Below are 112,493 nucleotides of genomic sequence, written 5' to 3'. Positions count from 1 at the left end.
AGAGCTGAGAGCTTGCAGCTGGTGGCAGCAGCCCCATCACCACCCCCCCGGCAGGGCTGCACATGGTGATCTCAGGGTTTTTGTACTCTGCCTGCCACATGCTGTGGTGAGGTCCTCAAGCCATGGAATTTTGGTTTGTGTAAGGGGCATCTGAACTCCCAACATCATGTGGGGTTGAGTCCCATGTACATATATACAACCTGAGAAGGGCAGAGCTGCTATATCCTGCTGCTTCTCTTCTTTTTCTAGGTGAAGGCACCTATTGCACATCTCATCCCATTAAGTCATGGGTCCTTAGATTTATTTCTGTCCTATTTGAGGAAATCTGTCTGTTTTTTGTTTTGCAGTACTCTGATGTTCACTTCTGGGTAACAGTTTGAGCCAAATGCTTTAAAAACTCTGGGAACCAAACAGAAGTGGGTAGATGTTTTCTACATTCTTTTATTTTTGTGTGTGTGTCTGGTTCTTAGTAAGTGTCTGAGGGGAAAAAAAAAAAGATATGACTGATGGATTTGTTGCTCTCTCTTTGGAAAAGGTCCAGACTGTAGGACAGGGCTAAAATTCCAGGAAAGACTTTGTTGCATAGAGGCAGGTTCATAATATTTGATTTTATACATTTTCTGGGTAACATATTTTCTTTAATTTGATATCCTGGAGAAGTCATTTTAGACCTTTATTCAGCACAGCTTAGTTGCTCTTCTTCTCAATTTTCCTTATTTTTAGAAAGGTGAAGCGTGGTTCCCAAATTAAATTGTTACTGGGATGGACTTTAGCCAAGAGGATCCATGGTTCAAGTCGTAAGGCACAGGAAACATAAGAGCAAAACAATGGAGTTTTATTTTGTATTTCATTTGGCAGGGTGAGGAGAGAGATGGCCTTGAAAAATGTGTATTCTTACATAGCTGTAATGTACTTCAACTGACAGTAATGACTATTTTCTCCTCTCATTTGCTTTTTTTAAAAAAAAAAAGCACACCCAGAAATGCTGGAAATGCCAGGATTGCCAAGTTTTCCTTAATTTCAAGTAAAGGTTTGTGTTTGGGGTTCTTGGAGATGCTTACAGTAATGTCCCAAACATTAGCTGAAGTGGGCTGATCCTCCACCCTTCTGCTGAGTGCTTGTCCCTGCTGCAGCTACAAAAGGCACAGCTTGCAGCAGCCTGGCCCCAAGCCAGGCTCCTCATCCAAGCATCCATGGGTTATATCCCTTATGTCAGCCTCTCACTCCAGTGACACGGAGCCCGTTCTCCGGATGGGACAGCTTTGGATGGCTCCTCTGAGGCTGTTATGCAGCAACAGAGCAAAGCCCTGCCAAGATCGCTCCCAGGTGAAGGTCTGACACAGCTGGGGTATAAGTGTGCCTGTAAGCCACAGAAACACATGCTGCTGCCAGGAGCAGGAATTTGCCTCCCTCCTACCACGGCTGCAGCCAAATCCTCTCTGTTGTGGTGCTCTGGAAAGCAGGGCAGCCAGCGCCTGCAGCTGGGGGCACGTGAGTGTGAAGCCATTTGCTGGTGACACTCTCCAGGGCTGGGGTGACTCTCTCCCTTGCGGCTCCGTGAGCTGCCACCCGGCCAGCTGAGACCTCACTGCTTCCCCAGCTGAGCCACTAAAGCAGTGAGATTTAAAGAAAAAAAAAAACCAACCAAACAACAAAATTGGACTAATAATTAAAAATTAACTATCCCTGCTAAACAGCATATTAAGCCATGCCCTTACACAGGGAACAAATGTATCTGAGCAACAAAAACAAACAGCCAGCAAGCCAAGCTGTTGGTATCCCCTTTCCAGCTTTATAAAAGGTGTTGTAGTTTTATATTGAATTCACTTTGTTTCCAAGCACCCTGGTGTTTGGAAACAGCATGTCCATCCCCCAATCAGCTAACCTGCTGCAGGCATCGATCAGGAATCAGCCGGAGTCAGCCCCTCTGCGAGACCCAGGGCCTGTCACAGCCCTGGTTCCCACTGAGCGATGTTGCACGATGCCCGTGATAAGCACTGGGCATCCCTGACATACAGTGAGAGCCTGGAGAAGCAGCTTATTTCCAGGTGATTCTACAGCCCCTCCATGGTGCATCTCCCCAAACAACACCTGTTGGTGTAATGACATTTTGCAAAACACACAGGATTTACTTGGCATTAGATGGCTTGCATGCTCCTGGTTCAATACGGCACTTAAGGCTCCCTATCCCACATTCAGGATGCACGCTGCACATACCAAGATCCCTTTTGATGTCTTGAAGGACCCTCTGAGAGACGGTATACAAGGTTCACGGTGGAGCCACGTGGCCCCTGCACTCAGCTGACTGTCAGCGCTGCTCCTGCAAATGAGGGTCTCCACCACAGCCTGGTTTGCTGAAGAGCCAACCCCTCACTCACAGAGGCACTTCAAGCTCCCACAGCAGAAGTTCGTGCTTGCCAAGGAAAAAGGTTCTGGTTTCTGTCAATGCTTTCTTTAAAAAACCCACAAGAAATGAAGAAATGCCATTTAAATTACTTCTTAAAGTAATACAAATGCCAGTAAAAGATTTTGTGTTGGAGGCAAGAAAAATAACATGGGAGAACCTTTGACCTAGTCAACTCTCATTTCTTAAACTCACTCGATTGCCATTGGCCTAAGCTTATATACTTATCTCCCCCTCTTGAAAAGCTGAAAGTTCAGGCATTCTGGCAATCATGTATTTTTAGATTATCACCTATTTGGGCACAAAAATACAGCAATCACTAAGAATGATAAAAATCCTTAACAGAGAATTTTAATTACTAGAGTGGCATGTTTATTCCAGGCCCTTTATTCCAGAGAGAGAAGCAGCAGAAAGGCATTAAGCATGCACAACACAAATCTCTAGTTTTACAGAGACTCTTCCACAAGAGGAGAATTGAAATCATTGGTCTGATGTGGAAGAGAGAAAGAAAAAGGAATGTGCTGGATCTAATGATTTTATGGAAACCAACCTGTGACGTTTACAGTCGCTATCTCTAAAAGGGACCAGGAATGGACCTGAAGTGCAAGACACTTAAAAAGGTAAAAAGTGAAACAGCTGTAGATGGCTTGTGAAAGGCCCTTGCCAAAGGCACTGCTGAGGCCAGATGCTTAGGATGATTCAGAGGAGGACCACGCTTTGATACCAAATAATGGGAACAGTCAAAATTACACTAGACAGGTTTTAAAATAAGCCAAAACAAGGAGGTCATGTTCTCTCATGCACCATGCTGAAAAGAGACATTTCTGCAGTGGGGAAGGTGTAATTTGGGGCTCCAGGGTTTTCCACAGCTTTATTTGAAAAAGTGGGTGCATCCAAGGGAGGGAAGGTGGTGACAAGGGACCATTTAAGGAGCAGTGATGCTGGTTCCTACATCCACCAGCTCTTCTGAGAACTACTCGGCCGGCAGCCATCATTACCTGCTTGTGTGCCTTCATGTGCTCATAGTCACCTAATCTGACCTGGGCCCACAAAATCAGGAATCATTCCCCAAACCACCCAAGGCTCCCCCTCCATCTCCCTTCCCAGGAACACAGTCTGCCAAGGTGGGAAGCAATTTCCCTCATCTGTTTTCCAGTGGCCCCTTTGCCCGGCGATCAGAAATAAAAGCTGCCACACACACCCCCTTGGTTTCCTTTCATACTTTGTAAATTTTTTTTATTATTATCTCCTCCTTTTAAGCATCCCTTTAAGGGTGAAATGAAATCCAATCATTTACAGAGAAAATGATTTCAGAATGTACATTTGATTTATCCTTACAAAAAGTTCATTATTACTTGCTCTTTATAAATTACAGAGTGGAAAGGAGCTTTGCAGACACTCTTATTTTTCCTTTTTTAAATTTTTTTTATTTTATTTTATTTTTGGCAAGTCCACGCATTCTTTTGCCAAAGCAGGGTGTTCTGGGGCTGCCCCAGGGGCAACACCACCAATAGGTCCAGGTGGACCCCAGGCTCAGAAGTGCTGATGGACCACCTCCAGGATGATACTACATCATCATCCCATCCGTACAGGAAGGAAAAAACAGTGGTTTGAAATCTTAGTCTCAGATTACTTCAGATCCCTTCTTAATCTGTTATCTATAGTCCCCAAAGCTTTAAATGTCAGTGTATTGCATTAGAAACAGCTCTTCTTTCTTGGCGCTGGATCTGAGCCCCTCCTGCCACCCCCTTACCTCCAGCTCCCCCTCCCTTTCCATAATAACAGCAAGTTTGTCCAATGAAATCCGAAGGGAGGTTGGGGGAGGGGGGGGCACGGCACACAACGGTGGAGGGATTCAGGATCCATTCTCCCATTCACTTCCCTCCTTTCTCACCAAGGTTTGAGGTCAGTGAAGCCAGGATGAGCCATCCCTTCCCTCTTCATCACCAGTGTTCACTAATCGGACCAGGAGTGACCCCGGACACGTGTCTTCACAGTGCAGAGGCATAGCAGCCACGGAGATTGCTGGCAGGAGCTGGGAGACAGGGGCAGACCCAGCGGCTGTTCAACAGGGGAAAACACACTACTGTCCCACAAGGATACACCAAGGGGGGTGGAGGGGAACAAATACCCATTCTGCTCCAACTCTCCCTCCATCCTGACTCTTATGTTACCTGGAGGCCACAAGGTCCCCCTTTTCACCTGCCACAGAGACATGAAGAGCAGGCTGGCCTGAGCTGCGTGACAGCGAACACTTCAGCAGGACACAGGGAGAGAAAGCAACAGCAAGAGTGGACTTGAGCATGTCATCCTTCATTACCAACCACACAGGCACAAAACCACTTCATCTTTTCTGTCCATCACTTGGGTACAGCATTACCCCCAGTCCTCCGGAGGGGCTGAGATGGCTGACCTGCGCGGTTCCCTCTGCTTCAGCAAGTTCACCTGCTGCAGGTCACCAAAGCCCATGTCCTTCCCTTCACCTGCGGTCAAGGAAGACGACGCGTTCCCCAGTCCAAAGCCCTGCAGGGGCACACAATCCCATTTTTAGGTGGGAGGCACACAGAAAGTCAATAACAGGTATGGGCAGACAGAAAGCGAAGAGCAAGGCTTGGGAATGCCACACGCTGCCTCACCTACTATCCGGTCCTCCCTTGCACCAATTAATTAGAAGGTGGAAAGGTGCTGGGGCAGAAAAAACACAGAGCTGAAGAAGGCTGCAGGGAAAGTCTGGCAATGCTTTCTCTCTCTCCACTGGACAGCTTCGCTCCCACAGGCAGCGGGCACATGGCTTCGCTGCTCACGGCTGCAGCAACCAACAGACTTGGGCTCTGGTGGCCTGATCCCAGTTCCAGCCCAGGGGTTTTTAGCCCTATGCCTCCTCAAACCTCAGGACTTGATTCAGACAAGATAAAGGAGCCTCAACACTCACCTCAGAGTTCAGCACTAGGAAATGAGGATCTGATCCAAACCTGCCTCCTCCTCTGCCTCTTGCCACTCCACACCCCCACATGCTTTTGCGGTCCCTCCCATGGAGGTGGTCTGGGAGGGTGGCTGGCCACCGAGGCCCTGGCACAGCAGCACACGCAAGGCTGGACAGAGGGCAACCCACCACCTTGGGAAATCACTCTGCACAAGTCAGCTTGCTAGTCCTCGTCCCCTCCAGGAACAAGGAGGATGATTTTTAATGACAAGCACTCTAGCCCCTAAGGATAATAAACACAGGGTTAGCCAGACAAATTAGACAGAAGCATTGACTGGTTTGGCCTTAAATCAAAAAATGTTTAAACAATTCCTGAGAAACAAAAAAGAACGCATTTCATCTGTAAAGCCCCTTCCTCCCACCACAACAGAAGTCTGTTTTAAATTTAATTTTCTAAGAGTAAGGAAGTAAGTCCAGGAGAACAAGGCCAGAGTCCTGCAGAAAAGACCCAGCACTACTGTTCCAGCAAGACCTTCTGCTTCTGCCCAAGGGGGCAGAAGGGAGAGGCAATTCAGAGGGAGAGGTGGAGAATGATGGAACAAACAGTGGATGAGAGAGGAGCGAAGGTAACAGGCTGTACACTTCAGGAACAGGAGATCCAGATATTGCAGCTGTGGGCTCATCTGAAACTCCCAAGCCAAGGGCCATACCCAGCAGTGAAAACGTGACTTGCAGTGCACTAAAAATCCCCCAGGATGCCCATGCATGAGAAGGGCTGGTACCAGAGGAGAGGCTGCTCCCACTGTAGAAGATAACAAGGTGCAGCCCTAGCACACATGCACTTTAGCCCCTGCTTCACAGGGCTCTGCTGCTGCCAAAGCACCCATGCACGGACTGACTTGTCTTTCCTGTCTTCAGCAAGGCCTGGCACTGGCCTTGTGTTCTTGTCACAAAGATAAGGCAAAGCCAAAGGTCTGAGATTAGATCTTAGGCTCCCTCCAAGAGTAAAAATGAAAAACAGATTCTTCCTTCCATACTTTTCTGCTACTGAATCCCACGAGCTGACACACCTGCTCTCCTCCGGCTGCCCCTGGGGAAAGCATGTCCCCCTTGTGCTGCAGCCTCAGTGCTACCGCTCTCATCTTGCTCAAAGCAGACTCCTCCTCTCAGCTGGATCCCCATTTCTCTATAATCCCTGTACACCGAAGACCTCCATGCAGCGATCTGGCACAAGGACCCTGTGACTGCGACAAGACTCCGTCCTGCTGCATCAACAAACCTGCACTTAGAAGAGCCACAGATTCCCTTTGGGGGAAGAGCATTCTGCCTACCAGAGCTCCTCCTCCCTCCACTAGGTTCCCAAATGGGACTTTTCTACCTGTGGGGAAGACACAGCAGAAGCGAGAACGCCTTTTTTTTTTTTTTTTTTTTTTAAATCAAAGTCCTTCAGTTCTTCTAAGCAGGCATTATGGCTTAGGTGTGGAAGAAGCTAAGCTCAGTTTGATCAGAAAAAGAATGTTCATCTTTATTCTGTTCCAGTCTCAGTCTTATTAGGCAATCAAGTTATTGTCGATGTTTTTTACTTCTCTAGAGATGTGGATAGGAGGGCTAAAGAAAGATATACAGAGATGGGAATGAGGCACAAGGCTGGGAATAGGTTGGACAGCACAGGAATACGGACCCTGATGGAATGACTTAATGGCAATGGAAACCCTCCTGCTTCAACACAGCACTCCCGATGTCAGGGTCACTCTTCCTTATGCCATCATTTTCCTCCTCCTCCTCTGTATGATCTTCACTACTATGCTTGGAACATGAGCCAGTCTTTCCACTGCAAGGCTAACAGAGCAACTTCACCATGTTTTTCACCCTCTGCCCACTACAGCCCAGGCTCCGGGCACTCCATCAAGCCATCTGCTAAGGAAGGGCGGTATGGGTGGAGATGAGGATCTGCGTCCTCAATGAGCTGAACCAATAAGATGGGCCAGATCCTGACCACCCATCACTGGCAAACTCTGAGCAGACACTGGCCCAACCAGCTGCAACTAGTGCTGTAGATTCCCTCTCCTCTGCACAGTCCTGTCTGCACAGCCCAGGCTGCACATGCTCTCTGGATGGCACGATTGTCCCAAAACAGCCTCTTGGTCCCCAGGAAAGTCTGCCTATGCCCTCTTTCTCCATGAGCTCCCTCACACCCTAAGAGCAGACGGATCCTGTGCCTTTGACAGGCTTTGTGTTTCTCCATAACACCCACTGCTGACTCAGAGCTTTGCCCTTCTCCTTTCCCTTTTACCTTACAGCAAGATGAAATGGCCAGCACATGTAAGCAGCGACCCTGCAACAAACAGAGCCTGCAGTGTTGCAGAGGCAGCCACAGAAGCACGCAACAGTGCTATGCAGAGCCAGTGCTCTCCCTGGCCCTTTCCTATGAATTCCCCAAAAAGTCATCCATGCCAAGACAGAGACCACAACTTCTGGATACCACCATTTCCTGAAAGCACACACCCCCCTAAGCCCAACTATGTCCCCTTCCCCCCCCAATATACCAATACTGGTATCAAACGCCCACGTGCATACCAAAACCATGCATGTTAGCACTCATGCACATAGGAAACCATGCACTTGTAAACGTACACTCCCACCATCTGATTAAGTACCCTGCAGCTCACCCCAGCTCCAATAGAAGCATGTACTGCAGGGAAGATGCTTCAGCTTCTGTGGGCCAAGCCAATGCAGTGTTGTGGGGGCAGGGGTGAAAAAGGAGTTTAAAAAAAAAAATAAATCTGCTTTCTCCTCTGCTTCCCATCTGTCTGCTCCAGGATTGGTAGAGCATCAGGACAAGATACAGCCCAGGACAGACGCATTAAGCCTGTGGGACGAGGCTGCATGTTGGGGAGAACACCTTGGAAGCAAAGGATTTCCCTTCCCCAAAATACTCTGAATATAGAGGTATACAAAAAATAAACGCATACTGAGATGCTTTTGCACATTCACTCATCCAAAAAAATGCCTGTGACACACATCTGCACACGTGACCACTCGCATCAGTTTGTGCCTGCTGACTCACACGCTCACTGAATAGCCCAGACTCACATCTGTGCTTGCTCCAATCCACAAAGGATGGGAACAGCTGCCCTCTCTCCCCATGGGACCCTCCCAGCCTCCCCCGGAGGAAAATCCACCAGCTGGCTGCAGAGATTCTCTCCAGCCAGCCGAAGAGGTCCGGGAAATGCAAGACAGTCTTTATGCTACTGCCAGAGTAGGTCCCAAACATCTCTCCTCCTCCTGCCCAGGCCTCCCTTCCCGTTACCAAGAAATTCACATCCCCAGACATCACCCTGGATGAAGGGAAGAAGAGAAGGAAGGGAGGGAAGGCAGAGATCCTGGAGAAATGGTACACCCCACCCAGAACCAAAGAAAACAAAAAAGAAAAAGAACAGATGAAAACACCCGACTCCTTCCCTTTGTTGTGAAGTTCTGATTTCCCATGCGAGCCCCAGTGGCCTCACCCAGTGCTCTCTGCTTTTCGGTAAGGGTTCTCCAACAAGTAGCGGAACCGCTCGTAATTCTTGAGCAGGTACTTGGGAGCATACATCTGCTCCTTGGGGTCGGCAGGGGGATACTCCTGCGTAGTACCATCGAACCAGCCACCAGTCCGGATCAGCTCCCGGATATAGTTGAGGTCTCGTTTATCCTCATAGTCACCCCAGCGGGGGAAGTCCCCATTCTGGGCCGACACCAGTTTGAAGTAGATCCCCTCTGGGGTGAAACACCAGGAGCAGTGCCAGCCAGCAAAGTGGAGGGGGCTGCCCAGCGACCACTGCACCAGGATGTGTCCTGTGCTGTTCTCATACTGCCGAAAGCCAGGCATGGTGTAGTACTCACGCCGCCGCAGACGGATCCCGTCGGTAGCATAGACAGCCTGGAGCATCCCCATGGTGCAGCCTGAGACCACCTCCAAGGTGCCTGGCTGCTTCCAGAAGAAGCCATAGAGCGACTTGCGCATGTGAAAGGCAAAGGGCTCCGTCCAGCCATCGTAGAGCTTGAGGAAGAGCACACCATCACGGGCCGGGATCTCATCAGCATCATCAATGATGAAGACGTCATCTGGGCGCAGGTTGCGGAGGCGAGAGATGCCATCCCGGGTGAGAAAGGTGCGCAGGTAATCGTCAGCGATCCAGCCGTCCTGGCGGCCGCCGGGGGGGAAGTGGTCCAGGAAGACGTAGAGCACCTTGTGGCGGATGTAGTCGAAGGAGCCGTTGAGGAGCATCTCACGGAACTTGAGGGGTCGTGGCTCTCCATAGGCTGTGAAATTCGACTCACACACCACGAAGGCGTCCACCACGTCTCCCAGCTCGTGGAAGCGGACGTCCAATAGGTCAAACTCATGGTTGACGTTGATAGCATTGATGACCCGCCGGGGGATCTCCCGTGGCACAAGGCGGTCCTTGGTGGGCAGGTTGGAGTACTGGACCACAGTGGGGACCCCGCAGCTGGGGCCGTGCCAGCCCGGCAAGCACACGCACTCCACCCACTTGCGCCGCTTGGTCCCACTGGCACTCAGCGGCTTGCGAGCCGGCCGCCCCGAGGCTGCGCCATCCGCTCGCTCCTCCAGCCGCCCTCCCACAGGTGGCTTCTCCAACACCTTGGTGCCTGGTTTAAAGCAAATGCCACCGGCTTTGGTACGAACAAAATATTCTGTTGTGTCTTCTGGCAGCACAAACTCGACTTTGTGCAGCTCTTCACTGGCTCTGCTGGGGGGCAAGGGCTGGAGCAAGGGGGAGTGGGAGTACAGGGGTGTGCGGAGGAACTCTGCACCCCCTGGCTCAGGGCTGACCTGAGGTGTGACAGGGGCATTGTTCCAAAAGAAACTGGAGACAAGGTTGGGACTAAGTGAAGCCAGCTCCCGGGGGAAGGTGACATAGGAAAGGGCCTTGAGGAAGTGCAAGAAGGAGATGAGGCAGAGACCAGCCATGCAGAGAGTCAGAAAGAGCTTATGGCGTCTCATCTTCATCCTGTGGAAAAGCCATGAAAAGGAAAGTCACATTCAATAGTTACTGAGGTGCAAAAAGTTTACCACCGGTAGAAAGCCAGGCTGGGGGTGGCAGACAGCTGGTCCAAATTCAGCATGCAACTTCCAAGACTTGAGTCCAAGAACTACTCCCCCCACCCCCTGCCATCTGAACTGGGCGTTTTGTCTTGGGTGGGTTACACCAAGCTGAACCTCTTCTAGATCAGTCACAGTCTTATAAACTCACAAAGACAAGAAAGGCAATGGCAACAGGATAGAAAGATGGGAAATCCAGAACGATGATTAATGATCTAGTGAAGTCACCACACTTCATAGATTTGTCCCCATTTATTGATGGAAACAAAATTAACATAGGTCTCCCCAGGCCCTGCATCACCAGAGGGTTGAGGGCAGATGAAGAGAGAGCAGAGAGCAGGACAGACAAGGCAAGAGTAAGGGGTACACAGCTGAAACATGAATGGTGCAAGAGAGGCAGTTCTAAAGGACGAAGATCATTAGCCAGGCTGCCAGAGCCAGAACCTACGCTGCTCAGATCTTTTCAAGTGTTTGCTCAACAGGCACCCTAAACCCCACCTTTTTTCCTAGGAAAGGTTAGCCAAATTCACACAGGGAACAGGAGAAAAGAATAAAATTAAGATTATCTCACTTTCACTCTTCTCCCCTCCCTCTCACGTCCCCTGTATCTCCAAATGTTGCCCTTTGCTTTTTGTTTTCTGTGGACGAGATGCTGAGGTGTTTTGCACCTGGATCAGGTGGCTAAAATAAATGCTTGGCTGTCTCCGCTAGTAATACTGTGCCATCATGACAGATCTGTGTCAAGCCAGCGGCGCAGAGCCCTTCTCTCCAAGTGCAAAATATTGCCTTCATCCTCTCCCTACAGCATCTCCCCTCCTCCAGCTCAGGCATGGAGAAGTGATTGAAGACTACAAAGGACAGGGTGTGGGGGGAATGGGGGTGGAAAAAAGAAAGAAAAAACTAAGCTCAACCAATGCTTTGCCAAAGAAAAGCAGAAAAGGTGCTCACCTGCTGTTTAGGGAAAGGAAGGTTGGGGTGAAGGTGCATGGGGAAACAAGGTCACCCAAAAGCCCTTTACAACGCACAGGCAGTCCTCCCTGGAGCATGAAACCCCCTGTGCAGCAGCAGGTGAAGAGGCAGAGCCCCCCTTGGAGCCCCATGCGTGCACCTGCACCGCTGTGCCCCCTGCACAGCACGCTCGCCCGTGGCAGCTCTCCGCACCCTGCCTCCTGCCAGGGCCAAAGTTCCTGAGACGCACCACAGATGCTGTGCCATCACTTATAAACTCTCCACCCAGCACGCAATGGTGCCAGCAACGCCTTTCCAGGAGGCAGCCCTCCCCCCTGGGAGGCACAGGGGAGCTGCCCCACGCCACCAGCCCCACACAGGGGCTGTCCCACTGCCCTGCACTGGGGCTCCCCGCAGCCGACACATCATGTGGGAGCAGGGGGATGAAGCACCCAGCCCACTCCCGCTGGTTCAGAGGGTATTAAGCAAAATACAGCGAAGCATGTTTACTGATTAACTTGGAGAGAATTTAATACTGAAGCGAAAAGCCATAAAGCATTCAGACAGATGGCAACTGCCCAAAGGAAAACATATTCAGCGCTCTACAGATGGCTCGGATACTGACTTTAGTAGAGGGGTTGTCTGCAGTTATACCTTACAGCTCAGCAACAAGCATTTTTGGACACTTTGCGGTCACCTTTTTAAGTGAGAACCACTGTCCACTGATGCCATCCCCCATGCTCGGGTGGCGCAGTGAGGAGTCCCATGTCAAGCTCTGAAGGGGAAGACTGCAAGTCTGAAGCTGGTAGAAAAGTTAAAGCAATGCCACGGGAGAAAAAAAATAAAAGAAAAAAACTCAAGAAAAATAAGAGATAGCTTGATCCTATTCATTAATGTGTATTACAGGGGTTTTTCAGGTACTATGACATGACACAGGCCAGCAGAGGGGCCAGGTCCTGGTTTTCTGTGCCCCCAGGATGCCATCTTGTCCCGTGGGCTGGGAAGGAGGAAATGGTGGCTGTCCTCAGGGGTCCACACCAGGGCAGGCCCTCACCTCCTCCACCCACCTGCCAGGGCTCCACAGCCCAACCTCATATGCCTGGTCATAGCCCAGCTGGTGAGCAACCATCTTTGTGGTGGCCTAGCCATGACGGGGCTGGATGTTCTGTTCAAAGCCATGAAGGACCATCTTCGGGCTCGCCATCAAGCTTTCTTTGTGGGGGCAAAACAAGGGGCTGAAGAAACCCCCCAAGAGCCCCCATTGTGTCCAGATTTTTTTTTTTTGGGGGGGGGGGGTGTGTGTGTCTTAAGGGTCCATTAATGTCTTGATAGAGCAGCGAGATCACTTGCAAGGTAGAGGACTCTAGTGCCTTTTCCTTGCATGTCACCAGTTTTTGCTCCCTCTTGAACTGTGGGGAAGAGAAGGGCACAAAAAAGCTGAAAACACTAAATTGGTAGCAACTGGCTGTCAGGAGAAAGCGTCCCTCACTGGTAAATGAGTACAGCTTTCTCCAGTCAGGTGTCCTGCCCTTTCTCCAAGGCATTACCTCCAGACATCAGGTTGCTCCCTCAAACACTGAAACCTGGGTGAGATGAATGCCTGGCCTGCTTCAATAAAGCAATCCCAGCGGTTGCCAGGTAATGCTGATTTCACTCCAGTTCCTACAGGACACACAAATGCAGGGCAGCCAGCTTTGGGCTGGCCCAGGACAGAGGGCAGCTGCTGAAGGAGTCACACAAGGCACATCATCATCTTCTTCCCAGATGGCTTTGATGTTCCACATGCTACAGTAAATTCGCAGACAAAGGTTGTAACTCTTGACATTCAAACCGCTTCACTTTCTGGGATGTGGTGTGCCATCTCAGCATAGCAGGACACATGGTTTTAGGAAGTACGGCATATTTTCCTCACTTGACATTTGCATACATCAGTATCTGTCAGGCTCAGCACACGGCACTGCAGCTCCTCACCCCCCGGGCAAGGCTCAGCCCGTGCACAGCTGCGCTGCCTCCCGCTGCTGCAGCCTGGCCTGGGCTTGCACAGCCCTGCCCTGCAGCTCTGCCCAAGCAAGCTGGCCCTGCAGTACCCTCTGCTGTTTTGCTGCTGACATGTCCCAGGAAGCAGTTTTTCACTGCTCGGTTGCCTTTGTTAGGGAGTGGGAACATGAGCACATTTCCCATCTCCTCCTAAAAGGAGGGAAGCAATGCAGCAGGCTGCGTCCTCCTCAAAACCTCTTCCCCCACAACCACCTCCATTCTCACATGCCAGGGATTCCCCTGCCAAGGACTGGAGAGCAGTCATGCAGTCTTGGGTGGGCCCAGATGCTAAAGACCATCAGTCACATAGCCCTTCCCACAACGTCTGATCAGCAATGCAGTGAAAGATATGTCTGCGCAGTAGCTAATTGGAGACAGAGGCCAGCAGGGAAGGAAGACTGTATTACCCACCTTCCCCATCCAGAACGTTTACATGTGGTGGAAATGAGAAAGGAGGTACCAGTCAGGGAGGCATCTCTGCTTGTCATAAAAGAGCCCAGCTACTCTGCCACAAAGCAGCCATCAATTACCAGAAACATAGAAAACAGCAAGAAGAGGTTTTTCCCTTCTGACAGTTTTGAGTGAGAAGGGGAAAAGAGTCAACTTGATCTCAGGGAGAGTGATCAAGTTGCTGTCAGGTTAAAAACAACAGCAAGAAAAGCTTTAATGTTCAAGTAGGAGAAAAAGCCAGGAGTATGGACGGTCAGCTCCATTAAGACAAAGCTCTTTAGGGAACATGCAGTTATAAACTGCTTCCAACATTCAGTCTTGGCAAGACAAGCTGAAAGCTTCTTTTTGTAAGGGATCCCTTTGATATCTCCTTGCTTGAAGTTATGTCTCAACCATGCAGGAGAAGGGCTTTCAGAGAAGGAGGAAAGCTGGAAGCGGTATGTATATGAGTTATCCCCAGTCTCCTGTTACTGTTTTACTTTGCCATTATATCAAGTGGCCAGTTGATTTATACCATCCTGAAATCACATCCTGATTTTTCAAGGAGCCAAAGATACACACCACTAAGAGCTGGCAGTTAACCAGTCCTAATGTTCTCTTCTGGAGGACACTGGCAAGAAGCCACTGGATGCCTGCTGCCCCACACTCCATCTCTTTAGGGCATGGGACTTAAGACTCCCTAGACCTCTCCCACAGTTACAGAAGAAAAGCTGCTGTGGGGGACAAGTCAGTGTAGCCGCTTGTGGTTTTACCCTTAATACAGTGATGCTCATCTCCTCTGCCTAAAGTTATCCCGTAACACCCATGCAGTAACATATTTGCCCATCACTCAGACACTTCAACACAAAGCAACAATTCAAATTGGAATCACTTTCACATGGCAGATTAAAATCCAGCATGACTTCCATCCCCCACTCCACACTGAGGGCCAAACTCACTTCTCTGCTCCAGCTAGAAGCAACGAACAGGCTCCACACTTCCGAAATACTAGCTCTACCTGTCATCCATAGGGAACAGGAATCACAACATGCATTGGGGTCACAGTACCTCAAAACACTAAAATCTCATGTTACTTATCCTGCAAACACCTACAGCAGTAAGGAGAAACTATAAAACCTACTATTTGTCTACAACGAAAACGTGACTAGCCCAGGGACAAAAGGATCACACTTTGCTTAAGGATAGGAAAAGGATATTATATTACAAAGCTGCACAGGAGAGAAGTGGGACGTACCAGAAGGTAGCTAGGGCTCAGCATCTCTGACATGAAGGATGCCACGGTGTTTTCAGGGAGTGCAAGCTAGAAGGTGGTCAGCAGGAAGTTCTGACAGTCACAGTACAAGGCAGTTTGAGTGCAAGCAGGTCCATATTGGCTTCCGTTCAAGTTTCAAGGACCAAATAAAACATTCTTCCACAACCTTCATCAAGAGCTGCTGCCCACTGCACTAATGCAATACAGCAATACCTCATGCTACGCATTTCCTTTGTAGCTTCAAGGCAACTGACCACAAAGTGCCACTGACTTGCTGCCAGCAGAACCAGCTGGAGCAAGCCATCCAGCACAGTTACTCTTCAAGTAAGGTCAGGCTAATGGAGAGTGAGGCTCTGCCCTAAGCATCTTCCCTCCCTTTCAACAGGGAGGCGAACAGAGATAAGGTGACCACTCAACAGCGTGCCACCATAGCATCCATTTGACTTCCAGAGCTGCCATCTACACACCATTCATGGGTGTCAACAACCCACGAAGAAAACTGGATGGAAGCGGGGGGGGGGGGGGGGGGGGGGGCGAGACAGCTAAAGGGTGAATCTACACAAGGCTAAGGTGAGGTTGGCCAGGGAGCAGTGAGAGGAGAGCACAGCTGAGAAACACAGGCATTGCCTTCCCCTTCCCAGTGGAGGCAGACACATGATGCACATGTCAACCACAAGCCTCCAGATCGTGTGCGAGACCTTACCAGGCCTCAACTAACCAGTAATATCTGTGGTCAAAAAGAAAACAGGTGTCTTCTCCTATGCTTTATTGTAGGAAACCCAAATGCTCTGTGCCAGTAGCTACAATCTGCTGCATACAGAAACTAAGATGGATGCAATACAAAGCCTCCAGCTTTTTAAGTACTGTGGCTGCTCACTACTTCATCTCCTGGAAGCACAGTACCTTTGGACTCCACACTTTCCACAGGCTTTCACTGTTTCGACTCTTCTCTCAAGTGTCCTGTCCTGCTCTTTGGTGGACTAAGCCTTGGTTATTTTAGATGCCACATCTCCAGCCACAGCAAGATAGCTGCACACTCTGGGACAAAGCAGCTTTTGACCCTCTGTACATAACACAAGGGACCTGGAGATAAAATGGTCCTTGTTGACAGGATTTTGGCTCAAGACTGATCTTCCAGAAGTCAGCAGAATAGACCAGCATCTGAACACCTTCAGAGTCCATTATAAAACCTTCCACTTGAACAGATTGTTCCTACTGTAACAACCATAATACTAATAGCAGCATAATTACATAATTCTCCAGCCCCCAGTTTAAAAGAAGAACTTCTCAGAGAAGACTCTACTGAAGCCCAATAACGGCCTAAAAGACACCAGTTTAATTTTATCCAAGAAGTACTTGAACATCACAAGGGTACAGTACTGCATGATAAAGAAAACTTCAAGCTAGATTTCCAACTCCACTGGAATCTATCAAATAGTCTTTTTTGTATCCTTCAGCTGTACTGGGCTCCCTCATAACTAATCGCCTCCCAGATAAAGCCAGTCTCACCATAAGAATTCCCATGGTTCCAGAGATGCCTCAGCATACTCTGATCTGTCAGACATTCTCAGAAGCCACAGTTTTCATTCCTTAGCACCACTAATCTAAGTGCTCTTTCCACTGAAGGACGAGCGGCTCTTCTATCTTCTCTCCTTCGTTTACACCTGATATCCTGGAAGAACTCTTCCTCAGCCCTGCCTACTGCCTCCTCAAAACAGCTGGTTCCATGAAGACTGCTGTGATGGCCCTGGAGATTGCGTCACCACTTGGCTCCAAGCTCGGGGCTTTCAGGACATCAGAGGGTGAGCTGAGGCACTGCTCACTGCACTCTGCAGTACACACATGCACACCAAGGATGCAAGGACGTTCTCCCAGCCAGATACAGTACTGCGGCTGCTCACTGCTTCAACAGTGCAACTATTACAGCAGGGCAAAATTGAGTTGCCTAGTTCTATCACTTCTTGACTTTGGTTATCTTACAGGGAAAGAATGTTCCATCATGAGACGAGGAAGGAAAGGAAAAAGGGACAAAGCCACACAAAGAAGCAACTTACGCCCTCAGACAGGCCATGGGGTAATCAAAGCAGCATGCAAGAACTCCCATCTAGCCTCAGTATCTTACAGAGAGGGACAGGGAAAAAACATTTTGTTTGATGATAAAAGAAAATCATGCTTTCAGAGACCTCCAGTGAGGCATGTGGTAACACAGGCTGTTGTTTCATAGGTTCTCCTCCCTCCCTCACCACCTTCACAGCTCACCACCCCCCAGTTGTACGAATTCAAGTTGTCAATTGTATGAAAGTCTGCTTTGGAAAGCTAAATCAGCAGCAGATCTAACTGGGTTAAAAATAAACTTTTAAGAAAACGCCTAGGCATGAGAACAAGCAGCTGACCAGCAGAAACTTTCTAAACTATTTCACCAGCTCACTTCTCACCCAAACTGTGGTATCATGTAGATACAACCTCAGTCACTCAAAGTTACAGGGCTTTTTAAAGCGCTGTTCATCTAACCAAGTCTCCAACAAGGCCCCCAATTCAATGGCCATGAGCCCACTAACTCCTCCCAGCAGCATCAGGGACGGAGAAAATCTCAAGACGGGATCTGGAAGAAGCAGCAGCAGGTAACTGCCTTCAAAGCAGATCCTGGCAGGCAGTCCATGTATGCCAAGAAAGTGGAGTACAAATCACAAATCCTCAGAACAGCACCAAGACAAGCAGTCAAGATTACTGGTTACCCTCATAGCTGAGGGTCCATGGGTGAAGACCACATGACAGACACGTGCCAGACTATGAACATAAGCCCTGTGCAAAGGAAAGCAGGAAAGTTCCTGGGAACTAACAGCCCAAGCAACAGGGAGATGCAGGCTGAAGAGCCCAGAGGAAGGTGAGGTGGGTGCCCTGTGGGCTCAGAGCGAGGCAGTTGGAGGAAGGAGGCAAGAAGCACTTGATGCCATGGTGATGGGTACTGTGCACAGACCCACGCAGGCAGGCAGAAACCACGCTGCCTCCAGCTATTTTTGAAGCGGGTGGCAGTTGTTTGTGCATCCCGGGGATAAAAGCTCTCCAAGACGGATCAAGGGGGGGGGAGTGATTAAACCCCAGGAAGACAATAAATAAAGAGAGGCCATGGAACAGCAGCAAGATCCTAGCGGCCACGGAGAAGAGCTGGCCCTCCATCCCCGCCCTCCTTCCTCCCCCATCCATCACCAACCACTTGGGGTTTGGCAGTGTGCTCACTTTCCCACAGTAGCCGATCTATTACTGTTTGGAAGAGCAGTTCCCAGCCTCTTCCTTCCCCTCCTCCCCTCCTTTCAGGCCACAGGGGTCCCTCTTGGCAGCCCCCGGATCCCCCTCTTCCCTGAATTTCTGGTGACCAGCCAATCCCATGCAAAGAGCATTAACCCCTCTTCACCAGGAACAGCTGGAGAAACCTGACTCCATCCTGAGACATTTCTCTAGGGTGTCTCTCCCTCCTTCTCTCCTCCCCATCCCCGACCCCCTGCTCCTTATTCTGTCACCTCTTTCCCCTTTCCTTTTATTTCTCAAAAACTAACTCCAGCCCTGGGAGTGTCACGTCTTGCTGAGACTGTTACACGAGCCCATGGGAATTTTTCTTGGACCAAGAACAGACCCTTATTTATTTGTCTCTTCTGCCTTTGTTCTTCATTTCCTCTTTCAAGACTTAGGCAAGACCTCGACACAGTGCCGTCTGGATCCCCTGCTGCCACTTCACTTTGTTATTATTTTCAGAAAGAAAGTGCTGATGGGCAGAGAGCTCTTCAGTGCCCTGCCCCAAGGCAGAAGTAAATCAGCCCGTACTCCCACCTCTGGGGTGGACAAAGGGCATGGGCTCAGGGGCTCTGCAAAGCACCTCCGGCTTGCAGAGACAACCCCCTGCTTATGTTATCCTTCTGATTGCAGCATCACAGCCCCTCGGATTAAATCCACACAAATCAAATCTTCAGCAACAGCTCTATGCCGGTAACAGGCATATGGTACAACGAAAAGGGGCAGTTTCCCAGAATGAAATCAAAAGCCTCCTAATGCACTTAACTCAGGGTCACATAAATCTCTCTTCTGCCTCCCACAGACGGCTGGATCTTGTTTACAGGCATTGCAGCAGGCCTGGGTCTCAACAATATGTTTACTTCTTCTGCACAAACATACCCTTTCACTAAGCAAAGCAGTACCCTGATCTCCAGATTAAACCAAGGGGAGAGAAATGGGAGCAGGTCTATAGGCAAAGAGGGAGAAATTAGTGAAACCAAATGCTGCCCTGGACATCACAGAGGTCTTGGGACCATTTGTCTTCACATTCTTGCCTTAGATTGCCTTATTCCTTGAGAAAGATGAGGAAGAACTTTGCATTTAGCCAGTTGCCAACATCCCTGACAAGAGCTAAAACCATTCAATGAAAGAATGAGTTTTGTTTCAGGCTGAAGAACCCAAGAACCAGGCCAGGGCCAGGTGGGACAGCATTACTTGTCCAGGGGACATCTGGAAATTGTCCAGCCAGCTCTTCCCCAAACGCAAAAGCCACAAACTGACACTGTGCAGATAAAAACAGGGAAGCTGAGCATTTCTGTCTACTGTACTGTTAAGTAGAGCAGTTTACTGCCACAATCACTTGATTACAGGCCAAGTTCCTTTCTCTCTCCACCCTCAGCCCTTTCCCTTCCCTTCCAGGTCTTTAATAACACAAACATTTATATTGAACTCTGTTTCTGAGAAGTCAGCTGCCACAGCCAGGTCAAAAAGGAAGGAGAAGAGGAAGACAAAAACTGTGTAAGCACACCACGAAAATTGGTGGTGAACAAGAAGAATGTGCAGGGCAGGGAGCTATCGTCATGTTGAAGTCACCAAGACAAGACAGGCAGGAGTGGGACAGCCCATCTGCATGGTACAGCAACCTGCCATAGTGAGGCAGAGGGGCATAGTGTATTAAGCTCATAGGTAGCTGGTGGGGGTGCTCAGCCCACCCAGCTCATCTTCATGATGCTCTTCTGCTGCAAGAGCCAGTAAAAAGCTGCCCCGGTCTCCCTCTGCCCTCAACTGGTTGCTCTTCAGGGTTTAATTACTGAGAAACGATGGGAATTTCAGCTGCACAGTTTGCTGCTCAACCACCTGATCTTTCAAGTCTTCAGGTTCTTATGATTTCTTGTAAAGTCCAATGGACCATATCATGCTAAAGCTAAAAAATACTTTGGCAGGACAAGATGGGCCTTTGAAAGAAAAAATGCTCTCAAGCATCTGAATATTTTAAAAAACAGTCCCAATGATCCCTGCTTCAGACCCACAGTACAGCACTGTAACCGAGTCAGGCACCATATCCAAGCACCCGATTCCCTGTCTCCAGCTTGACATCATCTCTTTACTGCAAAGACAAGGGTCCAAACACAGGAACCTCTCACAGTCCCAAGCCACAGAGATGCTCCACAGTACCACACACCTGAGTGATGTAGAAACCCAAACTGGATTTTCAGGGCAGTTCAGCTGCAGAGGCATACGTGAATACATACAGGCAGAAAGGAAACCTACAGCACTTCCTCATCACTAAGTGATAGACTCTGGATGCCTGACAAACTCCCCTTCCCTTCCCTCCCCCCCCCCTCCCACCCCAGCACTCACGGGAAGCAAGAAGACTCTGTTCCAGAGCACAACTGCACTATAAATAATTCAAGAGACTGCTAAATTATGCAAAAGCAATCCCATCATCCCTCTGGCCAAGCTGAATGCAGGTGTGGTCAACCCTTGCTCCAGAAGTTGCTGCTAGATAGGGATTTTGAGGCCACAGAGGCTCTGCGCCAACAGAACATATCTGAGAGCACAGCAGCCACTTGCTAAGTCAGGCCTGCACCAAGCAACAGCATGACAGGAGGTATCTGAGGACACGGGGCTGATAGGGGAACAGCAATTCCTTTAACCCACCTGTTCCCCAGAGACCTCACACAGCCCCAGGAGACCAAGCAGCAAGATCGTGTCCCCTTCAAGCAGGGCTGCTCGGTACATTGGCCGCGGGGAGCTGGGGAGAGCCACAGCCGGGCAGCACCGGCACAGCCAGGCGCGGAGGCGAGGATTACTGGGGCAGGTGGGAAGGAGAAAACACTCCAGAGGCAGGAAAGGAGGAACACTTTTACACTAGCACAAATATCGTACAGGGAAGGCCGAACTGAACGCAGAGAGAATTGCAGTCTGCTTTTCGCTCCTTTGCCTTTGGGAGATACTGCCTCCCTGAGCATCGGGGCCACCGAGGTTTCCCTCAGCAACGGGGTCACTCAACAACAGCGTGCAGCTCACGCTGATCACCTCAGGGCACCGTTCTCCTGATTTACCCTGCCCTTTACTCTGCTTCTGAGCCAGCCCTCGCACCACCAGCTCCACAAACACAGCACCTCCTCGCACACAGGGAGCACCCCCTGCTCTCAGCCTCTGCACAGGCAAACGCGTCTCCCCAAGCCCTACCTTCCCCAGCTCCCGCCGCCTCTGCCATCGGTCTGCGCCCAACATGCTCAGTCTGCGCAGGCCTCCGTCCTCCTCCTTCTCCCCTGCTGCCCAGCCAGAGGAAGCAGGAATTGAAAGTGCTGCCATAGCCCTCTCTTCAGCCTCAGCAAAACCAGCTTAAAATCTCAGGGCTCTAGTTTACCTTCCCCTTCTTTCTTAAAGGGCTCAGCATCCAGGAGGGAGACTTCCTTTCATGCCTCTTTGCCATACTGCCTCTCTTGCTTTTTGTTCAGTTCCAGTATCTGCATGCCAAAACAGGGGATCCTAACTCAGATAAAGTCAGCGTAGCAGATACCTGCGTTTAGATCGCAGGTTTCACAGCTGCTGAAGCTGTTATGCAGCGGGTCTAATTTGCATTAGTCTTTCGGTATGCTTCAAATCTGCTTGCTGCAGCTTTGGTATCATGCAAGACACAGTCAGCAATATCCCAAGATAAAATTTACCCCAAAGCCTTAAACAGATGACAGTTTGATTCTCCTTGCTAACCCTGGCCCAGCCTGTAAGGATTTACACACCAAGGGGAAAACAGCACTCCAAGGGAAAGGCAGCAGGGAGCCGGGATTATAGATTAGGCGGCAGATCAAGAACAAGGCGATATGTGCAGTGAAAAGGGCAACAGGATCCAAGCGGTGACTAGAAAGTTATCGATAACCCCTGGCACAGCACCCACACCCGGCTGTTCTCTGGGATTTCCAAGACAGCCGGCGGTGAAGGAAGAATGGAAGTGCTGTGCTTCAGTTGCTGCTCTCCTGCGGAGCCTCTGTGTGCACCAACAGGCACATCGCCGCCTTGCTCCACACCTCAGTTTCCCTGGGTGGGAAATGGGAGAGAGACTTTTCTACTCCAGGTAAGGCGGTGGGCTGGCCTAATTAAAAGCAGCTTTATGGGTTGCTTCAAGGCCCTTGGAGAGAAACCTTGTCATAAAATGCAAAGACTCAGATGATCCTCAGAAAGAGGAGCTGCCCCCACTGCCTCTCTCCCCCTGGACAGCCATACCCACCTCTCCTGCTGCTTGCAGCTTTTGCATTACATGCTGAAAAAGACTGCTGGCAGAGCTCAGTTTGGTCACACCCCACAGCCATGGCCGATTTTTTTTGGGGGTGGGGGGAGAACCCTATTTAGACACAGGCCTCGCCACTCACCTAGCTGGGGAAACAGGGAACATTAACCGATCTCATCAAGCTGCCTATCCAACCTGGTAGGGGTGTTATTTCATTATGAAAGGCCAAGGCCCCCACAGCGAGCAGCTCGGGTAACTTTTGCTATCCTAAAGCAGGGAATAATCACTTCCTAGATCATGGCTCAAGAACAAGCCCTGACTTTTTGTAAGGCAGCCAGTTCCCTTCATGCTGCTGCTTCCCTCAGCCTACCCGATGAAAGCAAGCTCAGAGTGCAGTGCTGCACTCCCTTTCACCCATCAGCTCCACCGGGCAAGTTTCTGAGCACAGAAGTACACCTGCCCTGTCCCAGGTGTTCAGGGGTTTGAAGAGCAGGAGGTACCTGTTGTGCTTCAGGAGGAGCCTGAAGGAAGTAAAGGGTTTGCACAGCAGGGAGCGCAAAGAATTCTGAAAAGGAAAGTAAAGAAACCATCTTTCTGCCTTCCTGAGAGCTGCAACCAGAGTCCATTTCACAGGGAGAAACATGGAATGCTCTTGTGCACCCTACATGGCTGCTCCAGCAAAAGGCATCTCCTCCCACCTCCTTCAGAAGGGGGAACTCAGCAGCAATGTGGCTGCAACTACGCCCTGGTCCCTAGGACAAGCTGCTGGTCCTGGCACCCCACAGCATCGCTACTATGGCACAGTCCAGTCCCAACCACACACTCTCCTAACTCTTATCAAAACACCCCAAACCTGACCTGGAGCTGCCCACGATACCAAGCTTTCCCCCTTCACGCAGCTCTGCCAATGCTCCTCAAGGCCAGCCTGCAGCACTGACCTGACAGCACACTCCATGTGTGCACTGCAGATGTCATCACCCTTCCAAGAACATCCAGGGTGGGGAACAGTGGGCATTCCTCAAACATACCCCTATGTCCCCTTGTATTGCACTGCCCCATGTGCCCACCTTCCCCAAATTTCAGATCCCACTGTAACGCTTTGTTGCAATACCACAAGATGCCATCCTGTTGTCAGGGCAAATGCAATGCAGCCTGACCTTTTGTTGCAGAACTGATGGGTGATAGGGAAATGCAGGTAGGGACAACTAGCCACTCTCTTCTACAGTCAGGGCTGGTAACATGAACCAGCCGTTTGAGGCACCTTACACTGACCTAAAGATGTGAAGATCTTGTGCCAGTCAGTACCCCTCCGCCTCCCTCTCTGCCAGAGTTATCGTCAGCTGTACCAGCCTTCGTTAGCACCACCTCCTCCAGCTACATCCCACTGATTGGGTCACAGATTCTAACAATGTACAAAGGGCTCATTTTAGAGCAACTAACTCCACCTAAAACCTAATCAGCCTTTAGGAATGAATGCTGGCCCAGCTTGCCCCATCTATCCATCATCAAATTCCCCCACTTCCTTCCTCCACCTTTATGATCCAATGCAGGGACCAGGGGGAAGACATCAATTTGTGATAGCTGGTGCACCTTAAAGTTGCTATTCTCAAGATAGGAGGAAGCTCAGACACAGCAAGCCAAAAACTCTGCTCTGAACCCTGTCATGAGACAGCGTTTATCTGTGCTTGCTGACAGGTCAAAGCAAGGGAGGGGCACAGGCAGAAACTTCTCTGTCCCAAGGTGTCCTTCACACACTGAGCACGCACAATAACATCTAAGCGCACTGTTCTGACAACTGCTGTACCCACAGCTGTTTATGCACACCACCTTTATTGCGGGCAGAAACTCTAGAAAAGTACATGCGTTCCACGGTAAGCACACCCAGCAGGACCTGTGTGCATTGCTATGTGTACCCAGCAACCACCCACCTATGTTTGTCACACAAGCATCCCTTAAAAGACATGCAATAAGCACGTGACACCAATCTGGCAGGCCACAAAGTCACACCATACTTAACCAGTCGTGCGTGGGAGAAGGAGGAGAAAGGTAAACACAAGGCATATGAGAAACGCACAAGCACACAAACTTCATAGGTACGCTCCCCAGGCAAACACACCAAGTGTATCTGTGCTTGCTGTCGTGCACCTGGCCTAGGTTAAGCAGGCTCTGTGAGCACAGAGCACCCCAGCAACACTCCAGACCAGCTATCCCTGCCTTGTGTTGGGCACAAGTACTCTAGGTAAGTGTTTACAGCTAGGAGCACCCCCTGAAGCTAACATCCATGCAAATACACACACTATTTCCCATCTCCTCTTCTTGACCTCCTTGCTAAGGCAACCCCTGCGGGCCACGCAGGCAACTCTTCCCCATCTTATCAGCATTTGCAGGGAGGGAGGCAGGTAGCAGCTCAGCCCCTGAACCCAGTTTGGAAACGGTCCCCCACATTCTGGGCACCTCTGATGGACGTAAGCCTCAACAGCACCTAGGACCAAAGGTGTGCCGGCATGAAAGGCAGCAGCTGGGCCACCACATTAGGAACAGAGCAAGAAAACTCACCTGCACCTAGCCTGAGTCCTTTCCTTCTCCCAAGGATCTAATTGCCAGATCCAGGGCATTAATAAACAAGCTACGGAGGTGCAACAGAGTCCTCCCAGGGAGGGAATGTTATACCTTGCAGTGGATTTCTTACCACTACTGCAAAATCACCCAAGGGTATACAGAAGCTATAAATCTCTGAGGGACTTTTATGACATGCAGTGGCAGAGTTGAAGCTTCACTCTTCTGCAGATCTCAATGGCTTTCATTCAAAGCTTGCTTTATAACACTACAGGGAGCCTGGAGGCTCCCCAGGAATAGCTCAAAAGACCGCTCTTCCACCCAGCTTGGAGGACATGTTCCCAGCACTACTACTGAGGCTGAAAAACCAGCGCAGGTGCTATAGCTGTTTTTACTGGGGGCTTTAGAAACTGGAGATGTGCTGGGGAGCCCACAGTTCTCCCTCCCCTCTGAGATGCCTCTCTGCTGTCTGAGGCTCAAGCAATGGCAGGTCCTGCTTGATTTCAGCTCTTCTCAGAGGAGCTGGCAGCAACCAGGCTTCAGCAACAAGGGCTTGCAAGTGTTCCCTAAATCACAGGCTCCAGCTCAACTGTAACACCCTTTCTGCACGTGGGATCTACCGAGCACGAGAGCCACCCTTCGGGGAGGGGTCCTGAAAAGTTCCTGCAGACTCACACATTGCAGGGGGTGGGGAGACGAGGGCAGGAGTTAGGTGGGAGTTTGAAACTGTTCGCACAGGGCTGGGGGATCCCAGTGACTCAAGTCATACTTGTTAGCAATGGTGCCACTGCATGTTTTCACGGGCTTGAACTTCCCACTCAAGGGGAGGGATTTGGAGTTAACTGGAGGGCCATTCTCTGGGAGGGGAGGCGCTCGGCACCCACGCTGTGTGCTGGAGACAGGGCAGGCTCTCTCCTGACCCAAGCTGCGCCTTAGGGTGGAAGGAGGCGTGCGAGACCCCAGCTTCAGCTCTGGGAAACAGGCAGGGCTCCGGGAACTGCAGCCTGCAGAAACACCCAGAGGAAAACCACAGGCTGAGGCACCAAGGGGAGCCTCTCTCCATCCCGCTCTGCACTCCCTCCCTTGCTGAGCTGTCTCAGGAAGCCTAGAGCTGCAGCAGATGCCATGTTCCCCATCACCCTTGTCATGCTCACCCAGGGAGCTAAACTCCAACAAGGACAGAGCTCCGCCAGCCTGTGCCACTCCAGCAGGACATACATCTATTTCCAGCCCAGCAGCGACCTGACAGCCCTGCATGAGCAGGGAGAACTTGGCTGCCCACGTCCCTTTGCAGCCAGCCCCCAACGGGGGGATTACAGCAACCTGACATGGAGACAGAGCAGGGGGAGAGGGGACGTTTGATGATCATACGGATCTATTTGTATGTATGTTTTCCCTCCCACGCGCACACTCCTGTTACTCCTTCTCGCTTGCTGCAGGCTTGGCACGCATCCCCAGCCCGTGCCCTCCTCGCCTGCCGAGCACGGGCAGCAGATGGGCCTCCGCTGCAGTGCCCCGGCCGGAGGGTGCCTCCATCCCCGGCGAGCCCGCACCCGGCAAGGGGCTTGGCAGCATCGCCTCCCTCCTCCCCACCGCCGATGCTCCCCCTAGCAGGGGATGCCGGGATTATTGGGGGGGGGGGAAGGAAGGGGGGAGACTAAGAAAAAAATAACACTAATATAAATAAATAAGGAGCGGGAAGGTGGGGGCTCGGCGGGGGAAGCCTCTTTGACAGTGCCCGCAGGGAATGACGCCGCACCCCCGGGGCCGACGCACAACTTGCAGGTGGCGGCAGCGGCGGGTGGGGGACGGACGGGGAAGGGGAGGGGGGTCCCGCCGCCGCTGCCCGCAGCGCCCGCAGCCCCGGGGCAGCTCCACCGGGGAGGGGGTGCGCGCCGCCCCCCGCCGGCCCAGCCCCGCCGCCCGCCCGCTCACTCACCCCCGGCCGGCGCAGCGTCGGTGCCCGCCGGGCCCCCGGCGGGGCGAGGCTGCCGCTCGCCCCCGGCCCGCCCGCCGCCCCCCGGCATGGCTCGGCGCCGGCCGCGGCGAAGCGAGGCGAGGCGAGCCCGCAGCCCCCCGCCGCCTTCCTCCTTCTCCGCCGCGGAGCGGAGCGGCCCGGCACCTCCTCCCGGCCGCGGGAAAGGATGCGCTGCGCCGCGATGCCGCGCCGAGCCCCGCCGGCAGCGGCGGGCAGGGCTGCAGCAGCCCCTTTTGTGCCGCCCTCCCCGCCTGTCTCCTCCCCCGGCGCGCCCGCCCGCCCCCCGGGCCGCCGCCGCCGCGGGCCGCCGCCGCCGCCCCCCCCCGGGGCCCGGCCCGGCCGCCCCCCGCCTCCTCGCACAAAGGAGCGCCTTGTGGGGGGGCGGCGGCCCGCGGCAGAGCCGAGGGTGCTGTACGGAGCGGGCTGCGGTAGCGAGCGCCGGGCCAGGCGGTGCCCCCCGAGGATGCTGCGGGGTCGAGGCGGAGCCGCGGTGCCGCCCCGCAGCCCCACGGCAGAGCCGGCCCCTCCGGCGCGGCAGCATCCCTCCCCGTGCCCCGGGGCGAGGCAGGGGGGAGGCAGGAGCGCTCGCTGTTCGGCGGGAGGGAGGCGAGGCGAGGCGGGGATGTGCGGGCTGCCGTGCCCAGCGACATCCAGGAAGTTTTGCTGCGGTGCCAGAAATAGAACCTGTGTCTGCTGACTCTCGATCCTGCGCCCCAACCGCAAAAGCTGCCTTTTCTTAATTCAACTTTTCCCTCCCTCCTTCCTCATCAGGCCCATCTTTGGAAAGGAAAACAAAGCCAAGCCAAACCAAAACACACCCCACCCCCACCCCCCGGCCGAACGGCACCGCTGCAAACACGCAGACATGCGAGTGTGGGACCTCATCCCTTGTGGCCAAGAGCTAACGAAAGGTCAAAAGGAAGCAGAACCAGAGTACACCCTTCCTCGAGATTTGATGGGAATTTAGAAAAACAGCACATTAAAAACAAAGCATCGGTGCCAACACCCCTCCAACCTGCTATTTATCAGATGGGCGAGCTGGGCAGCGCGCTGGGGAGAAGGAGAGAAGCTGTTCTGTGGAACTGCTGCCACCCGTTCTCCCAAGCAGCACTTGCGGCAACCCAACGGGGATGCACAAGAGTCTGCCCTACGGGCTGATCTTCTGCCTCTTCTCCTCACCTTCCCTAGCTGGCACCAGAGATGGCTTCCCTGCGAAAGGGCCGTCCTAATTCTGAGCTTTAAGGCCAAGATGGAGACCCTGTCAGAGCTCAGGCAAAGAGACAGCATAAATGAAGGGGAATTTTCCCCGCTGCAAACTCAGCTAGGAGGATGACTAAAGACAGCCAGAAGTCAGCTCAGGATTCAGAAGTGCCTCGGGAGTATTGCAGAAGTATTGAGGGAAAGGAATGAGGACAGAGGAGGAAGACAATGATACAGCAAGTGAAGTCCTCGCCATATGAGAGGTCATTTTGTGGCAGAAAATACTGCACACCAGCACCAGCCCTTGAGGACGCCGAAAGGCTCCATCTTGACGACAGCACTAGCATATCAGTGGCAACAGGAAGGCAAACAACAATATCCCCAATCTCTACGGCTCTGTGATCAAGTCGCTCGCCCACAGGACAATGCTCTCTGGGACAGCCATGGGTCTCTAGCAGAAAACTGGGCTTGAGGGAGGCCCTCAGCTCCTGCATCCCCAGGCGGAATTTGGCAGCTGTGATTCAATTTGCATTGAGTTCATGACTGCTCTTTTTTTTTTTTTTTTTTTTTTTTTTGAGGGGTCTGGCAAGTGGCAGCATTAGCCTTGCTTGTAGGGGTGATTTCAGCTCTGGGAGTGTAAATCCTGTTAGGGATGGACAGCAATCACCGATTCATTTCCCCCAGCCAGCGAACATCCATCACAGAAGGGGTGCTTGGCACTAATGGAAAGAAAACTTCACTATTTTGGACCTCCTTCACTTGCAAAGCATTACCCGTTTGCTTCAAATATTATCCCCGGAGCAGTCTGAAGAGAGCCAACACTTTTCCATGTTAATGTGATAAAACAAACAGCTTACAGGCTCACCCAGAGATTGCAAATGTTGAGGAACATCAGACCACAAATCTAGAGGCAGGATAACATCCCTGCTGACCGAGAGGCAGCTGCAATACTACAGGTCCCCTGTCCTGTAAAAAACAGTGTTTGCCATGCTGAGTACTCCTAACTAGAGAGACAGGCTCCCGCAGCCTCCCTGGAGGTGTTTGCCCCTCTATTATGCCCTGCAAAGATTTGGTGGAGATTTTAGCTTCACCTTTCAAACTTTATGTGAGGAAATACATGATTTTGCTCTTCTTCCCCAGGCTAACCCTGGAGCAGAACGATGCAGAAGGCTGTTGATCCAGTATGTGCTAGTACGTTACTGGATGCAATAGCATGGTGGTACATCCTTCAGCCCAGTGCAGCTGTATCTCTACCCCCTCCCAAGTGGGATCTTGTTTCCAAACTTGTGTGGTTCTGGTTTTGTGGACCCGGACAGCAGAAATCTTTTTTTTTAAAAAAAAAGAAATTTAAATGGTATTATGTGCTTTGATGGCACCAGACTGAGGCTGTAGGCTTAGATGTAGTATCCAAGCACCTCATGATTTCTAATTTACTTAGCCATCATACCCTCTCCAGAAGGTAAAAACCCCAAACCTTTGGCTGTTTTACATAAAAGGAACAGAGAATTAGAAAAATTATGTGATTTGCTGGAGGCCAAACAGAGAAGCTGTGGTAGGGGAGAAATTCCACTTTGGATCTCAAATTAGCACCCTAACCATTGCTGTCTGTGTAGTGTTTTCTCTCTGCTTTGCATATCTCAGTCTGAGATGCACTGGACAAGCCCCCTTGGGATAAGGAGTCATTTTAAGCCTGATTTCTTACAGAAATTAAGCTCTCACAATCATATTGTCTATCCACCTATCAGCTGCCCATGATATGACTTGCATCTGCTGGCCAATTTCAACCAAACCTGGCAGCAAGGAAGGGATCTTACAGCAAAGCAATTTGGATGAGCTCCATGATAAGCAGAAATAGGGGAGGGAAGAGAGGGACAAAGCAGAGCATGCCCCTGTGTACCTGCAGGCCGTGGGGTGGCTGGACACCAGTCCTGGCATGGCGTGTGATGCTTCCTGCCCCTCTCCGGGGCAAGAGAGAGGGACTGAGCTCAGGGAACAATGGGCAGAGCTGGGAAGTAGCTGAGCATGCTGCAGGGATGTCCTGGGTGTGCAGTGACCCCAGGCATGAATGTGGCAGAGATTGTTCATCCTGCCACTGGCAGAGCAACTTCTGCTCTGCACACTCCCTAACCCCCACCGGCTGCTCCTCTGGGAAAGCAGCCGGTTAACATATTGCAATGAGTTAACCTTAAATGGTCTAAAATCCAAACCTCTGCATGCAAATGAATTCTGATGGAAGAAGCGAGATAAAACACCACCCAGCCAAAACCGAGACCTCATTTTAGCCTGTTTGCTGAGACACTTCTGTGTTTGCAACTGAAGCCCCAGTGGGCTCCTTGGTGATGCTCAGCCCTGTGGCAATTTGCACTTCCCCACCCAACACTGCTGCATTGCCACGTGCAAGGCTTTGCAGCAAAACATCGCCTTGTGTGGTTTTTTAGGTTTTGGTGGCCAGGATCTGTGACATGGCCCCATTTTCTTCCTCTTGGACAGTGCTGAAAGTGGGTGGCATGGGCAAGAGCTTCCAGGCAGGGTGTCAGGCATGTGCTGGGCTTTACTAACCCCAGAGGAGCCAGGTAGCTCCAACCTGCCAGCCAAAGGCAGGGAGTGGAAAGGGGCTTTTCCATCACTTCTGGGTGAACCTGGTTCACATCTGAGGAGCTGTGCGTAAGGGTTTGCTGCTACACAAAGAGGTAACTCTGCCAGTCCCTTTCCTAAGAGGAATTACAAATTCTTCCTGCTCAGTTGCTATTATGTGATCTTTTTTTCACCATGTGGCTATTGCTGATAAGTGATTCTTGGGCTCCTTGCATGCAAGTCACTTGACATTTGGTTAACTCCCTCGTACTAAGTTACAGAGCCAAGTTAATGGTCATGGAGCCGGACTTTCACTGTCGCCCTTTCCCCAGAAGATCACCAAAAGGTCACCTCTTTTCCTCCGCTTTGGGATTACAGTCCTTTTAACGGCCTTTCCATCTAGCTCCTCAAACAAAGTCCTCCTTTGAGCCAACCAATCTTGAAATCCGATGCCCTTGTTCGTTTTGCACTGCTGGTGGCAGGGAGGAAAACAACAAAGTGACATTTCTATGTCGGTCACAAGGCAGACGCCATAAGACAATGATATTTATCTCCTCCTTGAATGCTCTGAGGCCTCGGATCTGCAAAAAATTACAGTCACAGGCAATCACCATTTCCAGCAATAAGGCTGTAGTCAAGCAATTTGGAAGATGAACAAGTGCTGGTACAAATACTCAGGGACCAACCCTAATAACAGGATCCACCCAGAAAAGATGCCTTGTGTGTAACAGAAACAAACAAATGCCTTTAAACTTGCACTGGTGCTAAGTAACGTAAAACTTTGCCAGATAAGGATTGTTTGCTCTCACTTAGGGGTTTCTGGCAGCCCTGCTCCTTGGATTATTTGCTGAAATGCATTTGAATTTTTTCAGTTTGCAATCTTAAAGGCAAAGCGATCAAGTTTTATCCTCATCTCCTACAGCAAAGCGATTCTGAGCAGCATGAAAATCCAATCTTTCCACATCTGGGAGGGCAAAGGACGGTGGCAGCCGTGGCATGGTTGCCCTAGGCAGTGGGCACAGCAGTGAAGGTGTCTGCTGACACCAGCGTCCTGCCTGTCCCACCTCATGCCACTTGTACCTGCTAATGCCATACCTCTCTAGCCTGCAAACTCTTTAGCGTGGGGCTATGTTTTGTTGTGTGGTTTTAGACCACTTGACATATCAGAGGTTCCATCACTTCCTACAAGAACAACTGAAATATAAACAATAGGAAGTCAGTGGTGGCTTGTCAGAAGAGTGAAGAAAAGCTGAGCAAAAATTTGGCCTGGCAGCAACCAAGTGTGTTTCTACATGTATTTGATAAAGAAACCATGCAGTCAAGAAAAAGCACATGCAGAGGTGGCTTTAGAGGCGTTTCTGCAGCAAGGCAGAAGAGTTCTATAACAGCAATTGCCTATAAGCAGTGGAGGGCACTGAGGGTCCTGGTGTCACTGGGTGCTCATATTCTGAATCACCTGTTCTGAGTGTGACAGCAAACCCCTTCTCACAGAAGAAAAGCTGCTGGGGTGGGAGCTTTCTGGTGTCTTCCTTTCAGGAGCAACAGCAAAGGAGAACATCACCTGCCTTCATTTCTCTAGCTCTTGTCACTGCTTGAAATTAGGTTAGCCTGCACCCTCCAGATGGCATGGGAGGCAGTACCTGCTGGCTCTCCCAGTGATGAACGCACAAGCCAACAAGTCACCACCATTTGGCTTTGGAAACCAAATAAACCAGAGGATTTTATTTATTTAGTTAGTTCAGTGTGCAGAATTGGCCAAAACAAAGATAAAGATATCAGAAGGAACAGAACACATCTCTATAATTGATGTGACAACAGGGGATAGAAGGACCCTGAGAAGATGCTGGATGCACAGATTTGGGCAGCTGCCCTTCTTTGGCGTGCACAGAGCTGTTGCTGCGGTTGAGGGGAGGGAGGCAGTTTGCTCCTTTCTTCCCAGGGCTGAGTTTTGCTCTTCACACTTGAGAGTGTTAATTTGGTCTTGCAAACATAATTATCACAACATGAGGGGGAAAAAAGCCTGGAGAAAAGTGAACCATGCTTCCCTCTCCTCACACACAGCATGTCTCAGCTATCACCTGTCACCCCTCTCCAGACCGCAATTCACGGTGTTGCAGACACCAACGCTGTATTTCTCCCGACTTAACCAGGCTCAGGTCAAACTGACCTGCCTACCCGCTTCTCTGAGCCTGCTGCTTCCCCACCTCATGTCCCTCTTGCATCTCGCTTTGCTGTGGTCCTGGCCCACTGGCAGCTCCTGAGGGAGGGCTGAGAAACACCGTGGGGAAAGCAGGGACAGGACAATGAAGCAAAGGGGGGTTTCTCATTTGCCACTTGGGTATAGTTTCCAAATCCTCTAAAATGGAGCTGTGCCTACACATCAGAGAAGGAAACCCTGGTCCCACGGGGATGCTGAGGGGGGAGGACAAGAACATCCGCATGCTCTCCCCAGCCTTGCTCACCCTAGGGCCTCTTCCAGACCTGAGTTTCAGCATCTCCACGTCATATTACTCACTAGACGTGGTGTCTCCAAGCACATCATTCCCCCCCAACAGCACCCCAGGCAACAACCACAGCCAAAACAAGGACATGTTGAGAAACATCTTCAAAAGCCCATCCAGTGTAGCAGCAGCTGCATGCTTGGACGTACTGAGATGTGGCTTAGAGTCAGTTTACCAGCATGGGAGGGAAGGGAAATGGCACACTGGTGTGTTTTGCCTGGTGGCCGCAGTCTGGAGGGGTTTTATTTTGTTGTTTCCATTCACTCCAGATGAATCTGCACCTCCATCAGCTTCTGGAGTGATCCCCAGGGCTGCAGATGCTGGCCACATCCAGCACCCACAGAGAGGGAAACCCCCCTGGTGCCGCAGCACTGCAGTGCCACGCAGGTCTGTGCCCTGGGTCTCTGACCCTGGGCCGAGGGCCAACCTCCGTGTTTATCGCTGTCAGTAGCTACTGAAGCTGAAGGAGGAAACCTGAGAAAATGCAGGAAGGTGCCGTTGGACTGGACGTGGCCCAATCCCGGAGCACATGCCCTGTCCTCCCAACTACATGAAGTCCAAGTCATAGTGAAACTCTTGCACATACGTGCAGCTCAGCCGTTTAGCTGCAAAGCCACTTGGTGAGCAGCGTGCTCTCAGCTTGCAGCCAGAGGGATGCGGAGAGTTGCTGGGGCAGCCACTGGGTGAGAAAGTGGTAAAGGGATAGGTAGCACACAGTGCACAAAACCACAGGAAGCTTGCTGTGGCTGTGGCAAAGCAGCACTAAACTCTTTGGTGCGTGCTGGCAGGGGCTTAAAGTGCTCACCAGCAGCACAGAGAGCAGGACGGATTTGCCTTGGGGCACTCAAGAAGGGATCCTGGGCATTTTCTACAGGAGTTGGGGCTGTTGGCCAAGCCCAGGTAGGCTCACCTCAGCCAGTGGACTTTCTCTGGCTGCCTGATGTCGGGGGATGGCCCCGATGCCTCTGAATTGTGACTTTTCCTCCCATGAGACAAAGGTGGGAGAGCCACATTAAACCACAGCCATCCCCATCCACATCCACTTGCAGAATTGCTCCTGGGGTGGCATTTTCCAAAGTTTGCCTTGAAATATCCTCCATGGTATATGATTCCCACCACAGCTTCCCTGAAACCATGTCCTTGCCTCAGCAGTCTCAGGTGAGGCACCAGTCCAGGTATCCCTTCTGCTTTCCATTGCCCTCCCCTCTTAGCCCTTGATGCTGATCTGAGGGTCCCTTTGATTCTGTTTCTTTTTCAGCACCTTTTCTTGTGTCATCTATTATTTCAATAGAATTACATCTACTGAAAAGTCACAGGCTGGCCTTCAACCCACCCAGCCATGCAGAGATATGGCAAGTGGATTTGGGGAGGGAATAAGGGTAGGCGCAGGAGCACTGTAGCCCCCATGAGCACAGCCCCATGCAAGGAGGGGCTGGTTCACATTGCAGCTGACCTCCCCGGGAGCACAGCGGGCGCTGCTGCTCCTGCCTTCCCTCATCCAACCTCTGACACAGGCAAGGGCACGGTGGGATTTGCAGCCAAACGAGTTAAAATGCTGCTGCGTGAACATGCTTTGACTGGGGCTGGATCGATTTCTCCAGCCCCTGTGACTGATACAAGCATGTCCAGCCAGGGAATTGTAAAGAAAACAGGCTTGAAACCAATTTCATTGCAACCAGCGCTGGCTGCATGCATTGATAAGGTCTTTGATAACATTGCAGAGAGGAGTTACCCATGTTGTACAGTGCTGTCTTGAAGGTACAGCTCCCTCATTGCTGGCAGGGGGGAGCTGGAGGCAGTACCACCAAGTGCTTACAGTACCCAGGAAACATCCCTTGCAAGCAGTGAGCAGCCAGGGCAATGCCGTGCCCCATGGCTTGGCTGGGGCAGCGGTCAGAACAAGGAGGGAAACCTCAGCCTGTCCCACGCTGTGCTGGTGAGCTGCTTGCTTCATCTCTGCTTGCACCTGGGTTATATTGACTCACTCATGGCTCCTCCACTCTGGGAGAAGATGGGAACATGGAGCAGAGGGACATCCCAGAAGGACAACAGCTGCCTGTCCCTTCAAAAGGGACCCCAAGGAGGGAGCTGTCATCTATGTGTGGCAGCCGACAACTAAAATATGTGCATCATTTGCTCTTCCCTTGCGTGCATGTTCTGTCAGCCCCTCATCTTATTTTATTGCTCTTTTCTAAAGTACCCGTGAGGTACAGAGGCTTATCAAAGCATCCCAGAGAGAACCATTTAGACTGTCTCGGCAGGTGTGATGGGTGCAGGTGGGAAGGCCAGCGGGGTCACCGTCAGCAGGGCTGCCCTGACCCCACAGCCTCTTATTTGGCAAAGTTTGGCCGCATTGGCTTAACCATTGACTGAACCACATGGCTGGAGCGTGAGCCACATAGTGTCTCCCAGGCTCATCAATCTAAACTATTAAGCCCTTCTAGGAGTGACAGCTCATTGCAAGACTAATGTGGTCGCACTGCAGCGACCTTCTCGCTCTGCCCAGCCTGGCAGGCTCTTGCAGAGACCCACCGCCCGTGCCTGTGCAGGGGCTCCACACCCGGCTCCAGCAAACTGGGGAGCTGCAAACGGGCACAGAGCCCTCGACAGAGGTTTACTCATCTTCCAGGCCAGGACAGATTTCCAATAGCCCAGAAATGCAAAATTAGGAAAACAGCCTGAAAGCAAGATGAGACCTGGAAAGGAAATGACACCTAAAGGTCTGATCACATCTGCACTGCCTGCAGCTATTGGGGTTAAAATGTAATCGAGCCCATCCACCTGCCACCACCAGCCTCCCCATCAGCAGGCTAGGCCTTCTCCTGGGAACTTTCAAAATTACTGGTTCAGCCTCTCTGTCGCCTGTTTCGCTCAAGTGACTCAGGCTGACTGTGACAGTTCAATTAGCTTCCCTTCCCGTGCCCGGGTCATGCTGCCTGTGCCAGTGCGGGCAGGGCTTTGTGTGGGGCGGCCAGCCGGGAGCAGAACCATCGCAGCTGGGGGAGACGGGGGAAGCAGTGGCTTTTTGTCAGGGCACAGCTGCCAACAGATTGGCAAATGATCCTGTGGGTCATTTAGGGTTGTAAAGGAGGCTTCGGTAGATATGCGCGCTCCAAAGTGCTACACAGGGCTTGCTCTGCCTAGCCCCCTAGATGCAGTGCCAGAATTAAATGGTGTGCTTGGGGGCACCTCCATGGGAGCAACACCCAAGAGGGTGCTGTGTGTTATCCCTCCGGCTAGTACCCATGGGAGGGATACCTGGTTGGGAGCTGCTGGGTCCCCAGCCGGCTTCCCGGTGGGGATGAGCTGGGGACTAGGACAACAGAAAGTGCTCCGTCCAACCGCCGGCCCTTCAAGTGTGACATACACTGGCACCGCTGGGCTACCGCAGGGCCAGGAGTACACCGAGGTGCTTCCCAAGCCCAAATTCTAGCAGCCAAAGAGCTCAGGAGTTTGCGGAGGGCTGCACGTTCCTGTTGGTGATGTTCCTGCCCTCCCTGGAGAAGGGCTTTGAAGTGTGAGGAGAGCGCAGTGACAGCACCAGAGGCACGAATGCTGGGAGCAGGGCCAGTGCCTGACTGGGTGTCGGAGCAGAAGAGGGGGCTGGTATCGCCTCGGGATGCAGCGCCCTGTAACTTTAGCTCCGGGCCGTTCCTATTTGTCTTTGCTTCTTGCATGTTGTGAATAGATATTAGCTCAAGCTCAATGGGCTCCACACAGGTCTTGGAACCAGATGATTCAAGCTGGGATTTGTTCCATATCTCGGGTTTCACATGTTTTCTTTAGCTGCATTTTAATTGTGGGGTTTTCCTTTTTGTTTGGTGAGGTGTTTTACCCAGCTGCCGTTTCTTTGCAGCTGTAAATATCCCAAATAAATCCCATTCCTGGATTATGTGAGGGTGAAGAGGAAGTGCCCTACAACATAACAGGTTAGGTTTTTATCACAGCTCATCGCCTGGAATGCCATTGGGAATGTATCCACAGAAAATGTCTGGCGCTAGTCCGGAAAACAATGTACAATGTCAGCAGAACCCCAGAAAGAGGAGCGTAACACGGTTAAACAAAGCCTGGATTGGGTTTAGCTCACCTTTACTTTCACCTTGAACCAATGAACCTCTCCTCTGAATGCAGCTGAGCTCAGGGCCTGCTGGGGACGGGACACAAAATTCTCCTCGCTTTCCTAGCTGCCTGACTTTTTGCAGGTCAGCCCTGACAGGCTGCGGTAACCCATGGGCTGTTTCATACATCCTGAGCTACAAGAGGCCAGGAAGAGGCTGTTGGCCAAAAATGAGGTGGTCTGCTCCTCTGTGGACCTGTTAAACCTCATGCAATTAACTCCTGTTTCCTCCTGCTTCCTGCCCTGACGGCCGTTTGTCCCCACCAGCTGCAGCCGTTTTGTTTGGGCCACAGAGCAGGAAAAGGGCTGGTGGGTACCTCCAAGGGGGCTCCTCTATTTGGAGGACCCACCGCTCCAACCCAGCACCTTTTCCATCTGCAAGTTGGTGTTGGAAGCCCTTGTGCCCAGCAGGGAATCTTGCGCCTGGGAGACAAGGAGGCTCAGGAGAGCTATTGGCTCCTTCCCTCAGCTGTTGTCCCATGTCAGAGCCAAAAGTGCTCCTTCCTTGCTTGCCACAGGGTGGAAAAAACAGTTAACCAAGTTGTGTGCACACCTTGTAGGGAGACAACAGTGTGTTTGGGCCACCAGCCTCAGACCTGCATTGCTGCATGGGGTCTACATCCCACCTTGCAGCCTGCTGATGACTTGTCTGGGCATGTACAGGTGTTACCGGCACTGTAAGACCTTTAGGAGGGACTGGTTTGACAGGCCACTCCTGCCTTTTGCTAACCTCCCCTCCCAAATTCACATGGGGCAACTTGCCACGGGCTGCTCCATCTCATGGGTGCCCCAGAGCTGGGTTTTCCTGGTGTGCTTACACATTGTTGGCTGAGGCCCAAACCACTCGGTACATTATTGCTCTCCTTGCTACTGGGCTGTTTTAACACCATCTGATGTGATATCAGAAATGTCACGGCACAGGCGAGTGAAGGATGGTCCCATCCCCACCAGTCGCCCCAGCACCGCCCGTAAGATGGCATCCAGCTTGGGAAATCATGGCTGGCATAGAGGGTGACACATTCCTGAGGTGCTGGGGAGTATGCCATCCCCTGCTTCACCTACCCTCACTGCCGTACCCACTACGTGGAAGAAAACCCTCCCCAGGAAGGTGCTGAGCAAGGGGGACTCTGCATCCCCCTATGGCTGCTGTGTCCTTGTCAGCCTGCTGGATCCCAGCTAATGGATAGCTGCAGGCAGCAAATTTGAGCAGCATCTCAATGCCAATTTAAATAAATAAATGAGTCCGAATGCTCCGCCTTGCAGAATGGCATCTCATTCAGCCATTCAAGCATCAAATACCTCCGGGATTCTTTGGGTCTCAATTTGCAGAACTATTTCCTTTTTCTAGTGCTCTTTTATTTTTCTTTTTGCTTATTTAAACCTGTTTTTCCTGTAGTGAACAATCCTTGCAGGTGAAAGGAGGCAGGTTTTAGATGTTGACAGAACTTTCCTCCAGATTTAAGAGGGATCAGCAGAGTCTTAAATAGGTATTCCCCAGTCCCTGCTTCCCCAGTTGCAGCTGGCAGGGATGCAGAGGGATGTTCCCGTGTTTCGGGTTTAGTTTGGGTCCCCCAGGCTGCCAGATCACTTGTGTGAAGCCAGTTGCTTGCAGCCAAGACCAAGCAGATGTTTTGGTGCCGTGGGGAAGCGCTCACCCACCCAGGGCCAAGTAGCAGCTGTGGGAACTACTGCCAGCCGGGGCTGCAGCCCCCTGCTCCAGCCCCTCAGATGGGTCATGGGAAATGAGGGTGGGAGGAACGTGCATGTGCTCAAAATACCACAGATGCCTTAAGGACAGACAAGCTCAGGCCTGGTGAAGTTGCATTTAGTGTCAGTGGGATGGGGGAAATCACTGAGCTGGGGAAGAGGGTGAGGAGGTGACATCCCCCAGCTGCATCCCCCCTGCTCTGCCCCTTTTGCTTTTCTGGGAGCTTCGCACCGTGGGAGTTGCAAAGAACCACACGGAGAAGCTACCTGAGACACCTCAGGCACTGGAAGAGCAGAACACAAATGGAAAGGAGCTGGTATTATTTTCTTTTTATTTTAAGCCAAACACAAGAATATTAAAGGATCCGATTCATGGTGTTTGAACACCTGGGAGCGATACACAGCAGAGCCTTCCCAGAAGCATGAGATTTTCCCTGAATATAATCTAAAACAAATGTCTTCCTAGGAAATCTCTAATCAAGGCCTTATGGATCAGTGAATAAATACAGGGGCTTAGTTAAATTAGCAAGATTCATGTTGTTGTTGTTGGGGGGTGGTTTTATGGCTACCTCATTCCACCCACATACCCCTTTACCATAGATCATCCTCTCCTGCCTTCAGGTATCTGCTTAATGCAGCGGCCAGCTATGGTGTTTTGCAGGTATCTGGGAATAAGCAGTGATGCTTTGGGGCAGGACACACAAACAGGCTCCTGTGAAATAGCAGAGAGCAGCTCTCTGAGCCCAGTTTCCCTTTGCTGGTGTTTGCATCCTTGTGCTTTTGCACCATGCTTTTGCGTGCAGCAGTGCTGCTCTTGTAAGGCTGTATACAGCAGCTTTTTGCACTGGTATAGGAGGAAAGTGGCAAGCAGAGGGTTTGCTCTGGCAGCCTTTCTAAGGGTGTCTGGTCTCTCTCTAGCAGCAGTCACCCTGGTCAAAATTTTGCACATCAGCCAGACCATAAATAAATGATTCAGCCTCATGTTTTAGACACATTTAGTAAACAGTGCAAAAACTGCTGCATCCCTCCAGCTCCTCCATCTTCCTGCCAGCTCCCTGGGAGCCCCGGCTGCCTTCCCTGTGCTGCAGATAATGGAGAATTGCCTCTTTCCCCATTGCCAATCCTCCCTAGGAGGGGAAGGTCAATGCCATGGGGAGGATATGCTCCCCACAGGGCCAATCTTCCCTGGTCACTCTCATTTCCAGCCAGCCTGCGTGCTTAGTATAGCTGGAGCAAGGGGGAGCGAAAGCATCTCTCTGACATGCCTTGGTTAGTGAACAATGGTGCTTGCTCTCCCGTGGGAATGTCACTGCTGCTGGAGTGATAAACTAGAGGTATTTGGGGATTCAAGAGGAGATTGAGGGACCCAGGGATGAGCAAGATGTTGCTGTACATCTCTGCAAGCAGACACAGCCAGTGCAGACTCCTGAGCCGAGTTCAGGAGATCAGGGAGCCCTGTCCTTGGCTTTGCAGAGACAGGGATGCACTGATGGGGTGGTCCGCACATCTTTCCTTGGATCTCATCGGTTAGGACTAATCCATTTTTTAGTCCTCAGCTTGGCAAGCCCATGCTAGCACACTGCAGCCCTTTCCAGCTGCTGGCTAGCAGGCAAGTACTGGCTCTCAGAGCCGTTTGATGGCAGGAAGCTCTGGGCACCTTGGCCACTGCCACAAGTGGCCAGGACCAGGGCAAGCATTGCAGCAGTCATTCGGGCCCCCCTCTGCTTTCTGCGCCTGCACTACTCCACTCTACCTGCCTCTCTTCAGCCCTTTCCTACGTTAGGGTGGTAAAATCCAGTTTTGCCCATATCACCACCCTGCCATCACTCACACTGGCTCCTCTCCAGTTTCCCCAGTCCTTGGAGACGCATATCTCTGCTTCCTCCTGCGAGTGGTCCCTGCAGGGTACCAGCTCGGCAAGGCTGAGTGGAGTTTGCTGCATCTTGCACGTTTCCCAGGCCCCCTTGCACCGCTCCAGCCTGCTGTCCACAGTACAACCCCCACGGTGGGAATGGCTCCAAAACTGAGCATGGCAAGCAGCTCGGCTGCATGTGAGTGCATTTACCAAGCCCAGCTGGGGAACTGATCTGGCTGAAAAAAAATCCCTTTTTTTAAATTTCTTTTTTTTCACCTGGGTTACTTTTTAATCTAGCTCAGCTCCTCGACCTTGTTTCCTCTGGTTCCTTCAAAAGAGCTGAAGGGCAGCCTAGGGGCAGGCAGGAGGACAGGGATGCTGCAGAGTTCAGCCCGCTGGCAGCAAAGCTGCGTCAGAGGTCGGAGGAGAGTTCAAACACCAAACTCCGGAGCCGCTTCCTTCCCCTCGTCCCTGCTGACCTGGGGCTGCACCTTCCCACAGAAGGGCCAGTGCCCGGGGAGTGCGGCCACTGTCCCTGGCTAGCAGGAGCTGGCCTGGAGCAGCGATTCTTTCCCCTCCACCACTGCAGCCCTTTGAAATGTGTTTACATACCAGACAGGAATAAAAAGTCAGAATTCTGTTGGTGTTTGGCCAGGGAATTGCTCTGATTTGAAAGCACTTCTGTGACTTGGCTTTTTGATTGTGCTAGCAGAAACAAATGGAGGGACTGAAATGGGCAGATCAGGCTGCTTGGACAGCCCAGGTCTGTCGGGCTTTCTCACTGGAGGCCGTCCAATACGGTGCGTCCCACCAAATCCTGCATGGTTTTCGATGCCTGTTGTGTTTTCCTAATGTTTCAGTGGGTTGTCCCCACCAAGTCTGTATGCCATAGCCCACTTTTGTGCTACCTCCTGGCTATGTCCCTATCCTAGATGATCTGCTTAATGCGGTTTAGTGAACGTGCCTCCTCATTAGGAGCCATCATAACCCCAGCACTGCTGCCTGGGGGAGTTTCTGCAGCGACACTGCTGCAGCTCGTGCCTGTTGGAGCTGTTTTCCAGCATGGGGAGTTTACCAGCCCTGGATAAGCAGGGAGCCGGGAGAAGTCCCCTTTACCATCCTGCTTTGAACTCATTAGTGAAGATGCCATGACTTGACTAGATATTTAGTTTGCTGGCACCTCCCTAGGCCTCCATGCCCTAAATAGCACTCAGCAGTCATTTATCATTGCAGTCCGGGTCCTCCAGGCAGCGTGCTTCCGCACGGCTGTATTTATAGCCATGCCAATTTACTTTTTTTCCCCCAGAAATACAGAAATACTTACATTCTCTGCTGAAATTTCCTATTGAAGCTGCCATGCTTCTGTGGTTCAATAAACATCAGCCACCTCCCAAACGAAGTTTGTCACAACATATTCTTCTCTCATCCCTTGATCTCTGCTAGCTGTGGCTGCTCTTCTTCTGGAAACTACCCTCATTTCCCTGCTATGGCACGAAGCTGGTTTTCCCAGTGGATATGGAGCCTGGCTCACACTTGGACCTCGCATCTCTTCCCTGTCCCATGTCTTGGTTTGTGTCATGGGGTATTGGCTGCTCTGAGGACCAGCATGCGTCCAGCCATGGGGTGTGGGAGAGGCTGCAGCAGAAGGCTTGCTGTGGCAGTGTGCCTCCCAGCTCCCCTGCGCGGGGGGCATCCTGCGAAGTCACGTCTCTCCCTTGCCTGCGGTGGGTTTGACAAACAGCCTGCAGAGCCGTCCCTTTCTCCAGGAATCACAGCCCCACTCCAACGCCACGGGGTTGAGAAACTGGTCCGATTACAGGAGAGTGAAATGCTTCTCCTGCTTGGAGAGCCGCAGGTCCCCAGCCTACTTAAAGCTTGGCATAAGACCATTAGCGCAACAACATGTCTCCCCAGAACTACGCGTTTGCTCGCACGCTTGGCCGGCAGCCAGTGCCGTGCCGAGCGTAACAATTAACAGCCACTTTGTGGTGGGATTGGCAATGGCAGCTGCAAATCACAGGCACGTTCAGCCGCCTACCTTGCTTCTAGGCGCAGTGTAGAACTCTTGCATCCCTCCTAGGGGCACTGCTGGGGATCAAGGAGAGGACAGTGAGGGTCCCTTGGTGCCAAGGAGCTGCCAGACCCCAGTGACTTGTCGAAAATCAACTCCCATAGGTGTATCGGCTAGATCATTTAATGTTGTACCTTTGTTTTGTCAAGGTGCTGTATCTGTTCTGGTTTTTTCATGCTGACTTAAGCTGCAGTTCTGCAAACACAAAGTAACTTTATCCAGGTGAACAGCCCTGCGGAGTTCGGGAAGGATGCTGTCACATTCCTCACTTGCAGTGGCAGGCACAAGCTGCTTTTTCAGGTCTTAATTACTTCCTTGCTATCCAAAATTCTTAAATTCACCACTAAAGGCAGATAGAAACAAAAATGTTGTACTTTTGCAGCTCATATATTTGCAGCCATGAATAATACAGTCACACACTCATTTACTAATGGATACGCTTCTCCTCTAATTTCTTTCCCCCTCCAGACATTTGCAAAAGCTCTTTTCATTCCCACCACACCTTTAGGAAGCAGTAAGCCATTCTGTGTTTTGTTGCTCTTATCTCTTCTCTGAAAGCTTTTATTGACTGCATGTTGGTTTTGACTCCTCACCTTTTCCATTTCCTACCTAGCCGCCTTCTTTGCTGTTGCTGTTTCAAGGCTTCAGGTTGCAGAGAAGTCCCTCGTGGAGCTATTTTGGATATTTCTCACCACAGCAGCTGAGAGCTCCTGGAAGAGCTAATGACAGGAACAATAAGGAAAAGCAGAGTTGGCACCAGAATACGTTGGGATTAGGGGGGCAGTTCAGTAAATTATTGAACTACCTGGATGAAGAATTCATATCCAAAAGCTATTTCACCTTAGCGCCTGACTCTCATTTACATTTAAGAGCTGTAAGTGTTTTAGGGATGAGCTCTTCAGCTGCTTCACTGCATATTTCTTGCTTCAAACAGAGGGAAGAGCCTCTTCCCTTTTCATACAGCATATGGCTGCAGGTAAAAAATGCTGTGGGCTGCGGGAGGGCCAGCTGGGGCCAGCCTCCATGCCGGACTGAACAGCAGTGCCCAGTGAGCCCATGCAAAGATGAGTTTTCATTTCTGCCCTCGCAGCCACGCCGCAGCAGACACACAGCAAATCTTTAACCAAGGCTAAACTGGGTGACCTGGCCGGTTTGCTCTGCTTTGCTTAAAACCAGGCACAGAGGCATCTCTTTCCTGATGTGGGCAGCCGGTGCCCCTTGCACAGGGATTGCACAGCGGGTCTGGGGTGGAGATCTGGAGACAAGGCACTGAGGCTCTCCCCCTCCCTCCTACAGTCCCTGTCTGTATGACAGTGGTAAGAAATCACCCTCTCCTTGGCTGTGGGAGGGGGGGCCCTGCCCACCTGCCTCAGAGGTGATGGACGCACCAGTTTTTTGGCTGTTTTGCTGAGCAGGTTTGCAGCCAGGACAGGAGTCGAGCAGCTCGCGTGCGGACGAGGGCAGGAGGAGTCTGTAAGCAGGCAGGCAAAGGAGAGTGGCTACCTGTTTGGCTTCGACTGCCAGTTGCTGTTGGCTGGAGCAAGGGACTTTCCAAACTGCTGATGCATGAAACCACTAACAGCTCAGCTTTGATCCCTGTACTTTGAAAGAAGTCCTGAGTTTTCCAAAGCCAGTCATGTTGGCTTGATTTCACTTCGGCTGGGAGCTCTGTGCTACGCGCTCAGAAATGCCCAGCTACCCCTAGGAACCTCAGTTTTGGATGACTGGGCTTGTGGCTGCTTTTGGAAACAAACCATAGTGGCTTCCCGAGATGTTTTGGTGGCTGTTGGCCACCTTAGTGCCACAGTAACCAGAAGGGCATTGTGCAGAAGTGTTTCTGTAGCTCCAGAATGGGGAGGTGTAGTCTTGGCCACCCTTCCAGAGCCTCTGGCTCTCCAAGCCTTACCTTTCCTTGCTACCAGTCCTTTGGACATCAAAGCAGCTGGTTTGCTGAGGACTTTGCCCTGCAGAAAGGGGCTGGTGTTGCTCCCTGCCATCGCTCATTTTTTCGTAAGGCAGGGAAAAGCTCTTTGCCCAGCTGAGGTAAAACCAGCAGCAGAAATGCAGAGTTTCTAGGTTACGCTGTTCTTGAGAGATGAGGCAAGAAGAGAAAACAGATTAGGAGACTCTCGAAACACTTAGCAGAGAGAAGGCCAATGCCCAAGCATTGCACAGCCCAGAAGATCAAGTCCTCTCATGTGCCTTGGAAACACCCCGTCCCACCTGTCTCCGGCTGTGGCCAGGTCCCTTCTCCCAGGGCTCTTGGCTTGGCAGCCCAGCGAGCCTGAGGTTAAGCTGCCGCTTGCCTGAGGACGTGGAGAGGGGAAGATTCACCTCCAAGCAAGAAGCCATGACACTGCATCTGTCCTATCTGCCCTGGCTCTCTGGAGTATTCCCAAGCTTTTTCTTTCCATGCTCCACTGGAGTCTAATCCTGCATGCAGAAAATTCCTCATGCTTTTTGCTCTTGTTCCTCCAGGGCATCTGTTTTCTCTTCCATTCTGTCTGGCTGTTCAACAGCCTGAACTCAGTTACTCTAATCCCTCCATCTTCAGTGATGTTCTCAGCTCCACATAATAAATATTAACAGCTTACATGTATCTTGGGGTTCTTATGCAAGGACTCCAAATAGCTTTCTGGTTCATATGCACGTGGGGCTCACTTTATTCACTAGCAAAATACAGCCACCGATGAGACAGCAGTTGTTTAGCAACCTACGGTGACAACACACAATAGTTAAGACGGGAAGTGAAGATAAATATCGTATCCATTTGAAACTCCAGGAGGGGATTGCAGTTGGCAGAATATAAGTACTCATGCTGAATTTTAGCCAGAATACTCCAAATAGCATTCCTATGCTTACAGAAAGAGCTATAGGATTTAAAATACCTAACCCATCCCTCGTGGTTTATTTACAACTCATGTTAACGGCACTGATGTTTTAGGATGCCAGCGATGCTCTTAACCAGAGAAAGGCAAGTCACTTGAGCAATGAACTATACGGGATTACTTTAAAGCCCTTTCTCAGAATTTCTAGAAAAGGAAAAACTAGACTATTATATATAAACAACTGTCTGTTAGCTATCAAGTTAAAAAATATTTATATATTTTAGGCAGCTTCACTCTTCAGCTATGGCTATCTGCCACACAATGGCAGGAGGCCAATTGTGGCATTTTTTTCAGTGGTGCCACAAACCCTTCTGCTATCTCCTAACACTCTCAAAACCTTCATGTGATGAAAAATAAAAGGGGTGAAAGGAAAGGAACACATTCCTTCCTCTTCAGAGCATGGCAGCTGAGGGAGCACAGACTCTAGTCGAGAATGCTGCATTTCCCTTGCATGGTCCAGGGAGCATTGGTGGCACTGAGCGGCACTTGCTGACTGGATGCCTCTTCCCTGTTGGAATGTCCAGGTGTGCCAAAAGCAACCAAGTGTGAAGTAAGAGGTGAATGGGAACAAACCAGCCCACGTTAGCTTCAGCTGATGCCTCGGCTGCTGAAGAAAACCCAAGCTCTGCATGACTTGCCCACAGATGATGTACCAGAGCTGAGCACTGACTGCCAGCCATGACCCTGCCTGGCTAACCTTCCTCTATTTAAAGATTTATGTTATAAATGGGTGCGCTGCTCAGCTAATGGAGAGCTTAAAATAAAAAAAAGTCCCTGGTGATCTTTCAGTGGCAGAGATGGTGAGGACCTCAGTTTTAGGTGTCACCAAGGGCCACTCTGTGGCTGCAGACCTCCATACCCCAAGGCAGCCCAGGAGCTTCTAGGTCTCCATCTGATGGCTTATGTCCACCCCATGCTGGGGTAGACACGACCCTGCCAAGAATTTTTTGGAAACCGCCCTTTCCTAGTGCTGCAGAGGCCACCCTGCTAGTCCTGGGACCGTGAGATGTATGGGGGCACAGAAGGTGCAGACAGCTGCCAGCAAGGGTGTCTTGCCAACACCCACCCAGCCCCCTCCACCAGTGCTGGGCACTCCCCACTGGGCTGCTGGAAAGGTTTCTCAGTAAAGGAGAAGCAAGGAGGGACAGAAAATTAGGGATGGGAGGGATGATGGAGTGTGTCCTGTCTCCCACCCAGGCACCTCCACCCGGTGAGGGGATAATGGTGGTTTAGGGAGGAGGAAGAGTGCAAGCTGAAAGAAGGCTTTGGGGGCTGGTTCAGGACAGACACTGCTTCAAGTCCAGAGCAACACAAGCCCCAGGCTTCATACTGAAACCAGCCCCAACATTGCCTCCTCTTTCTGTCAGCTATTTCTGGAGGTCCTCAAAGGCAGCAGGGAGTCTACAAAGTCCTTACCAGTCTTTGCTGGGTTTTCTCCACACCCCTGGCATACAGTGAGGGGCACATGGCTTCGATCCTCCCCAAAAGCGTAAAAAATCTTTGCGACATCTTTGGCCCTGCTGAATCTTCAGCATGCCACTTCAGCTTGGCTGCCCTCTCACCTCACTGCCTGCCCGTGAGCACGGGGATCCAGATCTTCTCCCAGCCTGTCTCACCAGCCACAGCTTGAGCACCTCTTAACAACCCTCAGCCTGAGCCACAGGTGCTCCCCACTGCTCCCGTGGGCTTGTCATTTCTACCCTTGTCTCACAAGGGGATAGCTCTTGAAAAATAAGATTAACTGCCTTTACTGCAGACTCACTCTGCATATTCCGATCTTAATTTGCCAGCTCCTCTCCAGCAGTCTATGGTGCATAGCTGCACTGTTTTTCTCTTTCTGCCTAGGACTAAGTTTCTGGTGGTTTTGAATTTCACTACACTGCAAAAAGGCCCCTGCTCTTGTTTCTGGTTCTGTCTTCTTCCATCCACTCCTTCATTTTAAAGGGGCAAGGGAGAGGAGGTTTTTCCACCGTTGTTGCAGCCCACATCTTCCCATCACTATATTAAACACCAACATTTGCTCCCAAGCCTCCTTCCCCTGTACAGAATGTTCAGTCTGTTTCTTTGACCTGGACTCCTAAGCCATGGCTTACATAGCATGTACAGAAAACCTTATTTTCCTCATCTTTTTTTCCAGTGGCTTTGCAAACACAGCTTAGTGTGATGCACCCACTCTTACCTACTTTATTTTTTTGTATTTCATAAACTGATAATTACGCCAAAGGAAAAGTTTGTTTTGCCTGTGTAAGTGCACTTGGCAATTCTTAAACTTTTATCTGGAGCATCCACATGCTGGAATATTTCCCATTGGAACTGTTCTCAGTGTAAGTTAGCAAATACCATAGATAAATGGGATGGGGGAATAAGCAAGAAAGACGTGTTTATACAGCTATTTAAATCTGTGCCAGGTTAGGGAACGCAGAATAGGATAAAACCTCTTCAACTCCATTTTAGTCCATACCAAGATCACATCATCCTATCAAATAGCCACACAATAACCTGGAGGAAAGGATAGGATCTCCAGGCCAAATGACATTTCGGAGCACTCCAGGACAAAGCTAGGCTGGGCTCAGATACCTGAACTCCTGGCTTCTCACAGGGCAGAGGGCACAGGTGAGGGATTGCCAGCCCCTGCCTCAGTCAGCCTCAGGGACAAGGCACCAAGCCTCATAAAGCTGCTGCCTTTCCCTCCACACCACTCAAAGCCACTTCCCTGGCAGGGTTGGAAGGTGCCTGTGCCGGCATGTTCAGCACACTCAGTCTTCCTGGGAACTACACGACAGGGAAATGTGAGCTTCTGCAGGCAGCGCAGCAGCCAAGAGCCCCGCACAATTTGCACGAAACCCTGCCAGGCAAAGCCATGCCCGCGGGACCGGGAGGCGGCAGCGGTGGAGAGCCACCCACCTACGGGCAAGGGATCCCTGTTGTGCCTTCCAAGGAAACGGGTGTTTCTCACTGCTCTGATCCTGCCCACGTTATTTCTCAGTGAACTCGGATCTTGCCCTGGGGCACTCAGGGCTATTTGATTTATCCAAAGGGATAAATCTCCCTCTGCTCCTTTCCAAGCTGGCACGCCACAAGTGCCTTGAACCTGCACACACCAGGGCCTGGCTACACACTGGCCTTGACTGCAGCATCCGCTGCTACTTCACCCTGACTCCTTCCCTTTCCCTTTCTCTTTCCTAAGGTGACCAGCCTGGAGGCAAAAATGTATCTGGGAAGGAACCTAGGCCGGTTCCCTCAGTAGCTCTTTCTCCTGTGATCTCCTCTTGCCCCCTCTTGGCTTTGCCTGGTGCCTTACAACTCCCGGCGGAGGTACCAGGAGCTGTGGCACAGCAGTCGCTACCGAGGCCTCGCCGTGTTTGCTGGAGAAAGGCCCCTTCCCTGGGGAGCCAGCAAGGCAGGCTGAAGGGGAAGGCTGGAGCAGGGAGGGAAGAGGCTCGCTTGCCGCCTGCCGTCAAAAATCTGAACTGAAGAGCAAGACGGCCGTGAGCCTGATGCCTCCGCCAGCTAGTCCAGGCCTTGGCTGACCTGGTGTGTAGCCAGCAGCCCAGCGGGAACCCTCCCCTCCTCACTGCCCACCTCTCCGCTCTGACACGAGGGTGCACATCTGCATCGTCAAGGCAGCCACATCACGACATCGTTTTGGTTCTAGCCACACGTGACCTCCTGCTGTGCGCTACCAGAAGCCTGTGCAGGAAAACTGCGTTACAAACTCCACCTGCCCTCTACGACTCCCCAGATGGCCTGCATTAAGGGAAACGATGTGCATTTTGCCTACAAAAACCAATAGTCTTAATTTATAGTTTAACTCCAAGCCAGAATCCAGCGCCAAATCTCAAGTAAGCAAGCATGGGAAAAGGACCTTATGCTTTTAAGCCACCTGCAAGGGCTCAGGCCGCTTTTACAAGAGAAATTTGCCTGCTGCAAGGGTGCAACCCCCTATTGTGGTTTCAGCAGGAGGGTTTCAACAGGAAGAGCCGTCACACCCCCACACAACATTGTAAGGAAGAGAGCAAGCCACACAGATGCCACCAAGTGTAGCTATAAGTTATTTATTCTGCAAAATAGAGGTATCTTCTAAGGAGTTGAAGACTAGAATCACAGCATTATGGACTGAGTTGTGGAAACATCATGACAGTACACACGCACAGGCACACACATGTACACCTACACACACGTGCGCACACACACAGCCTTGGTACAGGCCCCTACTCTCGCATTACCCAGAGGGAGCCCTCTCTGCATCTTTATTTGCAAAAACCTGCAGCAAGGGTTGCATTCAAGACCCCTTCCCCTATTCACAGGGTTTCTGAGGGAATGAGGTCGGTCAGGATTGGGTGCATGGCACAGGCTACACGTGTGTAGTGTGCTGCACACACTCCCCAGCCCAGTGTTCAGCACATCCTGGATAGGAGTTATTTCTCAGCAGAACACAGCCCCCAGTGGAGCACTCTCCTTCTTGCCTCAGTCTTTGCCCACGCAGCTGAGTGCAGGGTGTCTGGAGGAGGCAGATTCCCATGTTAGGACACAGTCAATGCTCCCTGCTCACCATGGTCCATGTTCCAAAGCCGGTAAAACTCTGCAAAATCCACGTAAGGCTCCACACGCCCATCTTCATCTGGCTGGAGCGAGTGGGTGGGTCGGGAGCGGAAGAGACCCCCGTCTGAACTTGAGCTGCTACTCTGCGTATGAGTATTAGTCGACTGGAGTGTTACAGTTGGGCTTTGGCTATGGAGAGAAAACAAGCATCTTTATTTTTCCCCATCTGATACTCTGGACAAGAAAAACACCAGAACAAGTGCCAGCTTCTTCACAAATCAAGCTATCCTTAGCAAACAGGTAAAAAGTTGCAGTCTCTTGCTCTATGAGAGCACTAGAAGTGTTGAGAACTGCTTGGAATTGCTTGGAACACCAAAGATACCTGATTCACATTGAACTGGAAGGCCTTAAGTACAACCAGGCGTTCTAAAGAACAGAGAAGAAGCCGGGGGGCAGGGGAGAGAGAGGAATGGCGAAAAAAGGGAGTGGAAAAACAGGAGAGAAAAAAAGGAAAAAAAGAAAGGCATGCACTCTGCTGGCCTCCCCATACCCATACAGTATGAGCTTTACGGGAAGAGTCTGGCAGCAAGGAAAGCTATTCTTGCGTGACCTGTGTTGCAGCCAAAGCAGCTCTAGTGCGTCAGCCTCATTGTTTCTGGAGCTACCAGAATACAATAATCAGAGAGCTTCTTCACTTTGCAGCGTGTACACACACCACTCCATGGCAAAGGCTGAACCCAAACCAGAGCCACTAACTAGTATGATCCTTCAAAGTGGATCCAAATAGAATCCAGTTCTAACTTTTATCCTTTTTTTCTACCCTAGCCTCTACCTGTGAGCAAGCCAACTTGCGCAGCAAGTCTCCAGCAGCCTTACAGGTGACCCGCATAGCCCCTCTTATTAAAATGAAAGGGACCCACATTCCCCCCATGCGCAGCATCCAACACGCTTGGCACACAAGATCCAAAGAGAAGGGCTGCTCTCTGCCAGAATGCCCTCCACCAGCAGCAGCAGATGCTGCTCCCAAGGCATGTTCCCAGAGCTGGCTTCAGAGCTGCTCGCTTTACTCATTCCCACTCCTCACACAATCGCTTTCCAGCTAACACATTATGCTGGCTGTCAATACTGCAGTCAGGAGGACCACACTCCAGATAAAGGAATGATTGACAGGTAACTGACAGGTGTATCTGCTTTTCAACCACTTTACACAGTGTGAGGTGCAGGGAAAAACTGCAGGTAGCAATAGAGCAGGAATCTTACTTTGTGAGGGTGGGGGTGGCTTCATCCAGAGTTGAGCTGCTGTGGGCACCATTGACCATCTGGCCTTGGGAAGGCATGACAAGAGACAGCGTGACACTCGTTTTGCTTGTGCTTTGGGAGCTGGAATACGGCACAGAGACTGGGTAGACACGGCCTCCTGAGAAGGGAGAAAACAAGAGCTATAAAATGCAGCGGAGACATGATTGGCTGAGGGTGCACAGCGGCAAAGAAAGGCCAAAGAACCCAAGGATTTATATTAAACTGCCTTTCTTATGTGCTGTACCGTATTCTGTCAAGTTATCACAGACTCTGTATCTCAGAAGCCAATAATACCTTCAATAAGAAAATTCCTTCTACACTGAGTATCTCCTCTCCCAATGTTAGGTCAGTGCTGGGTCAACCAAGAGATCTTATCTTCCACCCTCCATTTGGTTTCATTCTCTCCCCAACACACCTTGTGTTGGTGTCAGCGTGGGCTGGCTCATCTCACCCAGGGGGTACCCAAAATTCCTCACAAGCAGCGTCATGTCTTCATGCCGGGGACAGAACTTAGATCGTTCCCCACCGCTGGCAAAAGTGTCACAGTGGATCCGCTTAACCCGGTCCACTACTGCTTGTGCCACAGCATCCAGCGATGTCTGCTTGGCAAACTCTGTGGCGATCATGGCTGCAATTTCCTGAGCAGAGAAGGGAAGGAAGAAAAGAAGGAAAAAAAAAAAAAAAAAAAGAGGAATGAAGTTTAGGAGATTTTGGAGGAAACCTTCTCCTGCCATTTCATCTAAGAGTTTTTATGGCAACTCCTCCAGCCGTGCTGCTTGCCGGTCTCACCTGCTGCTATGTGCCCTTGCGCCTTGAATCATCCCATTCCCTTTAATGGGCTAGTCCTAAGGGACAGGCAGCTACCTAGAAGAACTGGCTCAGCGAAACAGCTCCCATATTACTACAGATGGGAATGGGGTGGCACAGGCATTCAACCTGGCCAGCACTCGCATGACAGATGAGGAGGCAAGCCCCTATGAGAGCAGCCAACACTGCTGGAGCGTGTCAATAGCCGAAGGAACGTTTCCGATGTGAGTAGGCTCACCTGGTTGGCCTGCCCAGGCCCATGAGCTGCCTCCAGCGCTTTGTAGAGCCCTTCAGACATGAGCACCAAGAAGCCAGTCACGCCATCCAGGGAGTGCCCTCCATGTATTTCAGGCTCTGCTATGATGGGCTTAGATTTAGCAGCACTGGAAAGAGACGGTGTTATTTAGTATTTAATGGTGACATAGTAGGTGAGAACAAAAGGGTCATGAAGAAAAGGAGGGCCTGAAACCACAAAGGTTTTTCTGACCTGAGCAGTTCAATATCAGTATAGCCGTATTTGACTTTGTAATCTCCAATGCGCCGAGTGCTTTCCTGCCCACGAATAGTTCCCACTTGTTTTATTTTCCCTGCATCCAAGCCTGCCAGATTGAAAACCAAAAAAGTTTAATTGATTTTGGGAAACTTGCAGGACTTCCTCTGGTTGTCAGGAATGAGAAAAGAAATAGGCACAGCCAAAGAGAACTGCAAGACAAAACGAGATGCCAAAGAATCATCAGGACCCCAAGAGGGAGAAAAGAAAGAGCAGTTTGCTGTGTCCCAAGGGACACCTTTTCATTAGTTGTAATCTGGGAAGAAGAGAGGAGAGAGATGCACACAGCCTGACATGCGCACTCTAAATGCAACAGTTGGCCGGTCCCGAGACAAAGCCCACATTCTGGTCCAAAGCCACCAGCGGCAGCTGGCCTGTGTGCACAGGCATTTGCTGAAAAGGCAGGGGAACATCTGCGCCTGTCAGCTCTGGACTGGGCGGTGGGAGGAGAAGGCAGGAAGGAGGAAAACATATGAGAAGGATTCTGCTTTTTCTTCCATCTATTATCAATCCCTGCTCCTAAACTCCACATAACAATTTCACTAATACGCTAGATTGCAAAGGGAGAAAAGGAGAACAAGAGGCACTGAATTTGCTCAAATGCTCAAACTGATGTGGGCTACTCCTAAAAAAAGGACAATGACCAAACAAGTATTTATTTAAATAAATTTAAGGAGATACACCTCTGGCAGGGTCTAGGAAGGAATCCTATCTTGAAAAAGGTTCTAACAGGGACCATCTGGGTGTAGCTACTATTTGAGGCAGGACTCAGAGCAGATGAGCCACTTACCCAGTCTGTTCTGGCAAATCCCCTTTCCTGGTTATACCTACAGCTAACAGGCAGAAAATGTTATTTTGAGATTTTATCTAGAGATGACTGTCTTCAGTACAAGGGGAGGGCAGGGGTCCAACTGAAACTCTCCCTCTGAGTCAAACCAAACCTCACTGCACAGATGGCTCCACACCTACCCCAGCAGTAAGACACAACTCTGCCATCTGCTGCAGACCAAAGCTGACTCATCAACATGGCCTTGCTCATGTGCCAGCTCCTGGCAGGGGGATACATGCCACTGACAGACACAAATACAGGGGGGCTCACAGCACACCAGAGAGGTTGTGTCTAAATCACAGCAACTCTCCTGGAGCACTAAACAAGGTGTGATGTGCTGGATGAAAAGCCACAAAGGCCTAAGACCTTTTCCTCCCCTCAGGAGAGGTGCAACACAAGCATCATCATGACGAACACTATCCCCGCTACCCTCTTACACCACTGCGCTTCAGCCTAGCCCTACAACCACCTCCTTGGGCCCTCATAACAGCCTCTGCACACTGACTTGTTCCACAGGCTCTCCCTTCTGCTGGGACCGCCAGCAGGAGAGCCACTGCTGCACCAAGTTAAGGTTGGTATTTCTAGCAGATCCCTGTTCTGCTATGGACTACAGCTAAAGTCTGCATTTTTGGCAGTAGAAAGGCAGTCAAAGGGTCTCTTTCCCTGGATTTTTGTATTCAGCCTTCTGTTTCACAGCACATACCCCTACTGCAGGAGTATGAGTACAAGAGGAAATGGAAGAGAAATAGAATAAGGCAAGACCCAGAAATAGAATAAGACAAGCAGAAAATTGCCACATCAACAGCCTCACCAGATAAGAACATATCTACCAGGTGAAGCCAATGAAAACTGCCCAGTTAGTTCTACCTAAACAAAGGTACACAACGTAAGTATCTAAGTAAGAAGAATTCGGTACTAGCAATCACACAAGTGGTCTGGGCTAGTTCTAGACCAAGAAAGAAAACATGTCAAAACTGCAAAGGAAAGGGCAACTGCCTATAGCAAAATGTCAGCGTTGAGAGTTCAATAGTTACTGATGTGACAGCAGTGAACGCCAGTGCTTGGCCTGGCTCCGTCTGCAGAGTACCTGTTTTTTTTGCAACAGCTTGTACAAAAGGATATTGAAATGCACCATCCCAAGGGTGCGGCATCACACACAACTTAACCTAGCATAAATGTGGTTTGCCTCCAAAAAAGCAGTCATATACTCTCCACCCAGTTTCTACCAGCTGGCTCCGTGCTTCCACTCCTGCCTTCCTATAGACTTCAGCAATCACATAGCTGGAGGGCAAATCAATGTCAGTTTGGCAGTCAGACATAAAACTAACACTCAAAACTTGGAAAAAAAAGGAGTTTTCCGCTGGTTCAGTGAATCACTCCACAGCCTCACAATAGCTAGACACGCAGAAAAAGAAGGCACTGAACTTGTCATTTGAAAACACAGTAAGCTGCTTTTTGCAGTTATTTATTTCCATTGGCTTGAATCATTCCTGGTGCTCCAGATAAACGGAGGCATGTGATGTTCTCAGATATGAACATGAAACTCAACACTCACCCAGCTGGGAGAAGCGAAAAAGTTCATCCTCATTCTCTGTCGTATGGTCCACGTTGAGCTGAGTCACCTGCAGCCCATCCACCGTGGACTTGCATAACAGTGCTCGATTGGTACCTGCAGTGGGAGCAGTGAGATGAGGCACCAGATAGCTCTGCCATTAAGAGGGAGAACATACCCAAATGGAAAAGGAACAGGAGAGAGAAATAGAAAAGAGAAAAGCTCATGTACTGTCTCATCATGATCTCCAAGAGTAGCCTTGCTAGCAGCATAGTAGGCCTGCTAGGCAGCTCTTCATCCAGGCCTGAGCTGGTACCTCACAAGAAAGCTCTCCATTTCTCAATGAACCTGCACTACTGCCTCTCAACCCACTTTCCCTCTGTTCTTTGGTCATGCACACTGCACCAGCCAACATCTGCAGAAATAAAGAGCCAGGCTGGTCTCAAGTGCTCCTGTAAGTAACAAGCATATCACTCCTTGGCCACAGACCAAAGAAACTGTCCCCCACATGCAAACTGCTTTCACTTCTTAGAACCACAGCCATCCTCAGAAATGCCTAGACTGAGCTGCTGACAAAAAACAACTCACCCACATTGGCGATATAAAGCTTGTTATTGAGAACAACAGCTACAATAGCCATGGCTCCTCCAGAGATCTCCTGCTCTACAACCTTCAATCTCTCCACAATCTTCTGGTACTGAGGAGGCAGTTGGTGGTGAGGGACACCCTGGAACCCAAAATGAGGGAGATGCTTAAATACACAGTCCACAACACGGAAACCACAGCTGGAATCAGATTCCATAGGGAGGGGAATTGTCTTGACATATCTTAGCTTCATGCCAAGCCTGTGCAAGACATACAATTATTTGTTCAATCCTAACAAATGACATAGCTCCAATCAGGTGAACTGGACTGTCGTCTCCGGAACCTTAAGAACAGAATCCACACCTGCCCAGATGCCATGCAAATCTGAGGCCTTGTTTCTCACCCGCATCATACAGCTTTGTCCTGGAAGAGCCACATGTACAGGATGAACTCCTCCCCATGATATGTTCAGTTCCTTACTAAGATAACCAGTGATGGGTCTGCGTAGTGCCAGTATAAACAGTGGGAACTCTGGGAAATGCACCAAGACACTTGCTTCATTTCATGCAAGCTCCCAGAAGAGAGCCACAGAGAAACCACGTTCAATTTCAGCCTCCCTCAGCCCAGACTGACTAACATTCCCAAACCTCATCCAGTAACCTGGAAGGTGCAACCTTCAACAACCTCTGTTCCTAAGGCTACATTACCTCTGGTAGCTGGGACTGCAGACTGGCCTTCTCTGCCAAGGCATCATCAATAGACTCCAGGAAGCTTCTTTCTACCACATCAAAAGCCTAAAAAAGGCCATGAAGAGAAACTAAGCTCTTATCCAATGCCTTTGAGGCTACCCATCCCCACCTCCCTAAGACTGGCTCATAAGAGTGGATGATTACTATACATACAGACATTTCAAGGATCAGTACATCACATTGAAACACAATTATTTCAGTGCAACTAGTTAACAGCTTGTAAAAACAATCTGCAACAGCTCAAAACAGGTGACAAAACCATAAAAATTACATTCACAGCAATGTCAGAGACCTATCTGATCTTGCACGTTGACTGTAAGAACTTGCCTATCACTCAAAGCGCACTCACAAATCCATCTCCCCACACATTAACTTCCCCCTTTCACTTATTGCCATCTTCTTCACAGGCTGACTTGCTCCTACGTGTCCAGTGAAGACAAGCTGCAGCTTTCTGGAAAACTCTCAGGACTGTGCTGACAAAGCCAAGGGGACAGATGGGTACGAGGCGGGAGTGAAACAAAGCACTACAGCTGCTTAGGATGAGTGCAGCTGCAACCATTGGCAGATGTTTACAACCCCCACAGAAACCAGATGCTGCTCCCCTGGTGGCAAAAGAAGGACGTGGGTAGTGTGAGAAGCAGGAAGCTTTCCCAGTCAAAGAAAGCTTCTTTACCTGCAGCAGAACCCGACGCACATCAGCATCACTGTGGTCTGCATGTAGCTGGCCCAGCAGCAATTCTGCAGAGAGCCTCTGACCCACAAAATTGGTGACTCGGTTGCCATCATAGCCATTAAAGACACCATAGAGGTAGCAGTTGTTCTCGCTCCTGTCAGAGGCAGAAACAAAGAGGTCACAGATGTCTGTGAGACACAGACATACTTAACACGTTCCTCCAGACACCTCTGCATGCCCAGGCCCCACCCTCTTCTTCCAAGTCCTGTGTGACAAACTAAATACCCATTTACCTGAATTTTAACCAGTTATCTTCCAAGGGGTGACCCTCTGTCCCCTTGCCATCTGCACTGTAGGAACGGTTTGGAGCTGAGCCCACTCCAGAGAGATGGCAGGATGGCAAGTCGTCTGTCCAACTGGGCTGCTGTTCCTATGAGAAAGAAAGAGGAAGGAGATCACGTAAACCCCAAGCATCTTGAACTGAGGATCCTGGTCCAGTACAGGTTACAAATCCATCCCTACAATCTTCTCAACCCTCCTCCCTTCGCTAGCACGGCAGCACATCACCCCAGCCGATAACTTCAGCTTCCCTGCTGCAGAACTGGATCACTTACCACTTCCTTTCCCTCTGAAGCTGAGCTCTGGCTGCACCTCCAGCTCTTGCTAACAAGAGAGCAGAAGTTAAATTTGCACCAGAGTTTCACGCTGGGTACAGCACAGCACTAGCTATCCATGTGGTGAATCGGCCCGTCGCGGCCCCGCGACACGGGAGCACAGGGAAGGCTCGGGTCCCCCGCCGGACTCTGGCCAGCCAGGACAGGAGGACTGGTCCCCGCCGCGGTCAGACACCCCGGGCCCAGCCCCCGGCGCAGGCCGCCCGCTCACACAGCGCCGGCCTGCAGCGCCGCTGCCCCCTCACACGGCCGGGCCGCCCCAAGCCCGCGGTACCGGCGCGGCCCCCGCCGCCACCTGCCGCCCCCGCCCGCAGCGCTGCAGAGCGGCCGGCCCGCCAGGGTGGCGGGGACTCCCAGCCGCAGGCGGCCCCGGGGGCAGAGGGCAGCAACCCACCCCCCGCTGAAGCGGAACGCTCCCCGCCCCCGCCGGGCCTCCCCCTTCCCACACGGCACTGCGGGGGGCAGACGAGGAGGTGGCCCGGGTACCCCCTCGCACCCACCGGGGGGTGCCTGTGCGTGGACCGGGGTGGAAAGTGCCACTCACACTCTGCAGCAGACTCCTCCTCTGCGCCGCCATCTTGGAGCAGGACCGACCTACCCCCGCCCGCCCTTCTCCTCCAGAGCAGCCGAGGCCGCCGGATAGAGCGGCCGCTCCTCAGGCAGGCACGCACGCACACACCCCCCCTCCCGCCTCGGTGGCCACAGCTCCGCCCACCCGCAGGGGATGGTCACGCCCACCACCCCCGCCCAGTGGGCGGGAGCGGCGGGGCGCGCTAGAGCGCGAGCGGGGCCCCGCCCCCCGCGAGCCCCGCCCCCGCGCGGAGGCGGTGCCGTGCGGAGCAAGCTTGGCCGCGCTGGCCGCCGGGGCTGTGCTGTCCTGAGCAGGGGGTCGCGCTGGCGCGTCAGCTTTGAGGGCACTTGGAAATGTGGCCAGAGCGGTGGCTGTGGAGCCCTCCTGGGGCTCCCGGAATGATACCCTGGAGAAGCATGCCCCCTCGGCGGTATAGGGGAGCCTGCGGTTGGTGCCCCAGCTTGCCTACTGGCTGGAGGAGAGAGCATGGTCAGCTCACCTTCCTGAGGAGAGAAATCCCACAGAAGTGGAATATTTAAAATTCCCTGTTGTTACCCCATCCTCTTGTCCAGGGGGAATGGAGACATCTCCATTTCTTACCTTGAGGCCTTCAGTTCTGAGAGAAAGAAGCACCTTTTGGCCACCTCTGCAGATGTAGGGAGGGAAGAGGGGCAGGGCTGTGACACTTCTGCTTGGTGGGGTTGCTGGAGAGCCCTGAGCGAGCCTGGTGTTGAAATGTTTTTCTTAGAACTGCATCGTGTTCTGTGCAACTTCTAGGGAAGACTAAGCCCAGGTAAACACAAGAGTATCGGCTCTCAGCAGCACTGCTGCTCTGTAGACACCACAAGAGGTGTCCATTGTCTCAGCTTGGACTCTGGCTTCTGCTAAGGTGATCCACAGCCCTTTCCCACTCTGTTTGCAGGCCATAACAAGGACATAGTGAAACCATGCTTTCAGGCCAGCAATGGGAAGATGTCTACAACAGTTGACAGGTAGTTCTGAATACCCACCATGGTCTGGAGCAGTTCTTGGTAGTCTCAAGTCAGACACAACAGTAAAATAGTTTGTGTGCCTGCCTGAACAATACAGACAAAACCAGAGATCACTGGTGTTGCTCTTCCCTAAGACCCTTTCTAGGCTGAGGTAGGCTGTTGCAGGAGGGACAGGTTGCAGGAGGGACAGTTTCCATTGAATCAGCTCAGCTGAAGCAGGAGAGAAGACACAAGAATCTTTCCCACCACTTTCTTAACATTAAAAGTCAGTGGAAGAGCCCTCCAGGTGTGTGAGTAGCATATCTTGAAGTGAGTGACAGCTGGCAGACAGGCTGCAGCAGCAGGGGGCTTGGGGAAGAGCACATTTCCCTGTGTGATTTGAAGCTGAAGGGACTGCAATGCAAGAGATGTGCCGTTTCAGTCATGTAGCAGTGTGATTGTGGTGAGGGTGGGAGTGTTAAGTAGTCTTGACTTCCAGCAGTGGCTTGATACTCTTTTAATGACATCTTTGTGACAAATACATTAGATCAGATGCACTTCAGAAATAATTGCTGGTTAATTAACTTCATTCTATGGAACGATGGGTTTTGCTGCAGGAGGTCATGCAGAGGGTTCCAGCTCCCTTTCCTGTAAGTCCTTTGTCTATTCTTTTGTTGCATATCTTTCTTTCAAATAGATAAAGATTACAGATCCTTCCCCTTCACGCAAGGTTCACAAATATTCAGCCGTTCAAGCAGACTTAGGCACACAGGCAGAATTACTTTTTAAAAGGTTTTATTGGCCAAAGACAGAAAAAAATGCTAAATTTAGAACCTCGGTGTGTAAACAAGTTTCTGCATGTTTAGCTTTCTGTATAAGCTTGGTCTCACCGATGTCATTTGGAGCATTCCTGTGGGTAAAGCTGCGAGTGGGTACAAATAATGATAGGAATAGGTCTTGAGTCTGCAATAAAAGAAGGATGGGCAGGTTTAGTACTGATAAAGATTTGTTTTCTTACCAGTATCAAGAAGAAGTCCTGATGCTGCAGCAATATGTGTATAACAGCATTTTCCATCTCATTAAAAAGCAACAGGTGAGTTTCTCTGCTTTAAAACACGATGACACTTTTTCAGCATTGCAGCAGAAGCTTGTGCTTATTTAATTACTTTCAAGGTTGTAGTCATGCACCTTGATGAGCACAAGCAGACCCTGTCCTTGCTCAGAGTGCCACTGAAATCAGCAAGGCTTCAGGTGAGCTCAGAGACTGCCAGCATGTATTGTATTGCAGGACTGGGAATTTAGACATTTCTGTCTCCTTATATCCATAGGTGAGTCCTTTTGAGACTAACAAGAGCAGAGTCTGTCTGTGGGTGCAATAGGGCAGAATGTGAGAAAGCCAAACAACTTCCCTAAAGATACAAAGTAGAAAAGCTGCCTACTTTCCTTCATTATACAATGACTAGTCACCTCTTGCAGCTAAAAATGTGCCCTGTTCCTAATTTAAATGTCTGGCTTCAGCTCATAGTCACTAATCCTTGTCATTCTGATTTATTTTTTTTCTGTCTGATGGGGCTGGGACATACAGCTGGTGCAAAGCAATTTTTTTTTTGGTGAAAATACTTGTGCCAGATTCTGTCTGGCTATTTCTCTGGTTCTGTCATTAAGCTTCTGCCCTAACCTTGGCTAGGGCAATTAACTACTTGGCCTGCAAAAAGTGAATAGTAAGATTTACGAAATAAGGCTGCTTGCAGTGCTAAATGCATGATGTATATTTGTCCAGCACTTCACAGTCCTCCAAAAGAAAGTGCTACTGAAGCTGCTGCACTGCTTCATTAATATCTGCTCACAGAAACCAACAGCTTTATGCAACCCTTGCAAGACGAAATACTGCACCAACAGAGTGTTTTCTGGCTGTATTGATCAAGCTTATTTTATCCTTTGTTTTATTTATACTTCTTACCTTCAGTAAATCCTCTCAGAATTACCATGCTATATTCTCATGCAGCCAAAATCTCTCCAAGAATTCAGGATGTCAGTCACTGAACCTCACCATCCGTGGACCAAACTCCCACGTTTTTCATTCCTCCCCCCTTCTCCTCCTCCCTCCCTCCTTCTCCTCCTCCCTCCCTCCTTCTCTTTTTATAATTAATTGTTTCTCATTGTTTCTCTGTCCCCAGTGCTAGGGATTATACACATGGCATTTCTGGTGCCAAGCTGTACTGCTGCCTTCCTGTTTTTACTAATGTTTTCCCTGTAGAAAAGGAAGAAGCATGGTCACTGCTGGGCTGCTGGATAAAAGATGAACATGACTGAACAATGTGCCGTGGGGAGCAGGGAGCATAGGGCAGCCGCAGTGCAGTGCTCTTGTAGGTGTTTGGAAACCATACACAATGGGAAGCAAATACAGGATCAACAGCAGAAGGCATCATATCATTTAGTTTCTACTGATCGCGTGAGGTATGTTTAGGGGATTTTTTGTCTGCCTTGTTTTGATGATAATGGAGGCAGGGGCTGGAAAGGAAAGTTGTGATTTTTGGCAAGGCTTGCAGGAGGTGATATGGAAAAGAAGGGTCTCCATGAAGGAGCCGGCTTGTTGCACTTGCTCTGCTTCTGTGGCAGACTATCACAGAAAGGGATGGTGGAAGGGGGGCGTTGCAAGCTCTCACACAGCTCCATCCCAAGGTCTCCCCAGCTACCTCTACCAACTTCAGCCTGATGCTTCCCACAGGCACAGATGCCCTAATGCTTCTTGTTCCTCTGCAGGTCACTATTTCCAGACAGGCTGGAATGGCAAAGAAATAGAAGTGCAGTAATAGAGAGAAAAAGCATTAAGGAAGGAGAGCTGGAAACAGCAGCTTCCTTCCCCCAGCACCCTCTAGAGAGCTGGAGAGCCAACGTGGAGAGCTACTGCTAGGGGAACGGGGAATGGTGAGGGAGTGCTGATCCCCCTGAGAGAGCGCCAAATATCCCTGCAAAACAGGGGTTTTGCAGAGCTTTACACGAGCTGAATTTTTCAGGGAGGGAAATGGGGTTGTTTCAGTTGTGCCAAAACATATGATTTTATTGAATTCCTTGAGACACTAAACAAAGTCTCATCGCCTTGAGTCCTGGGATTATGCGAACTTTTTTTAAGAAAACACTTTATAATAATGTTTCTAGATGTCATGACTGCAGGGAAAGGCTTCAAAACATGACTCATAAGAGCTTGAAATACCAGAAAGCAAAATTAAAGAGATTTCAAATGATCAGAAGACATAAACAAACTAGTAATGTCAGAGTGTTATTCATCTTAAATGCCTGCTTTTGGCAACATCTTGTCTCACCAGCTTTTAACTCCACTTGTTGCCAGCACAGACATTTGCCTTTCGGTGGGCAAGGTATCTCCACAACACTTGCACTCCAACAGCTGGGACAGTAGGAAGGGCCTTTGTCCAAGCAAAGATCAAGAAACAGATGAGTCTATCAATACTTCTGCATATAATCTGATGTGAAGCTACAGCGTGTTTGCGCTCAGTTGTGTCCCCAAGGGGAGAGAGAGTTTGGAGGAATGGGTGGAATGTGTTCACCACCACGCTTCTGCTTACTGTCCTCAAACTGCACAGGGGTTGAGAAATGTGATACTCAAGGTCCTCAGGTGACAGGTTCATTAAAAGGGGATGAGAAGGAAACTTTACCTAAGCATTGGCATGGGATGGGATTTTGAATTTTATTTTTATTGCAAAACCCATTGAAGTGAGATCCTTTTTAGTGGCAGGCTATCAGTTACTGACACCCACTGTCGACATTGCCTGAGAGCCTTTGTTTCCCAGTATTTGATTATTTTGAGCATGTGTACTATGCTAGACACCTGAGCAATGGTCACACATAGATGAATAGAGGTAAAAACATATTAAAGGAGTAAACAGATTTGCTTCCCCCGGTGTGGAAATACAGATGTTTATTTTCATATAAGTTTGTATCCTATATTCCTGGATGTCCCCCATCCACACCCCCTATAGCCACATCCCTTTCACAGTGAAAGTCTACTTCTAACATGGCATGTCAAGCTCCTTCTCATGTCTTCCTACCTTCCTACCGATTAGGTAAAAGACACTTGACGGTATGTGTGATTTGAAATTTAGGCCAAGAAAAACAAAGGACCATTAGCTCCCGCTGAAATGTATCTCTCATTAAAGGCAGTTCTGTAAGTCTCGTTCCTCCATTCAAGCCACCAACTGTCAATAAACTTGCCCGCCGACCATGCAGGAGCATAGGAGCTGTGCTCTTGTAGCAAACTGAGCAAAAAAAGCCATCCCTTCCCAAAGAAAAAACTCCAGACCATTTTTTTCCATATAGTTTGGTTATTTTGAATCTCATAACTTTATTGAGACACCAGTAGTTACCACCTTCACTTTGTTAACCACAAATATATAGGACATTGTAAACACAGGTGCCAAGGTGGCGGGGTTCGCTGTAGTTGGATTTTGGAACAGACGGGGCTGAGGGGTGGAGCGGGAGGAGGGGTGAAGGGACACTCGGGCTTAGACAAGACCACTCAGGGGATCCTGTATGCAGCAGGCCATCCATGAGTCATTGTATATACGTATATATGTATAGCTTTATATTATACATCTTTTTAAATATATATATATAATATATATACTATACACAGGCAGTAATGAGGCAGGGGAAGGGGCAGGGCAGCCCAGGTGGTGTCACGGATGCCACGTAGGCAGCAGGGAGTTGTCTGGATGGATGGTTTGGACTTGCTGCATGAGGTGGCCTTGCTGGGCTCCTTGCCTTGTACCTGCTCTGGGGATCAGAGCCAAGAGTCCCGTGGGAACCACCCTGCAATGCTGCCTTCCCGGGTCCTCCCAAGCGCTTGCAAGAGTTGCAGGGACAAAGACACCTCCTCCCCTGAGGGAACTGCCAGGAATAACATGGAGGGGAAGGGTGTGTGATGAGGTGCTGAACAGTGTGGTGGGGACACGGGTGAGCAGGGGATGGGGACGCGTCAGAAGACTGAAGCCACAGGTAGAATTGGGGCAAAGTTTCATCATCCCTTTGCCCTTCACAGCCCCTGCTTCCACAAAACAGTCTCTTACTTGGGGGCTTTGTAAGATAAGAAGACATTAAGGGGCCATTGCTCCCAACAGGGGATGCGTAATCCTCTGTAATCTGGACAAATGGCAGAGAGGGAAGAAAGCCACTTTATCGTTTTGCTTATACAGCCTTCCCTCTGATCTCCTAATCCCTGGAGTGGGGCTGATCTCACCCATGTTTAGGATCTAAAAGGGACATGTTCCAGCCAGCTGCTCAGGTCTTGCCTATGATCACCAGAAATAGACAGCAACTTATCAGCAGCACCTAAGATAAGATAACCAACCCTTTGGGTGGGTCCGTATCTTTCATCAGCTGCAAAACCAGCCAAATGCCACTGGAGATTGCATTTTAAAGAGCTACATGCAAACAAGGAGAGTCCCACCTCCAGGTCTGTCACCACCAACCCTCCACTGCAAAGACTGAAAGTGTGTCAACCCACAGAGGATATGTCTTCTCCCACGAGGAAAAGCAAGAATTTGCCCAAGTATTTATTGTTGTAGTGTCCCCTGCCACACCAATGCCTTTCCTACAACACAAAGCAAGGAGGAAAAGGCCAGAGAGATGGGCAGTAACCCAGGATGAAGCCACCTGGATCATGTCTCAAGTGCCAGCTCTGAGGGGGACGGCCATTCCTACCTCAAGCCCACCAGAACCCATCAGCTGGTTACATGAGGGCAGCAAGCCAAAGAGGATAGAGAAAAGCTTCCTCATCAGTCAGCCCCAAACGGTGCTTAGTTGTCTGGGTAACTCTGACGGGAGAAGGGGCATATAAGATGCTCCTGTGCTACACCCCAAAACATAGACCCAGGTAGAACCCCCACATATGGTCCATGCTTCTCCTCACGTGCCTAGTCCCTCACCTCCTCACCAAGGAGAGGAGACATGTGATGGGCAGTTCCTCCCAATAAGTACATCACATTTCTGCTGAGGGTTGGTTATTTATAGCCTACTCCTCCTCTTGGTCCCATCCCACCCCCCACCCCACAAACGAAAGCACGAAGCATGACACAGGTGAGTCTGGGTGAGTACAACTAGTTTTTCTCCTCTTCCACCTCATCATTCGTTCCTTTCTCTCCCCTGGCAGGAGACAAACTGGAGGGAGCTCCCCCCACAGCCACAGTCATAACGAACCTCTCTTAATAAAGTAACTCCCTCCCAAGCCTAAATATTAGGCTCAGCCCACAGAAAAAGAAGGCTGAGGAGCTTCCCTCCAAAAAATACCTCTCCTATTTACAGTATTGCTTTTGCTTGCAGCCAGAGTGAGGGATGTGGGCCCAGTCCCTTCTGGTGCATCCATGAGGCTAGCTGGTCCCCCTCTCGCATCCTCACCAGTGGTTAACCACCAGCAAGGCAGGGGGCAAACCATGATGGGGACAAGCGATGAGGACAGCCACCGGCAGCACAAGTCTGGTAGGAGCAGGTAGAAATGGTGCCTCTGTACAGTGGACAACAACTCCCCCCTCTCTCTCGGGGCCTGCAGCTCTATGGTTTCTACCCCTTCCCTATCATTGTGGGGCAGCTGGAGAGGAGTTGTGCTGGGAAGAAAGGAAGGACTGGTAACCTTAGTGTCCTCCAGATGAGATGTTCACGCAACCACAGGCCAGACCTGTGTCCCATCATCCTGACTCCTACGGGTGCTACGGGGAGCAGGCTGGATGCTTGAATTTGCTCCTGATCTCTGCTACTGGGGCCAGTGTTGGGTGGAGTGGGGCGGCTGCCTGGGGGATGGAGCTCCTCACTGCTGCAAGGCATACCCTGCTCTTTGTGCTCTGAGAGATGTCTGTGCTGGGGAGAATTGTCCAGGTGGCTATTGCTGAATTATTTCCCTTTAGGGACCATCTTCACACACAGACCTTACTTCTGTCCTGAAATGAAGAGTGTGCTTCCACAGCTGTATCTTTCTTTACTTGAAGGAAAATCATGTGTGGAATGTCCATACAAGCTCTATCTGAGAGTCACTACTGCCACCTAGGCGAAGCTTTAAAGACGGCCAGGATCTGAGCTGCTGCAAAAGATGCACTACGGTATACTCTATGGCAAGTACAGCAACACCAGTTTCCAGAGAGCTCGGTCTGGCCCCAAGCAATTCTCTGTACACCAAGACCTCCTCCCCATCTGAGTGGGAGGCAAAGGAGAGCTGCGCAGTGCTGGACCCTTCCCTGCTTGGCTGCACCCCTGTGCAAGAGCCAGTCGCATGCTGGCCATCCCAGCAGCAGTATTTCTTTCCAGGGGGAGCCCGCTCCATTCCCGTGTGCTACAAAGATGGTCTCAGTAAGAGGCTTTGCACTGTGGTAGCAGAAGAATGGAGGAGGGTTCAGCAGGACCTGAGGAGTGAATCTGGCTTTCCTTCCTCCTCCTGCCCAGGGTGAAATGGCAAAGCTCTCCTCTCCGCCTCGAACCAGCCCAGCTGGAGACGAGGGCTCACAGGGCCCCCTAGAAGCCCACCTCTTCCATCCTTCCCCTTCCTTCCACAGGCACTACATCTGGGGGCCAGGGACTGGGCATGGCTCCCCTCCTGCCTCGCCAAACACTGGTCTCAGAAGAGTGGCAAGCAGAACGTACAGGTGAGGGGAATCACTTCCACCTCAATCCAAGGGGGCTGGGGAAGGAATGACTCCCCCGGCACTGACCCTCTGCTCTGCCCAGTCTCTTGCTGTAACCTACAGACATGACTGTAGTTTTTGATTGTACTTGCAAATCTTCCTTATGCCCTTCCCATTTTATCTCTCCATGCTCCCCACCCCCCCACACCCCCCCCAATACCACTTCTCCCCAAAACCTCTAAAAATAAAGCATCACTCCTTCGCCAGTGTGTGGCAGAGAAAAGCCCCCCTGTCTTTGCGTGGGGGATGCCATTCCTGCTTCCCTCTGGCCCCCCTCCACCCTGGCACTCCTGCATGCTGACACCAACACTATCCCCCTCCCTGAGCCACCAGGCTCTCCAGCCCAATTCAGATGCTCCTGCATCTACTCCAGCCTTTAGTGACACTGTCTTTTCTAGAAAGGTCCCGAGTCCCTCTCATTCCTTCCTTTCTGCCTCCAGTACCCTCTCCCCTGCCCTGCTGGCACTGTAGCCCCTCTCCTGCCCACTGGCCAGACTGTGCCCTCTGCAGCAGGCAGGAGGGAGATGAGGGAAGGGGGGGACCTTCCTTTCACAAGGAGGTGACAGATTTTGGAAGAATTTGGTTCTGGCAGGTAGTTTTAGGGGGGAGGAGAAGGAAGAGGTGATGGGGAAACCTTTTTTTCTTTCTTTTTTCCTTTTTTAAAAACGATAAATAAAAACAGATGACCCAGAAGGCTGGAGCATAGCTGAGAGCCACCTCTTGTGCCACTAACGCACGTTGTCTGGTTTGTGCCTCGGCTTTCTGCCGGCGGTGGGAAAAGGGGCAGAAGGGAAAGGGGAAGGGAAAGGGGCATCGGTGGCTCAGTAGTTCTGCGTTTGGTACCCCTGTGTCTCGGTGTCGAAAGCATCTGCTGGAGGGGGCTGCTGGTATGTCCCCACCGCATCTGTAGCATCCTCCTCATTCGTGTAGGGAGCATAAGGCATGCCGGAGTCCTGGCTTGGGTCCATGTAGTCCTGGGAGAAGAGGGCCGAATCGGCACCCAGCTGGAAACGCTGATAAGCCAGGAACGCCTGGCCCACCTTTAAGGGAGGAGGTGGAGGGAAGAGTTGGGAAGCAGAGAGGGGAGGGGAGAAAAGAGAGGGGGAACGTACCGAGAAAGAGAAACAAACAAAAGTGGGGTTAGTAGTGGTTACGGATTAGTGTGCAAGGCCCACGTGGCAGACCACCAGTGAAACACCCCTGAGAGCATGAGGTTCAGGCTGCCCCACAGAAAGCATGAGCCTGCCAGGACAGAGGAGGGCTGGGCACGGCTGGCTTGAGCCCAGCTGGCTGCGTGCAGCCTGCCGGGGCTCCCCGGTGTCTCTGGGGTATGCTGGGCACCTCCTGCCTGGTGGTGGGGTTTCACTGACATGGCACAGGTCGCAGAGGCTCAGTTGGCATGTGGTTATCCCATTCAGCCCCTCCTGCCCCTGGGAAGGCAATCTGCCTCAGCAACACCACAGAAGATTCATCTGCTGGGCTGGAGGTACGCAGCCATTTTGCCTGCAGAAGCCAGGAAGGAGAGCAGGATTTGACCCAGAGTAGCGAGGTAGTGGTCACCCCCTGTAACTCCTTCACCAGCCAGCATCCACACGGTACAGCCCAGACCTTGGAAAGGAGCAGCAGGAGGCAAGACAGCTGCTTCCCAGACCAGGGGATGGTTCGAAAGCATACTGCTGCCTCCTGCCCCAGGCACTGCACGTGGGACACCCTTTGGTGGACTGAGGGAGCCCAGGCACAGGGTTCAGCATCATGGACCCCAGCAGGCACGGCTCGTTGTCCCAGAGCATCTCTGAAAGAGGTAAGCCGTCTGGCAGGTGACAGGGGAGAGGTTTTTGGGGAATGAGGGCTGGGAGGAAATGGAGGAGATAAAGTAGTGGGGGCAGAGGGCATCTCCTGGCTGAAGTATTAGGTCTCAGCAGTCATCAAAAGAAAGCCGCAGTGGTGTTATGCATTGTTAGTTAGGGTGTGGGTGAGAGAAAGAAGGGAGCAGAGGAGGAGGAGAAGAAATTGCCAGTTCCAACTCCCCAGAGGGAGATCCCCTGTTCAGTGGACAACCACACTCCAGTTCAATGGCCCATGTCTTCCCACCCCACGCCCTGCAGTGACCACGCACCCATGGTTGGGGTGTTGGAACTGTTTCTGCTCAGTAACCTCCTCCAGCTGCATCCCTCTACCCCTTCCCCCAAATTCCCCCATCAGTGAGGGGCACTAAGGCAGCAAGGACGGGGAGTTAGGGAACAGGGTGTTGTATTCTTCCTGAAAAGTAATGTCTCTGAGTCTCCGGAAAGCCAGAAACGCGAGAAAGCCCTGTGAGGAGAAAGAGGGGTGTGGGAAGGAGAATCAGTAATGAAAAGCAAACCAAAGTGTTTGAAATAAAACCCTCAAGGAATGGGGCGAAGAGGATGCCTACTTAGCCACTTGCAAACCTGTGCATCAGGGAGGACCACACTGCAGGTGGTGGCACCTCAAAAAGGGTCCTGAGGAAACCCTTGCAAAAGCTATACTCCTTGTCACACTTTCTGCTGGAGCTTGCAAGGGGCTTTTGGCAGTACTCAAGTGCAGGACACAGCCTGTGGGGGGCACACACAGACACTGCTGTCCCTTGCCCCGTTTGGTGTCACCCTGCCGAGGGTGCTGACTGCACAACACTCTGCAGCCCCCCTTTCCCTCTCACAGCTTTGTGGCCTTACAGCACCTTTCCTACCTGGCCCCTGCCCAGCGTTAAGGCCTGTAGGGAGAGGAGATGATAAAGCCTCAAGGAGACTGACATTAAATGCTTTCCTGCTTGGCACCATCCTGTCACTTCAGACAAAAATCACTCGGGCTTGGTGCTTTCAGAGATGGGAGGAAATCATGGGGGATATTTATATTGCACACCACCGTTTTTCCAGGAAAGCAGCAACAAAGAACTGCTAGAGAAATGGCAGGCTTAAGAGGCAGCACCACCAGCTTCCCAAGAGGCAACCCAGTGAGGTGGCGCCGCAGTCGTGGGTGCAGAGGGAGAGCCCAAAGGGATGCTGATTGCAGCTTCTTGTGGCCACTGATGACATTTTACGTGGCAGGAGCAAAGCAGGGAGGGAGATGGGTGCAACCCTTGGCCTGGAGTTCCCTTCTTTGCTTACTGTCTGTGAGGTGAAAATGCTGGTAAAGTCTTCTGACACACAGGGAAAATGATGCCTGGGGAGCTGGCTTGTCCAAGGTTGTATCAGAGGTTTGTCAAGGATGCTCCTTACTGGGATATGGGACTCTTGCCCATTGTGCTTATTAATGCTCTAGCGCCTTCTTCCATGTAAGTTTTTGAGTCCTTGCTTCCCAAGATTACCTCCTAACCACCTACCCTCCTGTTTTCCCTTCTCAGAAGCCACGTGAACTGAGATCTCAGAGGGAATCACTCTTAGCCAGTCACCTTCCATTCCCCACGAGCTAATATAGTGGAGAGGACACTTGATCCAACATCATGGCTGCTGTACTCACCCAGGTGAAGATGGAGAAGAACGAGAACGTGATGGCTGCTCGGGCTGCATCCCCTCCCTCATTCAGTGGGTTGTCCTCTTCTTTTGAAGCTTGCCACTGGTTGGTCAGAAAGCAGAAGCCAACGAACCAGAGGAATGCCCAAAAGGCTGGGATGGACCACCACCAGCATGCCAAAGGGGAAGGGGAGAGACATCAAGAAGGTATGTGTGAACAGAACATAAACACATCATATTTCTCTGGAAACTTCAACACTACAAGACCCACCGATGTGTTGCAGACTGGGCCAAACTCTGCCCACACAACCTACCTAAGCGCAAGCAAGCTGGCAGTCTTGCTGATGGCTAAATTGTCAAGGTGACAATAGGTGTCTGCATAAAATACCTCAGAGGAGTTCATTTGCTTGTGTTTGGATTGATCACAGGACTTGCATTTGCCTTGGGATGGAGCCTGAAGGGCTTCCAGTACAGGAGTGATCACCTGGGCTCTCTGAAACAGCCACTGCTTCACAACCCTGTCCCGCAAGGACAAGCAAAGAGCAATTCCTTCCAAGGGAGCTGCAGAAGGGTGAGAAGCAGCCAGCCTGCAGCTGCACAGAGACTGGCTTTTGCTCAGGACAGCGCAGGCTAAGGGACTCACACCGAGGAAAGGTGCTGAAGGATCATTAACATGCTGTACCCCTGGGCAAGGGGTGAAGGTAGAGGGGAGCCACGAGTCCAGACTGGCAGCTGGTGGGGAGGAGTGGGACTCACCCTCTTTGCCAGGTGCAGCCAGATACCCGACAGTGAGGGAAATGGGCATTCCTAAGTGGCAGCAAAACAGGGCTCAGTCCTTCCCATTCCCCTTCTCTTGTTAGCTGTACACAGGACTGCTAGGCAAGAGGCTAACTGTGAACAAACTTACAAGCCAGAAGTCCTAAACAAGCTCAGATGCTGCATCCAGTCCTGCTCTCACTCCACTCATGGCCCCTTTGACAAACTGGGGAGGGACCCTGGCAAGGAGAAGTCTGCCTATATGCCAGAGTAAATCAGTAGAGCAACTCGGGATCACAGCATGAGAGCAAAGCACCTCCTCATGATGCTGCTGACTGGTGTTACACATGCACATACACACACCCCATCACTCTGTCACTTCAACACACTACTGGGGATGGACAGATCTGACTGTGAGTTAGAATAAGCCTCAGGGCTGGAGGAGGTCCTGCAGATGGGGAATGCCAGGTAACCTAGGAGGACTGGTTTACTCAGCCTCATGAAACCCTCAGTGGTTTTTTATGTTAGAATATATGGGGTTCAATCCCCTGGAGCTGGAAGAGAAGGAAGTACCATCTCCAGAGGCATCAACACGTGGCCTTAGCAAGCACAAGCATGCAGGGAGGCAAGACGTGCTGATCCTAAAGGGCTCCCTGAGCTATGCCTATGGAAAACAGCAGGGAGGCATCAGCCAGATTGGCTGAGAAGAAGAGAAAGGGGAAGAAATGGAGAGAGAAGGCCTGAGAAAGCACAGAACCCGAAGACCTCCCTCTCAGCAGGGACCCGGCCTGCAAGGGGGCAGAAGCTCCCTCCCTCTCCCTTGCCAGCAGATGAGAGGGCTTCTATGGCCAACCAGCCAGCAAGCTCACCCGAGACTCCAATGTCCGAGAGCACTGCCTTCTTGCGGTCCTTGACGCTGCTGATCTGCGGGAAGTAGGCATCCAGAGCCAGGTAAAGAAGGCAGCTGAGGAAGGCGAGGACACCCACGGTAATGCCATAGTTGCAGGCATTGCGATTGCGGTTGAAAATGCAGTGCTCTTGTGTTTCGTCCAGGCGGTTCACGTACCCTTCATTGACAATGGAGCCAAACACCACAATGGAGAACACCTGGTGGGGAGGGAGGCAGGAGACACGTCAAGGCAAGCCCCATCTCTCTGGACCAGCACAAAAGAGGAGAGCTCTGCAGGGGACAGGCACCTCTCTGCCCTGCTGAGCTCCCACCCCGCTGCCCTGCCTGGGCTGTAGTCGTGGGGAATTTACTGGGGAGATGGTCTCATTTTATTTCTGAGGATTAACTTAAAATAGGACACTTTTAGATTGAGCCTTTTTATCCATCTGATCTAAAGCAATGTAAAGCAGTCACAGTCCAGAGTAAGGGTAGCTTCCCACAGACACACAGGGAGGCAACATGGAGTATAAATTGGGATATGGGTTTGGTGCAGGTGCCTGAGTACAAGGGCTCCAAGTAGTGGAAAACCTCTTAGTCTACACTTATTCTTCCACCCACTCCTTTTCCTTCTAGGAATTCATTGTTTCTACCACACATTTGTTCACTAATTTTATCTACTCAGCTACTACGCTTTTTTCCCTATCCACCTCCCCACAATCACAGCTCTGCTTGCTCTGCAGCACCACTCTCCTGGGTCCCACTATCCCCATCTCCCCACACATCACACACCTTTCCCCACCAGTTTTCCATCAGCCCAGCCCATGACACCACCTATCCTGCTGTCCACTCACTTGCACGCCACCACCTTCCAACCTTCCTTGTGGATTTCATGGGCCAAACATCCCCCTTCCAGGTCCACCTGGCAGGGCCATCATGAATCCTCCCTACCCATCACTGCCACTGCATGTTATTTTAAATCAGGCAGAATTAAGGATGAGTCTAGGTAGAAATGCCGTAATCTGCCGCTGCTGGTCTAATCTTCATTCACAGGCTTAGCCTTCGTTGCCTGCCACAAGGCTGTCCCTCTTTGACACAGCAGGCTCCGTCCCGCTTCTCAGATAAACTGCTTCCCCTCACAGCCACAGGAGAAAGAGGGGAAGATTAAGGCAGCATGTACAGATTTTTCTTTGCAGGGCATCTTGAAACCCTCAGTAGGAAAAGCCCATCTGCAGGCTGCCTGTGAGAGCCCCAGGTAGATGGGAAATGGGACTTCAAGCATGGGGTGAACATACATATGATTTGCACTGGGATGTCACCAGGGCACTCTGCTAGCCTGGGAGCTGCCTGTGCTACAGGACCCTGGCACCCCTGGAACCACCACCCAACCCGCAAGAAGAGGCAGCACACAAGCAGATGAGGCGGCCAAGTCTCCTGCAGGGAGTGGAGGTAGGTCTGAGGGTTTGCTAGGTCAGAAGGACCCCAGTACCACCTAATCCAACCAAGCAGCAGAAGAGGGCATGGCAGACAACCCAGAAAGCAAAGCAGCAGCTTTGTGACAAAATTAACTGTTGATTAATGCCAGCGCAGTACACCATCTATTATTGGTGGGGTTGTATGCCTGAGATCCACAGCACAGGCCTCTGCTGTTTGACCTGTGGCATCAAGAACAAGAGGACAATCCTTACCTATGGTCCCAGCAGCCCTTGGGCAGATACTCAGTGCTGGTCATGTTTCAGCTGCCAAATTCTAACAAGTATCCACTGACACCGATACTACTTTTTCACCCCAAGGCTCATTATTCGGTCACACTTGGGTTGCTGAGATTGGGCATATTGTTGACACACTACAGCAAACGAAAAAAGCTGAATCCTATCCTAAGCATGGGGACTGTATGGGTTCTCTGAAAGTTCACAAGAGCTTTTTAAGCTTAGAAGTAAAACAACTGATTTGTTCTCCTCCTCCTTCTTGAAAATCAAGATTGATCATACTTTGCAGAAATTGCCCATGAAAATTAAGTAAAAATCTCTTCTGCCTGAAGCAAAGGTCTGGTCTTCAAAATTTCAGCCTCAATGGTTTGGAAAGCGGTGAAATTGCACACAATTACAGCCAGGCTCACACACCTTCACAACAGGCTGGGCTGACAGGTCTGCCTAGGACCATTGGCAGTAACACTGTTTTTCTAATCCGAGGGAGAGCTGAGAGACTCCTGAAGTAATGTCCTAATGTGAGGCTGTGACCCACACTGATGCTGCTACCTGAAGTACCAACCTCCATACGCTGGATTACAAAGCGGGTACCCCGTATTCTACAGCATTAGACGGAAAGCATATCTTCTCTTTGGAAGATGAGAAACCACCTCAAAAGTGGCACAGTCTGGTGTTCAGTTTTGGTTTAGAGCTCAAAACTGCCAAAACGTCGATTCCCTGCCTCAGGTCAACCTTTGCAACCAGCTGTATTTCAAGTCTCTGCTTACTCATTTGGGATGAATGAACTTCTGTAATGGCCTCTCCCCAGAGACACCTCTGTTTACTTCGCTCATATCCTGATAGACATCTTCCTTCTGCTCTTATCTTTGCTTTTACTGCTGGCCTGGAAGAGCTCTCATCTGTGAGTGAAAGAAGCTGAATAATTCCTTTTTACATTTGCTCGTTTGTACCTTTTTATGTTGGCAAGTCGTAAAGATGCAGCTCAGAGTCACGAGACCAGAGGGACATCTCTCTCTCCCTAATTTTCAGGCAGAGGTGGCATTCCTAACTTCCTTTCTCTATCTTCAGCCAGCCAAGATGCCACAACTTCTCTATGTTTCGCAGCCTGGAGATGCCCAAGGTATGATTTACTGGCAAGCATCTGATTTAAGATGATCTTAGGAGTTTTCTGGGGACATTCCACTAAGGGTATTCTCACTTGTGAGCAGAACAAGTCACTGCAGGTCCTTATCTTCTGTGTCCTGAAACAGCCACCCCCAAGTACTCTTTGTCTTTAGGAAAGCTTTCTATGGACCAAAGCACAGTAGCTTAAGGGATGTCTCCTCTCCGTGTTTTCCTCACCACTGGTATCAGCTCTGGTCCATGCTCAACTCCCCGGCACTGCAGACAGGGAAAAGTCAGTGGCAGTGGAGAGGGCTTGCTCCCTTTGCCAGCCTACCACCACCCTCATGGCACAGCAAAATGCTGTGAGGATCTGCTGAGCACAGAAGCCTTGAGCTGGACTGGAGAACACCAACTGGGCAAGAATGGGCAGCTTAAACCAGAGGATTCACACCAACAAGCAGAGCTGGACAACAGAAGAAGAGGCAATTGCTGCTCCTGCTGGCTGACAATGTTGCCTGTTTTATCCCTGTTGATGTCTGTACCAAGAAACTGTTGTGACGGGTGCGTAGACAAACAATTTTCTAGAAAATTATAATTGTGACAGCCCAGATCTCACAGCCCTCAGGAGAAACTGTTGCATGCTTAATCCTTGGTAGCTACTTCTTGCTGTTACGGGGGCAGGTGGGTGGAAGCTCACTGATGTAGGAACCCACCTTTGAAAGAGCAAGTATTGTTTATTTCCTTGATTTCACAATTCATGCAAAGATGACCCAGGCAGCCAGTGCAGTATGAATGTCTGCCTGGATTATAAACAAAGCACCAGGTTTGCAAGGATGACACATTCATGTTCCTGTTCCCATCACATCTGCATCACTTCTGAAGAAATGCCAGCTACCAGCAGCACCAGTACAATCCTCTTGCTCCTCTGCGTTACCACTCCCTGTTCCTTCTACACCTGTTTGGCATAGTGAATCCTCGCTGCACAAAGTCTTGCCTACAACCACTAATAAAATGGTCCAAAATACGCATCCAGCTGCAGAGAGCTGAGGAGAAGATGGCAGGAGCCTTCCCCCAACTAAGCACCAAGACACAGTGAGTGTCTTGTCCAAAGGCTGACAGAAGGCAGCTGCAAAGCACTGCATTCCGATGCTCCCAAACACAGCCCATCCTTCTGCTACACAGAGGGAGATCATTAGCTGCTTTCCTATGCTAAGCAACAAAAACCATGCATCCATCCCCAGCTTTGTGCACCTGAGCAGTCTCATTTCTTCAGCAAGGCTGCTTAAGTCAGTTAACAGGACTTAAAGTAACTTGATTTTTAGGTTGAGAGGGTTTCCTTAAGCCTCCAAGAGCAACACTAATTGGGCAGGTGTGCAGCCCACCTGCAGTAATTGTTGCGTGCTCGTCCAAGACTGGAGCGAGGTTCTGCTTGTATTCTCAGGAACAGAATTAAGGCTCAAAACGGAGCCAAGAAACTTTATTTGCCCAACAACAGGGATGGTGGTTCTCACTGACGCAGTCTCTTACAGTAATATGTTCAGCTAGGCTGAAAAAAGGAACAGAAAAGAGCACTTGGTGAAGATTTGGCCAAGTCAGCGTTGCTGCCAGGACCCAGCTTTTGTCGACTTCACCATTCCTCAAACATCACATCCACACAGGTTGTTGCAATGATTTTCCCAGACTTCTGTTTTCATCAAAGAGCTCTGACACACCAAGCAAAGCCCAGAGTCAGGCACTTCACAAAGCTGAAAGAGACAGAGCAACTTGCCAAAGGACACAGCAAAATGATCACTAAGCACTGCGAGGAGGAGACAGGGAGGGAATTTTCCTCTCTCAGCTTCTCAAGGGGCTCATACTGGCCATTACTAGCATGTAAGGGCTTGCTACAGAGAGAAAAGTGCAGAACAGGCAAAATTCTGCATCCCACCATAAAAGATCTCTTTTTCCCCCCTCTTGCTAGATTAGGTGAGCTGATTTTGCCAGAGGCAAAGGCGAGAGATGAGCCCTCAGAAGAGAGGCTCTCTGGCCCCTCCTCACCTCCCCACTGGAGGCTCAGCCCTGCAGAGAGCCAGCCAAAACCTCCTGAACATCATGTGAGGCTTTCCACCATGCTGCCCATCCCCAGCTGTGCATCAGACGCTCCTGAGCATCATGTGATGGCTGCATAGCACAGCCCGCCTCTGGCAGTGCGCTAAGATTTTCCTGCACCTCATTCCAGGAGTTTGTCATGCTGCCTCCTGACTTCATCCCTGAGACTCCCGTGATGGTGGGGATGAGGCTGAAGGGGGTTTCTGCCAAGCTGCCTGCTTGGGCTCGCTGCGGTGCCCTCTGATCACAGGCTCTGTCACAGTGTGTTGCCTCTCCCTCTCCCACACCCTCTCTTTATTCTATTATAGAGAGGAAATAGTTTAGTGACATAATATTCCTCGTGGGACTTCAAATCAAATCTACCTTGAGCAGCATGAAGCAATAACCTCTTCTGTGTCTGATCTGGTAATGACCAAGAATACATCTGTTTAAAAAGAAAGCAAGAACAGGGGAGAGTGCAAGTGATAAACTGGAAGAGATGATCTGGCTTTCATTTTCATTCCACTACTCGCAAATGGAGTCTCTGTAAAGCTTTGGAGAGCCCTGCACAGACTGGATTATGGCTATTGTTATTATCATCATTAGATCTACTTGTATTTAGTTTATTCTGAAGAAAACATATGCAGCTTTTGATAAGCATGGGACTGGCAGCTTGGAAACAGGTGGCCTCTATTTATTTCCCCCAGCCGGCACCACGCAGGCAGCAAATGACTCCTGCCCACAGTCTGGGTGGTGTGCCTGAGCCCTGTGCGGGTGCTGGAGGGGCTGGACTCCCTGTACCCATTTGTACCTGATTCCCCTGAGCAGTGGATGGGGGAAGAGCAGAGATACACCAGCACCTCCCTTCCAGCTCACCCCCCCCAGCCAGCAGCCACGTGGCACCAGCTCCCCAGCTGGGGCTGAGCTGAAGCAGGTGATGGAGGGGAGAAAGGCTCCACATCCCTAATTCCTGCCACGGGATCCTGGACAGGCTTTCCTGGCCAGCCAGCCTTTTTCACACATGGCTTGGCAGCCAACATGCTAGCCATTAACCCTTCCGCTGCCTGCCAGACCCATACCTGAACCAATCTTCCCCCCAACAGCAGCACAAGCCCTGGGAGACGATGGGGAGTCAGAAGCTGGGAAGCCTCCAGCGACAGCCAGGCCTGGGCTGAGCAGCCGTGCCAGCCACCCCAGGGAGGGAGGAAGAGCTTTGCCAGGGGCAGATTCCCTCTGCTGTAACAGCAGGCTGTGTCCCAGACAGCAGCTTCAGGAAGCTGCATCCAGTCCCACAAGTCTCACGCTCTTCCCGTGGTCAAACATCATCTTCTGTCCCACTGTTACTAGTGACAACCCTGAAAAGCCACACCCCCATGGTGGTATCCAGGTCCTTCTGTGCTTTCCAGATGGTCCCTCCATTGCTAGGTCGCTGCTCAGCGAAGTGACCACCCAAAGGTCGCATCTTTTTGCATGATGAAGCATTCAATTTTCTTCCCAGCAACACAACTCTCCCTCCTTGGCTTGGCTGTGCCAGCCTAGGTGGAAACCGCATCCGCTGCCACCTGCTCCTCTCACAGCCACACAAGTTCTCTCTGCTGCCTTGTCTTGCCACAAATGTTTGCCTTAGTGATGTCTCATCACCATGCAGTTTCTCTGTTCCCCACCTGTGTGCCTCTCATGTTTTAAAACAGCAGATTACATACGGCTATCTTATTTTTTGCTCATATTTCTGACTGTATTTGGTCCCCATGTGCTACTTCTCAGATTTTTCTCTGCAAATGCCAACAAACATATTTGTTTCTGCTCCAAGATCTTTCCTGGAAATGCTATGCTGGAAACAACGCAACCTGCTGTATCCTAGCCCAAATCACCACGCAGCTGTGTACATCTACTGTCCATCTTCTGACACAGCCTCTCACCCAATCCCAGTGACAGCAATGCCCCAAAAAACCTTTCTGAAGCTGACCCAGAGAACGGGATCCTATGAAGAACTGTACCTAGGGCTTGACTGAAAGCACGTGCCTTGAACTGCCCTGTTCCCTTCACCATGCACCAAGGCATCTCACAAGCGCCCAGCCAGCGAGCATGGTGGCTGGGGCAAAAATCACATGGAGGAGCAGAGGCAGAGAACATGAGCTACATTCCAGGAACACAGGGAACATCTCAGCTAAATTTACTTGGGACAGAAAGAAGCTGGAGTTTGCAGCTGGCTTCAGGCTCCTGAGGCCACCTGAGCTCTAAGGCTCAGTTTAACTACTACCACAAGCCCATGCTTGGTATCCTTTCCCTAGAGCAAAGGACAGCATGGGGAGAAGAGGCAAGGGGTGTCACAGGCTGGGCGTCATTACAGCAGGCCAGGGACCCGCCAGCAAGGCAGGAGACAGTACTGCCTGCCATGCTAGGGCTTGTCCCCATCCTCCAGCTTGCAGGTGCCAGCCCATCATGGCAAGGCTGGGGATGTGGTTCCCATCCTTCACCTGCCTTGTCTTCTCTGCTGGAGCTGCCTGGGATGGGACATGCCTGCAGAGACAGGGGATAGCGCTTCCCGTCCCGGCTCGAAAGGTCTTTGCGCTCACACCAGCCAGGGGACACAGTGGCAATGGCAACAGGTGATGGAAGAGATGGAGGGCAGGCAGCACCTCTCCACCAAACCTCACCAAACCTCCCTCTGGAGAGGCAGTGCCCGTGGTGTTGGAGGGGGACACATCTGTGTGGCAAGTTTTAACGGCTGCTTTGCCTGTACAGCTGCATGTGGAAATACACTCACTCAAGCCACCTAGCTGGGCCTGCTTCCAAAAGGCAAGTTACTTTTGCCTTGTTAGGCTTTTACATTGAGCAGCGCTTCAGTTTCTCCAGTGAGCAGGTTTCCAAGCAGTCAGGAGCGCCTGGAACAACCTGTTTCAATTAGCATTTTATTTATTTATGGAGCCGGTGCTACATCCAACGCCCGCAGGTTGCAAAGGAGCCTCCCAGCTCCCCCGTGCCGGCTGCGGAGAGCACTGCGGTCAGGACGCAACAGGATTAGGCAGGGATGTGCCCACGCTTGCCTGCTTTATTTCAAGAATGATCCTGGAGCTGTGTAGCTCCAGCTTGGTGTGGGTCACCCATCTCCACTAGTTCCAGCTGAGGCTCCATTAGCTCCAGCCGTCAGGTCACCTAAGCAGGCTGAATGCAGGTCTATATGTCAGGGTGGTAAAAAACCCACCCATGCACCCACGTCTCATCTATTGTGGGGCACCAGCTGTGCCATGCAGCTCAGCTCAGAGCATGCCTGTGTTGCAGCCAGCAGCAAGTGAAATGTCATGGTGTAGAGCAATGCCTTTAAAGACCAGGACTGGGAGTAAACTCCAGCCACCCACCACAAAAAGGTGGGCTGCATGACTTCTTTTCACCACCACTGGGAATAGGGAGGGAGTTGTTCTGCCCTTCCCTACAGAGAGTTTGAGAAGCCTGTGGGATCTTCTAGCAGTGGATTGCTTTCCTTGGCAAGCCTCAGTCCAGCTGCATCACACAAGTCCCCTCACTGCAAGATGCAGATACCCTTAAAGGCAGCCTCAGCAGAGATGCTCAGGAGGGACTGCTCCATAGGGCTGCCTCCCTGCGCTACAAGGTGCTGTTTCATCCAGGTAAGCACATCTGGGACAGGCAGCAGCAGAGAAATGGCTCACACTGAGGGTGAACATCCAAACCTGACAAGGGCGCTTTGCAGGACCACCACTACTCTCCAACACCCATGCCAGGCAACCTTTCTGTAGGGAGCCACATACTCTGCTGTGCCCAACCTCCAAAGCAGCTAAGAAACCCGAGCTGCCTCACAACACGGTCACAGTGGACAGATGTCCCAGAATTGCTAACCTCTTTCCATAGTTTAGCATCCTCCTTGTCAAACCTATCCCATCTCCTCCTCAGCGAGGAGCAACATAAATATTCTCACACCCCATCTGCTCCTGACCCTGCAGCTTTCCCTGGAGATTTGCATCCATCTCAGTTGGACTACAAACTCCATGGGCTGAAGCCAGTTTTGCTGCCTGTTGGTAAAACGCCATATGCACCTCCCATGCCGTCATAAAGCTTGCTAAAAGGCAGCATGACCTAAGCACAAGGTCACTGCCTGGGGAAGCAGTCACGAGAATTTCTGCTCTCAGTGAAAGCTCATCATGTGAAACAGACCAAAAGGAGTCTCCGGCTTGCCCTGGGGAGACAGTGGACCACCCACGCCACGAGCTGGATAAAGGCAAATGAGATCTCAGGAGCTGGGAGGCAAGGTGCTTCCAGTGCATGCAAGAGCAGGTGAAAGGAAGGACTCTCACAAGAGACCACAGGGATGGAGAGCCCTTCGCCACCAGAAGAGTTTGCCTTGTAGAGCCTGGCAATGGAAAGGCTAAATGCGGATGCGATTGCAGTCTATAAATACACCCAGGGGAAAACACTAGGGAGGGAAAAGCACCGTCTAAACTGAAGGGCACAAGAGCACAAAAGCAAATGGATAAAAAACTCAGCCACGAATAGATTTATGGTGGAAGGCCCTGACCATTGGAGCCGCTGAACCCTCTCCCAGAGGGAGCGAGAAGGGCAAAAACCCCATGAACTAGTCTTTTTTTCAGCAAAGTTCAACCCATTTGTGGAAGGGGCCATAAAGGGTCTGATGCTTGTGACAGCCAGAGATAGGACTTCAGTGCTCATGAGGACCCCTCTCAGTCTCAAGTTAAAAAAAATACCAAAACCACAACTAAATATGTGGCTCCCCAGCTTTGCAGAGGGAGAGATGCTCAGGAGGACAGACAAGATCAAGCCAGTGGAAAAGCAGGAGAAGAAACTCGTATTTCAGGAGAGAAGAGGGGCATGCGTAGCCTTGCACCACTACAGCCAGGCCAGCCTCCCTTGCTGGACTGCTAACCTGGAGCACCTCCAGCTCCTGTAAAAGGACTTGAATTTCCATGGCCAAGTGGAGTGCCCGGCGTAAATCCCTCCCTGTCCTCTGCCAAGGTCAGGTGGGCAGGGGGAAACAATGTGGGGTCCCAAGGAGATGCCAGTCCCCAGGAAACACTCCTTGCCTGGGCAGACCTTGCAGGGTGCAGAGCTGAGCTCGGTGAGCAAGCCAAGAATGTCTAAAATACTGTGAAGCAGAGTAGGTACCTAATTAAAAATAAACATATTTCTTGTCCTCTCTCCCTCACCTGGTGCCTCTGGGAAGCCAAAATCCCGCAGTGCTCTGATGAAGTGGGGAAAAAAACCCACCAGACCAAGAGGGAGGGAGAGAAAGAGGAAATTCTGCCACAGAGATTAGCAACGAGAGCGCCTTTGTAGGTCACATCACGTCCATCATCCCTGGGCTCGCGGGCTGGCTCCGTTCCACCCGCCTGGGTGCAGGGGGCACACGTACCCCCTTGCCTGGTGCCCAGTGGCAGCCCCAGCACTGCCAGCCCACTCCCTGAGTGATGTGCTGTACTGTAAACAAGCTCGGGCAGATGGACGGACAGACAGACCGCCCACATTAATCACGTCCTCAGCTGCCTTGGGACGCTCTGGCTGCCCTCTGAGTCACATCACCCAGAGGGGACATCACCCACCCACCCACCCAGAAGCACGAGGGCTGCCTCCCCACCACCGGCAGCAAGCCAGGCCACCTTCCCTTTCCCTCCTCGTTTCCCCTGCCTGGCACTGCTTTTATTTCATCCTCCCAAAGCCAGCCTGATGCCTCTCCTTCCAGCTCTGGTGCGCATGTGTCTCCTCCACTCTCTCTCCCTTGCCCTCCCTTCCCCGCTCCTGGCCGAGACCTCAATCTCTCCCTGCCAGCTCGGCGCTGCAGCTCTCACTGCCTTAATCCCAATGACCTTCTTGCACATATGCACCGGCCCCACTGGCAGCCATGGGATCGGCTTCATGGGAAGAGGGACAGACCTGTCCCCTGGCACCCTGTGCTCTCCCCACCACCCCCGTTAGACCCTCCTTCCCCTGTGCCCCCTTCCCCACAAATTCCAGAGAGCAAAGCATTACAGGGAAAGGAGGTTGGCAGGGTGAGAGGATGAGGATAAAACACAGAGCAACATCCAGCCCCTGTAGCCCCCCAAACTCGTGCCAGCAGGGCCAGAGCCCAGCACCCCTTGAGCCCCAACCTGCTGGGGAGCCATGCCAGGACTGCAGCATCACCCCCCAGCTCCCCCCGTCACCTCACAACCCACTGCGTCCCCATGCCCACCATAAACCCACCGGCACAGGGGAATGTGGGGGGGAGAAGACCCCACCACCAGCTCCAAAACAGCCGAGATGGAGATAGGGTCATGGTCCAACCTGGCGCACCCCTTCCCTCCCCAGGGAAGAAATCCCAGCAGAGTGCTCTCACCCCATATGGCCCTATATCCATACACACAGATATATATGCTCATAGGGCTGTACATCTGTGTGAGCGCACATATATGTAGATATATAGAGAGAGATATATACATACTGAGAAACCCAGCACTAGATCCATATATCCAAATACACATGCATATATATATGGAGATATAGCCATGAATGCTTACGGAGGCGTATACATATGTATCTGTGTGTGTATGGATCTAGACATGTGGAAACATATCAATGGACATATGCATATCTATGTGGATACATATGCACACACAAGCATATGTAAAATATATAATAATAAATATATAACAGGTAAGAACGTATATATAACAGTTTGAGAAATACATATCTATATGCATACGCAGGTATGCAGAAGGTCGGGATTGGGGCCGGCGGCGGCTGCCCGCCCCGGAGGGAGCCCCGCGCCCGCGCCCCCCGCAGCCCGGCGGGACGCTCCCCGCCCCGCTGCCGATGCCAGTGCCGGTGGCAGCCCCCGGTGGCGGCGGGGCCTTACCCAGGAGAGGAGCCGCAGGAGGGTTTGCGGCTGCCGGATGAAGGCTTGCGGGTCGAAGGCGCCGCCAGCTTTCCCCGCTCCGAAGGCTCCCCCGTCCATGGCGGCGCGGGGGTGGGGGGAGGGCGGGCGGGGGGCTCGGCGGGCGGTGCCGGGCTGCGCCGAGCCGTGCCGAGCTGCGCCGAGCCGCGCCGAGCCGTCCCTGGCTGCCCGGCGGCGGCGGCGACGAGCCGCGCGCTCCCGCCCACGGGGACGCGCCGCGCCGGGAGCGCGCGCCCGCCCGCTTCCCCCCCCCGCCGCAGCCGCACCGCGGGGAGGGGAGGGGGGCACCCGGGGGGAGGGGTGCGGGGGCCGCGGGGCACCGTGTGGGCCGCGGGAGGGTGCGGGCACGGCGGGTGCGGGGGGGGCGTGTGGGCACCCCGGTACAAAGGCAGCGCACCCCACCGCCATAGGGGGAAGGCGGGGGGCCGCCCTGCTTTGTTTTGGTAGGGCTTAGCAGAAGCGTGGGGCCAGCTCCCCACCCGCTCCCACCCACCCACCCGTCACCCCTCTGCCACACAGCCCAGCGTATTTCACCGCTTGCAGCCCCCACAGAGGGGCAAGGCTGGCCCCCTTGGGAGAGACCCGGTTATCCAGCGGAGCAGCCAGCGTGCTCCCTGCGGCCTTCGCCCCTGCCGGGCGCCTGCTCCCAGGCAGAGGTGCCTGGTGAGCCTCAAAATCGGGCTGCAGCGAAGCCCCAGGCTTTCATCTCTAACATCCCTGGCTCTAGAGATGCCGTGTCCCTGGGAGGGGGCAGCCGGGAAAAGGCCCTTTGCAAACAGGGGAGTCCAGATTATGGGGATGACCCCTGACTCTGGGATGCAGGGACTGTGGGGTCCACACCTCGCATCCCTGGGGCTGCAGCCTCCCTCGCCAGTCACCCAGCCTTCCCCTGCATCCACAGTCCCGCTGTGGCGAAGGGATGCCTGGGGAGAAGCCATCCAGCCTCAGCAGTGGCTCAAACTCCTTTACCAGCACCTTTTGTGCAGAGTAACTGCATACCAGCGGCCCACTGGCTTCTGCAGAGTCCCTGACAATCTATATTCATAGGACTGAAATTAAAAGCAAGCCCCTGGGTTGTGACGTGGTTCCCTAAGCTTGGCAGAGGAAGCCAAACCGTTTTGACTCTGCTTCAGCCTGAACACAACTGAAGCTCAAATGCTTCAGCTGGACAGAGATGTTCTGCACTGTGTTTCCACCAGGCATACCACGGGACAGCTCTAGCAAGATTATGGCGATACTCAGCTCAAACCTGGAAGCAGCTGGCTGAAGAGTGAGGTGGGAACACTGTGAGCACTCTGTAAGGTCTTACAGCGCCAGGACATCTCCAAACGGCCCAGAAATACAAAAGTCCCCACGTTGAAAGGTACATCCCCATGAACTGGGGGAGATGCATGGAAGAGGGGAGATAAGAGGGCAGAAATTTGGTTTTGCTAAATAGGTGTCTGAAATTCTCCAGTGTTCTGCATGAAGAGGGTTTGGATCTGGCCAAACAAGCCAGGTAGGGAGCAAACGCAGCTGCTTCAGCTCCGGATCCAGGTGGAGCAATATTGCTCCACCTGACCATCAGCATGGAGGCTGACAAAGCAGAATGACCAGCTGTGTGGCTTACGTCCCGCTCGCCTCTGGGTCACACCTATGCAGAGAGTCAGGTTAGCAGCAAGGCAGCAGAGAGCAGAGCAGTGGGATGGGGAACGTGCTTGACGCTCTCTAGTACCATTTCATTCTGAATACGTTTTCTTGGCAGAGTTTCCAAATGGGCTGCACAACTCAAGAGCTCAGTGCAGGAGCTAGAGGCAAATGTAGGGGGGAGATAAAAGAAACACTTGAAGCCTACCCTTGTTTGCCTGTTAGGAACAGCACACTAAAAAGTAAGCAGCCATTCCTTGTCCTTTGTGAGGCATCTTCTGAGGGACAGGTTGGAGGTGTGGGGGACATTCCCCCATCACATCCAGCCATTGAATCACAGAATAGTTTGGGATGGAAGGGACATTTCAAGGTCATCCAGTCCAAGCCCCCTGCAATGAGCAGGGACGTTCTTCAACTAGACCAGGTTGCTCAGAGCCCTGTTCAACCTGACCTTGAATGTTTCCAGGGACGGGGCAGCTCTGCTTTGGGAAGATGAGCTGCAGCACCAGCATGGCTGTACCCACAGCCCTCTGGTTTGTACTGGTTCCTTTCCCACTGTCTGCCAGGTTAGGGCAGGCAATGAAATGTCCTCCAAATGAAGCACCTCTTCTTGGTCTGTATGGGCTTTTTCACACAGGTTTGCCTGCAGAGTCCCTCCAGCAAAGCCTCCAACCTTGCGTTTTACTGAACTGGCAGGGACCAGAGTTGAGGCGGGGAGGTAGATCTCTGGGAGTTGATTAATTGTGTTTAATGCTTGGATATGCCCTCCTTAATTATTTCACACTAGCTGGGTAACCAGCCTCCTGTGCTGAATGGCTTAGGTGCGTTACACCTGTGCAGCTGGTAGCAGGATTTGGCTCTGTAGATAGGTGTTTGCTTGGACTATTTAATTACTGTTTGCAGTAACTTGATATAACCATAATGTGCAGCACTTATATCGCATGTTACAGGTCAGCATCCCCATAGCGGGAATTCAGATGGCCTCTGTGCAGTGCTGCAGTCCCTGGCAGGGAAGGAGGAGGCAGGGCAGCAGCCATCCCCGGGGGCAGCAATCTCCCCATGGTTTTGTGTTTGTCAAACACATTCTTCTCTGTAAGCCCCAGGAGATCCTAAGGTCAAACTCTGGGTGCTCCATGTGTGGGAAGCTCCGGCCCACCCAGCTCAGGGTACCATCATCTTCACAGCCTTGAGTTTGCATCTCCTTTCGTACCACTGGCAGTGTGGGATTAAGGCCCATGTTCCTTCTAATAACACAAATTTACCCACTTATTCCCAGTTTATTTAGCCTCTGGATGGGTGGAGGTGGATCTTACCATTCAGCAGTTTGGTTATTTTCCACAGATAACCTTCTGGATATATCTGACACCATCTCAACCATCTAGTGGCTTCATCGGCTTCTTTGCTTGGCTTGCATCCTGCATCCTCACTCCAAGAAAGGCTGTAGGTAGCAGGACGTGGCCACCAGCTGAGCTGGCTTGGCTCTTACTTTTACCAGGCACCTGGATGTCTGATGCTATGTCGGTTCTCTAAAGCCTGGGTTCAGCCTGTGTTATTGCAGCTGAGGCTCTCAGGCTGACCCAGAGGCAATGTGACACCCTGACATTTTGAGCAAGTGGCAAGTTGTTCCCCCAAAAGGGACTGGCATTCAGCTGCTGGAGCGCAGGATGGATGAAGCCCTTGCCTCTCCCAGCTGCTGGGTGGATGTCCTGTGTCTCCAGTGACATGAAAAAGGGGGTTCGCAGCTCATGAGGCCCGGAGGGCAGCTGTCCCTCTGCTAACCCGTGGTGCGGTCCTTGGAGGGACCATGTCTCACAGCATCACTTCCTTGAAACCTTCTCACCTGGTCTTTCACCAGCCCAGCCCAAACAGGCAGGTGGCCCTGTTACCCTCTCCTGCCCCTCAGACGTGGGTCCACTCCAGATCCATTAGGGTGGTCCTCCTTCCCCTTCCTTGGCCAGGAGCTGTGGAGATTCTGGCTGAGGACCAGAGCCGCTTCAGGGTTCATTTCAGCTGGAATTTATGTGTCACGTTAGTTATCCCACGAGGGTACTCACGCAGTTCCCAATCCAGGGAAGTCTGAGGGAGCTTCATCAGCTGGATCCTATCTGATTTCCCAGCATCAACGGATGGAGGGTGACTAATTTATTTCCCATCCCCCAGCTCCCTCCCTGTTTGGGTTTCGCCTCAGCTCTGCTTTGTCCCTACCCTGCACAGTGCCAGCTCCTGTGCTGGCAAGTTTCTGACATGGGCCAAGCCAGGCAGCATCTCCCAGAGACATGGCGGGTCCCATGGCGCTCACCTCTGTGCCAGGACAGCAGCAAGCGGCACGTGAGAGAGAATAGCAGGAGTAACGACAGCTCCAGACAGGTTCCACAGGAAGTCTTATTTTCAGTTCCTCTTTCACAGCCTAACTTTGGCATCTACGTTGGTTTTATTGTTTATTATTAATTCAACAGTAGCACACAGAGGCCCTGATTGAGTCTGGAGCTGCACTGTGCCAGGCACCGTGGGTGTACCCAGCAGGACACAGCCCCTGGAGAACACATGATTGGCTCGAGAACACGTCCCTGTGTGAAAGAAGAGATGTTATTTGATGTCTTTTTCTATTTTGAGATACATGCAAAAGTAATGGGTGCCAATGTTAGCAGCAAAATGTATTTTATGTTATTAACTTTTAATATTTTTCTCTCGTTACTGTGATTCTTCACATTACCTAACACCTTTTGCAAACCGTGATGCGGGTTTGTCAAGACCCTTTGGCTCAGGGGGCATCGTGGCTCCCTACGGCCCCGGAGCCATTCAATACAACCTATTCAGTGCTAGCGGGGATGCTCTGTCCGGGCTGGTACGAGGCCAGTACTCACTCCCAGCTTGGAACAAGCACGTTATTTTGTGGAAATGAAACATCGAGCCTACTCCAGGGGGATGACCGCAGGGGGACACACTCCCTGAGGTTACATACAGCTGAACGATGGCACGGAGACGTCATGGTTTTGCATAAAGTGGTAACGCACCGCAGCTGAACGTTTATGTGAGGAGCTGCACGCCTTTCAGTACGCTCTCCCCTTTCCTTTTGCTTTTTTAGGCCGCAGCGTAGCGCTGCTTGCCACGGCCCGCACGCCTCGGCGGCGACCCTGCCCCACCGCCCCGCCGGGCGCTCCGCCCGCCGCCTCCTTCCCCGCGGCCGCGCCCCGCGCGCTCCCCTGGCCCCGCCCCCACCCGCCGCGCCGCGCGCGCCCCGCCCCCCGGCTTCTCGCGAGACCGCCGCGCGGCGCGTCGCCGGGGGTGGGGCCGGAAGTCTATAAAAAACCCGCGCGCAGCTGTTGTCGGCCCTTCCGGCCCGGCGTGGGGACAAGATGGTGGGTGCTGCTGGCGGTGGCGCCGTCCGGGCCTGGCCGCGCCATCCCTCGGGAATCGGCGCCATCCCGCCATCGGCGGCTGCCCGGCCCCGCTGCCGCCGCCCCCGGTCCCTGCCGGAGGCGGCGCAGGGTTTGTTGCGGGACTCGGCCGCGGCAGGCGCCGTGGGCGGGTGAGGCTTAGCCTTGGGGGCGCCGGCCGGGCCCTCCTGGTGCCCGGGGACTCTGGGGCACGCGGGGGGCTGCCAAGGGGGCTCTTTGCTCGCGGTGGTGGTCATGGGCCCTTGGTTTAGGTAGGGAGGCTCTGGTGTGGAGAGGCTCCGGCAGCCGTGCCCGCCTGATCCGGCGGGCTGCGCGCGGTGCGTTGGGGTCCGGGGGCGCCCTCGGTGAGGCTGCATCGGCTGCTGCAGGGGCAGGGGGGCCGGGGCGAGCACGCGGGGTGGTCAGGCAAATAATGCAGTTTACCTCTTTTCATCTTTCATCCACATCCAATTCCGTGTCTCACTCGTACGCGAAGGTATTGTGCTGGGAGCCTTCAGCAGGCGTCAAAATGGAGTTCTCCAGGCCCCTGCCACAACATTTTGTAACGCTAACAAAAAGCCTTTTCTGGACCTGGCAAACTGTCCGCTTAAGGCAGCGTGTTAAGTGTTTTTGTGGTTTTTGTTGTGTTTGTGGTTTTTTTTTTAAGTAGGACATATTTCTTAGCTATTGGTTGTTAGCTCCATTTTTAGCTGTAAAATGTTTTTCTTTAATTTGGATGTGAGGTGGGATGGGTAGTTCTTTGGGCTGAGAGTTCTCCGGGTGGAACCCAGCCTTTTGGCTCTCGACTTGCAGAGGGAGGCTGCCGGACCAGCTTAGAAAAAATAACTGCAGCTCTGCCCAAAATGTCTGACCTAAAGGTGGATGCTGAAATACTGTTTTACTGCAGCTTTTCAGACTGGAATTGTTTTTATAATGTTTATTTTCATAGCGTTACTGATGTGTTGAAACATTGCTTCTCAATTTTCTAGGCTTTTGAGGTGCATTGAAATTCTGGTGGCATGCTGTGGCCAAACTACCGCTTGTGTGGTTCCCTGACAAGTGTGGTACTTGGTGATACCTTAAAATAAGCTTGAAAGGGAGGAGATGTTGAGGAATTCTAGAGGGGACACAGTTGAGACAAGGGGATCACATTCTTAAAACACCATACTGGTATTCAGAAGCCAAACAGCTGATACTGAGAAGAATTTCTAGAATGCAAAACGTCTGATATATACATTAATATTCATGTTTCATTGCAAGAGGAGAGTTGGCCTTGGCCCTTGAGTGGGTATAAGTGAATCTCTATAGCAAGCACTAAATGTTTATTTTCTCTCTCTAGTCTCACCGCAAGTTCTCAGCTCCAAGACATGGGTCTTTGGGCTTCCTGCCGCGTAAGCGCAGTAGCAGGCACAGGGGCAAGGTGAAGAGCTTTCCTAAAGATGACCCCAGCAAGCCTGTCCATCTCACTGCCTTCTTGGGGTACAAAGCTGGCATGACCCACATTGTCCGTGAAGTTGACAGACCTGGATCCAGTATGTATTAATGTTCCTCTTAATGGAGGAGGTGGTTTTCTTTTTTTTTATGAATGGTGAAAGATGACCTGTCTGTTAGTAGCTTTGAATTTGAGTCCTAGTGTGACTTCACCTTGTTCAAGGCCCTTGAGCTGAGGTATAAAACACCCATACCCCTCCCACTTCAATGTGGATGATGTCCCAGCAGCAAGACTTCATGTTTGGCAGTATCTGTTTTGTTAATGGTCCTGTTTGAGGACTGAGCACAATTACCTGATGGTTTCCTTTAGCTGTACTGTAACAGGCTGCTTAGGATAACCTAGATTCAATGGACAGATACAACAAATTGCCTGTGGTTTTTTTTTGCTGATTCACCTTTCCAGAATGAGTGTTACTTGCTACCATCCGTAATGCTTACCAGGTATTGCTGTGCTTCCTACTGAGCCAGTCTCAAAATTTTTGCAAGGCATTGAAGTATAACTTAGACTTGGTCACTTTAGCATGCATCATCTTTGCCTTTGTGAAAAGAACCTGGGTTATTTAACTTCCCGTGTGAGGGATTTGTGTGAAAAAAATGTTTTAATAGCTGATGCTGGTGTTAGTTTTGCTGTTTTCCTGTCTTCACCCAGAGGTGAACAAGAAGGAGGTGGTCGAGGCAGTCACTATAATAGAGACTCCTCCTATGGTCATTGTGGGCATCGTGGGATATGTGCAGACTCCTCGTGGTCTCCGTAGCTTCAAGACCGTCTTTGCTGAGCACATCAGCGATGAGTGTAAGCGTCGCTTCTACAAGAACTGGTAAGAGAGTAGGGCTTTTGCTTTTTGCCTTAAGATCGTGCCATGGTTTTATTTTTTTCTGCTGGGTTGAAGATTATGCTAGTATAGCTTTTTGAAGGGGCTTTTAAGCAATTACTATTTGGCCTGGATGAACTGGCCTAATAATGGGACAGGCTGTAGGAATGGCTCTGGGAGGGTGGTAGTGTGTTAGTGCCCATCTTGAGAGTGGGAGTGACAGTGCTGGTTTTCGCTTGAAATCTCCTTACCAGGCTACATGTGATGATACTTCGACGGGCGGACATAAGGAAATCGCCTCTGGCGCTTGTTGTTGAGTGTCGAGTCCTGACTGTAGCCCTGTTTTCTCAGGAAAGGGGAAGACAAGTGTTACTTCTGATTAGTGTTCCAGGCACTGTTGTGATTCAAAGTATGCACATTTGCCGGAGTGTGGCTCCAGTGTGTCTAGAGTTTACAGCTTGTTTATGAACTTAGCAGGCTGAAGAGACGTCAAGAGTAGAGCAATAATGATCTCAAGGGTGTTAAAGTAGTGACCTTACTGTCAGGCATAGCTTGGACTTACAAGGGGGGAAATTATGGTATTCTGAAGCAGATAGCAGTCATGCAACAGTTGCTTTAAAGATTTTTTTTTTTCTGTTATTGTTTGACATCTCCCTACAGTCTTTTGTCTTCTGTACTGTGAATGTTAATGTGCTTTGGAATTCATGGCAGCTCCGCTCAGCTCTGGCAACTTTGCCACTGTCTGATGAGCTCCAGGCTCCGCTTGCCAGTGGAAAAGAGTTTTTAGAAGCTGGCAATGAGCCAAAACCAGCTGAGGTGGCAGCTCCTTCCGCTCGTCCCCACTTCCCTGGGGGATTGATGAAGGGCTTAGCCAAACCTTGTCTCTGCTCTGCTCCTGAAGGCACAAGTCCAAGAAGAAGGCCTTCACCAAATACTGCAAGAAATGGCAAGATGAGGAGGGCAAAAAGCAGTTGGAGAAAGATTTCAATAGCATGAAGAAATACTGCCAGGTTATTAGAGTCATGGCTCACACTCAGGTAAGTGTCTGTGGAACTCAGATGTACACTGGAAATGGCTAAGAGCAACCATAAAACAGTTAATCTCTGTAGGGGAGATTTCTGCCCTCCCTTGCAGCCTGATGCTGGTGGAAGCATGATACAAGTACTAGCACTCTTCATTCTGTACAAAGTATGTGTTCACAGGGTGCTTGAGGGCAGCCACTGGCAGTCTTTTGAAGCAAGTGTCCCAAGAGACTGAACCCTAGTAGGAACTTTTGGATTCATTCTTTTGCTGAGACTATGTAGACCTGAACTCCCTTAATTCCAGCTAATAAAAGCATGCTGAGTGCTTCACTGTGGAGTTTGTGTGGTCAGCATCATTTCAGGCTGTGTTCTGTAGGGACTGCAAACACTTGGAGGCCTTTAATGGCTTCTGTTGCTCAGCTAAAGGAGGTGTGCTGCTGAGCGGTGTGGTGGTTTCTCCCTAGCCATCAGTATTCTGCCAGACTTCCTTGGGAGATGCAGTTAAATCTTTTGAGTTGGCTGTAGGTGCAGTAAGATGTCTAGTTATGACATTGCTAGTTTTACAATTAATTTGCCGTACTAGACAGCAAAGGTAGTGTTGCAGATGACGTTGATACTCGTATCAGTCCCTTGATGCTAAATATAGTAGAAGTAACTGCAGCTGCAACCCTACCCAAAGTGTCCTTCTGTGTGGCAGGCTTTATCAAAGAATCATAGAATGGTTTGGGTTGGAAGGGACCTTTCAAAGATTATCTAGTCCCACTGCCCCCACCATGTGCAAGGACATCTTGCACTTGATCAGGGAAATTCCATGTTCCTGTGGGTGGCATATAACTTCCAGGTACTGTGACTGGTCGTTGAAGCTGCATTACAGCCTTTCCCTCTTAGCGTGGGACCTTTTACTTCAGTATGTTGAAGCTGTGTACCTTGGAAATGAGTATGTTTAGCTAGAAAAACATAAGGCCAGGATTAGAAGGATGCTGGGCTAGTTAGTAGAAAGTCCATGTTGGAAGAGCAGGAGCTAAATGTCATCCTTTCTGTGTTCTAGATGCGTTTGCTTCCCCTGAGGCAGAAGAAGTCTCACCTGATGGAGATCCAGGTGAATGGTGGCACTGTTGCTGAGAAAGTTGATTGGGCCCGGGAGAAGTTGGAACAGCAGGTGTCTGTGTCAACTGTCTTTGGCCAGGATGAGATGATAGATGTCATTGGAGTCACCAAGGGCAAGGGATATAAAGGTAAATGCATGGAAGTTCTCTTTGTGATTGGATACAGTTTTTAGTGAAATCCTAGCCTCTAGCTTTCACAAGTGTGTGGGTTAAGAGCTGAGGAGGTAAATACGGCTCTTCACAGTTCAATGATGAGACCATGGAATGAGCACTGGGCACAGTGCCTGACATCCATGAGGAGTCATTCCATGCTGCCTTCCTTCTGAGAACACAACCCAGGGACATCTGGGGGAGGGAGCATGGGTGGTTCAGGGACAAGGTGCTTCATCAGGAAACGTGGTTAATTCCTGGGATGTTTAGTCTGGCTTCCCCTTTTGTTGCCTGGGGAGAGCAGCTTGAAAGGTGGCTTAAACTCTAGTCAAACAGTTAGGTGACATTTCAGCTTGACAGTGGTTGTCATCACTGCTTCGGTTTCTTTCAGGTGTTACCAGCCGTTGGCACACAAAAAAACTGCCCCGCAAGACTCACAGGGGTCTGCGCAAAGTGGCCTGCATCGGTGCATGGCACCCTGCTCGTGTGGCTTTCTCTGTGGCCCGGGCTGGTCAGAAGGGGTATCACCACCGGACTGAAATCAATAAGAAGGTTTGTGTCCCTGAGCTGCTGGGAAGAAGTGAGAGCTGGCTGAGGTCACTTGCTGCATGATGATGAATGGAGGAGGGAGTTTTGCTTTGGATGTTTTGCTCTGTTTGAATGTCATCTTGGGAGCAGTAACCATAGTTAGTTATGTTGGATCGCCATAATCTTGTATGGCTGTGTGCTTTTGAAGTGCAACAGATAGTTTTCTCCAATGCTATTTGTAATCCTAATTCTTCATGTTTTACCTAATGACAGACCCTTTCTCCTACCTTTTGCTAAGTAGAAATTCTTGACGTTTTTAGATCTACAAGATTGGCCAGGGTTACCAAATAAAGGATGGAAAGCTGATCAAAAACAATGCATCAACTGATTATGACTTGTCTGACAAAAGCATTAACCCTCTGGTAAGTTGTTGCAGCTCTATGGAGAGAGTCTGCTTCCGAGGTGCAGTCCTAGATCAAATGGGCCTGGTATAAGTTGCAGAATGATTGAACGAAGAGCTCTTGAAAAAACTTGGCTGCTGTGGGAGGTGGTGTTGCTCAGACATACCAGTATTGATTTGTGTAACTTGCTAATTGCATTTGCTGTGTGGCAATATTATAGAGGGATGTTACAAGCCTAGAAATGATACTTGTAAATAAGGAATAACTTAGCAGGGAGAGCAGCTTTTGCTGTTTTGCTGCTGGCTGCCTCTTGTTTCTGCTGATCTTAGCAACAGCCTTATGGCAGCAAGTAAATGGCTGTATCGAGAAGTTTGACCAGCAAAAGGCAATACTGGAAATGGGATTTCAGTGAACGTGCGAATGGGCCATCAAGCTGCAGGCAGATGTGATCACTGTTTCTGCTTTATGCAGACACTTAACTGTTCTCTCCTTGCTCAGGGAGGCTTTGTCCACTACGGCGAGGTGACCAATGACTTCATCATGCTGAAAGGCTGTGTTGTTGGGACCAAGAAGAGGGTCCTAACCCTGCGCAAGGTCAGTAGTGCAACCTGCTGTCAGATGGACTGGAACAGTGCAGCACTGCCTCTGGTGCAGGTGTTGGTTGCTGCTGTGAGGATTCATGCAGCCAGCTGGAAAGAAAAGCCCCATGCACACAAACCCACCTCGCATTAATGACCTCAGGAGCAGCATGAGGTGCTTCTCCCAGTTAATGCAGTCCGGGGCTGTTTGTATTGAAGGGCAGGCTTCAGGGTTGAGAGCTCTTGTGGGACTGTAAGGACACTGGCAGGCAGACTGGGGCTCACCAGCTGGTATGAGTTGACCAGTCCTCATAAAATCACAGAATGGTTTGGGTTGGAAGAGATGTTAAAGATCATCTGGTCCCACCGTCCCTGCCGTAGGCAAGGATGCCTCTCACAAAACCAGGCTGCTGAAAGCCCATCTAGCCTAGTCTTCAGCCTTGAAGGGCAAAGGTGCAGACTGGCTTATCGGCTTCCTGCACATAATAGCAGCTGGAGAGTGAAGTCTGAGTGATGTGGGAGGCGTTAGCCATGGAAGTGATAAGTAGCCAGCATACTGGCAGGCTGACATGGTGCTGCTGTGTACTCACCTGGCATCTTGCTTGTAGTCCCTGCTTGTGCAGACCAAGCGCCGGGCCCTGGAGAAGATTGACTTGAAGTTCATTGACACGACCTCCAAATTTGGTCATGGCCGCTTCCAGACAGCTGAGGAGAAGAAGGCTTTCATGGTAAGGACACTTTCTGAAGCTGGCAGCTTTGTGTTGTGTACCTCTGTATTGTCTTTCAGCTAATGGCAGTTGGAAGCTTGACCTTTGGGCTGCCACAGGGCCAGAATTTCTCTGTAACAAATGGTGTAGCTTCAGTCGAGAGTGCATCCTGCCACTGTGTTCCAGCCATGGGCTGGGCGTGGGGTGGCTACCCCAGTAACAGTGCTTGGTGCCTGAGGGGTGTTGCTGTGTTTGGGCACGTTCAGTGATGAGGCATGGGAAGAAGCACTGGGCAGTGTGTGACACCCGCGGGGAGTGGCTCTGTACTTGCATTTCTTCTGAGAGCAGCTCCAGACCACTGCACTCGCCTCACTGTGGGCTGTGGGTGGCATTCCCTGTTTGTTACTTGCTGGAGAAAGCAGGTCAGGAGTCCTGGGTGGGATGTGAAACCCTTGCTGGGTCGGCGAGTGGTTCAGCTTCTCCACGAGATGGCACCAGCATTTCTTCTCTGTTAAATACAAAGTCATTGATTTGGCGCAGCACGGCTGCGCCAAGTTCAGCTTTCCCATGAAACCTGTAGCTGTGGGGATGGGGCTTGGGATTTGCAATGGCCTGCCACACTGAGGGCTTTTTTTGGCCCTAACACCTTTGCTGCAAGAGGTGTTGTAATTGGGATGGGATGTGGTCTTTGGTGCAGGCTGCTGTTTACATAGTTTCTTTTTTTTTTTTTCAGGGACCACTCAAGAAAGATCGTATTGCAAAAGAGGAGACAGCTTAATGTGTGAAATGGTCTTGTGGCCTGTGTGCTCTCAGACAAAATAAATATTTTAAAGAAATTAACGTTGCCTCTTGGTTTATACATAGCTGTTTCAAGTCTGGTACTCTCACTGCAGGCCCTATGTGTGGGAGCAGCCAAACCAAAGCAGCAAGTAGAGCTCATTCAAAGAGTGTCCAACTCGTAGCAGGGTTCCTGTCATGGGAAAGAAGCTGTAACTGCTGTTCTTGGAGAGTAAAGATTTTTGGGCAGAGCAAGACTTTTCTGTTTGTGTGAGAAATAGTAAAGCAGCAGGAGCCCTAAATGTGTTTGCAATTACTGAGATACTCCACATTTTAATCCTCTGCTGGGTGGCTAGAGAGCTCCTTTGAATCAAACGGCTTTTGAAATAAAACTACTTCAGACAGTTGAAGCTACTAAATTTTAGGTAGGTGGCTGATGCTGCTGGTTACCATGGAAACCTTCCAGTTCCTGTATGATGGAGGGGATGCAACCTGCACACCATTTACAAATGCAGCTTGTTACTGTTCTTGAGAGCAGCAGAAGGTGGCAAGTAATGTGACAAATTCCTACCTCGAGTATTCCAGAATCAATTTTCCATACCTGCTGGAAGGTTCTGCCTGTTGTGATGGGAAAGGGGCCTCCCTGGGAGGGGAGGAGGGAGACTTCTGCATCCCACCCTCCAAGAGGAGGGAGAGCTGCTTGTGCTGGCTGCTGGTGTGTTACTGCATGGCTCAAAGTAACTGCCAGCTCCTGGGGAGGCGGTTTGGCCGGTGTTCCCGGCAGAGGCCAGTGGTGAGGGGGCAGATACTACGGGGTTTGTCTGTGTGCAAGGACTAGCACTGTCCCTGATGGAAGTGCTGCAGTTAGGGGAGCTGAGCTACCAAGAAAGGCAGCGGTGGGTGGCCTGGAGTGCTTGTCTCTCCTGCAATAGTGAGATCACTTGTGCGTTGGGCCACAGCCTGATGGAAGGCTTGTGTAAATTTAGCTAACTGAGCTGCTGTATCCTTTGCTGACCATAATTGGAGACATGGCAGCAATCGAGGTGGTAACTCCAGACCTACACACTGAAGTGCGGTGTTGCTCTGAGGCTGACCCAATTTGCTTTTTAATCTGAAATGGGGAAGGTGGATGTAGATAATATTTCCTGTGGTGATGTGTAAGAACCTTGTGAGTTAAGAGGTGGCAAAAAGGAGAGAAAACATTTACCTTGTTCCCCTAGAAACCAGACACAATGGCTGCACAAGCTGGTTGGCTCCCTGTCAGCCTCATTTAGCACATGAACCTGCTGGCTGATTTCAGCCAAATGTAACAAGAGAGGTCTTGCCCGCTAATTTTATTTTCTCTTTTCTTCTGTCACAAGTCTCAAATCAGCAGGTAGGTGAAGAAGAGCCTTAGTATTCCTCTGATGCAGAAAAGTGGAATTTCCAACCTGTTGTCCATCTTGAGGCTGCAGTTTCATGAGCAGCTCTGAGGAGTGAGGTTTCCCTGCCTGTTAGTAAGCCTTAGGTGGTATTTTCACTTGGTGGCAAGCTGGCTGTTTTAAGGCACTTACATGCAAACTGACTAGCAAGAGCATGGCTCTAAGCCAGCCCTCTCTGCTACTGCTGCTTCAATCAAACAGGTCAGATTTATCCAAGGGGACTGGGATTAAATCAGGATAAATTGGGATGTGTTGGGGATGAGCATCCATGACAAGCTACGCACTGCCTTGGTGAAAATTTGTAAAAGCACCTCATTTTACAAAGTCGCACCTTGTGGTGGAAGCTCCACGGGAGGCTGGGGAGCTGGTGAATGTGTTTTGAAGTGGCAGTGGTAGCAGGGGGCGGAATTTAAGGTCAAATTAGCACCTAAATAGAAGGAAGCAGTCCTGAAGAAATGCTGTCCTTGTTGAACATGCTTGGTGCATGTCTAGCAGGAGTAGCTGGTTCAGCTTGGGATCCAGTGCCAGACTTGGGTTTGTTTATTCTTGAAGCGATGGCTTCTGACCCGTGAAACAGTGGCTAGGGGTGAAAAAACCTCACAAAAGCAGTTTTTAATCCTTTTCCATCCTGGAATCCTGGGGACAAGAGAACACCCAACGTCAGGAGGTGGCGCTCCTCCCTCTGTAGATGGTGAGTGGGACACTTGTCCCCTACGACTTGCTGGTGGAGCTGGCCTGGAGAAAAGGGTGAGGCCTTTAGCTGAGGCCAGGTCACCCAGGCTACGTGGTCCCTCTCAGCTGCTCGAGAGCTCCCTGAAGCCTCGCCATGCGTTTTCCTGGGGAGCTCCTGGCATTCAGGTTTGGGAGGTCGCTACCAAGCCATGCAGATGGAAGGCAAAGGCAGGGGACACCAAGCTGACTTCTGCAAAGCTTCCTGCTCCTAATGTCTGGGTCCTCCTGGCGGCACTCATCCCCCCAGCCTTCCCACTCCTGAGGAGCATCCATCCTCTGTCTTTGGGACAGTCCTCAGTCCAGTAGGCAGCAGTCGGTGCAGGTGACATGTCAGTCCAGCAGCTCCTAAGAACCCAGAAACTGGTTTTGGGGTGTATTGTGGGTTTTTTTTTTTAACTGCATTCTCTTAACATTGAGCTTTTTCTCTTTGGCACAGTCACACACACACACCCCCCCAGCTTCCCAAGTGCTGTGGTGATGCTGCTTGAGCGCATCTTCCCAAATGGCCAACAACATCACGATCTGCTCAGACAAGATCCTGCACCCTGGTGATGCTTGGGCCAGCCCAAGAGCTGCAGGAGGACAGGCACAGCCCTGACCCTGCTGAAACAGCACTGGGCACCTTGGGAACGGGCCCTATCCCAGCTGGTGCTGGGAGGGTCACGGCTGGGAAGCAGGGCTGAGTTTCACCCCCGGCACCTGGTGCTCCCCAGCTGCCAGCAGCACAGGGGCTGGGACCCGGTGGTCCTGGAGGCAGGGGGGGGCACTTTTCCAGCCTTCCCACGGTGCATCTGGCTCCAGTGCTGCCTCTTTCCCTCACTGGAGATGAAACGAGATGCAGCTGCGATGCTGGAGCGGAGATGTTAGAAGTGCGTAAGGATGCCTGGGAGGGGAAAAAAAAGCAGGTTCAAGTTAGAGGTCTTGGCTCCCGTAGTCAGCTTCACAAGTGGCCCAGCTGACACCCCTGCCTCCCCACCCCAGCCCTGCCTTTGATCCCAGTGACAGGCAGGGAGCTTCAAGTATGCTTGATGGGGGAGAGAGGCTGACAAAGGTGCCCCAGGGGAGCGGTGGCTGGGTTCACATGCCGGGTGGCGGCTTTTCTACTAGAGCAGCTCCGCTGGGCTTTTCCGAGTGCAGCATGCGTTTGATTTGCAGCCCCCCCAGCCCAAGGACTGTTTTTGTACCTGACAACTCTCTGGCTTCTCACCAACCCTTAGAAGTGCGTGCGGGACCCAACAGGGGATGGATGCAGCGGGGAGGTGGGTCCCCACAGAGGTCAGGCCCTCCCGACGTGGGGCAAAGGGGTGGTGGGTAGCCCTGTTCCAGGGCTGCAGACCCATGGGCACCCCAACATCTCATGCCGAGGCAAAGCTGAAGCTCCCCCGCCCTCACAGCCACCACGGCCTCCCTGCCACTGGCTGTCAGTGGTCCTGGTGCAGTGCTGCTCCCCAGCCAGGCACGGGTCTTATGGGAGCCCATGTGAGTTTTGGGAAGTCTTCTCACCGCCCCCTCCCAGTGTGGTGCTGGGGTATCACGTGTTTCTGCGGCAGCCGAAGGCCACAGCGGGGAAAACTAAATTTATCTCCTATTGCCTCCCAACTTCCCTAAAACAAGGCTGCTCTCCCTTCCTGGTGGGAACAGCCGCTGTGTGTCAGGGCTGCCCAGGACTCCCAGGTGCCCTTGAGAGGCATTGCCAGGGCTTGGGCACCAGAAACCCCAAAGTAACCCCATGCCAGACGGCACTCTTGGTAACACTTGCGGTACTGAATTCAAACCCAAGGCTTGAAGCGGGAAAACGTGCTGGCCCAGTGCCCTAAAGGACACAGGGACACCTCTCCAAGGCTGTCCACCAGGCTCAGGCGTTACTTCATGCCCAGCCACCACATCACGGGACTGTTTAAATATGTATTTTTAAAACCTTTTTGACACCAGTGGCAGTAGAGGCTGAATCAAGCCAACAAGGGCCATTCCCGCTGCATACGGCCGTGTGTGGTGGTGGGAGATGTCCCGCCCACACACTTCATCCCGCAGGGACAAATTCCCCCCAGCTTTCTGGTTGGAGCTGTCTGCCATGCGCTCCACCACTACATTCAAGTGCTCATTTTTTCCCCTTGGGAATCAGCCAGCAACCGGGTCCCCAGCGGGCCAGGTCGGTGAGGAGCTGTTGGTGGCAGGAGGTATTTATAATCTTTGTTTGGTTCCAGCAAGGCTGGACGCCCACTCCCGCTTCCCTCCATACAATAAGATCAAACAGCTCCAGGACATTTCCTTGCTCCTCGCAGATGAAGTCCCTGCATCTGCCGCTCTGCTCCACCCTGCCCAGGGCTGCAGCCTCTTCCTTAGCTTGGAGACCTGGAGTGTCATTGCTGCTGTTTCTTCTGCCCAAAATGGGGGATTTGCTCACTTTCCCCCTCCCTGTTTTCAGAGCTCATGGGTGAGGGGTCCAAGAGGACTGGGACTGCCCACCTTCTCCACCTTGACTTCATCCCCTCTTCAGCTTCCCGGGGACCCTGGTGAGGACCCATCCCGTGCAAGTCATGCAGGCTGTGCCCATGGATGTCACTGAGGCTGGGGCCAAGAAAAGCAGAATGTCTGCTCCTGACAACAGGAAGGTGCCCGGCAGGGGGTTATTTCTCTGTTCCACACCTCCATCCTCTTTCTCGGTGCCTGGCCCTGGTGATGAGCAGGGATAAAATGGGAGGGTGAGGTCCCAGGATCATGGTATGGCTGTGCTGGGCAGGTTGTCTGTATCACCAGTGATGTGGAGGAGAGATGACATCCTTGCTGTGGGAACCTGCTGCTGCTGACCCCACCCCAGTCACGGGCCCTCACATACTGCCACATTGGGGATCTGTCCAGACCCTTTCCCCAAAGGCCTTTTTGCTTTGGGGATCCTGCCTGGGGGGCTTGCTGGTGTGAGACCACCACCACTGCTGCCAAGAACGCAGGAGGGACAGCATGCAGCATCCCTGGGAAGGTGACGCCAAGCACCAGCAAAGGCTGCCTGTTCCCCAGGCTCTGCTTGGGGCAGAGTGGAATCACCCCTCTGGCACCCAGCCACTGGCAAGTGAAGCGGGTGGTGGGCAAACGCCAGCCCAGCTTCACCTTCCTGCCCCCCGAGAGGGGCTTCCCTGCGAGACAGGAGCAGGCGCTGGGGATGCTGGCTGGCTGGTGGGAGCTGCCGCTGGCCATATCCCAAGCTGTGCTGTGCTGTCCTGTCCGTCTCCTGAGCAGGTTCCCACTCCCCTCTCCCAGCAGGCGCCTTCTGCAGGTGTCCCTGCTGCCGGGGGGCTGCTGGTGCGGCAGGGGGGCCTGGCTGCGGGCAGGGGCCGCAGCTGCTTTTCATGTGTCGTCCCCCCCGCCCCCAAGCCTGGCTCACGCTCACTCTTTCAGCAGGTCCCTGTGATCTTGGGGTAATTACGGGTGTCAGGTTTGGGGCAGCCAAGAGAGGATTTTGGAGGGGGAGGTGGCAGGGAGAAGCAGAGGGACGGTGAGGGGCCAGGGAAGGACAGAGCCCGGTGGGCACTAGCAGGATTTCAGCCCCATTTTCTCCTGGGTCCTGCCCTGCCCTGTGTAGAGGTGCTGCAGCAGCCCTTTGCCCCATGCAGTCGGGTGCCAGCTCCCCATTTCAGGGTCTGCAGCTTCCCCCTCACAACCATACACGCTGCCTATGGAGATCAGGACGCTCCAGCACCGTTAATTGTGGCTCCTTGTGTGCAACCTGGCCCCATCCTTTTCTGCACACACGCAGGTCCCACCTGGCACCGACCTGGGGGAGGAGCCTGAGGGTACAAAAGCTGCAGCCCCAAGGCAGTTCCCTTCCCTTGGCAAGGTCTTTCCCCCTCCATCACATGCTGCTTTGCTTCTTGCACCCCAGAGATGGACCTTCACAACATCTCCTCCTGGAGCACACCAGGGTGTCAGGCTGTGCTTGGAGGGCCAAAATGCACACATCCCCCCCACCCTGAGCCTTCAGCATCTCCTTCTTCAACCCAAGCCTTCCTCCCAAAGAGAAACCCTAGGCGAAGCCCCCCCATGCCTCCCTCCTCCTCTTCTTTGTCCTGGGTTGCTGAGCTGGGTCTCCCTGGGGGCAGGGGCATGGGATTGATGCCAGGGATTCAGCCGCCAGAGGAAACGGAGGAGACAGCGGTGAGGCAGGCACCCAGGTGCGAACCTGCACAGGTAGCAGGGCAGTGACTCAGCCATCCCAGAGAAAGCGCCACAGTGCCCAGCCACTGGCTCGGCCGAGGCTGGGAGAGCTCCGGTGGGGAAACCAGACAGGCCACCAGCCTCATTGCTCTCAGGCGTCTTGCTCCAGCATTTTGCTTGGCTGGCCTGGGGCTGTTGGGGTGCAGGAGTGCTGAGCTTCCAATTTTAGATCATTTCATTTACATGGGGCAAAGCACCTCTTTCACTTGGAGACCCAAGAGACGGGTACCCCGAAGCTTTTCTGCCCCTCTGGCCAACCTAATGTCAGAGTCTGATGACATCCAACCATGGATACCCTTTCTCCTTGAAGGCAACCTTCGCCTTTCTCTGCAAAGAGTTAAATCTCTCTTCAGTTCAGGACTTTTCCCCTCCCTCCTGCCCCCGGGATAATGTTTAACCAAGCCCATTGCTAATTAAATATTGATGACCTCAGGCAGGTTTTGTTATCGTCTGGAAACACCTGATGCATGTGTCACCAAGAGTTTTTTCTCGTCTCAAGTACACCGGCAACCCTTGAACTCACACTGGCTTTTCCCTTCCCACCACCACCAGCTGCCCCTGCCCACGGGCACCAAGGCTTCGCTGGCTGCCGAGCTGTTCGCTGAGCTGTTCACCGAGCTGTTCACGTGGGCTTGTCATTGCAGCTCCTAACTGCAGGGGACAAATGTGGGAAGGAAGGGTATATTCCTCCTTTCCCAAAGCATGGCCATTGCTGCCTGCCATCCACTGCTGAGCAGGCTCAGCTTGAACTTGGTCGACCTTCTGGGCTGAACCTGTGCTTTCCCACCTCATGTGAATATGGGAACTGCTCAGCTGGGAGCTTGGCTCTCCGAAATACCTCCTGAGCCTTTCCAAGGGAGTGGTGAAGCCCCACAAGGAGAAGGACACCCCATCCCCTCTTCCTCTGTCCCCCAGGGCATAGCTGGGACAACACCATTGGGCTGAGCAGGCCGGAGCTGAAACCATTAAAGGCTGCAATGGAGAATGGGATAGAGGAAAAGGGGTCAAAAAAAGAAAGGCAGTAAGAAAAGTTAGGTTTGGAAGGGGTTGGAGATATTCTTGGAGGAGGTTATGAGTCCATCTTAGGCAAGATGGACTTTCACATGAGCAGAGCCATATCCTAGATGGGTTGGGACAAATGGGCCACTGAGCTGGGACAAATGAGCCCCTGCACATAGAAATGGAGAGGACTCCTCAGAAATCACACCGCAACTGAGGTTTCCTGCCAGCTCTGCCAGCTTTGTGAACAGTCTCTGAGTCTTGCTGTTCAAGGAGGTCTCTCAGCCCTGCAAAAAATTCTTGGGGCTGGTTTTCTTTGCAGCAAAGAGCAGAGGCTTTGCTGACATCATTTTCACACTCTGCAGTATAAATAGCAAACCTGAAAAACAAAGGAAAACTCCCCACAAAGACCATGTAAGGCAGAGCTACAGTTGCACCATTTATTTATTCGCTCACCGTAGCTATTTCCTGCTTCTGTTGGTCAGAGACCTCCTGTGTTGGCCAAAAGTCAGCTTTTCCTCCCTCGTCGGGAATTTACAGATCAGCAGCACCGCTGGTAATCGGGGGATTACAACCCCCGGGGTCCTGGGCAGGACAGACTCACGCCTACAGTTGGCCTCAGTCCCAGCCATTGCTTCAAGGTCCTGTGCACCAGCTGTGCATCTACAGGGTAGGGCAGTGATCATCTCCCCTTGGAGTAGCAAGGTCAGGGCTAAGGCTGGAGGGATCAGTAAGGCTGGAGACAGCATCCTGCTCCAGCTTTGCTCTGCGAGGCTGGCACTTGCTGGGTGTTGCAGCAGGCAGGACTTCTTTGGCCTCCTCTATCTCTAGGACATTTCTTGCATTGCACCACCTCCAAGACCACCCACTGTCCCAGTGGGAAGCAGATGCCCTGTTAAATCTGGATAAAAAGTGGAACATGGTGGTATGGTTTCCAGGCCATAAAGACAGGGGAGATGTCACTCGGGTGGTTTTTCTCACCCAGTGTTTTTGCTGCCCTCCAAGCTGCAGGTTCTTGCCATGCGAGGCAAAGGGAGCACTTGGTTAGGGGTGAGCAAGCACCTGTGAGGGGGAGGGCGGCACAGACGCCCGCGCGTGCATGGACCCGGCTTGTTCAACAAGCTGCAGCAAGGCTATGGATGTGTCTCCTTTGGTCTCCAGCTGCGCTCCCACTCTGCAGCTCCTTCCCAGCACTTGTCACTGCCTCCGGACCTGCCAGCAGATCGGTCTGTGCATGTGCTTCCCAGCTTGCTTCAGGCACTGTCAGCCAGGCTCGCTCAGGCCCTTTCTTTCCTTGCCTCAGCTGTGCTGGCCAGCTTTGCACAAAGCAAAGCAGGCAATGCTTCCCTCCACGGTTCCACCAGCACGCTGGGAGGGTGGCAGCTCCTTGGCAGGGAGTGCTGGCCAGCAGTTGGGGCTAGGACCTCCTTCAGACGATCCAGGTAAGGATTTTTCGGCCAAGGGCGAGGGTTCCCTGAATTTCAGATCTCCATCTGGGATGCTAAAGTAATCCCAGCTCTCCCTCAGGCTTGCCCAGGGTGGAGGAATGGACACACAGGTCCAGGGCGGCTGCTGCTGCCTGGGAGCATGTCTGTAGGCATTACATCCCTCAGTCCTGCCTGCAAGCCAGAGCTGCCTTCAGCTCTGCTCATGGGTGAAGCCAGATTGCAGCTGCCCTTGGCTGCTTCCCAGAAATGCTCTGTCCACTGGGAAACGGAGCTGGGTTGGCAAGGGAGAGCACAGCGTGATCCCTGCTGCCCTGCTGACTGCTGGTGGGGACCAGAGCTGCTGGGGAGTGGTGTCAGAGCTGCTTTGCCTGGTCGCCATGGTCAAGGTGTGGGGATGGAAGGACCTGCTGGCAGGCAGCAGGTCACCCAGATTTTCCCCTTTCTGGCTGCTCATTCCCCTGCCTGAAATCCGCCCCCCCCCCCCCCCCCCCCGCCCCGTGCACCAGCAGCCGCAGGGGACAGTGAAGAGGGGGTGCCAAAGGCTGGTGTGAGCTGGCCAGGGGCCCCGCTTGGTCTGGCTCCGGGGAGGGTCCCGTCCAGCGGACTGTCTCCTTGGTCATTGTTATCAGGGTAATTCTCCAGCAGCTCGAATCCTGTTTTTGTGCTGGTGTTGCCTGGCTCTATGGGAGCGAGGGGGGAGAGAGAAAGACAGGAAACAGCAGTGACGGAAGCAGAATCATCTCCTGGAGGGAGCGAAGAGCTGCTGACGCCACCAAGGCGAACAAAAACGGAGATTCAGAAGGGCTTATACACGGGCTTGCGCTGGAGACAGCCCAGACAAGTCGTCTCGGTCTCAGCTTACAGCACACCTCTTGCCTCTCCGGCATGCTGAGCCTCCGTCTCCCCCAGGCTGAGCCCTGGTCTGGGGCGCAAGGAGACCTCAGGCAGGGCCAGGGTGGGGAGAGGAGGCAGCTGTAAGCCAACACAGATGTTTTTGGCATGGAGAAGCCCTGGGGAAGGTGACCCAGAGGGATGTCCTCTATCCTTGCCCCAGCTGCTGTGAGCTTCAGCTGGCACGGCAGAGCAAGGGCGGCCGTGGGAACAGAGCAGCAGCGTATGGTGACAGCGTGGGCTCCAGCCTCACCACTGTCTCAAAGCTCTTCCCCCCCCTACCCTGAAATGCCAGGGGGGCCGTACCCATGCCCTGCACACACAACGGGCCTCTGTCCCATGAGCACAAATAGAACCTTTGAGTAAAAAGGCCAGAGGGCCTGGCCGCCAGTCTCACCCGGGGCCGGGAGGGGTGTGCAAGCCTCTGCCTTGCAGAGTCACAAGCCGCCCCTGTCCACATCCCCATCCATGGCACCTTTCATGGCCCAAGGAAGTCCCCATGTGTTTCCTCTCCTGAAAACGTGGATCAGCAGTGCCACATCTCAAGTGCCGAGAGCTTTTCCACATGTCTCTGGGGCAGGACACCCATTCTCCCAGCACGGGGCAAGGCACTTGGGTCTCCCAGCTCCTGGTCCTGTGGCATACAGGTGTCCTGGCCAGGTTGGGCTGGGACGCTCGCCCAGCCCTGCCCTCCTGTGTAGCAGTGGAGAGTGATGACAGTGGATGTAACCTTCTCCTCAACACACTTGTGCCAAGGAAATACCCCCATCCAGTCCCCATACACCTAATTCCAAGAAAAGGATGCATACCACAGCTGCCTGCAATGAAGACCTTCCTTTTCTGTGTTACAAGGGGCAGCGCTCACATCTCAGACCCTTTTGTGGCTGAAGAGCAAGAGCCCGTCCCAGCCCCATCAGATGCAAACCCCCTCGGCCCATAACCCTGTCCCCATGGCATATGCACTGCCTGCTTCAGAGCCAGAGGGGAGGACCTCCCACCAGTGATGCTGCTGAGCACTGCTGATGCCTGGGAGAGTGCTGGGGATCATGGAGTCATGCAGGGTAGCACTGCTGGGGGGAAGATCACAGCACCCCCTACCCTGCTGCCTGTGGCAAGGGCAGCACAGCCAGGATGCTGCTGCTGCCAGGAGTGCTGTTATTCCCAGGGTCTGCCTTCATGAGCAGTGTTTGTGCCTGGAACATGAGCACCAAAATGTCATCGGTCCCTTATCTGCAACATATCCGGGTCATTTTGGTACCTATTCAGCCTCCAAAAATAGTCCCAGCAGAGGGAAAGAATACATCCCTAAAATAGCACCATCACCCGGGCTCGCCAGTGCTGGAATTGACACCTGGTCAAGTGCCCATTGCAGCTTTGCAAGGGGATTTCAGGTCTATTCTTTTATGCCTTCCCAGCCTAAAATAGCAGCCCCAACCTCACTGCGCTGGGAGGCAAGCGGGTGCTTTGCAACCTTTGCCCAAAGCAGTGCCAGCTGCCACCTGGCTGCTCTGTGCCACCCCAGGGCACCACCGGTGGTTGCCCTGTGGTGTGTCCCAGGCAGCAGCCCCATGTTGCCCATGCTTGCTGAACCGGGGCAGGGAGGTGTGAAGCTGCAGAGTGCAGCAGGGGCCAGGTGGGTCACCCCGAGGGAGGGATGCAGCCAGTGATGTGGGAGGAGTGGTCCAGCAGGCTGCCTCTCCAGAAAAGGATAGCTGCTGAGGAGGAGGAAGCCAGGAGGAAGGAAGGCCTTGTTTATCTGTTCCCAGAACAGTGCAGGAACTGCTATATGAAGAATTACCTGACCTCACATGTCCAGATGCTCTTCACCAGCTCCACTCCCCTTCCTTGTCCGAGCCCCTCCAACAGCTCCTGTGAACTTGCCCTTCACCATGCTGCTGCCCTTCTCTGGGCTTCCCCGGCACCAGCAGCTGGTTTCCACGTGGCTGGGCGTCCTCTTCTGCCTCCTTATACTCCAAATTTATCCATACCTGCTCTTCCTCATGGATGGACCACATTCACCCCCTGAGCATGGATGCAGGACCCAGGCTCTGCCTAGAAGGCGGGGCATGGCCACAGGGCTCTGCTGACCCAGGAAGCAGGGAAAGCTGTGGCAGGGTGGCAGTCTGTGGGCATCCAGTTATGGGGAAGAAGCTGCAGGTGTGGAGTGGCTTGTAGGACGCTCTGTGGGAACCAGCTGGGGAGTCAGGAAGAAGGAAAATGGGACTCTGCATCTATCACCGACACATTGGCATTTCACAGCACATTCAGGCCTTACATACTTTGGTTTGCTCCCTGTGCAGCCCCTGCCTCACACAGTGTTGCACAGCTGGACTTCTTGGCATTCACGAAGGACGAGTGGAAAAGACCATGACACAAAGGTTTCATGCTCTTTGTAGGTTATTGCTTCTTCTCTTACCTGGCCCTTTAGAAGATCTGGGCAAAGATGTCTGTGCAGAATACAAAATGTTTAAGGATGTGTGTTGGATACTGAGGGATGGAACCCAACATGAGACAAATGCTGATCTGGAAGCAGGATTCAGCACTGCTGCTTTTCATAGTGAACAGCATTTCCTGGGGCAAGCGGTGGAAGCGGTGGAGGGGTTGAGGCTGCCAAGCACAGGAGGGCTGGGAATCATGAAACTCAAGTGTTTCAAGGGGGTAGGATACAATCAGAGGCTGGTGTGTCTCAGAGCCGGGGATGGAGGCACATTTTGCTGCAGAAGAGGTCTGGGGCTGTCACATGTGGTCAGGAGCAGGGCTGGGAAGGGAGACATGGAGGGGCACACAGAGGAAGAGGAGATCAGCAATGGCATGTGCTGGATGGAAGTTAGAGCAGGGATGTTTTCAGATCAGGGAAGGATTCTCTTTCAGAGACTGTGCTGGGAAGGGAGTAGATGCTCAAAGTACCTCCAGGGGCAGAGATGCCCCCAGAAGTAAGCTTGAGGGGTAGAGGGCAATGGAAATGGAATGATGAGGTACACCAGGGAGAGCTGAGAAGCTCTGTATAAAGCTTTTTTTTTCCTCCAGGGAGAATCTGTTCAGCTGAAGACTCTCCAGTTCTTTGCAACCTTACAGTACCCCATCAACTCATGGTTAAATTAGGGACTGAGACCCCTTCAGGCTGAAGCAGGAGGAGGAAGAGGGTATATGAGTCAAAGCAGCAAACATCACTCTCAAAGATGCTAAATTCAAGATTGGGAAGGATCTTCTGAAATAACAGGTTATTTCTAGACTTAGGAAATGAACCAAGTAGCCCACTGGCCCAGAAGGGACCATGGTGAGGTCTCATATCTCTGCATTCAACAACCCGTTAAGCGAGCTGAGGTCACCACTCACTGCAGGGGACAGGAACTCAGGGAGAGGAAGAGGGGACCGGATGCTCAGCCAAAATACCTTAAGAAGTGATGTTAAGGATATCCCCTCTCCTCCAGAGCCAAGATGTGATGGTACCTCCCTGGGGCTCTGTGCAGAGCCGTGGTGAGGGGGTTGCTTGCAGCAGGTGTTCCCAGGAGGGGTTACCCCACATTTCTTCCCACCTCCGCCATTTCTCGTAGCCTTCCTCTTCCTATAGTGCTTGTTTCACCCTGCCCCCTATTTTTCATTTTGACACGAGAACCAGCGATTGAAACCTTCCAAGCTCAGGCAAACAGGATACACATGGGCCAGGACTGGGCAGGGAGTGGTGTAGTGGCAGAGGGGCGAGATTGCTGACCTGGGAGAGGCCATGGGGACAATGCAATGGACTTTGGGAGGTTTGGAAGAGTGAACAGGCTGATACTGGAGCAACAGGAGAAGCAAGAGGCCAGCCTGAACATCATGCCAGGCCTTTCTTGTCTTTGAGGGACTTTGCAAGCACGTTAGCCTGTCTAATTGCACTGCCCATCTGAGTGGGAATTTGCCATTACTTGAGTCAGCTGTGAACCCTACTGGTGCTTTCCCAGGGATATGCAGGGAAGCCCTGATGGTGCAGGGATCAGAAGTCCTTAGGGTCCGTGCCCAAGCTTCTTGGCCTGCGTCTTTCTAGCAGAGAAGTCATGGCTGAAGGACTCGGGTCACCTTGTATGGAAAGGTGGTACAGCCCCTTAGGGTCCCTCTGGTTGCCTGATGGACAAATGTGACTGTCTGAACTTTAAAATCCTCAGTAGAGCCCTGGAACTGCCAATCGTTATCCGAAGAGGGGGGGATGTGGTCATGAGTGGGGATGTGGCAGAACACGAGGAAAGATGCACAGCTTTCCTGGTTCCTGAGAAAGGAAGCCACCATCTGTTAACAGTAAGAGGAATACCGGTGGAAGAGCAATTTAATTAGATAATCTGTCTAATTAAGACAGGTGACAGGCTGCAGATTTCCCTCCTGGAGAGACCTTTGGAGAGACCTCAAGCTTGGATGCTTCTGACCTTGTCCTTTCAGCCAAGGTCAAGCACCAGAGCAAGAGGAGCTGCAGGTCCCCAGCACCTTCCTCGCTGTTCTCTGGTGCCTGACACCACCCACCACCCTCCCGTCTGCAGGGGGAGGATAGATGAGACATGGCCCCCCAGCATGGCCAGCAGGCTGCAGCTCTGCAGGAGCTGGGTGATTCTGAGCTCCTGAGGCCTTCACTCCCTCTAAGTGTCCTCTCCTCCACAGTGCTTGGATTTCTTGCCCTTCCTTCTACCATGAAGCCAGGGCATTTGCAGACAAAGATGTGGATTGCAACCCTCTGTGGCCAGGTGGGATGCTTCTGCAGGCCTGGCTGGTCATCAGCACCTGGGGACTGTGGGAACTGGTAGCCGGACCAGGTCCTCAAAAGAAAGCACCCCATATTAGGACCAAGGGATCCCACAGCAACAGGCCAGGCTATGTGCAAACCTGTTTTCCTTTGCAAGTCAACATCTGCTGAATGCCCAGCTTACTCAGGCTGCGCTTCATCCTGGCGGCTGCGTCATTCTTCCTCTCTCCCCACCCCCTTTTTCCCCTGAAGAAATTTCTAAGAGATTTTTTTTTTTAATTGGCATTGTCGGTTTGATCCCTAGTTCCTAGCCAGGCAAAACAAGGCATGCATCTTACTGGAGACAGGATAGAGGACTCTTGGAGTTAATCGTTTTTCTCCATTGTCTTTCAAATGTGTGCTGAGATGTCCGTAGCTGGGGGACCCATTGTGCTGCTTTCCTGCTTGTTTTTCCAACAGTCTCCAGTGAATAAAAGCAATGCAGGGCTTGTAATACACTTTCCATGACCTCTAATCTTGCTGTATGATCTATGTCAATTGCCAGATCCAATACAGTATTCACTAGCAGAGGTTCCACCTCCATCTCACCTACTTCTCCAAAACCCACCCCCAAGATTTCCCTGCCTGACTCCAGCTTCCCTGATCTTCACTATCTCCACTGCCCTCATCCATACCTTCTTCTCCCTCCTCCCTTCTTGCTGCTCTCCTAAGTGGTCTGTCTCCTCCCTTCCTCTGAGCATTTGGTCTCCAGAGGTGTTGGCACAGGGGTGTGCTGTGCCAGGGAGGTGACTGATGCCATCAAAGATATGCCTATGCTTTGCTGAAGACCATCCTACCTCCTTGCCCCACAAGTGGGTTGGGGAGCTGCCACATAGTAACTCAGCAACCAGTGCCAGCAGCACAACAGGGAGCCAAAGCAATGGCTGGAGGGGACTCCAGGGTGGACAAAGCCTGTGGGTTTGCCTTCCCACCCTGGCTATGAGCTCACTCTGCCGCGTGGGTTTGATGAGATTCCCAGATGTGGAGGCACACAATGCAGCAGGGAAACCCTTGTTCTCCTG

At 51.8% G+C, this 112,493-nt stretch overlaps 4 protein-coding genes and 2 non-coding genes across 12 annotated transcripts; 3 read left to right on the top strand and 3 right to left on the bottom strand.

The window, feature by feature from the left end:
• Positions 1 to 3,609: 3,609 nt before the first annotated feature.
• On the bottom strand, positions 3,610 to 27,374 carry MGAT3 (beta-1,4-mannosyl-glycoprotein 4-beta-N-acetylglucosaminyltransferase). 3 transcript variants are annotated; one of them, XM_055712186.1, is made up of 2 exons: positions 27,118 to 27,374; positions 3,610 to 10,342 (listed from the first exon to the last, which is right to left on the bottom strand). In XM_055712186.1, exon 2 carries the CDS (start codon positions 10,339 to 10,341, stop codon positions 8,833 to 8,835), a length of 1,509 nt encoding a protein of 502 aa, XP_055568161.1. In that variant the 5' UTR covers position 10,342; positions 27,118 to 27,374; the 3' UTR covers positions 3,610 to 8,832. The 3 variants fall into 3 exon arrangements, with proteins under 3 accessions (XP_055568161.1, XP_014141793.2, XP_005446805.2); XM_014286318.3 differs by lacking the exon at positions 27,118 to 27,374 and adding an exon at positions 21,584 to 26,753; XM_005446748.4 differs by lacking the exon at positions 27,118 to 27,374 and adding an exon at positions 20,750 to 21,562.
• Positions 11,066 to 97,087, top strand: RPL3 (ribosomal protein L3). 2 transcript variants are annotated; one of them, XM_055712190.1, is made up of 10 exons: positions 11,066 to 11,086; positions 90,792 to 90,984; positions 91,593 to 91,761; positions 92,657 to 92,792; positions 93,826 to 94,012; positions 94,425 to 94,585; positions 94,882 to 94,983; positions 95,461 to 95,556; positions 96,149 to 96,268; positions 96,981 to 97,087. In XM_055712190.1, exons 1-10 carry the CDS (start codon positions 11,084 to 11,086, stop codon positions 97,023 to 97,025), a joined length of 1,212 nt encoding a protein of 403 aa, XP_055568165.1. In that variant the 5' UTR covers positions 11,066 to 11,083; the 3' UTR covers positions 97,026 to 97,087. The 2 variants fall into 2 exon arrangements, with proteins under 2 accessions (XP_055568165.1, XP_055568164.1); XM_055712189.1 differs by lacking the exon at positions 11,066 to 11,086 and adding an exon at positions 89,345 to 89,434.
• On the bottom strand, positions 50,109 to 59,026 carry TAB1 (TGF-beta activated kinase 1 (MAP3K7) binding protein 1). 3 transcript variants are annotated; one of them, XM_055712187.1, is made up of 12 exons: positions 58,830 to 59,007; positions 58,270 to 58,318; positions 57,949 to 58,085; positions 57,656 to 57,809; positions 56,941 to 57,027; positions 56,237 to 56,375; positions 55,652 to 55,765; positions 53,205 to 53,316; positions 52,956 to 53,100; positions 52,326 to 52,548; positions 51,872 to 52,028; positions 50,109 to 50,800 (listed from the first exon to the last, which is right to left on the bottom strand). In XM_055712187.1, exons 1-12 carry the CDS (start codon positions 58,904 to 58,906, stop codon positions 50,593 to 50,595), a joined length of 1,602 nt encoding a protein of 533 aa, XP_055568162.1. In that variant the 5' UTR covers positions 58,907 to 59,007; the 3' UTR covers positions 50,109 to 50,592. The 3 variants fall into 3 exon arrangements, 2 of the variants coding, with proteins under 2 accessions (XP_055568162.1, XP_055568163.1); XM_055712188.1 differs by lacking the exon at positions 58,270 to 58,318 and having other exon boundaries at positions 58,874 to 59,026; XR_008732515.1 differs by lacking the exon at positions 50,109 to 50,800 and having other exon boundaries at positions 51,890 to 52,028; positions 52,205 to 52,548; positions 58,830 to 59,011.
• Positions 66,052 to 84,660, bottom strand: SYNGR1 (synaptogyrin 1). 2 transcript variants are annotated; one of them, XM_055712191.1, is made up of 4 exons: positions 84,411 to 84,658; positions 72,652 to 72,889; positions 71,034 to 71,179; positions 66,052 to 68,596 (listed from the first exon to the last, which is right to left on the bottom strand). In XM_055712191.1, exons 1-4 carry the CDS (start codon positions 84,507 to 84,509, stop codon positions 68,378 to 68,380), a joined length of 702 nt encoding a protein of 233 aa, XP_055568166.1. In that variant the 5' UTR covers positions 84,510 to 84,658; the 3' UTR covers positions 66,052 to 68,377. The 2 variants fall into 2 exon arrangements, with proteins under 2 accessions (XP_055568166.1, XP_055568167.1); XM_055712192.1 differs by having other exon boundaries at positions 68,253 to 69,866; positions 84,411 to 84,660.
• LOC114017986 (small nucleolar RNA U83B) lies at positions 94,124 to 94,216 on the top strand. Its single transcript, XR_003563355.1, has one exon. It is a non-coding gene; the product is annotated as a small nucleolar RNA U83B (small nucleolar RNA).
• On the top strand, positions 96,504 to 96,596 carry LOC114017987 (small nucleolar RNA U83B). The gene has a single exon (XR_003563356.1). It is a non-coding gene; the product is annotated as a small nucleolar RNA U83B (small nucleolar RNA).
• Positions 97,088 to 112,493: the final 15,406 nt, after the last annotated feature.

This window comes from Falco cherrug, chromosome 5 (assembly GCF_023634085.1).
Source record: "Falco cherrug isolate bFalChe1 chromosome 5, bFalChe1.pri, whole genome shotgun sequence".
NCBI classification, from domain to species: domain Eukaryota; kingdom Metazoa; phylum Chordata; class Aves; order Falconiformes; family Falconidae; genus Falco; species Falco cherrug.
The sequence above is the reverse complement of the archived record's forward strand: the minus strand, read 5'-3'. Positions and strand labels throughout refer to the sequence as shown.

What these genes read in the sequence shown, in the direction of transcription:
- MGAT3 (XM_055712186.1), bottom strand. Translation starts at nt 10,341, where the DNA reads ATGAAGATGAGACGCCATAAGCTCTTTCTGACTCTCTGCATGGCTGGT.
- RPL3 (XM_055712190.1), top strand. An exon ending in CGTCGCTTCTACAAGAACTG is followed by an intron (nt 91,762 to 92,656) that starts GTAAGAGAGTAG and finishes CTGCTCCTGAAG; the next exon opens with GCACAAGTCCAAGAAGAAGG. An exon ending in CAAGGGCAAGGGATATAAAG is followed by an intron (nt 94,013 to 94,424) that starts GTAAATGCATGG and finishes GGTTTCTTTCAG; the next exon opens with GTGTTACCAGCCGTTGGCAC.
- TAB1 (XM_055712187.1), bottom strand. Translation starts at nt 58,906, where the DNA reads ATGGCGGCGCAGAGGAGGAGTCTGCTGCAGAGTGTGAGTGGCACTTTC. An exon ending in GATAACTGGTTAAAATTCAG is followed by an intron (nt 57,810 to 57,948) that starts GTAAATGGGTAT and finishes TGCCTCTGACAG; the next exon opens with GAGCGAGAACAACTGCTACC. An exon ending in TTTTCGCTTCTCCCAGCTGG is followed by an intron (nt 53,317 to 55,651) that starts GTGAGTGTTGAG and finishes TCAATCTGGCAG; the next exon opens with GCTTGGATGCAGGGAAAATA.
- SYNGR1 (XM_055712191.1), bottom strand. Translation starts at nt 84,509, where the DNA reads ATGGACGGGGGAGCCTTCGGAGCGGGGAAAGCTGGCGGCGCCTTCGAC. An exon ending in CTCGGACATTGGAGTCTCGG is followed by an intron (nt 71,180 to 72,651) that starts GTGAGCTTGCTG and finishes GGTCCATCCCAG; the next exon opens with CCTTTTGGGCATTCCTCTGG. An exon ending in TCTTCTCCATCTTCACCTGG is followed by an intron (nt 68,597 to 71,033) that starts GTGAGTACAGCA and finishes CCTCCCTTAAAG; the next exon opens with GTGGGCCAGGCGTTCCTGGC.